Source organism: Monodon monoceros, unplaced genomic scaffold (assembly GCF_005190385.1).
Source record: "Monodon monoceros isolate NGI ecotype Baffin Bay Population unplaced genomic scaffold, NGI_Narwhal_1 Super_Scaffold_16, whole genome shotgun sequence".
NCBI lineage: Eukaryota > Metazoa > Chordata > Mammalia > Artiodactyla > Monodontidae > Monodon > Monodon monoceros.
In genome coordinates, this window is record NW_021703772.1 from 9,058,616 (window position 1) to 9,202,794 (window position 144,179).

At 39.9% G+C, this 144,179-nt stretch overlaps 2 protein-coding genes across 8 annotated transcripts in view; both read right to left on the bottom strand.

The window, feature by feature from the left end:
• Positions 1-8,587: 8,587 nt before the first annotated feature.
• Positions 8,588-93,771, bottom strand: SP100 (SP100 nuclear antigen). 4 transcript variants are annotated; one of them, XM_029224520.1, is made up of 21 exons: positions 93,606-93,771; positions 58,844-59,006; positions 57,525-57,693; positions 55,244-55,327; positions 53,862-53,924; positions 50,885-51,034; positions 50,363-50,446; positions 48,051-48,197; positions 47,265-47,348; positions 43,384-43,437; positions 42,680-42,763; positions 37,924-37,977; positions 23,283-23,330; positions 21,908-22,012; positions 20,045-20,187; positions 17,191-17,229; positions 12,636-12,751; positions 11,061-11,181; positions 10,707-10,778; positions 10,019-10,153; positions 8,588-8,880 (listed from the first exon to the last, which is right to left on the bottom strand). In XM_029224520.1, exons 1-21 carry the CDS (start codon positions 93,635-93,637, stop codon positions 8,743-8,745), a joined length of 2,085 nt encoding a protein of 694 aa, XP_029080353.1. In that variant the 5' UTR covers positions 93,638-93,771; the 3' UTR covers positions 8,588-8,742. The 4 variants fall into 4 exon arrangements, 3 of the variants coding, with proteins under 3 accessions (XP_029080353.1, XP_029080354.1, XP_029080356.1); XM_029224521.1 differs by lacking the exon at positions 50,363-50,446 and having other exon boundaries at positions 8,623-8,880; XR_003793823.1 differs by lacking the exons at positions 8,588-8,880; positions 10,019-10,153 and adding an exon at positions 12,439-12,529.
• A 3,680-nt stretch (positions 93,772-97,451) lies between these two features.
• The window catches only part of LOC114896900 (nuclear body protein SP140-like protein), a 71,432-nt gene continuing 24,704 nt past the window's right edge, over positions 97,452-144,179 (bottom strand). The window contains exons 6-25 of one of the 4 annotated variants that reach the window (XM_029225449.1): positions 143,778-143,858; positions 142,181-142,252; positions 137,262-137,345; positions 135,779-135,862; positions 135,296-135,376; positions 125,633-125,719; positions 125,301-125,417; positions 124,441-124,494; positions 114,815-114,880; positions 113,101-113,181; positions 109,980-110,054; positions 108,622-108,726; positions 106,590-106,732; positions 105,388-105,435; positions 103,037-103,081; positions 100,129-100,244; positions 99,325-99,433; positions 99,012-99,089; positions 98,655-98,798; positions 97,452-97,902 (exon numbers count right to left, since the gene is read on the bottom strand). In XM_029225449.1, the coding sequence (XP_029081282.1) occupies positions 97,795-97,902; positions 98,655-98,798; positions 99,012-99,089; positions 99,325-99,433; positions 100,129-100,244; positions 103,037-103,081; positions 105,388-105,435; positions 106,590-106,732; positions 108,622-108,726; positions 109,980-110,054; positions 113,101-113,181; positions 114,815-114,880; positions 124,441-124,494; positions 125,301-125,417; positions 125,633-125,719; positions 135,296-135,376; positions 135,779-135,862; positions 137,262-137,345; positions 142,181-142,252; positions 143,778-143,858 (1,778 nt within the window). In that variant the 3' untranslated portion in view covers positions 97,452-97,794. The remainder of the gene's footprint in view (positions 97,903-98,654; positions 98,799-99,011; positions 99,090-99,324; positions 99,434-100,128; positions 100,245-103,036; positions 103,082-105,387; positions 105,436-106,589; positions 106,733-108,621; positions 108,727-109,979; positions 110,055-113,100; positions 113,182-114,814; positions 114,881-124,440; positions 124,495-125,300; positions 125,418-125,632; positions 125,720-135,295; positions 135,377-135,778; positions 135,863-137,261; positions 137,346-142,180; positions 142,253-143,777; positions 143,859-144,179) is intronic. The other 3 variants (XM_029225452.1, XM_029225451.1, XM_029225450.1) reach the window with 3 other exon arrangements.

Consider the following 144,179-nt stretch of genomic DNA (forward strand, 5'->3'; position numbering starts at 1 on the left):
ATTCAGATATATATATATATATATATATATATATATATTCTTTTTCAGATTTTTTTCCAATATAGGTTATCACAAGGTATTGAATATAGTTCCCTGTGCTATGCAGTAGGTCCTTGTTTTTTATTTTATATATAGTAGTGTGTATCTGTTAATCCCAAACTCCTAATTTAACTCCCCACCCTGCTATCTCCTTTGGTAACCATAAGTTTGCTTCTTATGTCTGTGAGATGGATGGTACTTATTGCCCTGCATTAGACGGTCCACAATGACTAATGTAATGAAATGTACTTGGGATCCATGATGATGAAGATGATAATGACGGTGATTTTCTTTTTTAGTCTGGGTTTATTTCTTGACTCCAAAACCAAAGTGTCAGTTCTTGGTCTTTTTTTCGAGTATGTTTTCCTTCCTCTGGAAGGTACAAGGAGTTATCTTTACTGGTTACACTCAGCTTGTAATTAAAAGCCCCTTTTCTAAAATGGGACTATACTCCAGATGTAGCTTCTTCTTTGGGAACTTGGTAGAAATGCAAGTTCTTTGGCCTCCACCCCAGACCTCCTGAGTCAGAACCTCTGGATGTGGGGCTCAGCAATCTGTGTTTTAAGAAGCCCTGCAGGTGACTCTGGTCCTCAAGTTTGAGGCCCGCTGGTGTAGACACTCACACGCATCTTGCCCCACTTGCTCTCCTAGGCAACTTCAACCTCTCTCAAGGCTTTGATGGCTTCAAATATCTTCAACCAAGATGTGCTTTCTGAGCTCTCAGTTCAATATATCTACCTGTCCACATGATGTCTCTATTTGGATATGTCACTGGGACCTCAAATTCAACATCTTAATAAACATTTATGCTTCAAGTTAAGTGGCATTTCCTCATTGCACTAGGTTTTTTTGGCCTGCCATCTCTGCCATTGCACTCTATTAGAATTCCTTTGTTTAAACTATGCCTTCTCTGCAACACCAGCGCTTGGCGAGGGCAAGGACTGGGTCTGTCTAGCGATGGCTCACTTAGGATCATGACTAATATTTACTGAGTGAATGAACGAAAACTCTTATGTTCTCTATACCGGGGTTATGGACTGAACTGAAATATTAGAACCCTAATCCCCAGTGTGGCTGTATTTGGATATAGGGCTGATAGGAGGCAATAAAATTTAAATGAGGTCATAAGAGTGGGACCTTAATCTGACAGGACTAGTGGCCTTATAAGAAGAGGAAGAGACACCAGAGAGCTCTCTTGCTTTCTCTCCACATTTATACAGAGGGAAGACCATGTGAAGACACAGTGAGAAGGTGGCCGTCTACAAGCCAGGAAGAGAGCTCTCACCAGAAACCAAACTTGCTGACACCTTGATCATGGACTTCCAGCCTCTGAGACTGTGAGAAAATAAATGTCTGTTATTTAAGCCATCTAGTTGGTGGTGTTCTGTTACGGCAGCCCCGGCAGAGGTTGGGTTGGCAAACGACGGCCCATGTGCCAAATCCAGCACACCACCTGTTTTTATAAATAAGGTTTTATTAGAACACAGTCATGCCATTCATTATGGTCGTCTCTGGCTGTTTTTGCGTCAGAACTGAGTAGTTGCTACAGAGACCTTCTGACCGGCGTAGCCTAAAATATTTACTCTTTGGTCCTGTATAGAAAACATTTGCCCACCCTGCTGTGTCTCCAGAAAGGCCAGATCCAGGTGCTGTTCTGTGCTATCCTATGCTGAGCCCTCTAGGATGCCAGCCTGCCTGCGGGGACTTCATGTGGTCCCACAGCTAGCGTAAACACACCTGGGCAAAAAAACAGCGTTATGGGGGAAAACAACCTATTAGCTCGGAATTTATAAACAGGCTTTGACATTTATTTGAACAAAGGAGGAGGAAAATGCTTACAACCAGAGGCTGGGGGTCATCATGCCCCAGTTCCTTAACACAACAACTTACACATTCTATTTCATACATTGTCAAGAAAAATGAAGAGATTACCTGGGCATTCTTTTAATGCAGTGCTGGCTATGCAAATCTGATTGACCTTTTATGGCCTTGAATATTTTATAACTCTAAGAGGTAGACCTATAATAACATAAACGATGCTTATCTGAAAGCTTTGTAAATAATTCTTATCCAGAGTTATACAAATGAATTTTGTCTGGGAGAGATGCAATTGATGACTCTCTGGTAGAAAAGATGACCTCAGAGAGTTTATGTCCCAGTAGCATATTAACCAGTTTTGTATATATTAGCAAATTCATTTCAGCATTTCTTTGACACAAATCTCAGTTCTTCAAAATCTCTTTTGAACTAGTTTTAAATATTTTTCTGGTTCTCTCATTCCTGAAATGAATTTAAAAAACCACTGACACGTGTTTGTTTTATATTTGTATGAGAGTTGTAAATTCTTTTGAATATTATAACATGAATACAACCTATTCCCCCTTCCATGGGTTGCTTTGGGGTCAGCTGGGAAGGAAGAACCTCATGACATGCAGGTAAGAAAGATGAGAGCTAGTGATACTTAGCAAGGGATGGGGCAGTGGAACGTTGTGGACCACTATTAGCACTCTTCAAAAGGTCATAAGGAAAGAGTAATGATAAGCATCTGAAAGAGGTCACAGTATTTATCCACTAAAACATTGAGCATTTGTAAAGCATTCTTAATATTTGTGCTGGGGAGAAACACATTAAGGATTTCTTTGTTACTTGGGATTTTAACTTCCAGGATTTGTGACGTGAAGTTCTTTTGCTTATGGAGGCTGTTTTCCTCTTCACAAGGCTGGGAAACACTTAACTCCAGGCATGTTGCTCCTGCCGCAGATGCTTGCTTGCCCCTGGCAGAGGTTCTATGTGGATATAATTTCCTGGGGCCAGAGCCACGATGCCACCTTAGTTATGGCTGTCCGTTTGAGAAGTCCCATTCTGTTCTCTGTGTAGGACTCCTCATGAACATACAAAGATTTTCGTTCTGTCTGCCAACCGCACATTTCACAGAAAGAGTTTCCATTGGAACATCACCTCTGGTATGGAGCCGCTTCTCCACCACCCATCACCTCCTGAACAATGGTCACGTGCTGCACATTACCTCGTGTTAGACAGTACTTACGATGCTGCGGGGATGGAGCCCTCCCCAAGACGGTGTCCACTTACAACAATCCACTTCTCGTCTCCCCTTTAACAGACGACTGTCAGCTGTGGTTATGCTCACCTTAATACCAAGATTTTTCTTCTCTGTTCAAGAAGAACACCACCATTGAGATTCCTCTTGCAGGAAGCATTCACAGAGTAGAAAATCCGTAGGGCAAGCCAATGGAAGTCAGCAGGCTCTGTGCCGAGGTGGAGGCTGTCCTGATGAATATCCAGGCACCATTTCACTGCTCTGGGACTTCAGATACCCGCTGGTTCACTGTGTGAGTCCCCTGAGGGGTGCTCCCTTCAGAGTGTCCCCAGCCTAAGGGGAAATCCAGAGGACAGGGATGCCTTGTCCTTGAGGACTCCTAAGCCCAATGAAGGTCTCAGGGACCTAGGAAGATGGACAGCTCAGAAAGGGGGTGGAAAAGAGTCAAAGACACAGGGCATCCTCACTATTTGAACTAAGACTTCTCTGTCTAGGTCATAAATCACTTATGGGCCTATGAACTGCCAAACAAGAAAACCATTATTTCACTCCCTTTTATTTAGAAGGAAATAATACCACTTCTAACCTTGATTTTGAGCTCTTTTCTTAGAGGGTTAAGAAATGAATTCTACTTTTTCAGGAGAGACAACAGGATGAATTAGGAGAGGAAAAGGTTCAAGACATTTCTAAAGGGGACTGTGCAATAGCAATACTCAGCCACCAGAGGGCAGTGTAGACGTTCTGGAGGGTCTGGAGAGAGGAAAGGGGTACCGAGAGAAAGGACGGTAAAACGCAGATTTAAAGTTAAGTTTCGTCTGGTAAAATTAGAATGAAAAACAAACAAACAAAACAAAAAAAAAACACCCGGTAGTAGAGTCTCTCCTTTCATTCTGCTCTGTGTGCTCCGGATGAAAACTGACACCGGCCGAAGCCTGCAGCCGATTCCTGGAGGACCCCAGGACATCAGGTCACTGATCGGGGAGGTCTTGGGTCGGGGGTTAGGGAGAAGACGGTTGGGGGAGGGTGCTTCGGGAAAGTGAGTGGGTGGCTCCCAGCCGGGCTGAACTTGCGCCAGCAGCTGACTTCCAGTAAGGGAGCTTGTGCAAGAAGAAGAGCGAATCCAGGGCTGGCGGGGGAGTCCCCGCCCCGTTTTCCATATCCGGTGTTTGCTGGAAGAAAACCGCTCCTGCCTGACTTTTTATTACCCAAGCTCTGCTTCCGTGGCTCGTCCTGTGACGCAGGAAGGGACTGGATCAGAACAGGGTTCTTTCCTTTAGGGAAGAACGAGGTGCAAGGGATAGGAATTCTTCCTCATCCTGAATTTCTTCACTTTTGTTTTCTGTTACATCATTAAGTTTACCTGGTCACCTAGTTCACCGCAGGGTGTGGTGGAATTTAGGGAGAAGAGGAGTAGACCCCCTGGAAGACTTGCTTAAAAGCTGACACCCAGTGCTTTCTGCCACTGCTTGTTTGTAGATAGTCGAAACCAACAGAATAAGAAGCTCAGATGTGGCTCTGAGAAGTTTCTGGTATTTGTCGGGACCTGAGTGACCTGTAAGATCTCATTCTCCACTAGGCTGAGAATTTGCCCCCCTCCACCCCACTTACTTTTCTGTCCCCAAATATGCTCAGCTCCAGTGTCCTGGCTCTCCAGAGACCACCAGGTGACAACTTAGTTGGAATAATTAACACAAAGCTCCAGATTCAAATAATATGAGCCCCCTGCAGTTAGTAGTTTTAAAATTGTGGTAAAGTGTATATAACGATATTTAGCATTTTAATCATTTGTAAGTGGATAATTTAGTGATATTAAATACATTCACAGTGTTGTGTAACCATCACCACTATATATTTCCAAAACTTTTTTGTCGTCCCCAACATAAACTTTGTATGCATTAAAACATAACTTCCTCATTCCCTGCACACACACACACCCTTCCACAGGCCTGTACCCTGTATTCTACTTTCTGTTTCTATGAATTTGCCTATTCTCAGTTTCTCCTATAATTAGAATCATGCATTTGTCCTGTGTCTGGCTTATTAGCGTAATGTTTTCAAGGTCCATCCATGTAGTGGCATATACTAAAATTGTTATTCTTCTTTTTATGGCTGAATAATGTTCCATTGTATGTATACACCACATTTATTTATCCACTCATCTGTTGGTGGACACGGGTTGTTTCCACTTTTTGGCTATTGTGAATAATGCTGCTATAAACATTGGTTTACAAATATCTGTTTGATTTCCTGCTTTCTTATGGATATATACCTAGGAGTGGAATTGCTAGGTTGTATGGTAGTTGCATGTTTAACTTTTTGAGGAACTGCCCAGTTGTTTTCCCCAGCGGCCGTACCAGCAAAGCATGATGGTTCCAATTTCTCCACATCCTAACTAATACTTGTTATTTCCTGTGTGTGTGTGTGTTTAAATTATTATTATTATTATTATTATTTTGCAGTACGTGGGCCTCTCACTGTTGTGGCCTCTCCCGTTGCGGAGCACAGGCTCCAGATGCGCAGGCTCAGTGGCCATGGCTCACGGGCCCAGCCGCTCCGCGGCACGTGGGATCTTCCTGCACCGGGGCACGAACCCGTGTCCCCTGCATCGGCAGGCGGACTCTCAACCACTGCGCCACCAGGGAAGCCCTAAATTATTATTTTTATTATAGCCATTCTAGTAAATATGAAGTGATATCTCACTGTGGTTTTGATTTACATTTCCATAATGACGTGATGCTGAACATCTTGTCATTTGCTTATTGGCCTTTTGTGTATCTTCTTTGTTTGGAGAATGTCTACTCAATTCTTTTGCCCATTTTTTAAAAATGGAAGTACAGCTGATTTACAATATTGTGTTAGCTTCAGGTGTACAGCAAAGTGATTCAGTTATATTATATATACATATATTTTCAGATTATTTTCCATTATAGGTTATTATAAGGTATTGAATATAGTTCCCCGTGTTATACAGTAAATCCTTGTTGCTTATCTGTTTTATGTACGGTAGTTTGTATCTGTTAATCCCAAACTCCTAATTTATCCCACCCCGGTCTTCCCATTCCCCTTTGGTAACCATAAGTTTGTTTCCTATGTCTGTGAGTCTGTTTTTGTTTTGTATATAGATTCATCTGTATTACTTTTTGGATTCCACATATAAGTTATATAATATTTGTCTTTCTCTATCTGACTTCCTTCACTTAGTATGACAGTCTCTAGGTCCATCCATGTTGCTGCATTCTTTTCTATGGCTGAGTAATATTCCACTGTCTATATGTACCACGTCTTCTTAAACCAATCGTCTGTTGATACTTGGCCCATTTTTGAATTGAGTTGTTTGCAGACCTTCAGGAAGTCTTTAGGTATTCTGAATATTAATCCCTTATCAGATATATGGTTTCTAAATATTTTTCCCCATTCTGTAGGTTGTCTTTTCACTTTCTTTTATTCTTCTAATTTTATTTATTTATTTATTTTTTTTTTAAATGTTTAGTTATGTTTTGATTTTCCCTAAAAACTGACATATCATTGAGACTATACTGATGTTGACAGACCAGGATTATAAATATATTTATGGGAAAAATTGTTGCATTAACTAAACAAGCTCTTGCACCAGGAACAGCCCCTGGGCATTTATATTCTACTTCTGCTACATTTCCAAGGGCAGGCCACCCTGATATGGCATGTTCATGAAAAGTAAGTAGCACTGAATACTGGCAAGTCCCCATATAACCTCTGCAGAAACGTTATATGGAAGGCATTTCTTCTGGGACTAGTAAGAACTTGCTGTTATTTACAGTAGCATGTTTCTTTCCTATTTTCATTTTGCCAAACTTTGAGTATTTGACAGTGCTTTTCTTTTTTTTTTTTAATTTTTTAATTTTATTTTATTAATTTTTTTATACAGCAGGTTCTTATTAGTCATCAGTTTTATACACATCAGTGTATACATGTCAATCCCAATCGCCCAATTCATCCCACCACCACCCCTACCCCCGCGCCGCTTTCCCCCCTTGGTGTCCATACGTTTGTTCTCTACATCTGTGTCTCAACTTCTGCCCTGAAAACCAGTTCATCTGTACCATTTTTCTAGGTTCCACATACATGTGTTAATATACTATATTTGTTTTTCTCTTTCTGACTTACTTTACTCTGTATGACAGTCTCTAGATCCATCCACGTCTCAACAAATGACCCAGTTCTGTTCCTTTTTATGGCTAATATTCCATTGTATATATGTACCACTTCTTCTTTATCCATTCGTCTGTCGATGGGCATTTAGGTTGCTTCCATGACCTGGCTGTTGTAAATAGTGCTGCAATGAACATTGGGGTGCATGTGTCTTTTTGAATTATGGTTTTCTCTGGGTATATGCCCAGTAGTGGGATCGCTGGATCATATGGTAATTCTATTTTTAGTTTTTTAAGGAACCTCCATACTGTTCTCCACAGTGGCTGTATCAATTTACATTCCCACCAACAGTGCAAGAGGGTTCCCTTTTCTCCACACCCTCTCCAGCATTTGTTGTTTATAGATTTTCTGATGATGCCCATTCTAACTGGGGTGAGGTGATAGCTCATTGTAGTTTTGATTTGCATTTCTCTAATAATTAGTGATGTTGAGCAGCTTTTCATGTGCTTCTTGGCCATCTGTATGTCTTCTGTGGAGAAATGTCTATTTAGGTCTTCTGCCCATTTTGGATTGGGTTGTTTGTTTCTTTAATATTGAGCTGCATGAGCTGTTTATATATTTTGGAGATTAATCCTTTGTCTAGGGCACATAACTTTTTGTGCCCTATAAAGGAGGCAGACAGCCTCATACCTCATCAGAACTTGGAACACGAGGAGAGTGTGTCATGATAACCTCTGGGAGATAAGGTGGTGAGTAGGAAATGGCCTTGTAGCAGCTGCTCAGAAGCTTCCCAGGCTCTCATGTCCTGGAAGGATCATAGGGCATTCTCAAGACTTAGATCAGCTACAGACAAGTCTTGCCTATGTGGCCTATGTGGAAACATGCAAGATCACCAGGATGCCATGGCAGAGTCATTCTCCAACAGAACCAAGAATTGTCAGAGGTGAGGAATGCTCCCATCAGCTGTACCAATTATGATTGTACGAACTGAAAGTTAGAAATGCTGTGCATCTACTATGGGCTTCCTGATGCCACTGGGTGTGAGGCCAAAAAGGATCCAGTATTCAGTAAGGTAATCAGTGACCAGAATGTATGTCACTATATCTTTCTATAATAGACAATAATCAGTAATAAAATACATTGGGCAAAAGGTCACTTTCAAAATAACAAAAAAGTATTAAATACCTGAGAGTAAAATAAGAAATGACTAAGTCCTGTGTGGGGAGGAGAAAAGAAGAGAAAACTTTACTTAAGAACCTAATAAAAGATTCAAAGAAACGGAAGCACATAATATGATCCTTTATAGAAAGACCTGATATTTTCTTTTGTGAATTTCACCCCAAATTACTCAATAAAATAATCTGAAGTTTAAGATTTTTATTTAGAAAAGTAAATGAGCAGGAATGTCAGTAAAAAAAAGTTTGAAAAAGAAGTGTGTTATTCACACAGCAACAGGCAGTTGGTCAGTGGGGCCACAGGCACAATATCATGTAGCAGTGGAGACTCTGAAGGGGGAACTAGGAACGGGCTACGTTATAAAAGATCGGCTCAAACCGAATGTTGTTTGTACTTATTTCCTGGATGCCAAAAACGTTTTTGAAATCACTCTCAAATTTGGCTTCTAGCTGAAGTCCCAGATTGATGAGTTTCTTGTTCTGAAAAAGCAAAGGCAAAAACAATAATAGCCATAGATTGCTAATGAGCTTAGACTCTCAATGTTTTGGTTAATCAGAGTTTTATTTTAGACTATCCCAAATGTTAAGTGAGAATTAATCCAGTTGAGGATAGTTTATGTTTCCTGATAGCTGGATCATTTCTCTTTATCTGGAGGACGGAGGAGCAAAAATGGCGCTATACTGCAGTCTAATTCTTCATCAGAAATTTATTGATTAATTTAAAAAATTCTAGTTATTTGATTTTGAACACAGCCCATATTCCTTGTGACACCATAATAGTACAGAAATGTCTAAGGCAAGTTCGTGGTGCCTTCCTTTATCCTTCATTCCCCACCCCTTGAGGTGATCCTTGTTAACTTTTTGATCCAACACTAGGAAATTCTAATGTAAAGAAATCCAAGATTTTGAAATTTGAGAAATGTGATTTGGTATCTTCCTTTAGAGATGAGAAACACGAGTAGCCTTTAAAATGTGCTTCTAGCAGATGAGAGAATTGGCCTCACTTCTCTACGAGCACCAAGGCCATGAGGGTTCTGCCTATAAGAAACTTTCCATGCTCTGCATCCAGAGTGCAGTACTGGAACTGCTGGAAATAGGCAGATGCCCAGGTGTGGGGAGATCCCTGTCCACTCCTTCCTGAGGGCCCGGATGCCGGCGGGCAGTTACACAGCAACCAACTGCACATGGACATACTCTGTGCCTCAGCATCCAGTCTCCCTAGGATGGTCCCCAAGTCTGGGCCAAGTAAGGACCTGAGCCTGGGCCAACTGCAGGAACTTCTGAGCCACACACAGTGCTGCCAGGTCTAGTAAAAAAATAAAAAGCACTTCCATTTCCGGTGGAAGGGACTAGGTCTGCAATGCACTGTTATCTATGGGCAAATTGAGTATCTAGAAGGAGTAAATTCTGAGGTCCTAGGGTAATGTTTCCAATGATACCTCTGGTCTGTTATTATCTTCCACACCATAGTCCACAGGGCTTGGAGAATACTGCCAGAATTTTTACCTGTGTGGGCTTGCCACATGATGAGGGAAATTGTAACATTGACCTGATACAAGAAGATGAAAGGCAAAATGACTTAACTGAAAGAAAAATAGAAGCAGGGAGAACTGTTTACCTTGCAAAACGCCCTGTAGTTCTGGAAGATGAGACGCATGTCCCGCACAAACTCCTGTACTCGGTGATATATGTTCATCGTCAGATTTTTCTTGATTTTGTTTAACCACATGGGCTTCTCCAGGCCTTGAGATGTCTTTGTATTATGTTGACAAAAGTGCCAAAGGGCATTAGCATGGTTCCAAGTCTACCTTCTACAGATTCCCACAGTTATGGACTGAGTGCTTGTGTCCCCCAAATTCATATGCTAAAATCCTCACCCCCACTGTGATGGTCTTAGGAGGTGGGACAATTGGAAGATAATTAGGTCATGAGGGTGGAGCCCTCATGAATAGGATTAGCACCCTTATAATAAAAGGAAGCCAGAGACCTCTCTCCCTCCCTTTCCACCATGTGAGGACAAAAAGAGAAGTTGGTTGACTGCAACCTGGAAGAAAGCCCTCATTAGGACCTGACTGTGTTGGCACCCTGATCTCGGATTTCCAGCCTCCAGAACTGTGAGAAATAAATTCCTGTTGTTTAAGCCACCCAGTCTATGGTAGTTTGTTACAACCGCCTAAGCTTCTAAGGGCTGATTGAGCTGTCTAAGATATTTATCAACAAGGCAAAGATAATGGCAATGTGTACCCATTGGATTCATATCACAAATTCAACAAATGCCAGGTTGGGGTTTTATTGCTGTTACTTACATAATATGGTTCTGAGGCAAAAAAAGAGCTTTTTGGAGAGCAATAGACCTTTAAGAGGAGGAACTCACACTTCTGCAAAAGATAGAGGAGATTTTAAGTGAAGAGCAGCTTGGGAAGAATGAGCTCTTACATATGCTCAGATAAATGCACAACTCTCCAACCTGCAGACCCCTGAAACAAACACAGAATGGGAATTTTCTGTGGCATACGAATTTTGGTGTCAGGTAATGTGATCAGAGCACAGCAAGCGACAGCAGTTTGCCTTGGGCACCATTCCTCCTGCCGCCTGCAAGATGGTGCTTCTTCTCTTGTGTAAACAGAAAGGAGGAGGCTTAGGTTTACATTTCAACTCACCAACTTCTCTTTAGGCAGCATCAGCTTCTTCAGGACCTCAGATTCCTGATGACATGGTTGGCTTTCTGGGCACCTTTCCTGAAGGCCCTTTATCTTGCAGAAGATGCAGCTCCATGGGTTCCTGAGAGGTCGGGTATAAGGTCAGCAAAGGCAGTTTCTCTGTGAATCAACCATTGTTTCTAGAGCTGTTAAAGTCCTCTGTTCAGGAATGACTGGTAGTTTCCACCTGTATTCAACTTCTCTCTGACACCCCTCTGCACTAGAGCCCCATTTGGGCTCAACTGCCAAAGACAGCCCTCCCATCAATAAGTGTAGAAGGCTAAGTGAGGTGCCATGGTGCGTAAGGACACTCATTCACTTCAAAACTTAGGTTCTCATCTGAGCCACTGTGAGTTTGGTAATGAATTCTGCCTGCCCGAAACGGGAAGGGGAAATTGGTACCTTAAGTACTGGAGTCTTGGGCCTCAATGAGACATCAACTCAGTAAAAATCAGGAAAACAGCCCTTCTTCTCAACTTTGCTGAATAAGCACAGAGCATAAGCCATAGGCATCGTTTTTTCTGGCATTGTCATCTCTGTGTCTAGAATCTGTGATGCAGAAACTTCTTGGAAAGGAAATCTACCAGTAGAGTGCCAGGTATCTTCCATTTGCCCCTAGATCTCCACTACCAGGTTCTCTGTGCTGGGGAGCTCTCAATTCTCAATAATCTGAGACCTGGATACAACGATCCTTCCTAGAGATGTCATTTAACCTCTCTCCTTGGCCACCCCAGTGCTTGCTCAAGGGGCAAGCATTACAGTGTCCACGGTGCAGGGGTGGGGACTCTACATGAGCTCAAAAGAACGTGGGGCTTTCTGCCTCTGCAGATTGCCCAACTGCAGAGGTTTATGCTGAATCCCGCGGTGACACATTCTCTGGGACCTACATAGGAGCAGATGAATTACACTAGACTCCTCCCATTATGGAGGGACAATGCTCTATCCTCATAGGAACAGACATAATCCTGGTAGAGATCATCCTCGGCCACAGAAATTCTACCGCTTCTAGAATGCCTTATCAATCTACGTGTTATCTCACAGATCATCACATCTGACCGAAGACACACTTTACAACAAAGGAAATGCAGCAGTGGACTCATACCCGCAGAATTCAGGGATCTTATCATGTACCCTGTGATTCAGGGTCAGATGACTTGATAGGCTGCCGTGATCACCTTCTGAAGGCTCATTACAGTCCCAGCTTTGTCAGCTATGTGATGTTCCCATAGCAGGTGGTATATGTGTTAAACCAGCAGCTAATGTATGGCATCATAACCCCATCCAAGTGCATGGGTGTGGGAACCACCTGAGGGAGGTGGGGGTTACTTCTCTATTTTACCTAATCACCACTTGAAGAGTTTTCTTCTCATTCATCTACTGCCGCCGGCACTGTTCTTATTTCTGGATCCTGATGCTTAAGGACTCTTCTTCTGAATCAAGACACATACAACCAGAGAAAACTGCAGGCTGAGTGTGCATGGTGGGAGGAGCTGTACCACAGGAAGGAAGGGCAGGAGGGGGCCAGGTCTCACTAACCTGTCAGCACCTTTAGGTGGGATGTGGCATGTCTCATGAAAGAACCTTGAACAAGTATTACAGGAGAACAGCGCGGTCTTTCTACGGCATACCTCGCATTCATTTGAGTTTTCTGGCTAGAAGGGGAGATAATATAGACATCACTGGGATCAGTGAGACCCTAGATAGTCGACACATTTGTACCGTAGAACACACAGCATTTGCTTGTACCAAGGTGATACTTGTAAACCTTTCTCCTCAAAATAGTAAGGAACAATACTGAGTGGAGATTTCAGAAGAAGACATGCTGGTTTGCAGTGAAGCTCAGGAGGAAGTGGCTGTGTTAGACCTTTAAAGTTTTCTTTATAAAGACAGAGATTCTGACACAGGAAGTCTTGTAACAACAACAAAATAGGATCAATTAAAGATAATCTGAGAAATTTATTATTCTGCAGGCAAAACCTAACTCAGGAATGCAGTGTCTTATCTAGTTGTCTACCATGCATCATCTAAATTGCCTCATTGAAGAGTGATTTACTGACAATTTAATATGACAGAATAAACATCTGAGATATCACTGCATACCATTTTCTTGGCCATAAGTTCTCCATGAGTTGAAGGGCCTGGGGATGAGTTTCTGTTCTATGGATTTTGTGCCTAGAGGGCCCCTGAGCCTGTGACAGTGCCTCTGGTTGGAAAGACCATGGGCACAGATAACCCGGTGGATGCCAGGGATGACAGAGCTCTTTGACTCTGGGAGCCTAGGGGAAGCTGTCCTATGACTTAGCTTGGCAAGTAAGGTGTGGAGGTGCCATCTCTCAATGGCTAGGGAGTGTGGTAATGGCAACCACTGGAGTTGAAGGCCAAGGCTTTACCCTAATTTTCTGATCCCGTGGAAACCTGGTGCTTTGTCCTGTATAAGGAAGATGGATGGGGCCACAAAATTAATTGGTGCTGGATTTTTCATCAATCTCAATATGTGGGACCTTTAGCCAGATTTTATTTCATTTAGTGAAGTTAAAAATTTGACAGTGTTTGCATCTAAGTATCGTGGAGTAACAAACACACATTAAAACAACAGAATTTATAGACCAAAATAAGAATTGTTCAAGGAATGAGCCCATTGATGGGCAAGGGGAATTACATTTTTTCCTTTTCTTTTTGGTGATAATCTATGTGGCAATAACATGTGAATCCCTATATACTACAATTTCTATGTATGAGGGTCGTGTGTCTGTGCTGGAGAAATGGCCAGAGGATGGGCACCTGGCCCCTCTGCTGGGCCACCTGAGTGGAAAGAGAACCATGTGGTGCGGAAACATTTCATCCAATGGGTAGCAGCTCTTCATCTAGATGAAGCTATCCTTTCTACACCATGGGCTGGAAGAAGGAATTCACATCCTTGTGTGACAATCTACGTACAAAACAATGCATAGACTTGGGGACTGGCCCACCCAGTGATGGGTAGCTGGGATTTTGGTGGGTGGTGAGGAAATGGGGAGGTGGCAGGGAGTGCCATTCCACCTCTTCCTTCTAGAAACACTCTTTATGCTTTGTCCCATGACACTCCATTCTCTTAGATTTTTTCCTAACACTTTGCTTCTTTTTTTAAGCTTCCTCACTTGGAAAGTTGGAATTCTGTAGGGCTCTGCCCCATGTTCCCTGCTCATTTTACTCTCCTAGATGGCCACGACTACTCCCGTGACCACACCTACCACATTTGTCCCTAGGCTTTAAGATCTGTGTCTCTGGTCTCTTTTTGAGTCCCTGAGCATCCAAACTCTACTTTCCATCATCTCCAATTAGATGTCTATCATCATGTCTAAAACTCATATTGCCCCCAAACCACAGTCCTTGACTTCCTGTCTTGAATCTGCTCCTCTTTCAGTGCCCCCCTCATCTCACTAAGCAACCCACCATCCACCCAGGAGCCTGGAAGTGAACACGGTTTCCTCCCTTTCCTCACCCCAGACATCCAGCCCATCACCAGTCCTGCTGATGTCATTTTAAAATATCTCATCTCATTCTTAGTGCTTCTGTGAGGTCCATTGCTTACAAGAATGCAGAGCCCCTACTTATAATACAATATTATGAGCTAAAGCAAAATGTCCTGCTATTTCCAAATCATAACAGAATATCATCCCTGAGCCCAGTGAGCTGAGGTGAATTGGAACACACCTCAATTTGTAAATTCTTTTCATCTATAAATTCAATATAAGAAGAAGAGACACAAAATTCACACATGGGAGGAAATTCTAGGCTGTAAGCTGTATCTTGTCCATGTGCTCCCTTTCAGTAGGAGAGCTTGAGGAATGGCCTGTTAGGGACATCCCCACATAGGCTTGAGTGGCCCTGGCATGGGGCCATGTAACTGCTTTTCCTTTTTCTCTTCCTAATGGATGCTGACCACTATTTTTAGGCTACTGGCTCAGAGTTTCTTATGCCATTTGGTGCTGAGAGGACACAAATGGCAGAAGCCAAGGGACTGGGAAAGGAAGAGATGCTCTGGAGAGACCCTCTGAGAACTGAGGTGGTCACACCTTAATAGCTGTAAGCCCAGAGGGAACGGAGAGAGGGCGCCTGTGATAAAGGGTGGGAGACGGCCAACTCAATTGATTAACCCAGACTGAATTACCCTTGACTCCCTAGGACTGGGCAGAAACATTTGGTCTTAATGAACAGAGCAAATAGCATCTCTTTCTTCAGAAAACCCAGTGGATGCAGAGCTTAGTTACTAAGTCTTTAGCATAAAGTCAGTTGAGCTGGTAGCCCCAGAAACCAGCTTTGTGAAGACCTCGACTTCCTGGTTTGACTGAGATGACCAAGGTCACTGCTGTTGGAGGTCAGGAAAGTGGAAGTTTCTCTATTGCCTTTTTTCACCTCACATGTTCTCTCTCACACCCTGTCTTGGAGAGGAAGACATCAACTGTCTGACTGCCTTCCCTGAAATCCACACAGCATAGAAACCACTGGTCCATGAACTTCACATGCTGCTTTGAAGGAGAGAGAATTTGCCTTCATAGATGGAACTGCAGTCTGCAAAGCCCCTCTGTTGGGACCAAAGGGCCTCTACACAAAGGAAAGAACTTTCCAGGTCAGCAACCTCCCCCACAGGGCACATCTGCTTCCCAATCACTCTATTCTCTAAAGGGTCATCTCCATAAAGGAAATAAAATTTCCCTTGAAAAAGGACTTAGCATAAGTGTGTGTGTGCATGTGAAGGAGAGGTTTTGTTTTTTTGCTTTACCAGGTGACATACGGCTATATATCCATTCCAAAGGGGGATTCTACATTAGGTCTATAATAGGTTAGCTAGAGTGACCATGAGATGTTTCCATTTTGCTCAATTCTTATTTCATTAAAGCTAGAACGCAGAAAAACCAATGAAAATAAAATCAGTGTTGCAAAAGCAATAGTCATTAAATGTACTTTTTTGTGCCTTTCAAAATCATACTTTTTCAGCTCCAACTCCATCTTTTATGTCTAATTTTAAGACAGTATGCCCTCTGTAATGGCCTATATGGGAAAAGAATCTAAAAAAAAAGAGTGGATATATGCATGTGTATAACTGATTAACTTTGCTGTACACCTGAAACTAACACAACATTGTAAATCAACTATACTCCAAAAAAAAAGACAGTATAGTAAGAGTTCCATTCCGAGAGTGCCTTTGTAAGTCCAGCAAAGTTAGCCTAGGTACCCAACTAACACAATTAGCTATACAGTACTGTACTGTAATAGGTTTATAATACTTTTCACACAAATAATACATAAAAAACAAACACAAAAAGTAAAGAAAACATTTTTTTTTTTTGCGGCACGCGGGCCCCTCACTGTTGTGGCCTCTCCCGTTGCGGAGCACAGGCTCACGTAACGTTCCACATTCGGGTCCTGAGCCTCAAAAACTAACAGTGCCTCCTCAAATAAAGAAAATCCCCTTGCCATTTCCTACGTCGTGAATCTCTTCGGTTCTTCAGTTACTTCTTCCTCTTGTCTCTCTCTGTCCTTCCTCTGGGCCTTCAATTCCTGGGTCTTCTTAGCAGTACCAGCTACATCATCGCTGCTTTTACACTTGCTTTAGGACAACCTGAGCTTGAAATAGACACTGTACTGCTGTACTCTATACAGTCCTTACAGTGAAGGACACAAAAGCACAACCACTTGTAGAGGATGCACGCACGTGACAAAGTACGCCAGACATGGGAACTAACTTACGTGATTGGACATGCGAACGCACGTTCGCATTTTTGAAAGCTCGCAACTTGAAGGTTCGTATGCTGGGGACTTGCTGTATGCCATTCACATATTTTTCTAAAACGAATGTACAAGGTCAATTCTGTCTCATTATCTATTTTTAAGGATTACCCCTGCACCTCTATCTCAAATATTTTAATGCTCAAAGAAGTCCTGGCCTCACACACTGAAATGTTTGGAAGTAGCAAGTGTAAAAGCACTATATTATAAAATCAAGTTTCAACATAATTGGTTAATTTAGAAACCATAAAATAAAGCCAGAGAGATGGAGAATCAACAATGGGGTAGATGAGACATGGCCAGAAGGTCATGTGATAATTACCTTCTTTCTTTTTCTTGACGGGTCTAGTAGAAATTCTCTCTGAAAGAAAAATGAGATTCATGCTGTGATGGGTCCTTGTTTCTACTTTGTGAGATCGGTAATTCCACTACCTTCCACTCATGTCCCATTATCAACACAAACTCAAGGGGTCTTCATGGAAAATAACCTCCCTCTCCAAGTCTGTAACATGGTGCTCTCTGTTATCCAGACTCAGCTTTAAAGTCAGCTTTAAAAACTGCATCCTCTCTCTTGCTCTCCTTAGAAAGTTTTGCCAGATTTTCCTTTACAACCGCTTCTACACCCACCACTTCCTTTCCATTCTCCCAGTACCCCTCTAGCTTTTATCTTTATACCTTGCATACTATAGCTCCATTGGCACACACCTGGTGAGTGATTGACAGCTGGCAGGCCCCATCAGTGGCCGTGGACACACAAAGGTATCCAGGCCTTTGGGGAGACAAGTGGGAAAACCTGGCATATAGTGGGGTAAGGATGATAAAGTGTAAACTGTGCTCTCATGGAGTATTTTGGGATCCAGAGATGGGTGAGTATAGTAGGCTAAATAATGCTCCCCCCCGACCCATGAATTTGTTCTAATCCCCCGACCCATGAATGTGTCAACTTACATGGTAAAAGGAACTTTACTAATGTAATTAAATGAAGGAGCTTGAAATGGAAGATGATTCTGATTATCTGGGTAGGACCAATGTAATCGCAAGGGTCCATACAAGAGGGGGTAGGAGGGTCAGAGTGAGTAGTAGGAGATGTGTTGACAGAAGAAGAGGTTTGAGTGATGTGAGGAAGGGGCCACGAGCCAGGAAATGAAGGCTGCTTCCAGAAGCTGAAAAAGGGAAGGAACACATTCTCCCTGGAAGGCTCCAGAAGGAACCACCCCTGCCGACACCTTGACTTGAGTCCAGTGAAACTGATTTCATACTTCTGGTCTCTAGAACTGTAAGATGATAGATTTACATGGTTTCAAGGCACTAAGTTTGTGGGAATTTTTTATAGCAGCAATAGGAAACAAATTCAGTGAATTTTAAAGGACTTCAGCAGAGAGTGTGCTGTTTGAGCTGGGCCTTGCAGGTCGAATGGGGTGGATCAGGCAGAAAGGTGGTAAAGGTCATTTGAGGTCTCCATGGGTTAAAGCACTCTACCCTCTAATCCATCTTGCATTCCTTGATCAGATTCATACCTCTAAAACACTCTTTCAACTTTGTCAATCCCTAACCCAAACCTCCCACAATTCCTCCATGATTAAATGAAGGGTTCAGCCTCCTTTCTGGGGCCGCAGGACCTCCACAATCAGCCCAGCTCATGTATTGAGTCTTATAACCCACAACTTCTTGACGCTCATGGGGAGGGTTTTCATGCCATCCTTTTTATATAGAATTCCTCATTATGACATTTTTGCTTGTCAGAACTATTCTTCTTTTAAGACCCAGCTCAGTGCAAACTGTTCCATGAAACTGTCCTCAACCTCAAAGACAGAAATGAACTTCCCTCCCCTAAGCTTCTGCATCTCTTCCTGCCAGAGAATCTCATTATGGCATCTATGAGCTGTGCAATCCTATGTTTATAAACGTGCAGCCTTCCTCCTGGTTAGGGGCTGGGGGCCACACCTTACAGTCCCTGTGGCTTCAGATGTATTCAATAAATATTTGCTCATCACTAGAGTGGCACAAGGAAGGACCATCTGGGGCATGTGACAGAAAGAGTCAGAAGGCATGGGTTCATCTGTGACAGAGACCTGGCCCGTTTAGTCCACATCAGAGGGCCGAGATGAGGACCAAAGAGATATATATATATATTTTTTGCGGTACACGGGCCTCTCACTGTTGTGGCCTCTCCCGTTGCGGAGCACAGGCTCCGGACGCGCAGGCTCAGCGGCCATGTCTCACGTGCCCAGCCGCTCCGCGGCATGTGGGATCTTCCCGGACCGGGGCAGGAACCCGCGGCCCCTGCATCGGCAGGCGGACTCTCAACCACTGTGCCACCAGGGAAGCCCCAAAGAGATATTTTTAAATTCATTTAAAAATATTATTTTTCAAGAATGAATTTCAGATGGCTATCCAGAAAACACTCATTCTGATGTATTATTTTCAGATACATAGTTCTATTATTGTTACTTTCAACATTGGCCCCCTCCAAAAGTCTAAGACCCTCCCACGCCAAATTTAGTTTACTTTCCTGTGACCAAATTACCCAGTGGCAATTATTAGTGGCAGTGCCAAGGCCACAATTTACTGTCCTACCTTCAACAATGCAAGAGTTTGAATACTATTCAGCCATAAAAAAGAACAAAATGTTGCCATTTGCAGCAACATGGATGGACTTGGAGGGCGTTACATTAAGTGAAATATGTCAGATGGAGAAAGACAAATATTGTATGATATCACTTATCTGTGGAATCTAAAAAATATAACAAACTAGTGAATATAACATAAAAGAAGCTGACTCATAGAGAACAAACTAGTGGTTACCAGTGGGGAGAGGGGGAGAGGCAACACAGAGGTGGGGGAGTGGAGGTATAAACTATTGGGTGTAGGATAGGCTCAAGGATGTATTGTACAACATACAGCCAATATTTTGTAATAACTGTAAGTGGAAAGTAGCCTTTAAAAATTGTATAAAAATTAAAAAAAATTTTAAAGTGTAAGAGTTTATGCACTTAGAGGATTAAGCTGTAATGTAAGCCAGCAAATATAACAGCCACATGGAATGTTAGTGATAATATATGCATTGCGACCCAGGCAAGGGGCGTCATGATGGTTTTCTGGAAATTCTGCTAAAGCTGGAAGTTGATGACTTGTGGCACTAAATCCTTGATTGTAGCACTTTGTCACTAGAATACCTGAATCAAGGTTTTCAGGGGCCATCCCCCGCAGCGCACACTCAGCTTCCAGTTCTTGGATGCTTCATGGTTTCCTTCAATTTCAAATTCCCTGAGGGTGAACCACTTTCCATATGCATCCTGTATACACTTCTCCGAGGTGCCTGTGAGACCAAGACAAGCTGAGCTCCCTTTGTGGCCAGGGTGTGCCCCCAACTGTGAATACCCCAGAACTTGACCTCCCGCCACGTGAATCTGGGCTACTCGTTTTGGGTTCATAATCCGCAGCAGGATAGCTGAGTCCCCTCTCTGGGGCTCTACAGCAGTCCGAAAGGCGAGGGCAGGAGCAGACGTCCTGCCCTGTGTGCATACTCTGACCCTCATGCAATGAGAAGGACAGTGATTACTACCAACATTTACTTTAAAAAAATATTTCACTATATTCAAAAGAGAAAAAAAATGGATGACTCTAAAGAATAGGCAAGATTCTTTCCCTTCCCTTCTCTGAGACCCGGGATAGAGCCAGGCTGAGTTTCTGAGGCAGCAGATGAGGTCGCACACGGGACAGTGTGGCAACTGTCACCACAGCCATGTCTGCCTTGTCCTGTACAAAAGTTTATCACAGTGAATGGCAATCAATTATTGCAATAATATTTTGGGCTCATAGCTATTTTATGTTAAAAGCAATTGTAGAAATGTTATCAAGTGGGAAAAATTAAATTATATATATGCTATACAATCATTGGGAAAACATTTATACTTTTCGGTACCTAAAGAACCATATTTTGGGAGGAGGGAATCAATTATGGTAGATGAACATTTGTACTGTATTTTAACAGTTGTAATTTGCAAACTTTTCTATCCGTTATCTTGTTTTTTTCTCATAATAATATGGTGAGGAAAGTTTTATTATTATTTCCATTTTGTAGAGGACAGTTCAGGATGAGAGAGACTTAGTAACTTTGCCCATACAAAATAGACACTCTTGGTACAGCTGAAACTCGAATCCTGGTCTTCTGAGTCTAAATTTTGTGCTTCTCCCAGTTAGCACAAGGCCATACAGATGTTATAAGGGAATGTGGCTGTGAAGGTTGCTGTTGGATTTCTCAAATGTGTACATCTTCCATCCTGTTATTGAAGCACTTGCCCCTGTATTGGGTGCTGGATGGGCACCTGTGGACCTTTTCCTTGGGGGAAAGTGGAGATGGCCTGGTAGGCTAATGTTTATTAATTTTAAAAGAGTGGGAATGCCATCTTTCCTCCAGCCTATCTGGGATGCTGTGTGGAAAAGAGCTAACAGAACAGAACTGAGGCTGCTTTCTTTAGAAAGTCTGCTTGCAAGGTTGGCGCTTGGCTGGTATCTGGGAACTTGGATTTGGGGAGGGGTCTCACCACTCCCAGAACTTAAGAGTAGCTCACTGTGCCTTAACTGTTTATACAAACAGTATGGTTTATGTGAACACCTGCCTTCCGTCTGGGAGTTTGGAATTTTGGCATGTGCTGGGCAGAGGGTACTTATGTAACTAACCCCTGATAAACACCCTGGACTCTCAGGCTCAGGGCAGCTTCCCTGGCAGACAACATTTCACATGTGTTGTTACAATTCATTGCTGGTGAATTAAGTGTGTCCTGGTGACCCGACTGGGAGAAGACTCTTGGAAACTGACACCTGTACCATGGGCCTTTTCCCTTTGCTGATTTTGCTTTGTATCCTTTCAATTTAATAAATCACAGCCATGAGTTCAACTATATGCTGAGTCCTTTCAGTCCTCCTAGTGAGGCACCAAACCCAGAGACCCCCAATACGGGTGTCTACCCCCTGTATAATATATTATTCACATGGGAGTTTTCCAGTTGAAAAATTTAGAAGACCATGAAGCCCACCTTTTTCCATTTTCTCCTTGTATAAAATCCCCTTCGCCTCACCACAAGTCACAGGAAGTTCAGGAAGCTGAAAATCCATATTTGTTTCTCTGGGAATTCTTGGACCTGCAAGGAAGCATTGGTTTCTTCATTCCACCTTGCTCTAAAATTGTGTACCGTCTCTCCTCACCCATCTTGAGATCCTTCTTTATAACTTAAAATGTAATGGAAGGATTTCCCCCATGAATTAGGTACATTTCTAGGCAGGTTAGGTACATAAAGATAACGTCACCCTCCACCACCATCTTCTAAAATCCTACATACAAACCTCTTGTGGAAGGATCTGATTCCCAAGCTTGCTGGTCCCAACTACCTATTGCATGATAATTTTCCTCCTGCTGATTTGAAGGAAGATTTATAGTCATATTATTGCTTTGAAGTTATGCAGATGGAGAAAAAAACCCTCAACTTTTAATTTTTTCTCCCCATTTGAGGGCTCACTTGGGGAAAAAAGGAGGATTGCAATGGGACCCCCAGCAGGGGCAGTGTCTGTCTTCCCACCTTGCTCTCTGTTTCACTTCTCTCTCATGTGAGCTTTCTCTGTGGCTAGAAGGTAGTTTGCTCTAGAAGAAACTGCACATTGCCCAGGGAGAGGGTTTCTGTACATCCTTGGGTGAGGGTGCTGGCATCTAATTCCTCTGAAGCAGGTGTTGAAAGTCTTAGAAAGAATGTCAGTAGCAGGAGCACCTTCTCTTGCCCTTCTGGCCAACATTGAGGAGGATCCTTTAAAGACAGGTCTGGGGGCTTCTCTCTGGATGGGGAGAGTAGGCTGTCAAGAGCCCTTCCAGCGTCAGTTCTATTAGAGCTGGGGTGGGTGTAGGGGGCCATTCAGTCTAATTCACCTGCCAGCCACCAATTCACAGAGGAGGAAATTGAAGCAAGAAAGAACAGTGGACAAGCCAAAGTTACACAGTCAAAGGAATTTTAGGAATTAGGACATAGGTCTTGTGTTACCACCCAGAGTCCCCCTAGGCGGGGAGCCTATGGCTCTCTATGTGGGCAAGACAAAGGTGAGAGAAATATCACGTGAGTCATACCTTTTATATATTTTTCTTTGTATTTCCCTCCTCAAAAGTTATCAGTGCAGTGAGAGCAGCCCTGCACAGGCCCAAGGAGGCCTGGGGGTCTCTTACAGATCTTCTGACTAATCAATGGAGTGCGTGTTATCACCATCCTGTCATGTGGTCGAAATTGACCAAGACCAAGGACTTATCCTAACGTTTGCTATCGGCTCTGTAAGCCAATTAAGAAAATTTATTGATCACTAAAAATATGGATTATAAAATAAAAATTTAGATGTTTAATTATTAAAACTGCATTAATCACTTATTTTTACCTTTTTTTCTGCCTCTTTTCAAAGGCCCAGTGTTGATTGTTTTTCTCCCTGAGGAAGTAGAAAAGTAACATAAATGTCTCTTTTTATAACATTGCATTGCAAATAGTAGTGTTTTGCAAAAATACTATTCAAATGTCGCTTTTTAGGAGTTTACCTAGTACTTCAAGAAAAATATCAAATGCTTAGATCAGAAGTTAGGAACTTTTTCTGTAAAGGGCCAGATAGTAAATATTTAAGGTATTGTGGACCACAATCTCCTTTGTGACTACTCAACTCTACTGTTTTATTGTAAAAGCATCCATAGACAATTCATAAATGGAAAGATGTGACTGTGGCTGCGTTCTGATAAAAAATTATTTACAAAACAATTCATGGGGCTTCCCTGGTGGCACAGTGGTCGAGAGTCTGCCTGCCGATGCAGGGGACACGGGTTCGTGCCCCGGTCCGGGAAGATCCCACGTGCCGCGGAGTGGCTGGGCCCGTGAGCCATGGCCGCTGAGCCTGCGCGTCCGGAGCCTGTGTTCTGCAACGGGAGAGGCCGCAACAGTGAGAGGCCCGCGTACTGCAAAAAAAAAACAATTCATGGGTTGAATTTGCCCTGTGTGCCATAGTTTGCAGAACCCTGGTCTAGACTTAGTTAGTTACAAAGATGATGTTTAACTGAGATATATCCTATATTTCTTTTACTCCAACTCATTCCAAATAAAACTGAAACCGTGTTTTATGTGTTTCCCAAGCAACAGAGCAGCAAGGTGAGAAGAGTAATGAAGTTGTACATCTTTTGAGTCCTTGTTGTGTGCCAGGAACTATCCTTAGACCTTGCCTCTATTAATTTACTTTATCCTTAGAGCAAATTTAGTCAAATTAGGGACTTAGTCAAATAGGGACTAATACTATCCTTATCTTACAGATGAGGAAATTGATATGCACAGATATAAATGCAAATTAACTAAAAGCATTGAAGATTTGCTTTGATAAAGAGGCAGAGATAAAAGGTAGTAATGTTAGGTCTCAAGGGGGACTTCATGCTCAACTCTGTAGGTCAGATAGCTGCTGTAAACCTAAACTTGAAAGATTTTTGTATCAAAAATGGTCTCAAAAATGAGCAAGGACTTAAAAACTAGCCCAATGGCTCAATGAAGGGGAGCTTATAAAATTGATGCCCAAGTTCCAAAAGTTGTAGGGTTAGAGATGGCACAAAAGGTTGACTCAAGAGATGTTTCAGAAAAATGTAGTATCTGATTTAATTGTTGATTTTGTCCAAAAAGATTAATCATGTCCACGTTCATGTTCAGGTCTGCCATCATTCAAATGTGTCTGAATGTTGGAAGTCAGGGATGCTTTCTTGCTAAAGGTCTGTGCCCATCATTCTGTTCCCATGGCTGGAATCCTGGGGTGTTAATTTGGGTAATGCAGGTCCCAGGAGAAAATCCCCTCCAGAAAGTCAATCATGACTAATCTTTCCTTTAAGCAGATTATGACCAGATGAGGCCGGAAAGGAATATTTCCTTCAACCAAACACAAAAAGCCTTCAGGTTGATGATGTTATCTCATATTCTGGGACTTTGCCATAACAATTACTCAAGTTTAAAAAAAAAAAATCTCACCAAAACAAAAATGGCCCCATGAGACATTTATTAATGATTTTCATCCCAAGAGAAATCACACCCCAAGATCAACATGTTCTACCTTAAAAAATGTTATCCTTAGGAAGTTTATCGAAGTATTAGGGAGGTACACTGAGGAGAGATTACTAAACCTGTATAAGAGAATCATAAGCATGGCTATGATTTTGAAGACCTAAGAGCAACAAGTGAATGGGGAAAAATGTAGACCTGAAAGTAGATGAAGCTTTCTTTAAAAATTGCTCTAGATGGATTGGTTTCAAAGAACATTACAGTATCCAATATGGTAGTTATTAGTTGCCAGGTATAAAAGGTTATCCACACAGGTGTGGGTCTTGGTGAAACAGTCCTCTCCGGTCACTAATGATGCTGAAGTGGGAAAAGGCCAGTTCTGACTCTCTCTCTCTCTTTTCCTGCAAGAATCAAGGCCCACTGTCCCACAAGAAGACACTTGTGTTCTCTTGGCTTTCTCCTTGCTCTCCTTTCCCATGCAGTGATGAAATTGAAATCCCAGCTCTAATTATAACTTGAGTCTGTCCAACAGTAGCCCTTATTGGCAAACGTGCATTCTCTTGCTCTCAGTTTCTCTCTGTTTAAATATTTCTGGGACTAGTTGGTGAGTTAGACTTCTATTTCATCAAAGCCTGTTGAGGACAAACAACTTCATGGCAAACAAACAGAAACTCGTTGTACTCCAGCTCAGTTCTCAGAAATTTGGTCTGGAGACCAGATCATATGAACAAAGTACTGCTAAACTTTACAGGGGTTATTTGTGTGTTAGCGAGCTCCAGCACTTTATTATCTTAGATCCAGAAAGTAAAATGTCTGGACAAAGTAGGACTTAATTATTCTTGGGTCTACCATCTTAATAAACAACTACTAATGCTATACTAAAACCCTACATTAACTCTTACAAATAATAATGTGGTCAGAAAAATTAAAAGCCATTTAAAAATAATTTTCTTAATAGTTGGAACTAATCTTTATGGGCAAAATAGTATATCAGGATGTTTAGGTGATCTTTTGGTTGCCTCAGAGTATCAGAGAGTATGCAGTGTGTAAGAACAATAGAATAGGAGCCCAGTATGCCTAGATCCTAAAGCAAGTGTTAGTCTAGCCCTGTTGCACAGACCATGGTAAGCGATAGTGAGGTTGGTTCTGCCGGAACAGGCCTTCCCCACCTCCAGGTCTTGTGAAAGAGGCTACCTTTCTTTCAAGAGAATTGTCAGACATCTCCCCTCAAGCCAAGACAAAATATGTTAAAGGATCCACACAGGAGATGGACCTCAGTCCTTGGGACATCAGGGAAGGAGAGATTATCAGACTCATCCTTACCAATATAAAGGTAAACATCATGGCTAGTGTGTTCTGTGGTGGGAGAAGGGCTGAGCCAGGAGTCAGCAAGGGAATCAATGAAGAAGCATGATTCCCTTGGCCTGGTGGGGGGGCCCTGTGGATGGGAGTTGAACTGGGTATTTTTGAGAGATACTTTTCCCAAAAGAACCACATAGGGCAACGAGGTAGCTGCTGCAAGGGTGCTAACCTTCCAGAAGGACCATCCAATGTCTTCATTCCCAAGCAAGTTGGCCACCACTCACTACTGACAGGCGGTAAAATATATTGCTTCTGCTGTTCTAGTGAGAAATTTCTAGCCAAATTTGTTTTTCCAGACAAAGAGTTTTAGATTGTAATTTGTCTATAATTTGACAGATTTGTAGGTATGATTCAGGGACTAGCTGAGCCGTGAACAGGATCACAATGGGGCAGCCTAGCAGGAGATGGGGTCTGTCTTATTTGTTTGCCTCACTTCTCCTTCACAGCAGCTTTCTCCTGCCTGGAAGGGAAGCTCAGGTGAGTTCTACTGTCTTCTGAAAATTGCTCAGGGCGGAAGGAGGGTCTACCTCTACATGAGAGGTTGTGTGTGTGTGGGGGTGTGGGGAACTCAGAGTCTGACTCCACAGAAAGGAGTCTTAAGATGAACTTGAGAATGATTAGCTGCTGCTCCTGCCCTTCCAGCCAGCGATGTTAGGAATCCATTAAAGATTTGGGGAATCCATTAATGACACTCCTTGGGCTCCCTGTTCTTGTTGCCAATGAGAGAGCTGTCCATGGTCCTTACCAAGTCCAGTGGTAGATCTACAGAATGTGAAGCTGTATATGAAGCTGGGATGGGCCTTGATGGGCAGTCAGTCTCTTTATTATCATTTCACTTTACAGAGGAGTAAACTGAGGCAGAAGAGGCGAAGTGACAGACCCAAGTTTACAGGACTACCTCAGGGTGGTGGGACATGAGGCAGGACATCTTTATCACTTGTGAGTTACACAGTGTTTTATGGCTACAACTATTTCCAGCCTCAAAAGTTACCAGTTCATCAGAGGCAGCACTTCAGTGGCCCTTGGGTCCTGGGTTTTGGCTGTGGATTCATCACCATGTTGCTTGTTTGAGATATCATATCTCTCTCCCTGTCACGTTTTAGAAGCTGACTAAATCTGATATATTTCTCAACAGTTAGTAGCTACAGAAAGCAATTAGAGAAACAGGTCTATTAACAAAAGCATAGAATAAAGCATGAGAATTTAGATGTTTAGTTAGTAAAATTTATTTATGTATTTATTTCTTCTTGGTTTGCCTCTTTTCTTTGGGGCTCTGTTACTCAGAATTTCGATTCCATGTCTACCCCTCTTTCTGAGAAAAATATAAAACAGATACTGCTGAAAAGTTGCATGGTATATAATAGTGCTTTTCAAAAATTCAATTTTACTTTAAATTTTCAAAAGTTTACTGCATAAAGAAAGAAATTAACCCATAGCCTTGCACCTACTAAGCCTTTGATGGTTAACCTGGGTTCATCCTAGATTTCATTTTATTTGCCCTCATATTAAGAAAAATTCATTTATATCCACATTAATAAAAAAGAATTTAAGACAGAGTTTTATTCCTTATATCTCAAGGAACACTGTGAGAATAATAATAATGAGAGCTAACAGTTGTTAAGTGCTTATTATATGCTAGACATGAACATAAGACCCTTACTTCTACTACTTTATTTTAGGGATTTTTACTATCCCCACTACCAATGAAGAAACTAAAGCATCCTGAAATTAAAAAATTAAGTGAAGCAATGCAGATTTCCTTTGGTTGAGAGGCAGAATCAATGGCAGTAACACAAGACTTTGGATTGTCTAGGGAAATGTGATGGTGAGCTACACAGATAAAACATAGGCCATCATCTTAGCCCTAAATGAAGGCTTTTAGGCTGAAAATATCATGAAAGTGACCAAAGACCTTGTTCACATGGGTTTGGACAAAAAAATAGGATTTAAAGAACCAACCAAGAAAATATTGCCCAAGGGGAATTTGTAGAAATAGAACTTCAAGTCCTAGAAAACTTTAGGGTTAGAGATATCAAAAAAGGGTTGATTGAAACCCTATGCCAGGGGAATATGCTGTCAGATTTAGGAGGTGTGGGTGGAAAGATGGTGGAGTTTGTGCAGGTGAATCTCCTAAGTGCCATGTTCAAACGTGTTGATCTCCAAAGCAGGGCCATAAAGTGCACACATTTCCTTTCCCCTTTCCTTTCCTTTCTTCTCTTCTCCTCTTTGTTTTTCTTTGTTTCCTTCCTTCCTCCCCCTTTTCTCCCTTTCTTCCTTTCTTCTTTCTTTACTTTCTTTCTTTCTTTTTTTTTTTTTTTTTTTGCGGTACATGAGCCTCTCACTGTTGTGGCCTCTCCCGTTGTGGAGCACAGGCTCTGGACGTGCAGGCTCAGCGGCCATGGCTCACGGACCTAGCCACTCTGCGGCATGTGGGATCTTCCTGGACCGGGGCACGAACCCGTGTCCCCTGCATCGGCAGGCGGACTCTCAACCACTGCGCCACCAGGGAAGCCCTCTTTCTTCCTTTCTTCTTTCTTTCTTTTTTCTTTCTTCCTTTCTTTCTTCTTTCTTTCTTTCTTTCTTTCTTTCTTTCTTTCTTTCTTTCTTTCTTTTTCTTTCTTTCTCTTTCTTTCAATGCCTGGACTACAATTTGGGCCTGTTCATAGACATCAACCATAGACATCTTAGACAAACAAAAAATATTTTCTTTCCCTCTCTATCTTTCTCTGGCACTGTTTGATTCACCTTTCATCAAACCTGTTGAGGCCAAATACATTAAAGATACAAAAGTAGTCTAGTTCAGCTTACCAGAGTTCTCCTTACTGGGAGATTTGGGGTTTAAGACCTGCTAATTATTGTTCTTTGTGAATTTTCTTACTCAAATACCCCACAGGAAGTAGAGTGGCTGTTCTTGGGTTTCCTATCCAAATACTATTTATTGACACCAGAGGCTTGCTATAGAAGTTAAGTGTTCCCCTCCCCTCAAGGCAAGTGAGAAGGCTTCAGTCCCAAGGTGATTAATCTGTGTCTCTAAGAGCCTGAAGGAGGCAGAGATGTTTAAAGACTCAAGCCTGGAAAGTCTAGAGAGGGTGACTGCATTGGGAGCCAACCCCACATCCACTGGTCGTAGGACCATGAAGAGGCATGGTTCTCACGAGCCTCCCTGCGGAAGGGAGGGGCTCAGTTAGTTCTTGAGAGATACTGTATCCAGGAGGATCATTTGGATGAAAGAGGTGACCCCAGGAGGGGTGTGGACCTCCTAGAAGCTGGGAGACTAAGAAGGAAGTGGTAAGCCATCAGTTAGATTTCCTGCATCAGGGGACCTTCAGTTGAGAAAGTCTCCGTAAAGAGAGTGAATATCTGAAGAACCCACAAATATGGCTCATGCATCTGCCATTTCTGGGAGACATGAAGGATCTATTGTAAGAGGGTCATTCCTGCTCCTTACCACTTCCTTCTTTCCTTCCTCCTCAATTTGAATTAGCTAAAAGCAGCACGTACTGAATGGTGTTAGAGAGGAAGTGTGGATGAAAGAAGAGGCTGGCCTTATCCAACTTGCTCACTACAAATTTTACAGTTTTAATATTATATCAGCTCAGTCTTTTAAATACTGAATGAGAATATCACTGCTGCTGAAAAGGATTAGCACAACTCTGGGGCTTATCTAAGACTTCCTCCTGGGGCATGGTAAGAACTATTTGAGAGAACAGGTTTGACAAGGAAGTAAGTATGAGAAAGAACCAACTGTGCTTAGACTATCCATGCCAAGTATTATAATAAATCAAGTATGGCGGTGAGATTTCACAAAAACTCAGAGAACAAAAGTCTTAGACTTGGGTAAATATAACCTGGGAAATAAACAAGGTGATAAAGGTAAGTATGGAGAAAAAAATGATAGAGATGCTAAAAATATAAGTATATATTTATTTACACTTATCTACATTTATATTCTAAAATATATATAACATATAATAATAATATATTTAAATATATATATGGTGTTAGAAATAATCAGAAGAAATGGAAACAAAATGTATCTGAATATGTTTCAACTCCAGAAGGAAAATCTTGCCACCTCTACAGTGCTGTATAAACTCAACAGCAGTATTTTATATGATGTGATGTAAAAGAATGAACAAAAGAAATAAAGTATACAAGAAAAACATAGTAGAATGGGAGAGGGGTGGGAAAAAGAAGAGAGATGAAGAAGAGGAAGAAAACAAAGAATGAGATAGAAATGAAAATTACAGAACTTAATTCAGAGAATGGAGGGTCACGTATCTCTACTGCACTAACACGGTGTGGTATGTGCTATTAGTTTGGTTTAAATAACTGTGTTTAGATCTGATGTGATACCAGGAGTCTGGCTTCTGCTTAATTGATTAAGTTCTCTCTTGTCTGTTTCTCCTCATTTGGTTGAGAGCTGGGTTCATCAGTTACAACAAACTTTTCTAACGCTTTCTCTCTTATGTCTCACTCAGGGCTGGCTTGTCTCTGGCCACAAAGCTCTGTGTTGCATCCAAGTTCCAGCTCCTTTTATTGCCAGAGGGTCTCAAGCGACAAGGGTGGGTTTGAACCAATGGAGAGTCTGAATTTTCCTCTTTATTTGAGGAAATCAGTGACTTTGGATGAAAACATGGAGAACAAGTAAGCAGATTGCTATTTGTCACCCATAATCATCCTTTCTTTTCTTCCATAGGGGTAGAGTTACAACCAGACCCTTGGCTGCCTATCTAGAGATTGTATTTCTTAGCCTCACCTCCCAGCTAGCTCTGGCCATGTGACTAAGGGTTCTCCAAATAGGATGTGAGCAGAAGATTCTGGGTCTTTCCTTTAAAAGAAATAAATGGGCGATATCCCTGTCAAGAAAAGGCAGTAAACAAATCATTTGAATTCTTAAAGAAGAAAACCAAAATAACAGAAGAAATAATTGAAGATAAGTTCAAGAAAAAGTTTTCTGAAATTATAAAAAAAAATGAATATACATATCATAAGTACATGTATTTTCACTCTGTAGCAGAGAAAATTGGCTCCAGTCAACCCTGAAATATATTCCAGCAAACTAACCATACTTTAAAGAATTGAATGGGCAGCCTGGGCAAAACAAGTCATTTTCAAGGGAGAGGGATCTCGTTGGCTATAGAATTTTCCATAGCAACATTTAATGACACAGAAAAAAAGTACAAGAAGTACAAAGTACTTCTAGAAGTAAAGAGTGAGCAAATTATTTTCAGGTATAAATAATAAAAACAAATACTTTTGAATAAGGAAATTCTGGAAATTCTGTTCCTATGAGTACTTGTTCCTTTGAGAAGACTACTAGAGGATCCACTTCAGCAAACCAAGACAGGACTGGAAAAATTTTGGCAAAAGGATTAAAATAAAAATGGAGATGAGGTGACAGACCAGGGCATAAATGTATATACCCTTACAATATAGAAATGATATAATATAAAAAAAAATTGGGAGGAAGGGAGAAATATGGGTGGTAGGGCAAGGTCATAGTTTGTTCTACAGCTAGGAGTCAAAGGGTATTATTTGGATAAATAAAGGATAAATATAAAGCACATTTAATAGCTAAAAGGTAAAAATAAAGGGAACATCATGGCCTAAATTGGGTGAGAGGGGAAAGAGAAATAGGACATACACTAATTTTATAAATCTCCTGGGTGGGAAATTAATGGGTTCTGTCTAAAGAGAGGACCAAAGGTATCAATCACATAAAGGTAATTCTAAGAGTAATCACTATAACAAAAGTACAAACCTTTGTAAGTATCAGAAGTATATACTCCTAACCAATGGAAATATGGGAAATGAGCAGGGGCTCAACCATTCATTTCTTTTAAGGGAAAGACCCAAAAGAGGCTCACATTTTTTCTACTCAGATGCCATAGTCGCTTGGCAGGGCAGGGAAAGCTGGGAGGGTTAGTCTCAGCTAAGTAGTCATATGCCCAGCTGTAACCACTACCACAAAAATGCAAACCTTCCTAAGTATCACAAGTACATACATGCACATAAATGCATTGAAGACAGAATGCAGAGTGTTGGCATTTTTAATATCTAAGACACTAGAACAAGATGAATCAACAATATAAATTAATATGACAGGAACAAGTTCAAACACTTTGGTCCTAAAAATAAAAATAGATGGACTTAATTCACTTATTTAAATAAAATATTTTGAGATTAAATTACAAAGTAAACCCCAACTTTTAACCATATACAAAACACTCAAGTAAAAACATATTTTTAAATGTTGAAAATAAATGTATAGACAAAGGTATATTCAGCATACATCAACAAAAAGAAACCAGGAAGTCATGATCTGAATTTCAAAGAAAGTGTGATTCAGGCCAAAAAGTTTTAAGCAAGTAGAAAATACAGGAAATGCCATGAGAGGTAAAAACACTCTACTAGCAGACAATTTTATTGTTATGTCCCTCAGTCCACAAGTGGACTTGTGGATCAAGTGGACAAAATGAGGAGGCTATGAAAGACTCAAATAATATGTTTTAACAGGGTTGATATTATTGATACGTATTCAACTCCATACCCAGAAAATAGAAATAGAGAATGCACAGTTTCTCCCACCCTCTCTTAAGTAACTCTTGGGTCAAAGAGTAAATATAAATCCAAATTGCAGGCTATCTGGCAAACAACAATAATAAAATGTTGCCTATGAGAACAGATGTATTATTTAATTTAAAATAATTCTAGAAAGAATGAAAATATGTATACATACAGCCAATTTTCATTATTCACAGATTCCATATCTGTGAAGTCACCCACTCCCTAAAGTTTATTTGCAACCCCCAAATCAGTGCTCAGGGCACTTTCATGGTCATTCATGGTGATGCACAGAGTAGTGAAAAATCTGAGTTGCCGGCCGCACCTGTTCCCAGATGAGGTTGAACAAGGCAATGCTCTGTCTCCTTGTTTCAGCTTATTCTGTAAACAAGTTTCCTTTTGCCGACTATTTAGTTCCATGTTTTTCTCACTTTTGTGTTTTCTGTTGGTGATTTTGCTGCTTAAAATGGCCCCCAAGCCTAGTGCTGAAGTGCTGTCTAGTGTTCCTAAGACAGTGATGTGACTTATGGAGAAAATCTGTGTGTTAGATAAGCTCCGATCAGGCATGAGATATAGTGCTGTCGGCTGTGAGTTCAACATTGATGAATCAACGTATATATTAAATTAGGTGTCTTTAAACAGAAACACTCATAAAACAAAGATATATATATTTATTGGTTTACAAAAATGTGACCAGAGGCTCACAGGAACCAAACCCTGTATTTCTCCTGGGAGCAAAGGTACAAGATTAGCTATTTTTGTGTTTGGGGTGATTCATGAAACCTATATACCATGAAAAATGAGAACCGGCTGTATATGTATACACACGCACACACGCAATTATTTTCAGAGTTCACCCACTTTTTTCATTGTTTTTTATTTCATTTATTATACTTTTCAATCTCAGAATTTCTATTTGGTTCTTTTTAAAAAATATATATATATAGTTTTGAAACTTGATGAATGAGTGTGGGGTGGGGGTTAGGAAAAAGGGAGGAATCAAACACATCTTCTATACTTTTGGCTCAAGCAACTGAGTAGAATTAGTGCCATTTACTGAGATAAGGGTGAGTGGTGGTGGATGACAGCTTTGGAAGTGAAATAAAGGAATCTGTTTCATGTGTCAAATTTGAGACTCCAAGTGGAAGTCTGGAGTAAGAAGTTGAACTTATGACTTGGCAGTTCAATAGAGGCATCAAAGGAGGTGAAGTGTAATTGGCAGTCATTAACATATTGATGGAATTTATAGCTACCAGACCGGATGTAATCCCTAGGGATGAAATCTCTGGTACATGCCAACATGTAGATATCAGGAAGCCATGAAGGGACCATCACCACCAATAGAACCACCACTATCGACACTGTCACCAACATCACCAACAAATGACCAGGAAGGAGCTATTAGCAAGTAGGAGACCGTGATGCTCCAGAAGACAAGAGAGTGCATCAGGTTCTCCCAGCTTACTCACCTGATCACAGTGATGCCAAGGCTTGCCAGGTGTTATGAAGCAAGAGGCAACCAATGACCTCCCAGTCAGAAAGACCATGATCATGCCACCCTCTGATACGCTGCACCAGCTTCATCCTCTTGACTGGAGAAACCAGCCTGTTAGGGACAGATCCCTTCAGGTCTAATGCCCAGGCTCCTGGGAAGATGTTTGCCTCCCCATGCACACTGCTCTCCACACCTGCTGCCTACGCCTGCCTCACCCATGAGGTCAGCAGAGCCGCTCATCTATGGTCAATCTGTATAGTCCTCTTGGGAGCCTGTGGTGTAGAGGCAGCCTCACCCTCACAATGAGATCTACAGAGAATCCTCATTAGCCAACAACATCGATTACTACGTCACTATCCATGACAAAGAACTAACTACGAAAAATTACCAACCTTCTAATTGTAGTTTGCTGACATTTCTTTATCCCTCCCTTTATTTTAATGTCTTTTTTTGGCTTTAAGTATACCATCATATATTTGGATTAAACTTTTCACAAACTGATAGAATTAATTTATTCATTTAAGTTACTATCCTACACATTCTTGGATGCATCAGTATGCAGAAGCTTAACTATTTCTAATGCAGACTCTCTTCTTACCTGCCACACAGCAGGAGGAAGGAATTCCTTTGATGCTAGGAACTTTAACCTGGGGCAAGGACAGACAGAGGAGGAAATCATTCCAAGTGTTTGGGGTATGACACTGGTCTAACCTTGTGGAATTAGTACTTTTCTGTTTCATCATGGTGGAAAAATACGGAGGTTCCCACGTTGCATTTAGCATGTAAGGTTGCTAGATTGCGGGGCTGTGTCAACAAGTATATGTGTCACTGGGAACCATTGTTGTGACCGGACCCTGGGTTATGCTGCAAATGAGACCCTTGACTCTTTGCCTCTGGGTGAAACTCAGAGTTTTTAAGAAAGGGAAGCTCTGGGTTCACTTCTTTCTTCTCTGGAAGCAGGGGTCACTGTGAATTATCCTGCCACATTATAGGACGAGCTATGGGAACTTCATATGCAGCCAACAGAATTCTACCCAGTCTTTAGCATGAGCACAAGCTTGGCCAAAGTCTTTCAAAATCTTGGCCTCTCTGCTAAAGCCTTCTATACCTCTGTTCTGTGGGATATCCCAAATCTGGTTTTTCCTTCCATTATGCCAAATCCCCATGCTACACCAGTAATGATGCTCAGTTTTGAAGTCTGTTTGTATATCTTCACCCAAAATGGGTACCATGAAGGAAGACTGGGTTTTAGCAGTCATTAGTATAGATGTGGTCTGATTTTCCAGGAAAGAGAAGTTGTAGAAGTTTGAGAGTGTGAAATGGGTAAATCGAGCCGTGAAAATTGAAGTGGGATGAGGCCCATAGGATGAGGTCTGGTAAATAGAACGTGTATAAAGAAGAGTCCTCAGTATTTGGAGATCAAAGAAAAACTGTAGAAAGTATTTTAATGATACTGGTAATAATATTTAGCCTATAAGTAGTAATGCTTATTAAATTTAAGATATAGTTTTAAAAAAAGATATCGTAAACATCCTCATGTAAATGCTGAACAAATCATTCACATTATGTATGTAGGTGAAGGCAAGAAAGGAAATTTGAAAAAAAATGATAAAGATCACAAGCTGATTCAGATTTAGCAACAAGATGGGAGGCTGAAGTAGAAAAATTTATATACATCTTATTTTACTATTTTTAAAATACTTTCCAGGTCCTTTTTTCTCTATTTCTGCCAACACAATCCAACTCTATGGGCCTGCGTTTCTTACAAGGCTAACTAATCAAATTCCAGAGACCAGATTTTAAAAATATAAGTCTTCATAACTAACAGAATTACAGAAAAAGGAGGGAAAGTCCCCTCAAACCATAGCTGTAGAAGGAGAGAGAGCAGTCTGTACCACAAAACTAACATAAAGAATTGATTTGACAGTATTAAATTGAGAAATTTCATAAGAAGATAAGTCTCATAAAATATGGAGAAGTGTCTGTTTGTAACCATTACCAATTTGTTCTGTTCTCTGTAATATAAACTTGTCCTTGAAAGAGTTATTTGAAGGGGTGTTGTAATAACTCCCACATTTGAAATTATTGCCATTTCTTATGAAGACAATTTCTTCAGAAACTTAATTCTGATTGATTGGCTTGATCATTTGGGGGCCTGGCTATAATATTTTAAGTGACATTTGGATCCTTAAACTATACAGATGCTTGTAAGATTTTATATTGAATCAGAAGAAGATCCTTGGCATTCTGATTTCCTCATATGCAAGTGGCTAATAAAATGACCATAGATTTCCTATTTAAGTAAAGATTTTGAGAGTCTTGTCTCACTTAAATTTATTCCAGCTATTTTGTAATGGGAAAAAAAGATATTCATAGAGAGAAACAAATGGCTTCGGCATATAAATTTTTTAAGGTGTATGAAAATTCTTAGTAGAAGAACACTGAATAAGATGTGAATAAATGGGTATAAGTCTTTGTTCTCCCCAAATTAATCTGCAACTTCAACATATTTCTAATTAGAACTTCCAATGAACTTGGGAAGGGAGTGGAGGAATCTTCCTGAGTTAATTTTAAAATTCACCCCCAGTGAATCATCAGTCTGGTGCTACTTCTGAGCTCTCCTTTATCTTCTGCAATTTTCTTGTAAAAGAAAAACTAATATATAGACAAGCAAAGACACTGTGTGATCAAAGTGGTGACTGAAATCATAATGTAATAGTGTAAGGAATATTTTTTAAATTCTCACCTCACATATACACAAATAGGCAAAACTCACAGGGTTTTGGATGTAAATATTAAAAATGATAAGGTACTTCAAATATTCTAGCATCAAATATAGAAGAATATTTTTAAAATCTTCAGCTAGAAGCTGTTGTAAATATGATAGGAAACCAAAGAACTAGAGAGAAAAAAGCTAACAAATTTGATTCCTAAAAATGTATAACTTCTCTAGGACAAAATATTCCATTAACAAACATAAAAGAAAAACAACAAATGGGACAAAATGTTAGGAACATATAGAATCAAGATTTAATGTACATGTATATCATATAAAGATTTCTATATTCATTCAGCATGGTAAGAAAAATACAAACACCACAACATGACTGAGCATTCTATGACAGAGTTCTATGAAGAAGAAAAACCAATGACCAATAACAAATGGAAAATACTCAACCACACTAAAAATGAAAATAGTGCATGTTAAAGCATCCCTTAAAAAGACTTTTTGTAGTTCAATTTAAAATGTTAAATATTTTAATTTTCTAGGTATGATATAATAATTTTAAGAGAGAAAGTATGCATAGAATTATCCTATTTAGATAAATAAAACTACGTTGCAAAATGTGTTAACACATGCATAGAAAAATTCTGGAAAGATATATAACAGTGTTCATAAGGAACATATTTTAAAATCAGCATAAAAAGCAATGTGAAGATATGAACATTTTGAAAAACTAGTTACTTTAAAAGGCATTAATTTTTTGTCTTATTAAAGGTATAGAAAATAATAAACTTTAGCATTAAAAAATAGTTGGTTTGTAACATGAAAATCGAGTAAATTCTTATGCACTCTTACTTCTTTTCTCACTGTGTTTTCCCAAAGTAGAATTGCTTCCAGTATCCGTGGTATCTAGAAAGTAACAGGTGGTGGTCAGAAACTAAAAATTTTGAAACTGTAAAAAACTGTAAAACTTTGAAAACTCTCTTCACTACTTATGTGCATCAGTTTCCTCATTTATGAAACAGGGATAACAACAGTTAGGCTGTTCAGGTTTTAAATTTCTTATGAAGATTAAATGAGATCTTAGTTGCAAAAGCTAATGAGAAATCATTGTATAAATCAGTAACATGCCAGAGAGCATCCTTCAAAACTATATGGTGAGTTCATGAATAGTTGTCTGAGGTCTTTTATTCCTGTCAGGGCAAAGGACCGTTTATTTGTCTTTTGAGGCCTTTCCAAGGTTTTGACAAAGTGACACTATTATCTACCATCAGAAGAGCACTTTTATTTCTTTGCTCCACGGTACTGCCATTTTTACCAGTGTATTTCAACGACATCATCCATGTATAATCAACAGGACCCATTCTGTTAAACAGAATTCTTTTCTCCCTGCAGTTCCCCAATGGGTCAGTTCAAGCAAATGAAGAGGGGAATGGGATTCTGACATAGACTGGATGTACTCCTTGTCAAAGTATGCTTAGAGTCAAGTGCATCAGGAACTGGAGCTCTGATTTCAGACTCCTGAAATCCTGCAGCACAGGCCCTGTGACCTTCACCTTCCATAACTGGCCCGCCCCCTGTTGTGAGCTGGTAGGAGTTCTCCTTGAACACCGATCACTTACCACATCTCCCCCAGGGTCTATGGTGTCTGCTGAACCACCTCTACCCTGACCTTCGGTGTCCTTACCCACCATGTCAATGCTTGGCTACTTTCAGTCCTTGCTTCTTGGCTTCTAGACACACTTTTTGAAAAACACATGACACGGGAACATTTCTCAAGTCCTTGGAGCTCTGTTCCTAAGTTATGATTTGTAAAGAATTTTGTAAAGATTTGTAAAGAATTTTCATTTGCACCCCTCCCCTCACTTCTGACCAGCCACCTTTCACGGACTCCTACATCACAGCGTGACCCTACCTCTGAGGTCGCTTTCTCTTTTGTTGCTTCTCACTGTCCTTGTCCCTTCCTTTTAATCTGCCTTTTCTCTTTTCCCCTTTGCCCAAAATAGGTATCTTTGTTTTACTATTTTTTCTTTATATGCTTTTCCCATCCATCCATTAATGACGTTTTTATATACATTTGTACTTACTTTTATGTGACATTATTCTTTTCCAGGAATATTATTTATTACATTTATACGTATATACATAATTCAATTATTAAAATAATTTTTATAGATATTCTCATGTAAATACTATAAGAAACTAATTTTTAGGAGACAAATTCCAAATGTTGGAATACGGAAAGTGGAGAATGTTAGGACACAGATTGTACAGGATACTCTGGGGATGCAGAAGGCAGGAGGAACTCGCAGAGTTTGAGATGAGGGACCTCTTCTGGAGGAGGTATCGTGGAAGCAGTAGTTAACCAGATTAGGGAGAAAGGTGACTAAGATGATAGTCCCAGATGGATGAAGAAGCATGTGCAAAGGTCTGGATTCAGCAAATACAAGTAACCAAAAGGAGTTTAGTGTGTCTGAACACAGAGTGAGAGAATGAGAGGGAATGGTGAGAATGGAGAAAGAAGCAGGAGCCTCAGGTATGGAGCTTTGGAGATCACATGAAGAAGAATTAAATTATTCCTAAAGAAAATTAAATGATATTTGGCTATTATGTAGGAAATCAGCATGAACATAATTGCATTTTTGAAAGATCAATTTAGCTAAATCACTTAGAATGTGTTTGGTGGGAACAGTATGAGAAGGAGGACAAATAAGGAGCCTGTAGACCTAGTTCAAGTGAGAAGTGATATAGATATGGACGAGAGTGCTGGCATGGAGATGGAAATAAATGGACAGGGTGGAGACATATAAAAGGAATAATTGATAGAGTTAGGTGACAGATGGGGTACATCAATTGAGGAGATGGCTGTGTCATGGATGACTCTGAGAGTTTCAACTTGAAAGAATGAGTCAGTTAATAAGTGGTTTAGAGATAGCAAACACTGAAGGAGTAGATGCTTTCTTTAGGGGGCAAGATGATGTGCTCAGTTTAAAAAGTGTTGAGTCTGAGAGACATCTAAGTGGAGAAGTCTAGAACCTTCAGGACCTTAGCCAGAGGCCTTTCTGACACTTGGATAATTGAGTTTGGAAGCTTAGAAGGCAGAGCTGGGCTGGAAATGTGTGTCTAGGAACCATTAGATTGTAGATGGTGATTGAAACCCTAAGAGTACATGAAAGCCCTTTGGTGAGGTACCTTGTAATCTGGGTGAGTTACAGGAGCCACTTTGATACCTGGGGACACCTTACCCTGAAAACTCACTGCTAGTGTGAACCACCCCTTGTGCCAATGTTGCTTTTGTCTCATGGTCATCTCAGATCCCACAATTTCTCCATCTCTCTCCTTTCTTTCTTTTACACTGCCCTTTTCTCTCTCTACCACTTTTCCCTCATCTTTTAACCCTTTATCTATGCAGTTATCTCTGCCTCATCTTTATTCCTCTCCATTGATTGCTTCCTGTATGTATCTCATTTTGTCTAGTTCTTTATGCTTCTGTCTCTGGATCTAGTTTTACCGTTGAAGCACTCCTCTTTATATTGTCACATCACTTTCTGTTTTCTTTTTGCTTCAGTTTGTTTCTCTTAATCTTATCTTGATCTTTTGGCTTAAAAAAATTACAATCTTTGTGTTTATCTATATTTTCTTCAACCACATTTGGCTTCATCTCACAGTTTACCTCTTTCATTGTCACCATCTGCCTGCTTTTTTGACACTGACCACACTATTGACTATTATTACTTCTGCCAGTTCTCTATGAGCTTTCTACATCACAGGACTGTCCATCAGTCACAGACTTATTATCATGTTTCTGGTGAACTTCCTAGAGGTATCTTGAAAATTATCCATCTTCCTCTACAAAACTTCCCAATCTCGTGATATTTGGATCTCATGTCCACTTAGGAAAACTTGACACTTACTCAGATATCTTTTAATTTGAAGAAACTTACTCAGATCTCTTTTCAGCCTAATTTTTCAATTATTTCTCCTTGCATTATCCACTTAGCCTCACCTCCCTCCACCCAGAAGCTGAGCTCTTCTTTCTCTTTTGGCTCCTTCAAACCTGTTGAAAACAGTCCAAATCTGTGCACAGGCCTGTCTGTATATGAGTATGTGTATTGGTGTGTGCATGTATGGCAATGTTTTGGGGGAGAGATAGGTAAAGAAGGAAGAGCTTTTCCTCTGTGCAGAAAGTAAAACAAAGATAACTGAGAACTAGTATCACAATTGGCTTTTCTATCACATGCTAATAGATTGGCATCTCTTCTGAGTCTCTTCCTCTATTTATTTTTAGAGCTTTGAATCCACAGGACATTGAAGGGAAATAAGGAAACAGCAGACTGTAGATGGAGACCAGGAAACAGACTTTGATGTGGTCATGCTGATCTATGTTCGAAGCTCAGATGGGCTGAAGAAAAATGCACCTGTCCAATGACTACACCTCATATCCAACAGAGATTTTCTCTGTCTCTTTCAATCTAGCCACACCTTCTCCTCCTCCTTTTCTTCAATTTTTCTGCCCATCTGTGAACTTCTCTGTCCCTGATTTCTCTTAACTTCTGTGTTGATTTCTCTCATTTCATCAGTTATACTCTTAATATCTGTTCTTTTTTATTTCTCTGTTCATCCTTTTTGGCATTATCCTTCTAGGTGTTCTGTATATCATACAACTTGTTCCATTCCTACCCTCTCTGTTTCTTTATGGTTTTTGCTTTTTCCCTCTCAATCTGAATATATATTTCAAAATCCACACCAATACTGGTGATTATATACCTACCAATATATATACATATATATGTATATATGTATGTATATGTATACACACACACACACACACATATATATATATATACACATATGTATTTATTATTGTTGCTAAATAAGTCTTCTTGCATCAGGCACTGATACATTCCCCTGTGAATATGCCAGGTCCCTCATATCCCCTCTTTGGTCTCTGATCATGTGACACAGCTCTTATCTTCCTGCCGGTTACATAAAATAGTCACCCTTTTTTACCCTTATACATTTGTACATCTATTTCCTCATCCTAAAATGAGGAAGCAAGAGTTAGCCTTCCTAAGACTTAAAGATTTTGTGATAACAGAGTAAGATATTATTTGCCAAAGGAATTTAAAATATCATGGTACAATCAAATTACAATGTGATGAATATCTGTCACAAACTATACTAAAGTTTGAGAATGGTTGATCTGAAGCTTTTATTTCTGTCTATAATTACACAGAAGGACCAGTTGTCTTTTGAGGCTTTTACGATTACAAATGACATTAATGTCAACCGTATATCACTATAGAAATCTAGGATCTTAGCGTTAGCAGGCATGACAGTAAGTGTTTAAAAAGAGACCATCATTTTGGTGATTATTTCTGCTAAGATAGGAATATAAAATTACATACATTTAGTGAATATGAGTCATTCTATTAAACATGAATTTATAATAATTTCCTGCCTCTTTCCATTTTCTAAAATCCGAAAAGTAGTTCCCAGGATTAACTGGATACAAGGTAGTCAAGGTCTCAGAATAAAATGCACCAGGAAACAGTGTCTTTTCATTCCTGACATTCTGCAGGCCAAGGCTTGGCATCCTAATCTTCTTTACCTGACCCATTTCTCAGGACTGAGCTAGACGTTTCCTGAAGCTCATCTTCGTTACTCAGTTCTGAAGTGTCACCACTGCTGATCCCTGCAGAAAGAAGTAAAATTCCTTTACAGTCTCAGCCTGTGTCCTAGGACCTATACAGCATGGAGTCCTTTAAAAGGAAATCTGGAAAGGGGAAGCTTATGTAGAAGAGGTAGGAATATTCCTACCACCAGGCCCCCTACGGCTCCATCTGACCTCCTGGTCAAGGTTGCTCCAGGGACCACCCCCAAGGCCGGGACTGGACACAACTTTGCCATGGAAGGCACTCGCTTTGGTCACTATTCTTTACCCTTTCCTCTTGTCTGCACATACTTCTGCTTCCACTTTGTTTCTTATCCAGGAGGACCATGGAAGCAACATTTTCAAGATGTCAGAGCCTCCATCAGCTGGGCCCTCAGTGAGCACCCCTCCACCCTGGGAACCACTTTATCCTTTTATGTGAGTGAAGAATAAACCTGTACTGCACTTGTGACACTGAACTTCTTGAGGCCTACAAGTAACATCAATTAGCCCAGCTCACCTAATTCAACATGTATAATGTGAATCATCTAAAATGCCAACAAAGTTATCATTTTATTTTAAAGGATATTACCAAAAATTTGAATGAAGCTTTTGTAGCAAAGAAAGATATTTGTTACAGCAAGAGTTTTGATTGTTCTTACGTCTTTTCCTGTTGCTCATGCTGCAAATTGATGTGTTTTCAATATCCCAAGGATCTAGGAAGGAAAGGAAAATACAACCAGTAATCTATATCTAAAAGAGTAGTAAATCTTATGACTACTCACACTGTAGACAGGATTTGGACTATAAAGACACAATGATGATCATTTCTGTCTCTTCCTGTCTAAAGGAAGTGAGCTCTACCAAATGGAGCAAAGGCCCCCCCCCCCAGTCCTTTAGCCCTAATTACAAAGTCAAAGAAGTTTTGAAAGCCAATATTTTTTCACAGGTTTGTACTAACTAGTTTGGTAATGAATCTGGACTTCAGCTGCCATGAGTCCAATAAAATATTTATCACAGTTGTTGTGAATTCGCACCATTTGCTGCAGGAACACTGATACAGTATATTGGAGAATGAGATTCTGTCCCAGACCCTACTGGAGTGTTTTATAACAAATAGGATATACACCACACTGTCTTTCTAAAATAATAAAACATTATACCTTACATCTGGCTTTAAAGATTTTGAATAAACGATTATGAATTTTTGCTAAGAGTCCAGGTTGTTAGTTCTGACTCTTCCAATAATTGTCCATATGTGATGTGTAAAGATCCTTAAATGTTTATGTGCTGGAGTTTCCTCATCTGTGAAATGAGGGAACAACAGTTTTCTGACCTACCTTTTAGGTTGTTGTAAACATAAAATGATACCTTATTTGTGAAGATGTTTTCAAATATCACTATACACGCCAATGTCATGTTGCAGGTAACGCTGGGTTCCTACCTGGCTCTGCCTTTTACTCTCCATAAAAGACCCTCAAACATTACCAACTCCAGTTTCCTCATCTATAAACCTGGGATAACCTGGTTACCCTAACTCCCTGTTAAGGTTTTTGTAAAAACAAAGGGAAGCTTTATTTATAAAAACCCTATGAGAAATCACCATGTAAGCCAATGATTTAGCTATAATTGGGGTTTGAGAGTATTTGGTCTTAAGCTATTTTTCCATCAATAATTTAATAGAAGCACAAATTATTCTGTGAAGTCTTTCTAAGTTGGGGACTAATGACAATATTGACAACAAATAGAGGAATGCTGTGCTTAGTGCTCCATAGAATAAAAGCATGCTGAGGAAGAAGTACACTGTTTCCACTCTTTAGCATTAATAGATACGATAGTGTGTAGTAAAAGGTATAATTTTACTAGCATATTTTTGCTACATCTTCAATATATCAATTGACTGGGCTCATCCAGTTAAACAACAGTTTATATACAATGCCTTCTTGCCTCCTTCCACTTCCCAACAGGGCCAGAAAAGTTAAATGTGGAAAATGATATCCTAGAAGGAATCAAATCAAGGCATGTGGAGAATGCTCAGAATAAGATTCACCAGGAAAACAGAGCTCTGGGTTTACACTCGGGATATTTGCTGTCCATGGCTGCAATCCTTATCGTCCTACATGAGCCATCTGGGATCATGAGCAGGTGGCTTCTCTGGCCCCTCCTCCCTCACTTGGTTCTAAAAAGTCAAGGTTATTGGTCACTGCACAAAGGAAAAGGATTCTCGAGGGGTTTGGGCATGTGACCAAGGAACCCATTCAGCAGGAATTTCCCTCATGAGACAACTTGCAGAAGTCTTGAAAAGCCATGCGAGGCATGGCCCGCACCCAGGACACCCTGGGCTGCCTTTCTAAGTCATCTGCTGTGTAGGTTAGTGATGTTCCATTCCCTGTTCCCAGAGCAGAGACAATTCAAATGCAAGGGGCAACTTTGCTCTGCTTGAACCTTACCGTCCTTCCCTTCTCTCTCTTCTACTTCTGACTCCTTCTGTTGTCTTTTCAAGCTTCCTTCATCTGCTGTTTCTCATGTAGGGTACCTCGGAGACCTTGTGTTCAGGGCCTTGTGTGAGCCTACTCTCCTCACCTCCTCCCACCCCCTGCCAACCTGGTGCCCTCCTGAACTATTTGCAAGCCTGGGAAATCATTTTCTCATGTGTCTGAGCCGTAGATGTGTTTTAGGACTACCTTCTAGAGCAGTCTTCCTACTAGTACTAAGACAAAGGTGTTCCCTAAAAACTGCAACAGATCTACATTTTACTTTGATAGATCTAGTGAGCAATTAGATTGAGTGTATTATTTAAAATATTGCTCTTTTGTAGCACCAAGATCAGGTAACATTTTATTTCTTCTTAGGACTGTTCCTAGCGTGTTTCCATAAATAGGTATGTTTCTGATATTGTCTAGGTCTGAAAAGTAGAAAGGGACAAAAATTTACCAACTGTACACTACAGAGACACAGATCTTATGGCAACTCAGGCTACCCATAGGATTGAGGAAATAACATTTTGATAATCATTTCGAGCTTCAATTTTACAAGAAAATAATGCAGAATCCAGGACGCTAGCCTTGTTATTCCCTTCAGTCTCCCATGAGACTTTGTAGAGAACTTGAAACATTTATGTGATTGTGTTTCCTCATCTAGAAGCAAGGGTTACAATGTCCATCCTGCTTAGCCCTTAAGGTTGTCGTAAGATATTGTTTGCAAAGGTCCTTTGAAAAATCACTGTATATGCCATGGCTTGTTGAAGAATTCTGTCAAAAACAATCCTTTGGGTTTCAGAATGCCTTATATGAAGTCTTTATTTCTGCTAACACTAGGTAGCTGGACAAGTTATGACATGATTCAAGTTTGTGATCAGATGATAATATGACCTTCCAGTAAAGGGATACAGCCCACCCTTGAACAATATGGGTTTGAACTGCACAGGTCCACTTAAACTCAGATTTTTTCCATACTAAATACTACAGCAGGACTTCCCTGGTGGCACAGTGGTGGAGAATCTGCCTGCCAATGCAGGGGACAAGGGTTCGATCCCTGGTCTGGGAAGATCCCACATGCTGCAGAGCAACTAAGCCCGTGTGCCACAACTACTGAGCCTGCGCACCACAACTAGTGAAGCCCACGCGCCTAGAGCCCGTGCTCCACAACTAGAGAAAGCCCCTGCTCAGCAACAAAGACCCAACACACCCAAAAAAAAAAAAAAAGAAAGAAAGAAGAAAAAGAAATTAAATACTATAGCACTAAACGATCCACAGTTGGTGGAATTCATGGATGCCACCTGCGTGTAGGGAGGGCTGACTCTTAAGTTATAGGCAGATTTTTGACTGCACTGGAGGTTGGTGCCCTTAACCCACGCATTGCCAACCGTATTTAGCTTTCTGTTCTTTGCAGAAATCACTGCATAAATCCACCACTTCATAGGCATAGCAACTAGTAGGGTTTTTTTTTTGGCTGCGCGCAGGCTTTCTCTAGTTGCGACGAGTGGGGGCTACTCTTTGTTGCGGTGCACGGGCCTCTCATCGCGGTGGCTTCTCTTGCTGTGGAGCACGGGATCTAGGCACACGGGCTCAGTAGTTGTGGCACATGGGCTCAGTAGTTGTGGCATGCGAGCTCTAGAGCGCAGGCTCAGCAGCTGTGGCGCACGGGCTTAGTTGCTCCGCGGCATGTGGGATCTTCCCAGACCAGGGCTCGAACCCATGTCCCCTGAATTGGCAGGCGGATTCTTAACCACTGTGCCACCAGGGAAGCCCACAGCTAGTAGTTTTAAACACACTCATTACTTTGCTGGCCTATTTCTACTATATAATCAATATAGGGTACATATATTTATTAATGGGACCCTATAGTTAATAGGTCTCATCCCCAGATATAGATTTCACATCTCTCTGCATTTCCCATAAAAGTCCAGGAAAAAAAGACAGAGAATAGGATTCCAGAGTAAACTGGAACCACGCTACAGAAGGGGCTCAGAATAAGATGCTCAGGAAACAGTGACTCTAGTTCAGGTTCCTGCAGCCTAGGCCTTGCTCTCCCACTTCCTTACCAGACGCCTTTCTCAGTGCTGATGTGGAGGGCTCTGGGGACACGTCTCCATCGCTGGATTCTGCGGAGTCCTCACTGCTGATCACTGCACAGAGGAACAAAACCACTTAGGATCTCAGGGTGGAGCCCACACCGCAGGAAACCTCAGAATGAGAGCACTAGGAAGGTCTAGAAGCTAAGTTAACTCAAGGCACCGTGACCTGTGCTTGAATGTGTGTGACCTGCAGGTCTCTCCAGGTCCTGCACAAAACGTGATGATATTCACAGAGGGCAGCTTTGCCCATTCTGCCAACACTCTTCTTCCCTCACCCTCATTCTACCTCTTACCACCACCCTCAATCTACCTCTGACCCTCTGCTTCATTCTACCTCTTTCTTTCATTCTTATTTTATTTCTTTACCTTCCTCTTGGCTTGGCCAGTTTTCCCTACTTATGCCTCTCTTTCTGGGGGTGGTATCTCTTTATACCTCGCTTTGTCTTCATGTGTTTCTTTTCCATCTCCTCTCTTGAATACCTTGGGTCTCTGATTTTTTCCCTTTTCTTTATTTGTACCCCCATACTTTCCTCTCTTGCTTTAGAAATTGTCTCTTGGACATCAGTACTTATTATTTACCCCTTTTGTCTTTTGATATTTTTCCAGTTCCTGGGGAATCTCTTCTGCTAAACTCACTGCACAGGGCACTGGTTCCCTCCCCTTCCTGCCTCTGTCCGTGGCCACCAGCCTCTGACCTGCCTCAGCCTCTTGCCCTGTTCCTGTGATTCCTGCTCCACATTGTGTCAGCCTTACCTATTACATCAGGTGCCTGGTTACAGTCAGTCCTTGCTTGGGTTTGCCATTCAACTTCGGGGTTAAAAAATGGCTTTTCCTTCTTTATATCCACCAGAAGGACAGAACAGGAATTGATTTCAAATCCATGGTTGGGTAGATTTGCATCTGGATCAAATTGTAATGAATGAAGAATTTTAATTTGTCACTCCAAAAGGTAGTAAGCACTGTTCATTAGCATTAACAGCCTTCTCCTTGTAATTCCACTGCAGGAGGGAGGCTTCACCCCGACCCTTCTCCTTGCTGCTGTTCAACTCTGTCCCTGTCTTTGTGTCTCTCTCAATTCTCAGGTTTGTTTTTACTTTCTTTTCACTTACTTTTCTCATCTTTTGATGATTTTTCGCTTTTCAAAAATAAAAATCACAATTTCAGTATAACCCATAGATAAAAATGCATAAATCATAAATTTTGAATTATCACAGAACAAGCATATCTGGGTAACCATCACTTTGGTCAAGTAATAGGAGATTACTAACACTCCAGAAACCTCTTAGAGATGCCCCACTAACTGTCCAGGTGTATCTTGCTCAAGTTAACCACCACTTTGACACTTTTAATACCACAGATGATTGATTTTACTAGTTCAAAATTTATACAAATTTATACAAGTGGAATCATTCACTCTTGCTCTCTCTCTCTGTCCCTCTGACTTTTCAGGGGCAGGGGTGGATTTGGCTTCTTTAGTCAACATGTGTGTGATAGTCATCTGTATCCATTTCGTATATTTATCTTCACCACTATATAATATTCCTTTATAGAAATTATCCATTAAAAAATAAAACCATAAAATATCCATTTTTGCTGGCTCAAGCTTTAGAATACTATGAATGATGCTATGATGAACACTCTTTTGTGTGTGTTTTGATGGAGATAACATGCATTTCCGTTGATCTGTTGAGGAATGTAACTGCTGAGTCATAGGCTATGTGTAACGTTAGGATTGACAGAAGTGACAAAACCATGGTTGGCTTAATCCACTAAGTTTTGGGACTATTTTTTTATACAGCAGTAAATAACTGATACCACTTCCAAATAGAGATGTCCATCAGATCTTTGAATACAGATCTTCAAGCACTTGGAGGAATGAGTCTAGAGATCAGGTGTGGCTGGAGATGTACATTTAGGAATCAATAGATGATGGATGGTACTGAAACCATGGGGAGGGTGAGATGCCTGAGGAGAGGCCTATTTTTATCTGAGGGGTTTACAGGGCTATTCTGATCATTGCAAATACCTTAACCTTCTCAATGGTATTAGGAACAGTCCCTTGTGTCTTCTTTTTTGATGACTGTCTCTCAAATGGGGCAATGTCTTGATTTGTCTCCTCTCTCTGTTTGGCCCACTCTTTACCAATTTTTAATTAATTGTCCTTTAAGTTATTCTCTTTGTGCCTCTCCTACCCCCATTTTTCTATTTATTGGTATTCTTTTTCATCTGTATCTTTCTCTATTCATCTCTTTTCCTCTACATTTGTAATCACTGTCCCCAGGGTCCAGCAGGGTCTAGGACCAGGCAAAGGATGTGCCTAGGGCACACCAAGGTGCCAAGGGTAAGATAACCCTTATATGTGCCCCAGGGTCTCACCCTAGACCTGACCCTGCTGTCCCGTACCTGCTTTTTCAATGTATCCATTCTCTGTTACGTTTCCTACTTTCTCCTACTCTATCCCTGTTTCTTAATTATAATTATGACCTGCGTATGTCTCCTCTATATCAATTTTGTCTTTCTATATATTTTCCTCATTTAAGCATTCAAATCATCACCAAAGTTCTCCCTGTGTGCCATTGTCCAACAAACCACATCCCTCTACCTGCCACTTCCTTCTAAAAGGCCCTTCACCTGGGCTTCCTTACTTGCAAATCTGACCTGCAACATCTTACATGATTTACATGTTTCTGTTATAACCTCTGAAAAGGAAGTTGCAACTTATTTCTTTTCATCAACTCCACAACATGGCATTATTTTGATTCCATGTCAATTTATCTAAAATCTATCTCACTCTTGTACTTTGTTATTTGGTGCTCCACAGTCCACCTTTTCCTATTCTTCCTCTTTGCATTCTCTTCTCAGGGACACCCCATCCACTAAAGAGCTCAGCTCTCCTTCTCCCTTGCAACTTACACCTGCTAAAATCAGCCAGAGGTTGTGGAGAAGGCTGTGTGTCTTGGACAGTGTTAGGATTGGGAAGGGGTATATTAGTATGGGAGAACAAAGGAGAGCATTTACTCTCATAGAAAAACAAAGATGTAATTAGAAAATTGGTAAGTAATTACTTTCTTCCTCATAAGGCAATGGGCTGGGTGTCTCTTTTCTTGCATCACCATTATATGATTGGATAGGTACTTGTTCGCAGGACTCTGAAGATAAAAAAGACCACAGAGACTTGCTTTGCCCTGTTTCCATTTTCTTGCATTTCATCTGACTTCTCTTTCCTTCTTATGTTTCTACTTATAGCCTGTCTGCATATATTGCCACCTTCACCCCGTGAAAGTGCCATGTTTCATTTATTCTGGAGCCGATCTCTCCCTGACTTGTTCGACTTTTGTTTCTGTCTCTCTTCCCTGGTGGGGCTCTGCAACTCTTCGCCTTCTGTCTCTTAGTTTTTCCTTTCTCACTTTCTTCCTCCAGGTCTCTCCCATCAATATATCAGGCCCCATTCCTGCCCTCTGTGTATCTGTGTGATTTTCCCCTTCTTTGTTAATAGATGTATCCTTGAGTGGTGCATTACTTCCTTCTCTGCCACTAGTCAGGACCTCTTGGCCATTCCACACTCACACAAACCCAGCCAGTCTTACCTGCTGGTTCAGACTCTTGGGCACATTGTTCATTTGCTTGTTGGCTTTCTAGTGCATCGTTTTGGTCACTGGTTGTATCTTTCCTCTTTGCATTTATCTGTTCTGTTTCACAGAGGTGATCCGAGAGTGCATTTTCAGGTGAGGTCGTACCTAAATCATGTTTTGATTCATCATACTTTGTTTTCCTCTGGCATCAATCAGCGTCCAACAGGAAAATACAAACCACTTTAAGCTTTTAAAGCAGAGGAAATTTAATCCAGGGATTGGTTACTTGGTGAATGGAAGAGCAGAGAAGATCAAGTGGAAGAATGCAGCAACCTGAAGCACAGTCAACAGAAAGCTATGGGAGGGACGGAGGGTGGGCTCATGGGCTGAGGTCACGGAGTAGGCAGAAGCTGGACCGTGGCTGGCCTGCCTGGTGGAAGGTGGAGTCAAGGCTGTGATGCAGCCACTCCTAGAATCGCTACTGGAGATAGTGGTGGGGCAACACCTGGCTTCTCCCTTATTCCCACTCTCTTGCTAGTGTCTCCCACATTAGGAACCCAGCGGGGAGCCAGCAGCAAGGGGAGCTGGCAAGCAAGTCCACAGGGGCAAGTGGCCAGAGAGAGAGGGCAGAGAAGAGCAGGGGAGGGTAAGGAATGAGGCCCTGGGTAAACCACCCAGGACCAGCACACACACCCTTCCCCCATGGCAAACCTTCTCTGCTCATTATTGATTCCATCGACCCATCCCACTCTGTTCCCACCGGCCTCAATAATGTATGAATACATAGACATATTTTTCAGTGCAGTGTGGATTTTTCTCATTTAGTGCTTTTCTAAACAAAGTAATTTACGTAAAGCATGATTTAAAATTATTTCCCAAGGTTTTAATATAGAACGTGGGCCCTGGTGCATGCTTTGTGCCACATCCTGGTGGGCATGAGACACAGCCCTTCCTGTCCCTGTGCATGTCACAGCCCGCCGTACTTGTTGGGTCACACTCTTGGACACACTTATTGGTGGCCTGTTGTGTATCATTTGGGTCCTAGGTTGAAGTTTCTCTCTTTATATTCATTGCTCGCCATCACTGAGATGCTCTGGGATTCCACTTCCTGGCAGGGTTGCCCCCAGACCACACTGTGAGTTTTAAAGAATTTCATTGCCTCCTCCCTCCACTCCCCCCCCACCCCCCGCCACACACACACATGTAGAATCCCTTCTCTCTGCTCCTTACTCGTCGCAGTTCCATCCACTCACCCCTTCCTGTTCCCACCAGCTGTACGAATAGATGAATGGCTAATATGTATTCATACATTTTGGGGTATTTTAAAATGTTAACTTTCTGGATAAGTGTGATTTGGTAAAAGTATAACTGTGTTTTCAGAAATCACTCTGAAAGTTTTTTCTTTTCTAAAAATGTATTACTAATTTAGAACATTCTTTCTTAAATAACACATCCCGACTGGAAGCTACATAATAAGAGCCTTTCATATTGTGGGAAGTTCCCTGAGACTCTTCTATGTTCCTTAATTTCTAAGGAGAGTCATGGAATAAAGATTTATAATTTATTATAGACTAGTGTGCTCTAAGCATGGGGAAACTATGACCCTCAATTTATCTTCCTGGGCCAGAAGTTGGTATTGCTTTTATCACTGCTTTTCCAGCCTGGGGAATCAGTAAATCCAACGGACATCTGTGAGAGAAGAAAATCCCAAAGTTTACTATAATGGTTAAAAGCTTAGACTCTGGCACCAGATACAAATAATGATGATAATTAAATGTAGTAATGATAACAAATGCATGGAACACTGATGAACCCCCAGGCATGATTGTGAATGCTTTACATGATATGACTTGTTTAAAATCCAGCACCCTCTGAAGTAGGTACTATTATCATGTCCTTTTTAAAGATGTTGAAACTGAGGGACAAAAAGAGGTAGTCACTTCCCTAAGATCGCGAGGTAGAATTTGAAGCTAGGCCGTGGGCACCTGAATTCCTGCTGTGACACTATTCACAGCAGAGTTCAATCCCAATTCTCAGTTGGGTGAACTTGTGCAAATAACCAAACTCTCTAAGCTGATACTTTTTCCTCTGAAAAACAAGGGTAATATATACCTCATTTTCAGGTTTGAGGGAAGATTAAATAAACGGTTAGCTGCATCAGTATACAGTATACTGTGATCGGAAAAATCAAATCATTATGATTATGTTTTAGATTAACAATATATTTGTTTGTACCAGTATTTTTTACTCAGGATCAAACACGTGCTGAATACCTAGTCATTCTGGGTAATGCATTTTCATCATTGTTCCATTTCATTGCCTCATGACAGATAGGTATGATGATCCCTACATTACAAATGAGAACACTGAGACTCAGGGAAATAATAATATTTTAAATAATAACACTATTAGCAGTGTTATGGGCTAATGGAGGTCAAGCGCTGTAAGCCGTGGTTATTGGTTGCTAAAGTACCAAAGGTTTCTTTCGGACGCCTGCCTGGTGTTTGGAGGGCAGCTCCTGGCCTCTGCTCCAGGGATGGAGGGAGAGGGTTTGCACGGGAGGCAGTTGGTGTCCATGGCCCTGGGGGAGGGACCCGGCAGGGGAGGTCCCCTGTCCCCTGAGGAGCGCTCATCACCTGCTCCCCCGCCACTGTGGCCGCAGCACTGGCCACTGCTGCACATGACATCAAAGCACTGAGGTCGCTGCCTGATCAAGCAGGACAGAGCAGAAAACTGTGAAGCCAGGCACCTGGGCAAAAGGTCCAGGCCCAGAGCCTTCAGGGACTGGCAGCAAGTGCGTTTAAGGAGCGTGGAAGGAGCCACCCTCCCAGGCAACTCAGAGTACGAAGACTCTGTTATCTAAATCCTCGGAGAAATTGCAGATGCAAAGACTGACAATTTTTTGATACAAAGCAGCAGCCACTCCACCCCCAGAACTGTCCAGAATGGGACACAAGCAGCAAAGGATCATAGAACAGAGTCAAGAACAGACCATCGTAAGATGAGGACTCTCTGGAACGCCAAGTCCGGCCTTGACAGGAGTTTTCCCAAGTTCCTAGGGGGGAAAATTAAAAGTTTATCTCAGATATTGAAGTATGGGCTGTGCCAACCTCCCCTAATCCCTTTTTTATAGATAAGAAGTTTAAGAGCCCCTGCAGATATCAATACAGAGACCATCTGGACCTGGTGGATCTCATCCAACTCTTGTAGTCAAACTCCAGTCCATAGACTGGAAGACAGGTCAGTGGCACCCTGGCTGAGAATGCCTCGGCCAGGCCATCTCACTGGGTGACCTCCACCAGCCATTCAGTAACTAGTGATGGCTTATCTTGACTCCCACGGTCATAGTGAACTTGCCTTTGTCTCCAGAGCTGCCCCTGACTGGTGGCCTTCCCTTACTTCCTGCAAAGTTCTGCTGCCTCTTCCCCACTCCCTCTTACTCCACTCCCTCCCTGTGCAGGTCTTGTTGGCCTTTCCATGAGGATTCAGTGTCTGATTCTCCACTTTCTCCAGCCCTTGGGATTCTTTTTCAGTATCTTTCCCTATTTTTTTTTTTTTCATGGTTCTGTCTTTTCCATTAGGTTACCAGGTAGTATCCAGGGTTGCAAACACAGGCTCTGGGTTCAGAATGCCTGGGTCCATCGCTGCTCATTGACCCCAGGACAACTATTTACATGGTCTATCTAGATTTCAGCTTCCTTATCTGCAAAATGGGCACATAAGTGATATCATCCAATGGCACTAATCCCACAGCTGCCAGAATAAACGTTCAATCAAGTGAGCTGTTAATAACTTGGCTGTTTTTGTTGTGTCCCTGACCCCTTTCTCCTTTCATTTCTTCTTTTTCTGCCTCTCTGTCTCTCAAATACCCACATCCTCTCCTCCACGTCTCTACCACTTCCTCGCTTCTGTCTCTGTATGACTGCCTTTCTCCTTGAACATTCCTGCTCTTGAACAATATCCCCCACGTTTAAATCAGTCCCTTCTTCTGCCGTCATCAAGGGTCTCCTCTTTGACGTTGACCTTGGGCCCATAGTCCTTAGCCCTTCACGCCTTTACACTGATCTTCTCCTACAGGAGTCTTTCTAAATCACAATTACTTCCAGGTAGTCATTCTCTTTAAATCTGGTTAGTGACACCCTGGGTTCCTCTTCCTTTGTCTTGGTATTTGGGCCAACAATCTCTTGTCACAGCTACTTCTCCAGGACTCAGCCTCTGGTTAGATGCTCATATAGACACCCCTCGCCACCTTCTCCATGGTCCTTCAACATTTCTTCCCTGATTCTCAGTGTTTGCTCAGGACTCGGACTCCCACCTCCCCTTCTCCTTTTCCTCTTAGCAGATGGGAATCGCTTTTGTATTTGTCTCAATCACCTTGCTCAAGGCTTAGTGGGAGAATAGGCCTCTCCTCCCTCTCTTCTTCATTGCTTTCTTCATGATTATTTTTCTCGTGGATTGCTGAAGAGAGGGACAGAGAAGAAGACAATTAGAGATCTCCGCCAGAGACCAGGAACATCATCTCAAAATTACAAATTTAGAAATTCCTAGCCCTCGGGTCACTCAGAGCTCAGCGGGTCCCAATCTTCATGGTAAAGTTCCCCCATCATCCTTGGACAGAAGAGAAGCCCCAGCAAGGGAACTGTCATGTTCCACACCCAGAACTGAGCCACTTGTATGTAAGGATAAAGGAGTCGTGGAAACATCCTGATCCTGTCAGTTACGTAAAATAATCCTCACATCGTGGGGGAAGCACATGTCAAGATAAATAAGGAAAGTGCAATGTGTTTACTGAACTGTTCAAACTGCAAGGAAGAAGCAGAGAGATTTCCTCTGGAGAAGGGGTAGGATCCTAAAGAGATCCGTGTGCATAAAAGGGAGAGCCCAAGAGCCAGAAGGATGGGACTAGGGACGTCCCTGGTGGTCCAGCGGTGAAGACTCTGAGCTCCCAATGCAGAGGGCCCAGGTTCCCATCCCTGGTCAGGGAGCTAGATCCGCGTGCCGCAACTAAGAACCTGCATTCTGCAACTAAAAGAGCCTGCATGCTGCCTCAAAGATCCAGCGTGCCACAACTAAGATCTGGTGCAGCCAAATAAATAAATAAATATTAAAAAGAAATAAAAATAAAGATGGGACTAGATAAGACGAGGGTTGGGCTTAATTGTGTTGGGGAGGATGAGCGGTTCCAAAAGAGACCAAGCAGAGGGGCTGACACGTGTGGTGGGGTTACTAGACAGGGTTCCCCTAGTGGTCCAGATCCCAGAAAGAAGGACACTCTGAAGCCGCAAGCAGGGAGTGCCTGTGGCAGCACCGCAGGACGTCCCCACGACTCCTGGACCAGGGACCCAGGAGGCTGCCCCAACAAGGAGAGGCCAGGACACCAGCCCAGGGCCCCTGCAGCTAGGTGACCCAGCAAGGGTAGGAGGAAGGAAATAAACCAGGGAGCCTAGGGGGTGGGTCCCTGCCAGGAGTCCGGGGAGGAGACACCAGGGGAGGCAGTGGAGCCCGGGCTGCCCCAGAGCTGATGGCAGGAGCACCTCCTGGGACAGTGTCTTCGAGGGGGTGAGATGGACAGGACTGTGAGAGCCATGGCTGCTTTGTCTTCCCCAGGACATGGGCTTCAAGCCTCAGCAAAACCAGGCGGAAGGTGTGAGGAGAACAATGGCCCAAAGCCCAGAAGAGTTGAAGGAGGCCTGTGGGCAGGCGCTGGGGGCTTCAGCACATGAGATGGAGTTGGGGACCTGGCAATAGGAGAGATGTCACGCCCTGGTCACAGTCCCCAGCCTCTAACTTTGGCCGCTGACCCGAGCTCTCAGGGACAGCAGAGTCCAGGAGGCGGCAGCAGCGGCCTCCCCCGGGGGCAGGTGGATGGCAGCAAGTGTAGGTGTGAGTCGCCCCAGCATTTAAAAAGTATAAATTATGCCTTCGCAGGAAAAAGTCAAGATTTAGTTTTGTATAGCACCAAAAACAGTTCCTGGAAGAGAAGAGCTTTTGTGATTATTTGAGGAGAAAAAGTGAAACACCATTTTTCCTTCAAGGGCAGATTTGATATTGAGTCAGCTTTCTTGCTCATTACTCTGGAAATCTGGTGAAAGTGGCCTTTCTTCTGTGTTACTAAGCCAACCCCGGGTTTAGGGCTTAAAATGACCTGCGGCTGGTAAATTACATGTGGACTGGGATCTATGGACTGTTCTCGGGTCTTCCTTCAACGTGGTGATTCTTGTAACTCAGCTTGTCCCTCTAGGGGTCCCTAAAAGTTATGATTCTGGGGTTGTTGGGATACTGACTCCCACTGATCTGGTGTTGCCAAGCCAGGATAGATCCTGCACCCACAGCTAAGCTTGAGGTGGGTAGTAGTGAACTCAGTGGGCTGCTGTGTAGGCCGCTGCTGCCCTGCCATTTGTCCTTCTATCTAAATTGGATGCCCCTGTGGCTCTGGTTGTCCTGTGAGTCTAAATGCCTAGTTAAGCAGAGCTCCAGGTTGGTGTTGTACTGTAGCCATTATAACGTGAGCTTCAATAAGGCTCATGGTATGTGTTTTGTTAACTGTTATATCCCCACTACCCAGCACCACGTATGGCTCGTGGTATAAGCTCAATATATACTTGTTGAACAAAATTGGCCTTGAACATCAAAAGGTAGATAATAAGCTAATTACCTTTTACAAAGCTTTCATAAATGTGATTTAAATCAGGATATTCCTGCCGGTTGACCTCACTGAACACAGCTTCCAGAAGCGACAAGTCAAATGTCTTCTCCAGCTCACTGAGAACATTGTAAACCACCCTCGATACAGGGACCAGGTTTCTACAAGAATCTTGACAGTCCTAGAAAATATTGAATGGAGAAAATATAAATACAGACTTCCACGTTACAGAAGAGTCCTAGAAAGAGATTTTATGGTTAATGTATTCCAATTTCCATACATATGTATCTTTTCACATAAAGGTTTAGAATTTCTGTGTATTTGTATGGCTACCAAGTGGAACAGTAAATCCTTTCTCCTTAGAAATCCCCATTTGTGAATCTGATCTCCCCACCCTCATTTACATTAGATGTAAGAAGGAGAAATTCTGAAGAATAAAATTGGGTTCAAAGTTAATGGATATGTAGGCTTCTAAGAGCTTCGTCAAATGTTTTAGGAATAGACAAGGCAGGTGATGAGCAGCTATCCTGTTGACTGGACAACTCCTGCCCCTTCACCAAGACTGACTTGGCGTGGAAGGGCTCAAGGAAGGCAGGTGACAGTTTCCCCATTTGTGAACTTGACCACAGGGAAAGCATATTTGTAGGGCAAGGAGAAGACTTGCATCTCTGTAGCTCCAACAACACCTATTGCTAAAATTAACCCAAATTCCAAGACTCCAGAAATAGCATAAATAAAATAAGTAAATAAATGGAAAAAAAAAGATTCCCCCCCCGAAAAAAAACCATTGGAGAAAGAATAGCAAGCATATACCCCCAAATTTGTCCTAACAGGACATCAATTCCCTGTGGGTTTTAATGTTCTCAGATCTAACTATTTAAATTGAAGTTCATTGAAAAGAAATGCTGTGTCAATTATTATTTCATTAAATCATCTCATTTAAATTATTCATCAATTCATTAAAATTCTTTTAATTCTTAGTTTATGCTCTACTGTGTGCATTCCTACAAGGAATTAAACATCTGTGGAGCACACCTGCTTCTGATGCAGCCTGTCTCCAGTGCTACTCACCTTGATGCCAGTGGTCACCATGCGCACCATCCCTTCAGTTAGAAGCAGGACTGTCTCCAGTGATGCCTGTTTCTACTCTCTCTCTCCTTTTTTAGCTTATCACAATACTTGAACAATTGCAAAAATACTTGAAAAGGTCTTCTTCTCATAGGAAACTCCTCAGTTAGCTACTTGTGCCCTTACTTCTGTGTTCAGGTTATCGAAGCATAACTTAGTATGGGGCTAGTTTACCAGATTGTGACATAATAAACCTCACTTACTTCATACAATTTATTGGTGATGAGTTCACGGTCACGAAGACCCTCAAAGAAAGGAAACGTCTTTTTTATTGCAGTTGAAATCTCCACTTTATGTCTTTTGAAGTGCCTGAATACAGTCTCAAAGATAAGCCTGTCGTCTGTGTTCTGATTTTCTATGGATATCCTAGGGAGGAAGAATACCATGTGAAAACGGTCATCAATATTCCAAGATGCTTGTGGAGGCTGTAACATTTTATATATAAAGGATAGGTTGTAAAGAACCAACATATATAAAATAAGTGGTTTCAGTAGAGACCAGAATAAATGGAATTGAAACAACAAACAATGATATAATTGAAGAAAGTGAGGAGGTTAAGAAAGACTGAAGCACAGGACTGAAAAAGTCCATTCCAGTCTGTCCCAATTAAAACCATTGTAAAGATATCTCCCCTTATCTGGTATATTTTTTAATTAAAAAAATTTTAAATTTGTACAAAATCAAGGTGGAATAAACAGAGGAATGAAAACAATGGAATAAAAAATCTAACCTTGAAAAATGTTTGTTAATTAATAACTAAGAGAAAATAAAACAAGATGTCCCCTCCTCTGATCTATAACTGTTAAGAGAAATACCATCTTGTATTATAAAACTAGTTCATAAATGATAAGATGTGGTTAAGAATATGATACGGATAAACTGAGAAATTCACAAGACTATCAGTCATTTCTTCCGGGACTTCTACTTTGTGTTAGTATAAATCTTTCTGTGTTATTGTTTTATATAGTGAATCTTTCTAGACATCTGAATTTCAGAAATTGCTGCTATTTTCTGTGATAGTAATTTTAAACCTCAGCCTTTAATTCTGGTTCTTAGGTGATTATTTTATTGCTCTGATAATGTTTTAATCAACATTTTGTATTCATAAGAGTTATGAAGACATTAGGATTCTTTGTCAAACCAGAAGAAAATTATTGTCACTTACCAGTACCCAAAACCATCAAAGAAATGACACATTATTTTGTTGAATTCTGCATAAAGAAGTTTCTGATTAAAGACTGCAGATTGAAGAGGATCATTTGTCTTCTCTTTTATTATCTCCCCTCCCCCCCACTAAAATGCTAATGAAGGGATTGGATTCACAATGACGAGGAGAATGTCAGGGGGCAATGAGCAGATGAGAGATTACTACCGAAATCTATAAGACAAAAACTGGTCAGAGGATCACTAATTACTGTTGTAGGTGGAGGATGCTCCCAGAGGTCAGAGAAGCAACCAGTGTACCCTGCAGCACCTGGAGAAGCAGTGGAGATCACAAGGGAGACATGGTGCTGAAAACTGTTGTGTTATTTGAAAAATGAAGAACAGAACAACACACCCTTCACCCCTCAACTTGCCTCCTGACCACTTGTGCCCAGGCAGCCTCTCAGAGGGAAACATTGCTGTCCTTTCTGTCGCCATATGTTAATTTTGCCTGTTCCTGGATTCCATATACATGAAAATAATACAACACATGTGCTTTGTGTCTGACTTCTTTTGCTCATCATCCATGTTGTTGGATGAACAGAAATTTGTTCTTTTTTATTGTTGAAGGTATTCCATTGTGTGGACCTACCATAATCCGTTTATTCATTTTCCTGTTTATGGACACTTGGGTGGATTCTAGTTTGGGACTAGTTTGAATAAAGCTGTTGTTCTTGTACAAGTTTTTTAGTGGCAAGATGTTTTAATTTCTCTTGTGTAAATAACTAGGAGTGGAATTGTTGGGTCATTGTGTAGGAATATGTTTAATCGTTTTAGAACCTGTCAAACTGTATTTCAAAGTCTATGTTTGACCCATTTTAGTCTATAATGTATAATGTGATATCCCATATAGTTTTAATTTGTATTTCTTTAATGACTGATAATATTGAGCACACTTCTGTATGCTTATTGGCAATTCATAATCTCCTTTTGTGAAGTGTCTTTTCAAGCCTTTGGCCCATTTATGTTATTAGATTGATTGTCATTTATTATTTACTGATGTGTAGGAGTTTGTATATATTATGGAAACAAGTGTTTTGTTTAATGTACGCATTATGAATATTTTTTCCCATTCTGTGGTTTGCCTTTCATTTTCTTGACCATGTCTTTTGACCTGGTTAAGCTATCATCTTTTTCTTCTGTGGCTAATAACTTCAGTGTACTATTTAAGAAATCTTTGCCTTCCCCAAGTTAATGAAAATATTCAAAAAGTAATTTACAGTATAAGCATGGATCTATTTCTGGATTTTCTATGCTGTACTATTTATCTGTTTGTCTATCCTTGTGCCAATAGTATATTGACTTGAATACTACAACTTATAGTAAGTTTTGAAGTCAATTAGGAAAATATTGTCTTGGGTTTTCTAGGTCTTTTGTTTTTCCACATATTTTTTAAATTGGATTTGTCAATTTCTACAAGAGACGCATTGTAGAGTTTTATAAGGTTTGCATTGAATTTGTTGATAAATTTGGTGAAAAGTGACATCTTAACAATATTGAGCTCTAATCCATTTATTTATTTTTCCTTAATCTTGCCAGAAGTGTTTACAGCTTTCAGTATAGAAGTCATACACTTCTTTCATTAAAATTATTCTTAGTTATTTTATTGTTTGAGGGGGCTACTTTAAATGATATTGCTTTTTAAATTATTTCTAACAATTGTATGAACATAGAATTGATTTTCAGAAACATTAACCATGTATTCATGACCTTCCTAAATTCATGTATTCTAGTAATATATTTGTAGATTTCCTTTGGATTTTATAGAAAAAACAATCATGTCATCAGCAAATAAAACTCATTTTTTTTTTTTTTTTTTGCGATACGCGGGCCTCTCACCGTTGTGGCCTCTCCCGTTGCGGGGCACAGGCTCCGGATGCGCAGGCCCAGCGGCCATGGCTCACGGGCCCAGCAGCTCCACGGCATGTGGGATCCTCCCAGACAGGGGCACGAACCCGTGTCCCCTGCACCGGCAGGCGGACTCTCAACCACTGCACCACCAGGGAAGCCCTCTTTTTTCTTTCTTGTTGCACTGGTTAAGAGTTTAAATACAATGTTGAGGAGAAATGGTGAGAATGGAATCCCTTGCCTTGTTTCCAATGTTAGAGAAAATGCATTTAGTATCACCATCAAGTATGATGTCATACACACACACACACACAACTGAGGAAGTTTCTGTTTATTGCTAGTTTGCTGAGAGTTTTATCATGGACAGATGTTAAATATTATCAAATGCATCTATTGAGCTATTCATATCGTTTTCCTTCTTTATTCTTTGATTTAGTGAGTCACGTTGATTGATTTCCAGAGCTTCCTCTTAAGTAGAAGCAAATAACCACAGGTCAGCAGACATTTGAAGAAAGTCTCCAATATCAGAAAGAAAGAACAACATTAAAAAAGAGAAAAAGTTGCCCCAGGAGAAACAGAGATATTGTAGGAAACAGGAGAAACTTCCAAAACCTCTAATATTTTTAGAGAGATTTGAGAATACATATTGCACCCCTGGTTACAAAGAAAAAAGAACTGTCAGAGAAAGAGATAGTGGCATTAGATATTTTTTTAAATTGATTTTTGGAAATTTACTAAGATTTACTAAAATGGTTGTAAAATAAAGTTGGGGAAATTTCCCACAAAATTAAATGAAGAGATTAAAAGAACAAAAAAGAATAAATTTGAAAGACAACATAGGAGAGTAAGATTAATTTAGGGGTCTAATAGCAACCTAATTAGAGTCAAGAAAGATGTGCAAGGAAATGTAGAGGAGGACCACATCAAGAGAATTATTTAAGGAGATATGTACCAGGGAGTAGAAGGACATGGATTTTTTAAAAAGGACTTAGAGAAATGAATTTTAAAAGAACCAAACCAAGGCATATCACTATGAAATGCCAACATCTAAAAAACAGAGAAGAGCTTAAAATATTCCAGAAAGAATTAAGAGACTGGTCACTTGTGGAGGAATGATGGCAAGAATAGCTTGAGACGTCTCATCAGTAACAGATCTAGCCCTTCAAAATACAGAGTGAATCAGGACAACTTCAGACATGTAGGGCTGAGAAATTTTACTTTACAAACATCTATTTTGAGTGTTTTCCTAAAATTTTCTTTATTTCCTTTATACATATGTCAATACATATTTTTAAGGTTTAAAAATACAGTTTATACGTGCTCTAAAATTTTTATGCAATCATTATTTTCCTTTCCATCCACATCACTGTGCCCACTCCTCCTGCATAGTCCATTTTAATCACCTTGCATGTATTCTTTCCTAAATTCTACATAAGCATATAAATCCATCTACCTATTTCTATAACCTGCCCATAACTTGCAGGGGGTTTATTCATCATATTATATTATAATATTATATAATTTTCTTTGAATTACAAATTGCCTTCTGCATCAAATTTGTCTTCACATTAATACCTTGCAAAATATTCTCTAAGTTGGGCTTCCCTGGTGGCGCAGTGGTTGAGAGTCCGCCTGCCGATGCAGGGGACACGGGTTTGTGCCCTGGTCCGGGAAGATCCCACATGCCGCGGAGCGGCTGGGCCCGTGAGCCATGGACACTGAGCCTGCGCGTCCGGAGCCTGTGCTCCGCAACGGGAGAGGCCACAACAGTGAGAGGCCCGCGTACCACCAAAAAAAAAAAAATTCTCTAAGTCATCTAGTGTGGTTCTAGCTTGTTTATTTATTTTGTCAATGTATAATATTGAACAGCACACACCTACTCTTAGGAAAATACAATATGATGGATTTCGGAAAAACAGGGAAGTATTCCAGTAATGAGGAAGATGTGAAAATTAGAAACCAGTGGATCCAGTAATGGATGCAAGTTGGCAGTCCAGTAACAGATGGAGAACATGAACATCTCAGATGGAACAGGTGATGATTAAAGCATATAAATAAGTGCAATGAATGACAACAATGTCATAAGGGAAGGGAGAAGGGAATTGGGAATAGTCTGCTATAAGGTACCTGTACTACAGGGGAAGTGGTATAAAATATGTATTGCAATCTCTAGACAACGACCAAAAGCATTTAAAAAGAAGTATAATTGATATATTAATAGAAGACTAAGATGGGCTCATATAAAATGCTAAATTAAAGCTAGAGAAGGCAGAAAAAGAGGGGGAAAAAAGAGACAAAGAACAAATACAATGAATAAAGAACAGTTACAAACATGGTAATATAATCCAGTATATCAAAAATTACTTTCAGTGTGAATGGCCTGAATACTCCAATTAAAAACAGAGATTGTCAAAGTGACTGAGAAAACAAGACCCAACCTTATATTGTCAATAAGAAAAAAACAAATATGAAGACGTGGGTTAAGAATGGAGAAGGAGATACCATGTCAACACTAATCAAAAGAAAAATAGAGTAGCTATATTATTTCCAGAGAAAAAAAGACTCAGGACAAGAAAAAATATTAATTATGAGAAAGAGAGCATTACATATGATAAAGGGGTCACTTTTCCAAGAAGACATAACAATGCTTAATGAGGTATTTACACATGATAAACACACAGCATCAAATTGTGTAAGGGAAAAATTGATAGAACAGTAATAGAAATAGACAAATCCACTATTCCAGTTGGATACATGAACAGCCCTCTTCTGGTCATTTATAGATCAAGCAGGTAGAGAAGCCATAAGAATATAGTTGACCTGAACATCACTACCAATCAACTTGATCTGTTTGACATTTTTAGAATACTCCATCCGACCACAGCAGAATACACATACTCCTCAAGAACACATGGAATAATCACCCTTACCAAGATAGAATACACTCTGGGCCATAAAACACATCTTAAATTTAAAAGAATAGAAATCATAAAAAGTGTGTTCTCAGAAAAAAGGAATTAAACTACAAATAAATAACAGAAAGGGGTGGGAAAGTCCCCCAAATACATGGAGATTTAAAAATACACTCTTAAATAACACATGGGTCAAGAAAAAGTCTTAAGAGAAATTTTTAAATATTTTGAACTGAACGAAAATAAACTAAACTACAACTTATCGAAATTTGTGGGATCCTGAAAAAGCAGTGACTACAAAGAAATGAATTCCACTGAATGTATATATTATTATGTATACATTAGAAAAGAAGAAAGATGTAAAATCAATAATATAAGTTTCTCCCATTGGAAAGTGGAAAAAAAAGAGCAACTTAAGCTTAAAGCAGTAGAAGAAATGAAATAAAAGAGCAAAAAGCAATGAAAGAGGGCTTTTCTGGTGGCGCAGTGGTTGGGAGTCTGCCTGCCAATGCAGGGGACATGGGTTCGTGCCCTGGTCCGGGAAGATCCAACGTGCTGCGGAGCGGCTGGGTCCATGAGCCATGGCCACTGAGCCTGTGTGTCCGGAGCCTGTGCTCCACAACGGGAGAGGCCACAACAGTGAGAGGCCCGCATACCACAAAAAAAAAAAAAAAAAAAGCAATGAAAGAGAAAATTCCACAAAACCTAAAACTTGTTCTTGGAAAAGATCAATAAAATTGATAAAGTTCTACCCAGGCTAACTAAAGAAAAAAAGAGAAAGAAGTCACAAATTACCAATATCAGAAGTGAAAGTAGGATCATCACAACTGATTTTATGAATATTAAAAGGATAACAAAGGAATACTCTGAACAAATCTGTTCCCCAAAATTTGATAACTTAAATAAAATTGACCAAATCCTAGAGAGATACAAACTATCAAAACTCACACAAGGAGAAATGGATAGTTTGAATAGGCCTATATTCATTACAAAATTGAATTAGTAATTAATAACTTTGAAAAAAATAAGAACTAGGCCCAGGGGATTCCACTGGTTAAGGCTACCAAACATTTAAGGAAGAAATGATACCCATTCTCCACACTCTTGCCCAGAAAATAGAAGCAGAGAGAACACTTCTTAATTCCTTCTATGAGCCTAGCACTACTGCAGTACCCAAAGCAGGTAAAGACAAACTACAGATCAATATCTCTCATGAATATAGATGTAAAAATCTTCAAGAAAATATTAGTAAATTGCATCCAAAAGTGTAAAAAAATATAGAGCATGACCAAGTGTAACTTATTCCAGATATGCAAGCCTGGTTCAATATTTGAAATCAATCAGTGTAATCCACCATATCAACATGTAAAAGAAAAAAGTTTGGATGATCATATCAACTGATGTGGAAAAGTCATTTAACAAATTCCATCACTTTTTCATGTAAATACCCCTAGAAAACTAGAAATAGAGAGGAACATCTTCAAAATGAGAAAGAATATCTATTAAAACATCTATAGCTAGTATCATACTGTTGAAAACCTGCACACTTTCCTCCTAGGATCAGAAACAAGGCAAAGATGTCCTCTTTCACTATTCCTATTCAACACTGTACTAGAAGGCACAGCTAGTGCAAAAAAAGGAGAAAAGGAAATTTAATGTACAGAGTTTGGGAAGGAATAAAACTATCTTTGTTCGCAGATAACATGACTCTTTATGTAGAAAATCCCAAAAATTCACATGCACACAAAATCTGGAACTAATAGTTAAGTATAGAGAGGTTGCTGGACACTAGGCTAACATAAAAAGATCAACTGCTTTTGTATATACCAGCACTGAAAACTCGGAATTTGAAATGCATTAAGACAATAACATTTACAATAGCACCAAAAATATTAAATACTTAGGTATGAATCTAACAAAATATATACAGAATGTATATGCAGAAAATTACTCTAGAAAGAGAAGAATTTTATTTTGAAAAATAATATAATAGTAACTACTTTGATATAAAATTTCAAATTATATAAACAGTGTTGAGCTTAGTGGTAAAGGAAAATTCTTATTAAATTATTTCTTTTAAACATGAAATTTGAACAATATGGTTTCAAATTCACCACTAAAAAATACAGAAACATAGATTAAAAATTATTTTGAAAAGTTGAAAATAACCACTGGTTGAGTGAAATCAGACTCTAATAAAACCTTATGAAACACTAAAAAGTAATATAAAAAGGAAATAGAGCTTGCATCTTTAGAGAGTAAAAAATCAAGGAAACTAATAGGAATTTAATAACTAACAGAAAAAAAAGTATGAAAAATACAATATTAAAAACACTAAATGTAAATGAAAAAAATAATGGTATCAAAAGGCACAGGATTAAAAATAGAATCCAATAAGAGACACAAGAAAGACAAAGTGACAAAAAATTTGTTAAAATCAAAGATAGGCAAGTTATGGTATTCAGATATAAACAAAATAAAAAATAAGGGTATTTATACTCATCTCAAAGCAAAATTCAAAGAACAAATAATGGGGCAAATGTTTTATGAATATTGAGAAACAATTCACCTCTAGTGTTTGACTCTTCACATATTCAAAAAATGATCAAAATATACAGACTCTGGAAAAATTCGCAAGAAAGATTTATTATTTAATCTTGTGACCTAAAAACAGAGAAAATTTTCTCTCAATGTCCTTTAAATGCATACAATACAGATATAATCTTGACCATAAATGAAGTCTCAATAAGTTATAATCAGTAGATGCTAAATAGGCTGCACGTTAAAGAAAATAAACCACACAGAGTTTTATAAAACAAAACAAGGACTAAGATAAAAACCACAAGCCTCAAGGGTCAGTAAGTGGTGAGAGCACCAGAATCACAACTACCTGCTGGACAATCATGAACAGGAAGATACTGGAACTCACCAAAAAAGATATTCCACATCCAAAGACAAAGGAGAAGCCACAATGAGATGGTAGGAGGGGTGTAAAAACAGTAAAATCAAATCCCATTACTGCTGGGTGAGTGACTCACAGATTGGAGAACATTTATACCACAGAAGTCCACCCACTGGACTGAATGTTCTGAGCCCCACGTCAGGCTTCCCAACCTGGGGGTCTGGCAATGGGAGGAAGAATTCCTAGAGAATCAGACTTTGAAGGCTAGGAGGATTTGATTACAGGACTTTGACAGGACTGGGGGGAAGAGAGACTCCACTCTTGGCGGGCATACACAAGGTAGTGTACGCATCAGGACCCAGGGGAAGGAGCAGTGACCCCATAGGAGACTGAATCAGACCTACCTGCTAGTGTTGCAAGGTCTCCTGCAGAGGCGGGGGGGTGGCTGTGGTTCACCACGAGGACAAGGACACTGGCAGGAGAAGATCTGGGAAGTACTCCTTGGTGTGAGCCCTCCCAGAGTCCGCCATTAGCCCCACCAAAGAGCCCCTGTAGGCTCCAGTGTTGGGTCACCTCAGGCCAAACAACCAACAGGGAGGGAACCCAGCCCTACCCATCAGCATACAAGTGGATTAAAGTTTTACTGAGCTCTGTCCAGCAGAGCAACAGCTAGCTCTACCCACCACCAGTGCCTCCCATCAGGAAACTTGCACAAGCCTCTTAGACAGCCTATCCACCAGAGGGCAGACAGCAGAAGCAAGAAGAACTACAATCCTGCAACCTGTGGAACAAAAACCACATTCACAGAAAGATAGACAAGGTGAAAAGGCAGAGGACTATGTACCAGATGAAGGAACAAGATAAAACCCCAGAAAAACAACTAAATGAAGTGGAGATAGGCAACCTTCCAGAAAAATAATTCAGAGTAATGATGGTGAAGATGATCCAGGACATAGGAAAAAGAATGGAGGCAAAGGTCGAGAAGATGCAAGAAATGTTTAACAAAGACCTAGAAGAATTAAAGAACAAACAGAGATGAACAATACAATAACTGAAATGAAAAATACACTAGAAGGAATCCATAGCAAAATAACTGAGGCAGAAGAACAGATAAGTAACCTGGAAGATAGAATGGTGGAATTCACTGCTGCAGAACAGAATAAAGAAAAAAGAATGAAAAGAAATGAAGACAGCCTAAGAGACCTCTGGGTCAACATTAAACGCAACAGCATTCACATTATAGGGGGCCCAGAAGGAGAAGAGAGAGAGAAAGGACCAGAGAAAATATTTGAAGAGATTATAGTCAAAAACTTCCCTAACATGGGAAAGGAAATAGCCACCCAAGTCCAGGAAGCGCAGAGAGTCCCTAACAGGATAAACCCAAGGAGAAACATGCTGAGACACATAGTAATCAAATTGGCAAAAAAAAAAAAGACCACAAAAAATGATTGAAATTAGCAAGGGAAAAATGACAAATAAGGTACAAGGGAAATCCCAAAAGGTTAACAGCTGATTTCTCAGCAGAAACTCTACAAGCCAGAAGGGAGTGGTAGACATATTTAAAGTGATGAAAGGGAAGAACCTACAAACAAGATTACTCTAGTGGCAAGGATCTCATTCAGATCTGATGGAGAAATCAAGAGCTTTACAGACAAGCAAAAGCTAAGAGAATTCAGCACGACCAAACCAGCTCTACAGCAAATGCTAAAGGAACTTCTCTTAGTGGGAAACAAGAGAAGAAAAGGACCTACAAAAGTAAACCTGAAACAATAAAGAAAATGGTAATAGGAACACACATATCAATAATTACCTTAAACGTGAATGGATTAAATGCTCCAACCAAAAGACACAGGCTCACTGGATGGCTACAAAAACAAGACCCATCTATATGCTGTCTACAAGAAACCCACTTCAGACCTAGGGACACATACAGGCTGAAAGTGAGGGGATGGAAGAAGATATTCCATGCAAATGGAAATCAAAAGAAAGCTGGAGTAGCAATACTCATATCAGAGAAAATAGACTTAAAAAAAGAATGTTACAAGAGACAAGGGAGGACACTACATAATGATCAAGGGATCAATTCAAGAAGATATAACAATTATAAATATATATGCACCCAACATAGGAGCACCACAATACATAAGGCAACTGTTAACTCCCATAAAAGAGGAAGTCATCAGTAACACAATAATAGTGGGGGACTTTAACACCACACTTACACCAATGGACACATCATCCAAACAGAAAATTAATAAGGAAACACAACCTTTAAATGACACAATAGACCAGATAGATTTAATTGATATTCATAGGACATTCCATCCAAAAACAGCAGATTACACTTTCTTCTCAAGTGCATATGGAGCATTCTCCAGGATAAATCACATCTTGGGTCACATCAAGCCTCAGTAAATTTAAGAAAATTGAAATCATATCAAGCATATTTTCTGACCACAATGCTATGAGATTAGACATCAATTACAGGGAAAAAATGTAAAAAACACAAACACATGGAGGCTAAACAATATGTCACTAAATAACCAAGAGATCACTGAAGAAATCAAAATATGCCTAGAAACAAATGACAATGAAAACACGATGACCCAAAACCTATGGGATGCAGCAAAAGCAGTTCTAAGAGGGAAGTTTATAGCAATACAAGCCTACCTCAAGAAACAAGAAAAATCTCAAACAATCTAACTTTACACATAAAGGAACTAGAGAAAGAAGGACAAACAAAACCCAAAGTTAGCAGAAGGAAAGAAATCATAAAGATCAGAGCAGAAATAAATGAAATTGAAACAAAGAAAACAATAGCAAAGATCAATAAAACTAAAAGCTGGTTCTTTGAGAAGATAAACAAAATTGATAAACCATTAGCCAGACTCATCAAGAAAAAGAGGGAGAGGACTCAAATCAATAAAATTAGAAATGAAAAAGGAGAAGTTACAACAGACACCACAGAAATAGAAAGCATCCTAAGAGACTACTACAAGCAACTCTATGCCAATAAAATGGACAACCTGGAAGAAATGGACAAATTTTAGAAAAGTATAACCTTCCAAGATGGAACCACAAAGCAATAGAAAATATGAACAGACCAATCACAACTAATGAAATTGAAACAATGATTAAAAATCTTCCAACAAAAAAACCCCGGGACCAGATGGCTTCACAGGTGAATTCTATCAAACATTTAGAGAAGAGCTAACAACCATCCTTCTCAAACTCCTCCAAAAAATTGCAGAGGAAGGAATACTCCCAAACTGATTCTATGAGGCCACCATCACCCTGATACCAAAACCAGACAAAGATACTACAAAAAAAGAAAATTACAGACCAATATCACTGATGAATATGGATGCACAAATACTCATCATAATACTAGCAAACAGAATCCAGCAACACATTAAAAGCATCATACACCATGATCAAGTGGAATTTATCTGAGGGATGCAAGAATTCTTCAGTATACGCAAATCAATCAATGTGATACACCATAATAACAAATTGAAGAATAAAAACCATATGATCATCTCAATAAATGCAGAAAAAGCTTTTGACAAAATTCAACACCCATTTATGATAAAAACTCTCCAGAAAGTGGGCAAAGGGGGAACCTACTTCAACATAATAAAGGCCATATATGACAAACCCACAGCAAACATCATTCTCAATGGTGAAAAACTGAAAGCATTTCCTCTAAGATCAGGAAGAAGTTAAGGATGTCCACTCTCACCACTATTATTCAACATAGTTTTGGAAGTCCTAGCCACAGCAATCAGAGAAGAAAAAGAAATAAAAGGAATACAAATTGGAAAAGAAGAAGTAAAACTGTCACTGTTTTCAGATGACATGATACTATACACAGAGAATCCTAAAGATGCCACCAGAAAACTACTAGAGCTAATCAGTGAATTTCGTAAAGTTGCAGGATACAAAATTAAGGCACAGAAATCTCCTGCATTCCTGTGCACTAATGATGAAAAATCTGAAAGAGAAATTAAGGAAACACTCCCATTTACCATTGCAACAAAAAGAATAAAATACCTAGGAATAAACCTACCTAGGGAGACAAAAGACCTGTATGCAGAAAACTATAAGACACTGATGAAAGAAATTAAAGATGATACAAACAGATGGAGAGATATACCATGTTATTGGATTGGAAGAATCAATATTGTGAAAATGAGTATACTACCCAAAGCAATCTACACTTTCAGTGAAATCCCTATCAAATTATGAATGCCATTTTTTTCAGAACTAGAACAAAAAAATCTCAAAATTTGTATGGAGACACAAAAGACCCTGAATATCCAAAGCAGACTTGAAGGAAAAAAACGGAGCTGGAGGAATCAGACTCCCTGACTTCAGACTATACTACAAAGCTACAGTAATTAAGACAGTATGGTACTGGCACAAAAACAGAAATATAGGTCAATGGAACAGGATAGAAAGCCCAGAGATAAACCCACACACATATGGTCAACTAATCTATGACAAAGGAGGCAAGGATATACTATGGAGAAAAGACAGTCTCTTCAATAAGTGATGCTGGGAAAACTGGACAGCTACATATAAAAGAATGAAATTAGAACACTCCCTAACACCATAAACAAAAATAAACTCAAAATGAATCAGAGAACTTAATGTAAGACTGGACACTATAAAACTTTTAGAGGAAAACATAGGAAGAACACTCTTTGACATAAATCACAGCAAGATCTTTTTTGATCCACCTCTAGAGTAATGGAAATAAAAACAAAAATAAACAAATATAACCTAATGAAACTTAAAAGCTTTTGCAAAGCAAAGAAAACTACAAACAAGATGAAAAGACAACCCTCAGAGTGGGAAAAAGTATTTGCAAAAGAATCAGTGGACAAAGAATTAATCTCCAAAATATATAAACAACTCATGCAGCTGAATATTACAAAAACAAACAACCCAATCCAAAAATGGGCAGAAGACCTAAGTAGACATTTCTCCAAAGAAAACATACAGATGGCCAAGAAGATGAAAATCTGTTCAACATTAGAAATTATTAGAGAGATGCAAATCAAAACTACAATGAGGTATCACCTCACGACAGTCAGAAGGACCATCATCAAAAACTCTACAAACAATAAATGATGGAGAGGGTGTGGAGAAAAGGGAACCCTCTTGCACTGTTGGTGGGAATGTAAATTGATCCAGCCACTATGGAGAACAGTATGGAGGTTCCTTAAAATACTAAAAATAGAACTAACTAATAGAACATAAAAATATGACCCAGCAATCCCACTCCTGGGCATTTATCCTGCGAAAACCATAATTCAAAAAGATACACGCACCCCAACGTTCACTGCAGCATTATTTACAATAGCCAGGACAGGGAAGCAACCTACATGTCCGTCAATAGAAAAATGGATAAAGAAGATGTGGTACATATATATAACTGAATATTACTCAGCCATTAATAAGAATGAAATAATGCCATTTGCAGCAACATGGATGGACCTGGAGATTATCACACTAAGTGAAGTAAATCAGACAGAGAAAAACAAATATGATATTGCTTATATGCAGAATCTAAAAAATATGATACAAATGAACTTATTAACAAAACAGAAGCACACTCACAGACTTAGAAAACAAACTTATGGTTTCCAAAGGGGCAAGGTGGGGGGAGGGATAAACTGGGAGTTTGGGATTGACATATACACACTCTGGTATTTAAAATAGATAACCAACAGGGATTTACTGTATAGCACAGGGAACTCTGCTAAATATTCTATAATAAGCTTACTGGGAAAAGAATTTGAAGAAGAATAGATACATGTGTATGTATAACTGAATCACATTGCTGTATACCTAAAACTAACACAACATTGTAAATCAACTATACTCCAATATAAAATAAAAATTAAAAAAAATAAAATGGCAAGCAAAAAAGTCTGAATAATATTCCATTATAAGTGTATTCCACATATTCTTTTTTTGTTTTTTGTTTTTTGTTTTTGCGGTACGCGGGCCTCTCACTGTTGTGGCCTCTCCCGTTGTGGAGCACAGGCTCCAGACGCGCAGGCTCAGCGGCCATGGCTCACGGGCCCAGCTGCTCTGTGGCATGCGGGATCTTCCCGGACCAGGGCACAAACCCATGTCCCCTGCATTGGCAGGCGGACTCTCAACCACTGCACCACCAGGGAAGCCCCAGTTGAATTTTTAATAAACAAACAGGTGTATATTATTCCCTCAATGTCAGGAGTTATTTGGTATCTTTTCTCAAGCTAAAAACTGAAACTTGATATTATTTCTCTCCTCTCTCTTCCTATTCCCATCATAAACTTTCTGAGTCTTTGTGGTCTGAAAATATCTTCATTTTACTTTCATACATGCATGAGTACTTGTGTATGTTTAGAATTAAGGTTCAAAATTATTTTTCACTTAAAAATTAGAACATTTTCCTTCATTGTCTTCCTGTGTTCAGTGTCACATATGAAAATTGCAGCTTCCATCAGGTTTTCATTCCTTGTATGTCCATTGCTTTTACTTTCTGGAAACTTTATGATTTGTTTGTTATCTGTGATATTCTAGATTTTCACTAGAATTGTGAAATCCTAGGTATGGGATTTAAAAATTCATTCTCTGTAATGATGGGACTTTTAAGTCTAAAGTTCTAGCTTCCATTCTGAGAATTGTTTTACCCTCTTTTTATTTGATGTCCTCATTCTCATTCTTTCTCTTCTTCTGGAATTCCATTGGCAGAATGTTGAAACATCAGATTATGCAGTATATCTTAATTTTTTCACCTTTTCCAGTTCTTCTAACTAACCTTACTTCAACTGAGTCTATTCAGCTAACACACTTACCTTTGTTTTTATTAAAAATTTTTTAATGAGTTAAAATTTATATACCATAAAATTTGGCTGTTCTAAGTTTACAATTCAATGATTTTTAGTTAATGTACAGAGTTCTGCAATCATGAACACAATCCAAACTTAGAACATTTTTATTACCCCAGAAAGTTTGCTTATGGCTATTTGCTGTTGATTCCTGTTTCTATTCCCCAGCCCCAGGCAACCACTACTCTATTACCTGTCTCTGTATATTTCCTTTTTCTGGACCTTTCATATAGATGAAAGCAAAGATTACATGGTCTTTTGCAACTAACTTTTTTCACTGAGCATAATGTCTTCAGGTTTCATCCATGTTGCCTCATGTATTAGTATTTCATTCCTTTTTATTGCTGAATAGTATTCCATTGGGTGGAATTATCACATTTTATTTATCCATTCACTAGTAATGGACATTTGGATTGTTTCCACTTTTGGCTATTATGGAAAATGCTGCCATGAATATTGGCATACAAGTCTTTTTGTGGACATATGTTTTTATTTCTACATAGCTACCTAGGAGTGGAATTATTGGGTCATATGATAACATTATTTTAGCTTTTTAAGAAACTGTTTTACAGTGCTTCCAAAGAACCATTTTACATTCCTACCACTAGGAATGTAAGGGCTCTAGCTTTTCCACTATCTTGCTAACGCTTTATGTCTTTGATTGTAGCCAATCCAGTGGGTATACATTGGTATTTTGTTTTGATTTTAATTTGCTTTTTTCCCTAATGGCTAATGATGTTGAGCATTTCACATGTTTATTACCTTCCATATGGCTCCATGGAGAAATATCTATTCAAACCATTGGCCCATCTTTTAATTGGACTGTTTGTCTAATTATTGAGTTGTAAGAATTCTTTACATATCCAGGTGCAGTTGTTCATTACAAATATGATTGGTTAATATTTTCTTCCAGACTGGGATTAGTCTTTTATTTTCTTAATGGTGTCTTTTGAAGCACAAAAGATTTAAGTTTTGTGAACTCTGATTTATCAACATATTATTTTATGAATCATGCTTTTTGTGTTCCAACTACCTTTTTGTCTAACCCAAAGTCACAAAGATTTTTCTTCTAAAAGTTTTATCATTTTCTAAATTTGGGGTTTGGGATTAACAGATATACATTACTATATATAAAGTAGATAAACAACAAGGACCTACTGTATAGCAAAGGGAACTATATTCAATATCTTATAATAACCTATAATGGAAAAGAATCTGAAAAAGAATATATATGTATATGTATATATATATATATATATATAACTGAATCACTTTGCTGTACATCTGAACCATTATAAATCAACTATACTTCAATAAAAAAATGAAAATTAAAAAAAGTTTTATCATTTTCACTCTCACACACACCCAGCTACACAATTTGTGGGACCCAGGGAAAAAGAAATTAGGGGGACCCTTGTTTACAAGCCATTAAGAATTTCAGGACAGTGAAAGCAGAGCAGTAAACCAAGCGCAAGGCCTTGTGCATCTGAATAAGATGCATGGCCCTGAATGTGGCCCTGCTCTTACATTTTGTCTTTGATCCATTTTGAGTTGATTTTTGCAAATGGTGTGAGGTAAGGGTATAAATTAATCTTTTCGCATGTGGATATCCAAATGTTCTAGCAGCATTTGTTGAAGAGATGATCTTTTCCTCCTTGAGTTGCCTTGGCACTTTTGTTGAAAATCAATTGACCCAAAACATCAGTGTTTATTTCTGCACTCTCTATTCTGTTCCATTGATTCTAGATCTATCTTTATGCCAGTGCTTTAACTGTCTTTATTAATGTAGCTTTATAAAAGTATTAAAATCAGGAACTGTAAGTCTTACAACTTTTTCCTTTTTAAGATCATTTTCACTATTCTGGGTCCTTTGCATTTCCACACAAATTTTAAGATCAGCTTCTCAATTTCTGCGAAAAGGCCTGCTGGGATTTTGATTTTGCATTGAATCTGCAGATCAATTTGGGAAGAATTGTCATCTTAAAAATATCGAGTCCTCCAATCCATAAACTGTAATTTTCTATTTATTTCGATATTTAATTTTTCTTACAATGTTTTGCAGTTTTGGCATATAAGTCTTATGTTACATTTGTTACGTTTATTCCTAAATATTTTATTACTTTGCCTACTTTTATTTCTGTAAGACAACTTTTAAATTTCTAAGTTTCATAGTTAATTGTTTTATAGAAGCAGTATTATCTCATAAGCTGTGGGAGCATTGAATATACTTATATATATAGTCATGAAGTCTTGTTCAGTTGGCTCTGTTATTTCTATTTCCTCTGATATTACCAAGAAATGATAAAAGAAGGATCTGAAGGGACCTGGTGCAACCTGGACACTCTTCACTAAGCCACTGTTAACAGCCTGGGGCATAGCATTCCATGCCTTTCCCATCACTTGTTCCAAACTTTACCACAAGTAAAATATTGTTATTACTTTGACTTGTATAAAAATAGGGGCATTTTATATATATATATATATATATATATATATATTTTTTTTTTTTTTTTTTTTTTGGCTGCATTGGGTCTTCATTGCTGCATGCAGGCTTTCTCTAGTTGTGGCGAGTGGGGGCTACTCTTCATTGTGGTGTGCGTGCTTCTCATTGTGGTGGCTTCTCTTGCTGTGGAGCACAGGCTCTAGGTGCACAGGCTTCAGTAGTAGTGGCACAGGGGCTCATTAGTTGCAGCATGTGGGCTCAGTAGTTGTGGCTCGTGTGCTCTAGAGCACAGGCTCGATAGTGGTGGCACATGGGCTTAGCTTCTCCCTGGCATGTGGGATCTTCCTAGACCAGGGATCGAACCTGTGTCCTCTGCATTGGCAGGTGGATTCTTAACCACTGTGCCACCAGGGAAGTCCTGGGCCTGATATATTAATCTGAACTTGTTTTTATTCATTAATAAAACTATGCCCTTCTATCCAAATTATTAGAAATAAATAGGTATGTAATACTCTAGCGATATGTATTTACCATAATTTACTCAACCATTCAGCTCAATGGACAATCAGATTTTTTTCAGATTTAGAGGTCAGTGTTATGTAGTCATTGTTCTATTTTGCTATCAAAAAATAACGTTTCAATAAAGACATTTGTACTTACGGGCATCTAACCAATTTATTCGTGCTTTGTGTGCATCAAGTACTCAAGAAAAATCAAGGGACAAAATAGACAAATTTCCTATGCTATGGCATATGCATTTTGGGAGAAGACAGTCAATGATTGAGACAATAAACACTAAATAAAATAAATAAGTAATTAATTTAGTATGTTAGGGAGTGATAAGGACATAGACAATAAAAATAGAGCCAGATTAGGAGGTTGGGAGTATGCAGGTTGGGTGGGGGGCTGTGGCTGTGATTTTGAGTAGGTTGGTCAAAACAGTCCTCATTGAGAAGGTGACCTGGAGCAAGGATTTTAAGGAGATGGAAAGTTAGTTCAGTAATAGGTATCTGGACAAAGAATATATCACACAGAAGTGAGAGCCAGCACCACGTTCCTAGAGCTGTAGTGTGCCTAGTGTAGTCAAGAAACAGCAAAGAGTAGTGTGGCCAGAGAGAAGTGAGGTAGAGGAGAGAAGAGAAGGGCTGGATCATTTCAGGTCCTCTGAACACTCTTAAGGACTTGGCTTTTACTTTGGGGGAAATAGGTAGTCACTGAAAGTTCTGGAGCTTTTGTATATGCATATTGGTGTTTTTATTTTCACAGGATAGGTTCCAAAAGTAGGACTGACTGCTGGGTTAAGCTGTAGTGTATCTTAAAATTTAGTAGATATTGCCAGATCTTTCCTAAAAAGGCTCTAGCAATTCATGCTGAACCCAGCAATAAATGTCTGTTTCTCTGAATCTTCTCCCACACTGCAGTGTCATTTACAAAGTTATGTTTGCCAACCTAAGGGGTGAGAAATGGTTTCTCACTACCATTTAATTTGTATGTATTCATATGTTTATTGCACATTTTTATTTTCTCTTCTCTAAGCTTTCTGTTCAAGTCCATTTTCTTTGGAGTTATTTGTCATATTTTATCAGTGGGCTGCAGTCTGTGTATATCAGATATATTAAGCCTTCGTTATATGTGTTGAAAGATTTTTCTACATTGTCTTTTAATGTCTGTATTGCTTTTTTACATTAATTCTATTAAATCTTCCTCTACCTACCTTCTTTTTTTTAATTAATTTTTATTGGAGTATAATTGATTTACAATGTTGTTAGTTTCTGCTGTGCAGCAAAGTGAATCAGTTATACATATACATGTATCCACTCTTTTTTAGATTCTTTTCCCATATAGGTCATTACAGAGTATTGTTTTCTCCAGATATAGGCCCAGGAGTGGGATTGCTGGGTCATATTGTAGTTCTATTTTTAGTTTTTAAAGGAACCTCTGTACTGTTCTCCCTAGTGGCTGTACCAATTTACATTCCTGCCAACAGTGCAAGAGGGTTCCCTTTTCTCTACACCTTCTCCAGCATTTATTGCTTGTAGAGTTTTTGATGATGGCCCTTCTGACTGGTGTGAGGTGATATCTCACTGTAGTTTTGATTTGCATTTCTCTAATAATTTGTGATGTTGAGTATCTATTTATGTGCTTTTTGGCCATATGTATATCTTCTTTGGAGAAATGTCTGTTTAGATCTTCCACCCATTTTTTGATTGGGTTGTTTATGTTTTGATATTGAGTTGTATGAATTGCTTGTATATTTTGGAGATTAATCCTTTGTCAGTTGCTTCATTTGCAAAAATTTTCTCCCATTCTACGGGTTGTCTTTTCATCTTGTTTATGGTTTCCTTTGCTGTGCAAAAGCTTTTAAGTTTAATTAGGTCCCATTTGTTTATTTTTGTTTTAATTTTCATTACTCTAGGAGGCAGGTCAGAAAAGATGTTGCTGTGATTTATGTCAAAGAGCGTTCAGTCTGTTTTCCTCTAAGAGTTTTATAGTATCCTACCTCACATTTAGGTCTTTAATCCATTTTGAGTTAATTTTTGTCTATGGTGTTAGGGAGTGTTCTAATTTCATTCTTTTACATGTAGCTGTCCAGTTTTCCCAGAACCACTTATTGAAGAGGCTGTCTTTTCTCCATTGTGTATTCTTGCCTCCTTTGTCATAGAGTAGGTGACCATGGGTGCATAGGTTTATGGGCTTTCTATCCTGTTCCATTGATCTATTTTTCTGTTTTTGTGCCAGTACCATACTGTTTTGATGACTGTAGCTTTGTAGTATAGTCTGAAGTCAGGGAGCCTGATTCCTCCAGCTCTATTTTTCTTTCTCAAGATTGCTTTCTATTCAGGGTCTTTTGTGTCTCCATACAAATTTAAAATTTTTTATTCTAGTTCCGTGAAAAATTCCATTGGTAATTTGATAAGGATTGCATTGACTCTATAGACTACCTTGGGTAGTACAGTCATTTTGACAATATTGATTCTTCCGGTCCAATAACGTGGTATATCTTTCCACCTGTTTGTGTCATCTTTGATTTCTTTCATCAGCTTCTCATAGCTTTCAGAGTACAAGTCTTTTGTCTCTTTGTTTATTCCTAGGTATTTTATTCTTTTTGATGTGATGGTAAGTAGGATTGTTTCTTTAAAAAAGAAAGAAATCCTGCCATTTAGGACAACATGGTTGAACCTAGAGGTTCATTATGCTAAGTTAAATAAAGAAGTCACAGAAGGATAAATACTGCATGATTCCACTTACATAAAGTATCTAAAATAGTCAAACTCATAGAAGTAGAGAATTGAATGGTGGTTACCAGTGCTGGGGGTGGGAAATGGGTAATTGTTTTTCAATGGGTATAAAGTTTCAGTTATGCAAGATGAATAAGTTCTAGAGATCTACTATAAAACATAGTACCTATAGTTAACAAATACAAAAAGGGGTTTGGAGGTGATGAATATGTTTAGTACCTTGGTTGTGGTGATGGTATCATGTCCAAACTCATCAAATTTTATACATTAGATATGCGCAATTTTTTGTATATCAATTATACTTCAATAAATCTTTAAAAAATATAGTTACACAAGGGGAAACTGGAAAGAGGCAAGCCAATTTAGGCTTCTGAATTGTGAAAGGGGTCAGGAATCAGAGGCACCATTACTTCAGAAGACAGATTGAGTGGTGAAAGTCAAAACTGGCACAATGAAACTCACCAGTCAACTAGAGGCATCCTTTACACAGAGCCCTAATCAAGTTTTCATGTCTCATTCTTAAATGTAAATGGACACCTGATGGAATCCTTGAGAAGAAACAAATAGTAGGGAAAGAGATGGAAAGTAACTAACTCTCAAAAAAACCTTGTAATAAATGGAATTAAAAAAAAAAAACTATTATCTTCAGTAGTAGAAAAACAGTATCGGATTCATTTTTCAAAAAAGATGTATAAAAAAAGAGTTTTAAAAAGAGGTTTTGGAAATTAAAAATATGATGGCAGAAATTTAAAAATCACTAGAATGAATGAATGAGCTGAGAAATTTTTACAGATGGTAGATTCAAAAGAAAAAAAATATAAAGAACTGCCCCAAGACCCTGAAAAGCAGGAAGCTTGTAGAGGATAAACCTAGGAGACCTAATATCCAACTAACATGAATTCCAAAGGATAGGAGAAAGCAGAAGGGAGGAAATAACTGAAGAACTATTACAAGCAAAATTGTGTGACTTAAAATAAGTAGGTTTCCATTTGAAAGGGCCCTGGAGTACCCAGAACAATGAATAAAACCAACCCTCACACTAAGGCAATTAAAAGAACAAGAGAAATCTCCTGAAAGAACAAACAATGAAACAGACCTCTCCAGTCTGTCAGATCCTGAATTGAAAAAGGAGGTAGTAAAATTGCTGAAGGAATTAAGAAACACTATTGATAGAAATGCAGATCACTGTAATACAGAACTAGAAATTATAAAGAGGAGCCAATCAAATTTAGACAACTCAATTGCTGAGATGAAAACTGAGCTAAAGGCAATAAATCTGTCGCATTTCTTTACACTGACAATGAAATATCAGAAAGGGAAAGTTAAAAAAAAAGCAGTCACTTTTAAAATTGCATCAAAAACCCCCCAAAACTTAGGAATAAACCTGACCAAGGAAGTGAAAGACTTATATGCTGAGAACTATAAAACATTGATAAAGGAAATCAAAGATTTCTGCAGAAAAATACAAGACAATATTAGGAGAAGTCCACTTAGTAAGATTTATATCCATAAGATCAACAAACTCAAACCAATAGTTTTCCCCTAGGCCAGCAATAAAAATTTAGAAAATGTAAAAGAAAAATGAGTTCCCGTTTATAAATATAATTGTAAAATGCCTAGCACTAAATTTACCCAATGAGCTTACCATAGGGATCATTAAAAAACAATAACTTTACTATAGAACTTGAATATGTACTTGAATAAATAAAGAGACACGCCATCTTTCTAGTTGGGACCATTCAGAATTTTTTAAATTTTAATTTAATTTTTAAATTTTAATTTAAAATTTAATTTAAATCTATATATTCATTCAATGTCTATTGACTGAATCCCAGAAAGATGGGTTATACTACAGAACATTAACAATTGGTCCCAACATTTATCTAGAAGAGAAAGAACTCAAGAATATCTATGAATATTTTGAAAATAGGAATGATAAAGAGCTTTACCTATAAAGCCATAGTAACTAAAATATTTCAGTGTTGAAAGAGGAATAAAAAAATAGAATCATGGATCAGAACAAGGATCACCTATATATAAAAGGTAATCTAGTATATGTTTAAAATGTTCTTTCAAATCAGTAGTTAAATGATAAACTACTAAGTTAATGTTATTGCATAAATGGTCCTTTTTTTGAAGGAAAAAAATGGTAGTTCAGTAGCTCATTCCATTTGCAAAAACAAATCTCCCGTGGAATTAAGAAAGAAATATAAATCAACCAAAAAAACAACTAAGCAAACTATAAAACATTTTATCTTTCCTTTTTTCTTTCCTTTCTATCTGCCATTCTATTGGCCACTGTCCCTTATTCGAAGAAAATTTTTGCAAATACCTTACCAGGAGTCCTTACAAAATTCATGATTATTTCCATTTTCACAGAGATTCCATTAAATATCCTGATCTTTCAACTTGCTGACCTTCTTATCTCTAATAATCTTGTCTTCCACTTGATTTCTGCAACTTTCTTCCATGGCCATACTTTAGACTTCATCATTTCTCCAATTTATGCATGCTCCAAAATCTCAGACTCAAATATGACTACTGCCTCATCTATTGCAGGTCATGTCTTCTAACACCTGCACTCCAATGAATCTGTGATCCCCTACCCTCAGGTTCCCAATTCTGCTACTTTTTAAAAAAATTTTTCATAATTGCTTCTATGTCTTCACTTTTCTTACCCACCTAAATTCATGATATACTGTTATATTCCAGTGTTCTTAACCTTGGCTATACATTAGAATCTACTAAGGAGTTTTAAAACATTCTAATATCCAAATACAACTGGGAAGGGGATCAGTAAGTTCAAAGCTCCCCATCATGCAGTCAAGTTCTAGGACTGCTATTAAAATCTGCCTCTTAGATTCACTTTTAACTTCCTCGTTCACATCTCCCTCCAGTGAATTTATCTAATATATTGATAACCCTGGATAAAATCAGATTAGCCCCTCTTCCACTCATCAGCACCCAAGCTATCTGGAGAAAAAAAAACAAGCATGCTAAGTGCTCTCTCTTTACGTTTATAATCATTAAGCTGAAATGGATTCTCGGTGCTGTTGAGTAATCGTACATCATGCTACTCATTTCACTTTTTCCTTCCCTGAATGACTGTTTTACAGCTTTTCTATCCTCAAACTCTTCCAACCCTTTCTCTCCCTCTCAACTGAGAATGTAGATGCAAAACAGAAGAATGTAACTGCATCCTCTCACCATGGAATACATCAGCCTACCTACATGGGCACCCATTGGCCTTCCCTCCTGTTACAGTGCACAGATTGCCTCTCTTCAGCCTAAGGACAATCCACCCACTTGGGCACTGTTTTACATTACCTCTCCCTGACTCAGGCACAATCAATACAGAATCATTCTTTCTCACTTCTGCCTCAACAACTTTTCCTTCTCTATTGGAGAAGGAAACATACAGCATGCTTCAATATTACCCATTTAAAAATATCCCTACACTCAGATTACCTCTCCTGTTGTGTTTCTTGTTTGAAATTGTCCATATTAACTGTCTCCACTTTTCCACCTCAGTCTCTCTTGCACGCATTCAAGTTTTACCCCTACCAATACCCTATACATAATATTCTGGGTTTATGTTTTCCCTGACCTCCACACTGCCAAACCCAAAGGCCAATTCTCAGTCCTCCTCTTACTTTATCCCTCAACCTCATGGACATTGATAAACTTCTCCCTTCTGGAAATGCTTTCTTCATTTGGCTCCTGAGAGCCATGCCTTTATGGCTTTCCAACTATCTCCTTGGCTATTCCTACTCTTTTGCATGTATTCAACTCCTCAAGGACAGTTCTCTTACCTCTTTTCTATCTGCACTCCTTCCCTGTGTAATCCTATCTATTCCCATGGCTTTGGATACCAGCCACACATGGACAATTCCCAAATGTGCATCTCTACCTCATATCTCTCCCCTGGACTCCAGATTTATATTCAACCATCTTCACTTTGATGACACAGGTAGGCTTTTTACAATTAGCAGGCAGCAACGGATCACTGATCTTCTGAGTCACCTCTTGAAACCTGCTTATTTTCTAATTTTTCCATATATAGGATTTAGTAAATACATATAACAGCACCTATGAGGTATATGCTCTTATTATCCCATTTTACAGATGAAGAAACAGAGGTACAGAGATGTTAAGCAATATCCCCAAGGCCACATAATTATTGAAGAACAGAGTGAGGCTTTGGGCCAGAGTCCAGGCCCTTTAATCACTACACAATGTTGCCATCTAGGCAAATGACAACGCTCTCCTTTAATTTCTTTGGCTAAAACATTTCCAGTCTTCTATGACACTTCTCTTCCTCTCATACTTAATGTCTGATCCATCTTTGACTGTTCTTGGCTTTACCATAGAAATATATCCAGTATCCCACCCTTTTTCTTTATATTCATTGCACCAACCTGGTCCCAACCACCATCATCTCTTGCCTGGCTACTGTCATAGCTACCAACTAGTCTTCTTGTTTCCACTCATGTCATATTGCAGCTGTTCTCCAAACATCAAACATAAGCAAAAGAGATCTTTTAAAAACTGAAATCAGATTACTTCACTCTATTGAAAACCCTCCAATGACTCCCCACTCTATTTTGAATAAAATATAAAGTCTTGACCATGACCCATGAGAAACATGACCTTCCAACCTCATTTTCTACTACTCCTCTTCTAGATCACTGCCCTTTGGCACCTTAACCTCCAAGCCTTCTTCAGACATTCCAAGCATGTTTCTATGCCTGACTTTTCGTTGGCTGTTTCCTCTACTTAGAACATTTCTTCAGGAATTGGCATGGTGCTTTTCCTCAATACATTCATGACTCTCATCAAATACTAACCTCTCAGAAAGCCCTCCCAGGACATCCTGTCTAAAATTGCACTCCCATTACACTCTATCCATGTACCCCATATGCTTTTTTCTTTATACTCTTACCACTTTCTGTCATTAAATTATACATTTATTTGTTCATCTGTTTACTATTTGTCTCTCACTGGAATGTCATTTCCATTAGGGCGGGGACTTGGTCTGCTTTGCTCACTATTATATTCCAGCATCTCATTAAGTTCTGAAAACATGGTATAGGGAAATATTTGTGAATGAATGAATAAAGTATTAGTATAATATATAGGAGAATATGGTTAGAATTCTGAGTATATAAAAGGCATTTTAAAAAAAGCATAAGGAGGATAACATTGGTAAACTTGAGTATAAAAATGGATATGGATACATGTACCCCAATGTTAATAGCAGCATTATTTAAATTGCCAAGATATGGAAGCAACTTAAGTGCCCATCAACAGATGAATGTATAAATAAGGCATGATGCACACACACACACACACACACACACACACACACACACACACTGGAATATTACTCAGCCATTAAAAAAACAAAATTTTGCTATTTGCAATAATGTGAATGGACCTAGAGTATTGTGCTTAGTGATACAAGTCAGATAGAAAAAGACAAATACTCTATGTTATCACTTATATATGGAATCTAAAATATAAAACAAATAAATGTATATAACAAAACAGCAACAGATATAGAGAACAAGCTAGTGGTTACCAGTGAGGAGAGGGAAGTGGGGAGGGGCAAGATAGGCGTATGAGATTAAGAGACACAAACTACTATGTATAAAATAAATAAGCAACAGGGATACATTGTATAGCACATGGAAATATATCCATTATTTTCTAATAACTTTAAATGGAGTACAATCTATAAAAAATCGAATCACTGTGTTGTACACCTAAAACTCATGTAATATTGTAAATCAACTCTACTTCAATTAAAAATAATAAAAAATTTTTTTAAATTGTATGTGATTTTTGAATAAAATGGGAAAATGAAACTAGACTATAGGTTAACCCTTGGTTAGTATCCACATAAAATAATGTAAACAAAAATTCATCAGAGGGTAGGATCGAACAGTTTGAGGCAGGCCAGAAGTCCAGTGTAGAACAATTAGAAGAGCTGGGTAGAATACCAGAAAATGATTTTAAAGGGACTAGAGAGCTACAGAAGCAACAGAGTCTGCAGAGACTAAGGTTCTAGAGACTGGAGACCTTTGGGAGCTGAGAAGCTATAATTGTTATTTTTCAGGGTGGTGGCTGGATTTGCTGATTCTGGGAACAGAGGCTGAGAATTTGGGCTTGGCCAAGACCAAAGAGTGTTACTCTTAGCAAGGAACACAGAGAGTTTGTGACAGTCACACAGGGCTGGAGACTTGAGGGGCCTCAACACACAACCCATTCTTCTTCCCAAGATATTTGGTAAAGTTTTTAAGGCCAGGAGGCTGGAATAAAAATGTAAAAAGTCTCTGAAAAGCAAAGCAGAATTACCTGAAGGCTCACCATGCAGAAAAGGCAAAGACAATCACGATGAGGTCCAGAGAACATAAAGGGAGAGAGTTGAAAGCTCTGAAGGGAGTGATGATGTGGCTTTGCAATCTGTAGCCTTTTTGTCCCATGAGAGCACTTGTAAATTCTGAACACAGCTAGAAGCTAAGAATCTGGACTTGGCACAGGCAAAGGGCTGTAGCTGGAGGACAAAGAAACTAGCAGAACTTCTGATGGTCATTTGGAGTTGGAGTGCAAAGTTAGAGACTTCAAGGAAATTAAAAACTTGGTTGGTTTTCTCAAGAACTTTTTTCATTTCTAAAGCTGCATGAAGGAAGAGGGTGAAAATATGACAAAAGCTTTGAAAAGCAGAGAAAACTTGATTGCTCTTTCCCAGTTGAAAGCCCTGGATGTCCTCATCTGTGATCAGGGCAAACCAGAGGTATATTAAATCTTATCAAAAAATGCATACTAATCTTGACTCATTTCATGCCCTGAATGTGTAATGTAGTCTGCCTCATTGTTTTACTTGCTTAGCAGAGGAAAGGGGAATCACTCTTATGTGGAAGAGAATATTTGGGGGCTCTATGTCTTGCATACACAATGTCTGGCATTCAATCAAAAATTAATAGGCATGTCAAAAGATAGGACTATAAGACCAAACCAAGAGAAAAAAAGATGATGGAAGCAAGTGCACAGATGATCCAGAGATTGGACTTAGCACATAAAATCTGTGATTAACATGGTCAAGAAAATGGATGAAATGATGGAGAAAATAGAAAGTCAGATAATTCTACCAGAGAATTGGAATCTACAAAAAATAATGAAATGGAAAATTTAGATCTAAAAATACAATTTTAAAAATGAAACTTGTTGGTAGTATTTAGCAGAAGGTTGGATTAAAAAGACAACACTTGTCGATTGGCTAACTAGAAGATAGATACCTCAATAAAAGACATCCAACTAAAGTACAGACATTTAAAAAATGGAAAAATGCAGAAAAGCATGAAAGGAATATGTGAGAGACAGTCAAAAGGTCTAGTATAATCTGCTTTTGAGCCCTAGAAAGAGAGAGGAGGAAGCTGGGGGGAGGGCAGAAGAAATATTTGAAGAGTTAACGGCTAAGGATTTTCCAAAACAGATAAAAGGCATCAACTCACAAATTCAAGCAACTGTGAAAACACCAACAGGTTAAATGCAAAACAAAAACAATAAAAAAACAAACAAACAAATCTAGACTCACTACAGTTTAAATGCTAAGAGAAAATCCTAGAAGCAGTCAGAGAAAACTTCAAGAGCCACAATCAAACCTCAAGCCATAAACTTTGAAAAATGGCAGTTAATCAATCAATCAATCAATCAATCACTTAGTCAATGACCATAAGTTTCCGGTGTGGTAGGTCAGGATTCAAAACATCTCAATCTCTCCCAACTCCCACAAGCAGTACAGAGTTCTGCTGAAAAAAACTTGAGTTGGAAAAAGCATTTAAACATGTTATTAATCATAGAAGAGATGAAACCACCATAAGGATTTGCCAGGCAAAAGTAAAGGGGAAGGAGAAACCAGAGAGGTAAGCAAAGCACAGAGAGGTAAGCAAAGCACTTTTGATTTGAGGGCATCTGCTGACCCCAGAGAATCAGGACCTCAGGTTTGACAGCCTTAAGGAGTGAGAGAGACAGAAATAAAGTCTAGAGTCCACACAGGGTGGAAAGTCCAATGGGAGTCCAGACCCTGACCTTGACATATTCATGGTGAGAATAAGTGGAGGGACATCTCTGAATTTACTGAATTGTATTCCCAGTTAAATCACCTGGGTTCCCCCAGGTTCTCTCAGCCCCTGAACATGTGCTAAACAGTTCCCAAATTGGTGCGTCCCGAGGCACCTGGTTGTAGCAAACAGAAATCCTTTCCAAAGCCTAGTACCTTCACTGTGGTCCCAGATTTTACCTATAAATAATTTTTCTAAATACGATGCTAGTACATAGTCAAAGATAACCAGCTATATAAGCAAAATAATCTTTGTGAATAGAGTGTGGAAAGGAAAAAAAATAGTAACTTTATAGTGGAAAAGCCTGGCAAACACTACCTAAACCAAATGATCAAGGCCAGCATTCCTGGTGATAAGTCAGGTTGACATATCCCCTGATATGAGGTGATGAGAAGGGCATTTCACCTCTGTGGTTTTCTTTCATAAAACCTATAACCCCAGTATAATCATGAGAAAGACATCAAGACAAACCAAAATTGAAAGATTCTACAAAATGCCTGATCAGTACTCTTCAAACTGTCAAGGTTGTGAAAGACAAGGAAAGACTGAGAAACTGTCACAGACCAGAAGAGAAGAGGTGATGGGATGTCTCAATGCAATGTGGTATAGTGGATTCAATCCTGCAAAAGAAAATGGACGTTGGTGGAAAAACTGGTGAAACAGAAAAAAGTCTGGGCTTTAGTTAGCAGTAACCTACTAATATTGGGTTTTATTAGTTTTGACAAATGTACCACAATAATGTAAGAGGATAACAACACAGGAAATGAAACTGGGTGGACAGTATTAGAGACTGCTGTACTATCTTTGCAACTTTTCTGTAAATATAACATTATTCCAAAATAAAAAGTTTATTTAAAAAAAGAAATTTGTGAGTGAGAACTGGCAGAAACAACAGAAAACAGGGTCACAAACACCTCATATATTGAAAGTATAAGATGCCAAATACAAAACTTCTTTAATCTGTGTAAGTCTTTTTATTAAAAAAGAAAGCCTATAGCAAACATCATTCATAATTGTATAATGATAAAGGACTTCCCTTTGGGACTGGAATCAAGATAGAGATGATTACTATCACTACTTATACTCGCCATGTACAAAGTCCTAGACCACACAGCAAGGAAAGAAAAAGAAGTAGGAAGTATAAGAATTAGATTGAAAGTAACAAAATAGTCATTATGTATACATTATATAAATTTATATCTATATATAAAATATATCTCTCCATACAATTTATTGGAATTTTTTAAAGTTTGGCAGTTTCAATTTATTTTTATATCTTAGTAACAAGCAGCTAGAAAGTTGATTTTTAAATTATATAGATATCATAGCACAAAGATCTCAAGTATCTATGAATAAATCTAGCAGAAGTATAAGACTTCTAGACAGAAAAGTTTAAATTTTATTAGAAAATATTTTTAAATTAATATATATATACCATATTAATGAGATGGAAGACAAGATTGTAAAGATGTCAATTCTCTTCAAATTGACCTATAGAGTCAACGCAATCCTAACCAAAATCTCGACAAGATTTTGACAAGCTGATTTGGAGATGCAAAGGGCCAAGACACTTTGGAAGAAGAAAAGAACATGGGAAGATTTACTCTTCAAGAGTTCACGTGAAGTTGTTGTTGCCATGACAGTGTGGAAATGCATAAGGAGAGGTTGTCATAGGTCAATGGCAGAGAAGAGAGTGCACAGAAACAGACCCTGTACATATGGCCCCTTGGCTAATGGGAAAGGGAGCACTGCAGATCAGTGGGGAAAGGGATGGTTTAACAGATTAAAGCATTCTCAGACAAAAATTCATAAGAATTAAAGTAGAAGCTTTAACCGTAGATCAGACGGGAAGTAATATGGTCTCAGATAAGACAGGAAATGTGGAGGGAAGAAAACAAAAACATTCACTCAGCTTAAGGCTGTGGGTGGTGGGAGAGCTTCCCAGGTCATGCTGGAATGAAATGGGCTGTAAAACCAGGGCAGGCATATGAACAAGAAAGTAAAGCAACACTTGAAACCAAACTGCAAATAGAATCAATCTGGAAGGATAACCCAGAGGATGAAGAAAACATCCCCAAAGCACTGAACATCACACAAAAACCTAAATAATAAAGCAAGAGCATGAAGATAGGGTGATAAAATAACAATATGTGACTTCAAGTGGAGTTGGAAGAGCTGTAGAAACAAATTAAGATCCCCCCAAATAAACAAATCAACTTTAAAAAAAAACCCAAGAAACCAAAATCTACTAAAAATTAAATAATTGTCATGAAGAAAAGTTTGAGACAACCATCACGAGCAGAAAGTAAAAAGCTAAAGAGTTGAAAGATTAGGGACAGATAAAAGCTGTGAAGGCTGAAGTTGCTCCAGTGGAAGACTAATTTTGCCCCAAAATTGAAATAGAAAATCGTTTTGGTGATACTAGAGGAGAAACTTACCCTGAAGTAAAGGTAGAATTGAATCTATCACCTTAAAAACACAAGGGCTATATTTAAAGACTGTGCACACAGAATTTATCAATAACTTTCTGCACCACTTTATTTATTCATAATAACAAGGGCACATCTATTTTATAAAATCAATACAATAATAAGGCTATACTTTAAAGTTTAAGCTTTAATAAGATAAAGTCACCACAACAAAGTGAAAGGGCAAGGAAAGTATATTTATAAGTTTCAGAATTTTAGCAAATTCTCCCTTACAGTTAAAGAAAGAACAATCACCTCAACTCACTAACACTGGCAATAAATCAACCAGCACTTCATAGAAGAGGCCAATAAACAAAAAAACTGTTCAACCTCTCATGTAATCAGGAGGGTAAAGTTAACAAGATGCAACTCTTGATCCACCACCTCTGCAAAGTTTGGGTGTGGGGAGATGGTTCACCTAAATCTTGTAGGTGAATACGTTGGTTCAGCTACTTAGAAAGGCCGTTTGCAGAATCTATAAACAATTAAATATTAGTACCCTTTGCCTCAGCAATTCCATTTTTTTGGTTATTGACACAAGACAAACACTTTTATATGTACAAAAATATAAAGAAATACATAATCGTTGTTATCACTGCTTCTTGGTAAAAGTGAACAATTGAAAATGATCTAAATGTCTGTCAATAGCGTGGGGAGGAGGGATGCTTTAAAAACCATAGTGTATGGGGCTTCCCTGGTGGCGCAGTGGTTAGGAACCCGCCTACCAATGCAAGGGACATGGGTTTAAGCCCTGGTCTGGGAAGATCCCACATGCCGCGGAGCAACTAAGCCTGTGCGCCACAGCTAGTGAGCCTGCGCTCTAGATCCCACGAGCCACGACTACTGAGGCCTACATGCTGCAACTACTGAAGCCCACACGCCTAGAGCCCATGCTCCGCAACAAGAGAAACCACTGCAATAAGCGTGCACTCCGCAACAAAGACCCAATGCAGCCAAAAATAAAAAAACAAAACAAACAAAAAAAAAACTATGGTGTAAGTCAGAATGGCCATCATCAAAAAGTCTATAAATAATAAATGCTGGAGACGGTGTGGAGAAAAGAGAACCCTCCTACCCTGCTGGTGGGAATGTAAATTGGTTCAGCTACTATGGAGAATAGTATGGAGGTTCCTTAAAAAACTAAAAACAGAGCTACCATATGATCCAGCAATCCCACTCCTGGGCATATATCTGGAGAAAACCATACTTGGAAAAGACACACGCACCCCAATGTTCATAGCAGCACTATTTACAATAGCCAAGATGTGGAAGCAACCTAAATGTCCATCAACAGATGAACGGCGAAAGAAGATTGGTATATTTATACAATGGAATATTACTCAGCCATAAAAAAGAATGAAATAATGCCATTTGCAGCAACATGGAGGGACCTAGAGGTGAAGTAAGTCAGACAGAGAAAGACAAATCTCATATTATATCACTTATTTGTGGAATCTAAATATGATACAAATGAACTTATTTACAAAACAGAAACAGACTCACAGACATAGGAAACAAACTTATGGTTACCAAAGGGGAAACGTGGGAGGGGAGGGATAAATTAGGAATTTTGGAGTAACATATACACACTAGTATATAAAGTAGACAAACAACAAGGACCTACTGTACAGCACAGGGAACTATACTCAATATTTTGTAAAACCTATATGGGAAAAGAATCTGAAAAAGAATATATATTTTTATATGTATATATGTGTGTGTGTGTGTGTGTGTATATATATATATAGCTGAATCACTTTGCTCTACACCTGAAACTAACACCATATTGCAAATCAACTATATTTCAATTAAATAAACAAACAATAAAAACGATGGTGTATCCATTCTAGGGATAGTATTGGGTTGGCCAACAAGTTCGTTCAGATTTTTCTGTAACCTCTTATGGAACTTTTTGACCAACCCAATATATAGCTGTTAAAAAGAATGAGAAGAGCCTATGGCTATTAAAGTAAGTGAAAATGCAAAATGGCATTCACAATATGAATCCATTTTTTAAAAAACAGGATTCAAATTTTGTATTTAAGAAAATGAGTTATATATGTAAATGCAAAGAAAAGGATCTGGAAGGTTATGCCTGCGACTCTAACAGGACTGGTATTGGAAGCTGCAAGTGGGTGAGTGGTGAACAGGACTTTTTCCCTCTATATACTTTTGTATCGTTTGAAATTTTATGAGCAAGAATGCATAATGTATTTCTTTTGTATTAAAAAATCAAAAAAATTAAAATATTAAGTAGTGTTATTTCTGACCCATTACTAGAGAAAAAGATAGGATTTCTACTCTTTTTCTTGTAGAGGTGTAACCTATTCCAGAACAGAAAATGAAACCGAACATAAAATTACTCAGCCTGTGCTAGCTCTTTGCAGTTTGGGGTATTTCTCTTCCCTTTAATTTCTTTGCTCGGGATCGCTGGAGGAAGAACCCAGGCCCCCAGCTAGAACTGGGAATAGTGGTCCCGTCCACAGGACAGATACGAGACCGACAGCACCACCCAGGGTTTGAGAATAAATCAGGGGTTTCTCCTGAATTTTTTATTTTCGAAACTACCTTCTTTGAAATGACCTATGTGAAGGTAGAACTGACCTGAGGGGAACGAGAGTGACCTGGGGCCACAAGGAAATAAATCCTCACTGCAAAGCCTCAGGAAGGACTGCTGCCTTCAGACAGGCCTGCCAGCTGAGCAGTAGCTGCAAAACAAGTAGTCACCTGTGTTGTGGCTGCAGGACTCAACCAGCAGGCGCCCTGAGGCAGTTTAAAATCCCATTTCCTCATTATACATTCCTGCCCTTCATTACACTGCAGGTGACTGTTCCCCTACACCAGGCGTAAAGCAGAGGTTTAGTGCAGAGTCCAAAGGACAGCACTGAAGCAGCAGCGAGGCCACAGGGAAAGGTGGGAGGAAGGGGGAGAAAGACTGACCTGCTGCTGAGCTCGCTGCCCCCACCAGCCATCTTCCCGCCCAGCCTGGCCTGGGCCTGAGCTTGGCCTCCGACCCCTCCAGGCTCCCCAGCCTCGGTCCGGTCCCGGGAGGCTGCTGGAGCCCTGAGCCCTGAGCAGGAAGTCTGCTCTTGGGACTCACCCAGAGATGACTCCGCCCAAGTAGGGAAAAGGGAAGTGAAAGTATTTATCAGTGAGCTGTGCTGTGCAGATGCCCTCCCTCTTCTCGCAACTCCACTGTGCTTCCAGCCATCCTGACATGTGATCGAGGGATGAAAGACAAGGAATGACAGTCGGGGCCTGGAGGGCCAGGGGAGGAGCAGGGCCAGCCCTCAGGGGTCCACCTGTTTGTGCAAAGACAGCAACAACTTCTGCATGACCCCAACTGTCCCCAGTCTCCTGCCTTCTCAGAGAGGTTCAGAGCTTAGTACACGGTCGGGGTAAACTCCATGTGTGCCCCTTCCCCTTTCCGAGATGACCATGGTGGGGAGAGGGAAAGACAGAGACTTCAAATCTTTTCTCCGGGCTGTGGGAGACCCTGGACCGACGCATTTAGGTCGCAGCGTATGGACATGGACCAGGAGACAGCCCAAATGCTCAGGTTTATAAAGTGGAGAGAATGTTCTTAGTATTCCTGGAAATCAGCCAGAGGTAGAAGAAAAATCTCCAAGGCCCTGGGGCCAGAGCCAAGTTGGTGACAAGTGTTGACATCTTAGGTACAAGGGTGCAAGATGCCCCGACTATGGGGTTGCTTCACAACTGCAGCCAGGGGTGAAGAGGAGAAACCTGGGAAGTAGTCATGGGAATGCTGAGGGGCAAAGGCTTCTCTTTAGATGGAGATGGAGGTTGGAACCCAGATAACCTAGAAATGAAAAGGCAGGTGACCCCAGCTGAGAGGGTGACCCTTGGCCCTGAAGTTGTGTCTGTGCACAGGTTTTTCACTCAGATACTGAGTCATCATTCCACAAAGACTGAGAAGTGATCAGAAGACTCACTTGAGTGAGCACAAAAGCAAAGCATATTTGAAAATGAGGGGAAAGGTTTCTACCTTCTCTCCACTTCTTTCTTTCCCCCAAAGAAGTGAGCATCATATCTCAGTGGTTAGGACAGATCCCAGGACACTGATGAGGGCATCTCTTCCAGTGGGCAGGGTCTCAGTGGTACCAGGTCCTGCACACGTGTGGATCCCTCTCTCCCTCCCTCACTTTGGGGGTGTAGAAGGACTAGTAAGCCAAGCCTCTGTCCTCTGCTCCTGACTCCATGGGGCATGGGGTCCAGACAAGGCTGGCACAGACCACACCTGCCGTTTCTAGTGTCCCCTCTCCCTCTTCTCTCTGTCCCTGGGCAGCTGGTGGCCCAGGCCACTGCCGTGCTGGCTGTTGACATAAATGTACCCACTTTTGTGTTGTCTGTTTAGGACTTTCAAGTTGAGCACCTGGAATTAGAGGCCACCTAGCAGCGGCTGAACGAGCAATCCACAGGGTGGACACTCCCGCGTGGGGGCTGCTCCTGGCCCCTGGCAGAGACCTTCCTGTGGGTCTGAGAAAGCTGGGCCTGCACCACACTCTGTGAGAGCAGTGGGAGTTTCTGAAGCATCCCCAGGCCTCTGTGGAGAATGCAGTTTCTTTAAGCCAGGAACTCGGGTTTGGAAAAGGACAGGACCAAATTAAGAAGCAGGTTGATCCTAGGATAAACCATAATGAAAAAACATATATATATATAAAAGAGAATATATATCTATGTATAACTGCATCACTTTGCTGTACAGCAGAAATTAATACAACATTGTGAATCAACCATACTTCAATTAAAAAAAAAAAAAAGAAGAGGTTGAACTCCTCCTACAAACCCTGCTGGAGAGATTGAAGGAAATAAGGGGGCACCTGGGGCATTTTCCATGGCTGTGAGGACCGCTGGCAACGGGAAGCATCTCTGCTGTCCCGGGAGGATCCCAGCTACTGGGCCCGGAAACCCAGAGGGCAGGGGAGGTCGTGGTGGAGGAGGGACCTGGGGCAGAGGACCCGCTAAGGCGACGGGCTTCACAAGCTTCACCAGGAACAGCTTCCCCTCAGACTTCAGTAGTGGGGCTGAGTCTCTAAGCTGGGAGACCCCAGTGGGGACCAGAGGCTTGTCCCTGAGACCAGACAGGGATCTGAGCTCAAAGGGCAGAAGGAAGCAGCGTCAGTTGACAGAGTGGCCACTGGGGCCAGAGGATCAAGACCCTCCGCTTCTCCGTGGGCGTAGAAGTGGAGCGGAGTGGACGCCTGGGACCCAAGTGGTTACACTCAGGCCCTGCTCCATTGTCCCCTTCCAGGCGCAGCACATCAGTCAGTGGGACTGGCCTGGACCCCCTGCTCCTCTCTCCTCCTGGGAGACTCTCTGGGTACAAGGGGTGAGTCTGCTTGTTCCTTGTCGGGTCTCCCTGGGCTTGTCCTTCCTGCAGGGCCAGGGCTCTGTCAGCCCTTCCAAGGTCAAGTGCACAGAGACAGGGGCCTGGGGAGTGGGGCGGTGTGGGGTGTGACTGATTGGAGCTGTGTAAGACTGTGTGGATAAGCCCAATTCTGAGGTTCCGTTTTAGGGATCTCTTTTTTGCTACATGGTAAGCCACATCACTAAGCCCCGTCCAGCTTTTATCATGAAGAAAACTAGTATTTTGATCCCCATCTGTCTCACCGTTTTGCCTGTCAGTTGGTTTTGAACTCAAGTGGGGAGGGTCTATACACAGAATTTGGGGTTCTTCTCTGTGACTTTCACCTTCCTGGGATTTTCCTCTCTCTCCCCAGAAAGCCTGGTTGCCCTGGGCTTCTTCCTGGCTCTGCTGACCAGAAAGAAGGTGGGCTTCCTACCAAAGTTTTGGCCACCCCATGTAAGGCTGCGGCTGCTCTCAAGTAGAGTAATAATAAACAGGAAACATTTTGTCTGGCTGCTTCCCTTGAGTTTTGACTTCCCTCTACCATCAGCCTGCTTTTGTTCACTTTCTAGAAGCCGTAGGCAACTGTTCTTTGCATATTGTCCTCATAGGGACGTCTTCCACCCAGTTTACTCAGGGAGAGCTGGAGAACCCCGTTCTCTCCTCCAGACAGAAGGCCCGGTCCTCTCCACCCAGATAGCAGGGTGTGTGCTGATGCTCTGGAACCCGCACTGGGAGGTTCAGGCTGAAGGGTGGAGCCCAGGACCTCAGGAGCATCAGTCCTACTGCAGTTCCCAGGGACACAGGCACACTCCAGGTGTGACCCCAGGTAAGACCACAGCCAGGCTCCTTTACAGCCAACAGCCCACATATGCGTCCAGGTAAATGGAACCGACAGGGGCGATGGGCTTAGTGGCCATCCTTGCCCTTGGCTGTCCAAGGTGGTGGAGTGGACGCTCTGCCTTTGGTACAGGAGACCATCCCAGCTTAGACTGCGGTCTTCTCCTGTGTTCTGCCATTCTTAAACCTGGGACCTGTATCAGGCCTCCCTTTTGTCTGCCTTCCAGCTGCAGTTGTAAGGGTGTCTTTGCTTTGACTAATAGATTTAAGGCTGTCATTTCCTCTTTTCAATATATTAGTGGCACCTAGCAATAGCCACCAAAATCTACAATTCCATTTACCATTTCTCCCTTTGTGAATGCCAATTTCAAAAGCTAGTGAAATCCTCTTTATCTCATCGAGTTTCCCAAAGGTGAAAGTTTGGCAACAGCACTATTAGAGCACACCAGGGACCATCAATATACCACCCATCACCATCTGGCCAGACTGTGATCCAAATCCAGAACCCACCCTTACAGCCTGCTTGCTAGGATCGTTACCTTAAGTTGGGTTCCCTAGAAGCAGAGTCTGAGATAAAGTCTCTTAAGTAAGTGATTTATTGTGAGTTTCTTTGGGAGAAACGGGGGAGGGAAGCAGGATTATAGGAAAAGCTTAAGCAAGGGTGTAATCACAGCCACAGACTAGCTCCAGCCGGATCTCATGAGGAACACAGGAGCATGAATCATAACACAAGGTTGAGTCCACCTTGGCACTGGAGGCTGGCCCCCAGGCCAAGGAAGTGTAACCCTCCAGGTGAAGCTGGCTCCGTTTGGCTGAAGGCAATGCTCTGGGGAGGGGCGGCATAAGCAGCCAGCCTTCCATGCGGCTGGGGGATGAGAAGTCTGCTCCAAAAGGGGTTTTCCAGGACACTAACAACATCCACTATTCCAGTGAACCGTCCTCGTTTGTCTCCTGAATAGTGAACACTTCCTTGAAATTCTTCTCAAATTCGGCCTCCAGTCTAAGTCCCATTAGGCCAAAGTCATTGAACTGGAAAAAAATAAAATAAAATGAACACAAAAATCATGATGCTCATTATCAGTGTCATTGCACCTTGTAATTGAGAATGATCAGGACTCTTGTCTTAGACACCCTAAGTTATATGAACCAGGTTATGCTAAAAAACTCATGCAGCGAGGAGCAACAAGATAGAAATGGGAACTCATAACCACACCTTACTTATTTGGACTCTTACTTATTTGGTTGGGTTATTGATTTCAGTCAGAGTTAGAAAAGTAATCTATGCTCTTTGTAACAGTGCAAATAGTACAGATTGCTTTTAAGTTAGATCAATGACCTTCCTTTTTCATTGACACTTCTGTTCCCCTCTGGCGACTCCTGTTAAACTATATGATCCATTCACATGGAGTGGAATCTGGAGATTGGGATTTCGGAAGAGGTCAGATTGCGTGTTTTGGGGGAGAGATAAGAAGCACAGTGTGACTTTAAGATGCAAGTCTCTTCTCCCTGGGTTTGGAGCAGGCAGGGCTCTGCTGTTCTCAATGGAAGGGAGGGTCTGAGCTCTTCGAGGCCTGGGGGTCTGGTTGCAGGGACACCTTCTGATTCGCTGTTACTACGCCTTGCTGAGCTCCAGTCTTGAACGGAAAAGTCACTGACTTCCGGAACTCTTGCTTTGCAGGTTTCATAGGATGAGGGAAAGTAAAATTTCCCAGGCACCAGAAAATGAGGGCAGAGTGGCTCAATGGACAGAAAATGAAATGGAAGCGGGGAGAGCCACTTACCTTGTAAGATGCCCTGTGGTTCTGAAAGATGAGGCGCATGTCCTGCACAAACCCCTCCACATGGGAGTAACCCTGCTCGTTCAGCCTCTTCTTGATCTTGTCCAACCACATGGGTTCCTTTAGGTTTTTAGAAGCCTCTTTAATCTAGTGAAAAACAAAAATCAATGGGAGAATTACTGGCAGAGTTCAATGTGTGCCTCCTGTGGATTCCCATCAAATCCAGTAGAAATACAGAAAGGTAACAGCAGCTCATGCTCTCACTCCCAGGGGATTCTGATCTCAAATCCCATGGGTACCTGTTTCAAGGTGGGGTAACATCATGGCAGCCTGTAATCACAGTTTGTCATTGTTACTTACATAATAGTAGTATGGAATCTTCGCAAAAAAGGTGCTCTCTGAATGACAATAGACCTTCAAGAGGAGGAACTCACATTTCTGCAAAAGAAGGTGGCTGTCAGTGAAAAGCACCTTGGAGACAATGAGCCCATATACATGCCCAGGCAGAGGCATGACTCACACCAGACATGCAATGGCTGCAAACAAGTTCTGGTGTGATTTCAGTGTGACTGAGTCATGGCTCACCCTTTGGTTGCCTTTCTCCTGACCCTGCCTATCTGACTTCTCACATGTGAGGGGAAAGGGGAAGAATTGGGGTTCCCATCCGACTCACCAACTGTTCCTCAGGCTGCATCTGCCTTGCCAGGACCTCAGATTCCCCAAGACATTGCTGGCTTCCTGAAGACTCCTTTATCCTGCAGAAGGTGCAACTCCACAGGTTCCTAAGGGGCCAGACATAAGTGAGTGAGGGCAAGGTCCCTGGAACCTGTCATCACTCCTATGTCTGATACTGTCCTCCTTTCAGGAATGTTGATGGACACAGCTGGAGGAAGAAAGGGGCACCTCCAGAGTCTCCAAGAACCCCACGTGGGGTCTGAGCCAATGACCCTCATCCCATCGAAGGAGAAACAAGGGGTCAGGGCATGGAGGTGGTGTCAGGATGAGTAGTGGGCTCTTCTTTCTCTGTCTGTTTCTGGGGACACAAGGAATCCTACCCGCCAGGCCTGAGTGTCGAAACTGGGTCTTAACCCCTGGGGGGCCTCGGGCTTCCCTCAGCCCATTAAAAACGTGGCAAAATGAGGGAACCAGCCCATGTTTCCTGCCTTTTCTGAATAAGTGCAGAACACAAACGAGTGGCATTTCCACCCCCATGAACAGGAGTCCATGCTGGAAAACTTCTAGGAAAGGACAGTAGCAGTATGTGGGCAAAGGACCTGGCTACTGACCTAGAGGAGAGCAAAACGCATTAACCTGCCACTGCCAGCATCTTGAAACAGCTCTCTGGATCATACTGCTGGACCCTGTACCTATGGCCCTGCTGTTTCCCCATCTAGACATAGTAAGAACTCTGTAGGGAGAGTGTGTACGGCAGGAGGAAGGGTCCCTAATAAGAAGGGAGGGGCTGCATCTCACGAACCTCTCAGTTTCCACAGGTGGGATGTGACAGTCCTCATGAAAAGATCTCGAACAAGTATCACAGCAAAACAGCTTTCCTCCATCCCTGCACGTCTCACACACATCTGAGTTTCCCAGCTAGAAGGTAAAACAACATCTATGTCCCTGGTGAGACCCCAGAAGGCCAGAACTAGGGGAATCTAGAACTCATTGCCTTTGTGTGAATCTGAATGGACACTTATATGCTTCTCCCTGAGATATTAAAGAGCAGCATAGCGTGGTGATTTCAGAAGCAGAAATTGTGGTCTGCAATGAAATTCAGGAGGAAGGGCCTGTGTGTCAGACCAGAAAAGTCTTCCCTATGAACCAGAGACTCGGGCTTCCCTGGTGGTGCAGTGGCTGAGGATCTGCCTGCCAGTGCAGGGGACATGGGTTCGAGCCCTGGTCTGGGAAGATCCCACATGCCGCGGAGCAACTAGGCCCGTGAGCCACAACTACTGAGCCTGCGCGTCTGGAGTCTGGGATCCGCAACAAGAGAGGCCGCGACAGTGAGAGGCCTGCGCACCGCGATGAAGAGTGGACCCCGCTCACCGCAACTAGAGAAAGCCCTCGCACAGAAACGAAGACCCAACACAGCCAAAAATAAATTAATTAATTAAAAAAAAAAAAAAACAGAGACTCTAACACTGAAAGGCTAGCAACAAAGCAAGACAATTTTTTAGGAATCTGAATAACTTTATTACCTTGCAGATAAAATAAGCTCCTGAAATAAAGTGTTAAATGCATTTGTCTACACCACAATAACTAAACTGACTCCTTGAAGGGTGATATATTGAGAATTTAATAAGGTGGATTAAACTTAGTGTGGAAAGTAATACAAGATTATTTTAACAATTATTTTGAGTCTTGTTCTGGGCTTTTGCGTGAAACTACTTGTATTGGGTGAATCGGGATTCTGGCCATTTCTTTTTTTTTTTTTTTTTTTTTTGGTGATACGCGGGCCTCTCACTGTTGTGGCCTCTCCTGTTGCAGAGCACAGGCTCCGGACGCGCAGGCTCAGCGGCCATGGCTCACGGGCCCAGCCACTCCGCGGCATGTGGGATCTTCCCGGACCGGGTCAAGAACCCGTGTCCCCTGCATCGGCAGGCGGACTCTCAACCATTGCGCCACCAGGGAAGCCCCCATTTCTTTTGCTTTTGAAATGGTCATATATGAGGAAGTGCTAGCTCCAAGGACCATTTTGCCAAAAAGTTCCCATTCAATGTTCTGGGGATCCTCAAGGACACCCCCCAATTGGAGACTGAGACTGCTCTGACATGGAGTCACGGGGCCATGTTTTTTCTCATCAGTGTAGGAACTGACAGATTACCATCATCATTCTCTAGAAAGTGATGACCCCTCTTCCCAGAAGAACAAGGAATAACAAATATAACCAATGTCTAAGAACCTCACATTTGTGTATTTTTTAGCAGATTTATCTAGCTCTTTGTTTCTTAGTCCAGCTGCACATTAGAACTTTCAGGGCAGAGTATATAAAATACCAATGCCCTGGTCCCTACGCCAGAAATTCTGAATCAATTTGTCTGGGTAGGGCAGATCCATTGGTGTTCTTCTTTAATTCATGGAATGGGTAATTTTGTGTATCAGAATCATCTGGGGAGTTTTAAACAATCCCAATGTCCAAGTCATAGCCTAGAGTGATGAACAGAATTTCCTCTAGGGTGGGATCTGGGCAATACTATTTTCCAAATGTCTTAGTTTCAGCCTAAGTTGAGACTTACCCTGAGCAAAGGGGATATTATAGGCCTGAATTGGCCTGTAATACCAGTCCCAGGAAAGATTATTAACAGCAATGAGGGTACTCTAGCTGGAACAGCTGCCATCTCCTCCCCATGGACTTTTGGCCGTGGGCTGTGAGACCTGACCCTCTGTGTCTATATCCATCCCAAACAAGCCACACAAACACTGGACTCCAGCACTGTTTAGATGACTAAAGAATCTTTCAGTTGTCCAAGGGTCAGAAAGAGTGTGGATAAGATCTAAATATTGTTGGGGGGATTGCTTTGGAGGTAAACTATAAGTAAAACTACTTGACTATCCCTCCTCTTTTGGACGTTGTGTGTCAGTATTACTGCATATTAACCCATGTGAGTGCTTCCCCCTGGAGTTGTGCAAAAGTGACTCTGCTTAAAATGTCCATCTTGTTGCAATGAAGGGAATCAAAATATGATTCAACTTAGAGAGTGGAGTCATCCATAATTTTAGCAGACCTTAAAGCATCCAGCCATATGGTACCAGTTTGAGTAAAAATGCCCTGTGATTTGCTATGTGGTGACCAGCTCAGCACCATGATGGCTCCCTCAAGATTGGTTACGGGGCTTCCGTGAAGAACCCACTAGCCCTGAGTGCATTTCTCTGCAGGACTCACAACAGGGTTCACACCTTAACTTGCCAGGTTGGCCTGGTCTGTTCCTTCTGAGTGACGCTTAAAACCATCTAGCTCTACCTGTACCTTGGAATAGATGTTTGGGATTTTCCTTTCCTTCCTTATTGCCTTCTTTAAATTGCTGTTTTCCCCTCAAATTTCCTCCTTATCCTTCATCTGCAGGCCAGCCGCACCCATTACTACTTCAAGCCCAGGCTCTAGAGACCCCAGTGGTCTCAAGCTCTGCCTCCCAGACTCACTTTCGGGGGAAATGGGAAGGTTTCCACTGAACAAATGGAAAGGATGCTTTCAGGCTGAGACACCCAACGCCAGAACCATGTACCTGATGTGGGGGGTGCATCGGCTGTTCCCTGCTCATCACACATAGCAACATGCTGCACCTGAGTGAGAGTGTGCTTCAGGGAAATGCAGTGATGACTCAGAGAATGTGCCGAGGGAAAAGGCCCACATTGTCCTGGGGTTACAGGCGGGCGTTAGTACTTACACAAAGGTTATCTAAAGTATTGTCGTGAGACTTCCGTACTCTTTTCTGCATAAAAGAGAGAAAGATTAAAGGACAATATTGAATGTGATGTATGCCTCCATCACTTATTTAAACAGCAATCTGTTGAGGGATTCAAGACACGGTTTACCCATTACTTCATACCTGTTTTTATGGATACACATATCTACTTGGAAAATAAAAAGTACCAAAGTACCACTGTTTGGCCCAATGCAAGTTCTATTCCCTGGCTCTCAGATGCAAAGTGGGGTTTTGTGAAGCCATACAGGGAGTCTGGCCCTGGTTCCCACAGATGGAGTTGGAGAAACTCTGCTGGTTTTCTTGCTTTGAGAGGCCCTTAGGCATTTTTCTCTATATTAGAAAATGTCATCCCATCTGGAGGAGCTGCAGTGAGAGTATCAGGCCGAGGACTCATCGTCAACAGCTCCAGTGACCACAGGGCCTAGAGGCCTGGCATCCATGCCAGGTGTCCCAGAGAAGAATGTCACCACCTATCACAGGTCTCCTGGGGCACAGCCCCAAAGATAAAATGTGCCCAAGTATCCCAGGGTTGCAACTCTTCTTCCAGAAGGTCACCCTCCTCTTCCCTCCCTCTGAATCCCAAAAAGTCAGCTAGCTGACTCTTCAGAGGTAACTGACTACCACCCACTAACTTTACATTGCGTTCCAATATTCAGTAGAATGACCTGACCTCCTTCCCTCTAGGACACAGGCAGCCTCAGCTTTTATCTGCAGCCCAGGGCAGAGTGGTCATGGAAAAGTGTGATCCATGAGACAGTGATCTGAGAGGTGTCCATGTCACTGTCCACGTTTCTGTGTGGCCTAAAGTTCACCACCCATCCCCATTAGTTATTCTTCCATGTTAGACAATGAAGTTGAAACAATCCTTGAGGTCAGAGATATTGTTTCAATCTTCTAATGACCATTGGGCATTTAGTGTGCACTCAATCACTGTATGTTGGATAAGTGAATAAATGAGTATCATTTCACTTAGGAACAGATTACGTGCTACCCCCTAAGCAAATATTAGCCTACAATAAAAAGGTTGTTCTAAAGGTGTGCATCAGATTATTTTACAACACAGCAGCTGTCATCTAAAGGTGTTAGTGACCTTTGTGAGGAGCCAGGAAGCTGTCATGTGGTGTTGAGAGTGACAATGAAGATTCCAGAAGCCAAGGGGCAAGAGAGGTTCTGAGAGGCACAGAGGACCCATGGAGGTAGTAATGGGTCCTGAGATCCGCCACTTGGGGAGCTTCTGTTCTTGCTCATAGGGAGATGCAAAGTATAGAGGTAACTGCAGGTTGTTGCTAAAAAGTGCTGCACCCACAAATAAGGGTAGAATCTGTTGGTAGGACATTGTCAGCTTATGTGGGTAATCTAACTGAGTAACTCTTGGCACCTGGGGAATGCTACAGATGCTGGTCTTTAATATACTCACTAAGTAGGGCAAATAATATGATAGTTTCCCTTTAGGAAATCCAGTGAGTGAAATGTCCCAAGGACTTAGAGTTCAAACTGTCCAGAACATCAGATAATGTAAAGGCCTGGACCTCACATTTCCAGTGGAACATGAAGTCCCATTGGCCAGCTATGTCTGACCTGTCTTAGAAATCTATGAATGTCTTGAATGGCCATTTCTACATGAAGTGTATAAGAATGGCTCTTCTCACCTCCTCCTTCTTCTCAAGTTCTCATTCATACCCAACCCTGGAAAAACCATCACCATGTCCTGAATCTACACTGCACCATACATATTTGTTTGTTGCCTCCAGAGAGGAAGGAATCACTTTCATAGATAGAAGGGAGGTCTGCACAGCACCCCCTTGAGGAGCTGAAAGAGTGGCATCAGAGTAAACAATTTTCCAGGTCAGCCCCTCCTATACTTAGACTGTGAATAAACTTTTGCTCCATCAGATTTCATTAAAGTTAGGAAATAGTAACATGATTTTAAAAATCTGGGTTTGAGTTGAAGATGACCCTATCACCTTATTATGATATATTTTTATGTATTCCAGCATCATGTCTTCTTTTACAACTTTGACACCCTTACATCTGCATCTATAGCTAAAGCACATCCATGAGGTCTATTTTGATGGTTCCTTATCACCTCCATTTCAAATGGTTTACCATTCAAAGAAGATCTTGCCATATATACAACATAGTGTTCGAAGTAGGAACACTGAAGGTGCATACGGAAAGTTTTTAAAAGGTGGGAGTGGGGTGTTGGAGGAAGTTTAATAATAATTACCCAGTTGAGAAACCACAGAATAATACACAGTGCATGAAAAATCAGTTATGTAATGAGAACTTGTAGAAAGTTACGCAATAATCACCTTTCTCATCCTGCCATATTTCCTTGGAGGGTTATGGAGAAATCTTTTCTGAAAGATAAAAGGATCTAAGTATATGGTTGGCCTGTGAGTCTCGCATTTCGAACCTCCTCCCAAATATTTCTACTGGGATGTCCCACTGTCAGCCCAAAGCCAAGGTGTCTAAATGAGAAATCATCTCCCTCTCCTCACTTGTACTTCTTCTAGAATTCAATCAGTGGTAGCTTAAAAATCATCCTTAGCACTTTTTTTCCTCCTGTGCTTTTTTCCTAACTTTAAGAGGTTTTCCTTCATAATCTCTTTGACACCTCTCACCTCCTCTCCATTTCCACCAGTGTCACTCAAGCTTGAGTCCCTCTACCAGGGCTAGTCAATCAACACACACTTATCCCATGCCTATTTGGTGCCAGGCATTCTGGCCAATCTTGGGCACACAAAGATGGACAAACCCAAGAGGGGTCTAGAGAGAAAAAGGGGATGCATGGAAGGATGAGAATAAAACAGTATAAGAAAGGCCTTAGTAATGGGCTCAAGAAGCCTAGGGAAGGAATGGTCAGGGTCAGGTCAGGCAGGGAATAGTCAGGGAAAAATGGCATTTGAGCTGAGCATTGCATGTTGAGTGTAGGTTTCTTCGGCTGAAAGACACTGAAGTCATTTCAAGGCCCCATGGCCACCTAAAACACTATTTTAAATATGTCATTTCACATCTCAGAAGACTTCACTGATTTTGCATTATCTATATTGTGAGTTTAAACATATTAGCCTGGCATTAAATCCCTCCACAAACAACTCCAGTTGATGGATTATGCCTTATCACATACAATATGTCTACCTCAACCATGGTTCTGGTTTTCGTGCCATTCTTTGTCTGGAGTAACTTCTTCCTACTTGTTTGATTGTAAACTGTCTTCTTTCAGTGCATAAAGCTGTCTGCATGCACCTGAGTCAGAATGACCTTTCCTTCCTCCAAGCTCCTGCATCCATCCTGACGGAGCCCCTTTTACAACAGTGATGTGCTGCATTGTACTGAGGTTAGGAATGTGGAACACCTCTCCCCAGGTGAGAGGATAAACTCAGAGGCATCTGGGCTTTAGCTATAACTCATCTGGGCTTTAGCCATAACAAATATTTGGTGAGCAAATAGTGACCTTATTCTTGGGGCACAGCAAGGAAAGTCACGTCTCCCATCCCTGTCACTGGAATACCTCGATCAGCCAACGTAGGGGCATCCCACCGCAGCGAACACTTATCTTCCAGTTCTTGGATCTTTCGTGGCCTCCTCTGATTTCAAATTCCCTGGGGGTGAACCAGTCTCCATTCTCACTCTGTATACACTTCACCAAAACTCCTGTAAGACCAGGGTAAGTTAATCTTTAGCCCTCTTTGTTTTCAGATGGTGGGCTCCCAACACACTGGATCTGGACCTACCCAATTTGGTCTCAAGATCTAAAACAGGAGAGTCTAGCCTCCCCTTTCAGGTTTCAGAATCCCCAAACCTAGCCTTTAAGTCCCCTCAAAGGATATTTACTGCTTTGTGGCAACATTTCTTTAACCAGTGTGCAACAACAACAAAATGGTAATTACCATCAAAAACAACCTTTTAAAAGTATGTCAAAATCACCTACGAAGGAAAAGGAAGTGATTTTGAAGAGTGAGACCATTTCAATTTGCTAGGGATAGAGAACAAGTCAGAATCTCCTACGGACTTTGGGGAACCTCAGGTTGGGACTAAGATCTCCAATGGGGGCTCTGTGGCTCAGAACGGCACCACAGCAGCATCTGTGCCCTTTATTACACTTTTCATCCAGTTTAATGGCATTATTGAGCAGAGATTTTCCCATCCCTGAAATCATGGATAGCTGATATTAAAAATAATTGTGAAATGTTATCCAATGTAAAATTTAAGTTATGTATAAAAGATAATCACATGCTTAACACCACTAGTCATTAGAGAAATGCAAGTCAAACCCACAATGAGATACCATTTCACACCCACTAAGATGGCCATCATAGAAAAGTCAGACAATAACAAGTGTTGGCAAGGAAGTAGAGAAATGGGAGCCCTCATACATTGTTGGTGGGAATATAAAACAGTACAGCCACTGTGGAAAACATTTTGGTGTTTCCTCAGTAGGTTAAACATGGAATCATCATATGAACCAGCAATTCCACTCCTAGGTACATACCCAAAAGAATTAAAAACATATGTTCACACAAAAACTTGTACATGAATGTTCAAAACAGCATTATTCATAATAGTGAAAGAGTGGAAACAATCCAAACTGATGAAAAGATAAACAAAATATGGTATATACATACCATGGAATATTATATTATTGGGCAATAAGAAGGAATGAAGTACTAATACATACTATTATATGGATGAATCTTGAAAACATAATCTTAAGTGAGAGAGCCAGTCCCAAGAGGGCACATATTATATGATTCCATTTAAATGAAATACCTAGAATAGGCCAATTTGTGGAGCAGAAAATAGATTAGTGGAAAGAAAATAGATTGGCCCAGTTTAGGGCTGGGTGGTGGAGTGGGGTTAGGTGGGAATGGGCATTGATTGCTAATAGACATGGAGTTTCCTTTAGTGAAAAAATATTCTGACAAAAATATTCTAAAATTAGATTGTGGTGATGGCTGTACCATCTTGTGAATATACAAATAAAACTCAACATTGAATTGTACACTCTCAGTGGTGAATTGTATCTCGGTTAAGCTGTTTAAATACGTTACCTCAATTATGTACATTAATTCCTCGCAGCTACACCATGAAGCAGGTTTTTAATGATTTCTTTTTTAGATAAAGAATTTCAGGGTCAGAAAGGTCCCATTCTCTACTCGGCTGAATCAGTCCCTCTCGGCATAGCTGAGGCTGGGACTGAGGTTGTCTGATTCTGAATTCTGTTCTATCCTTACTACATCAAGCACCTGCCCTGGTGAAAATCATCCAGAGGGAGAGAGGATATGAAGTTGGAGGCTGAGGGCCTCTTCCCTTTTATTTCTTCTTCATTTCTCTTTGGCCTCCCCATGGACACTTTCACGTGGGAGTAAGCACCTAAAATGTATGATTTCTTAAAGTGTGAAAATAGCAACTTAGGGATCCCTTCCTCCTCTCAAGCCAAACCATTGTCCCAATTCCTTCAACTATGTGTAATTCACATGGATAATTCCATTACTTCTCGTGATCCCTTCAGATAGGAATTGCAAATAGACCATAAAACCCACCTTCTTTCAATTTCTTCTTATGTAACATCCCCTTCACCTTACCACAGGTCACAGGAAGTATCTGAGAGTGAAAATCCACTTTTTCATATCTGCGTTTTCTTTGCCCTGAAAGAGAAGATGTCTTCATTGTCTCATTTTCAATTGCGCACGTACTGCTTCTCCCATGCTGAGTTTGTTCCTATAATGGTATGGAGGAACTTAGAAAGCTTTATTCCATAAATCTCTAGAGTCAAAGTCTTTCTTCCAAGTGGCATTTTTGATACATAACTACAGAATGTCTACCTCTACCTCATCCCTCAAATCTCACACAAAACAGAATGTGTTAACAGAGAAATTGGGCTTCAGTAAAACTGTCTTAGCTCCCAGTCCAGTCAGCCCCACTGATTCTTACATGACAATGAAACATACAGCTGCATCATGTTCTGAAGGGAACCTCCAGTTATACTGTTTCACTGCAGTTAGGTAGCTGGAACAAAGCGAGAGGCTGTACTTGCATCTCTCTATTTGAGCGCTGGTTAGTGAGCAGAGAGAGAGAGTAATGATGGGGGAACCTAATGGAGGCGACGTCTGCCTTCTCTTTGTGTTCTTTGCTTTGCTTCACTTCTCCCGCACGTCGGCTTTCTCCTTAGCTGAAAGAGGAGCTCAGGAAGCTCTAGGATAATCTGCAAGTTGCATGGTGGCGAGGGCTGCTAGAGACCTGATTCCACAGCAGCAGGGGTGAAAGGTCTTCAAACTAGCTCAAGGAGGATATGTAACTGATCCTGACCCTCCAGCCAACGTTTTAGAGCTATGATGGGAAGAGGGGGAGCTGTCCGTGGTCCAGTTTTGAGGTAGTAGGCTAGCAGAACTGGGATGAACTGAGAAGGATGGTGTGGGCCTAATTCACGCTCTTGCTTTACAGATGAAGAAACGGAAGCAAAAGCTGTCAAGTGACAGGTCCAAGCCCACACAGTCAGAAGAGAATGACAGACTTCTGACTACCACTCCAGGCCACCCATGGTGTGCAACCTCTGACTCTCTGTGCGGCAGGAAAAGGGTCTGCTAAATAATATGGGGGTTGTATATGTGCCCTTTATATGAAAGCAGACTATTTCAGTTCAGCGAAGACAGCATCACTGTGGTAGCCCCTGGACCCATTGGGTCTGGTTTAGATCTGTCACCAAGTTACTTGTTTGTGGAATTATCTTCTTTTTCTTTCATACACATTTTGAAAATGGACCAAATCATAGACGTTTTCCAACGGTTAGTAAAGCTACATAAAGCAATTAGGGAAATGGATTTATCAGTAAAAACACAGAGTAAAGCACAGGAAATTAGCTGCATAATTATTGAGAGTGTACTCCCCTTTTCTTCTTTACCTCTTGACTTAACTTTTCTCTGTGGGGCTCTGTCACTATGAGTTAAGTGGAGTCTCCATCTGCCTCTCTTTCTCCCTGAGAAAATAGAAAAATAGAATCACAGTCACAGATATGCAGTTGCATTGTGTATATTAGTGCTCTACAGAATTTCCATTGAAATGTAACTTCCCCATAAGCCTGTCTAATGCACAAAGAAAAATACATAATGCCTAGTCCTTAAGCATGAAGAATTAGATGGCAAATCTTAGACTTATCTTGTATTTTACTTTTTATTGTCCCACATTAGTAAAACAAACAAATAATAGAAATCAGCATTTTATTTATGTCTCAAGCAGCCATGTGTTGAGTGCTTAATAGATGCCAATTGTACATCTACTAATGTACAATTAAAGGAAGTGAGTCAAGGGGAACCCTATGGTGGGCTTCACAGGTGAGACACATGTCCTGCACATCACCTAGAATGAAGTTATTTGTACATTTGTGTTGAAAGTTTTAGTAATGTGACCAAGAGTTTTGTCCACCTGGTTTTAGACAAAGATATTAGAATCGAAGAAACTAACAAGAAGTCTAATCAAGAGAATGGGTAGAACTGAGTCCTCCAAAACCTTGATTTCAAATAGTAATTAAGGACTGACTCAGTAGATGTTGCAGCAGAGGCTGTTCTGCCATTTACAAGTTAATTGACTGTGGACATGCATCTCAGTATGTTTGCTATCATTCACATGTGTTTTATTTTCTAAGGTAGGAAGATAAATTCATTTCCTGGTTTCTGTGTTCAAATGGCCACCATCTGATGGTGCTGAGTGGGGTAATACAGACCCCAGGAAGAAATATTTTCCAGACTACTCCTTCCTAACTGCTGCAAACTCCAAGCAGATTATGAGCATATATCAGACCAGCAAAGTAAAAAGGCTCTTTCCTTCAGTCAAACCCCAAACGGACGCATTGGTTGGAAAAATAATCCCACTTTCTGGTCTTTAGACTAAGCAGTTACTGAGAGGGTTTTCATTTCCTCAAGATCAAAATGGCCTCATGGGACAAATGTTGATGACTAGACCTTATCAGAAGACCAAACAAGTCACAACTTTGCAAGTTGTCACCCTGTTGTTATTTAACAAGATAATAGAATCTCAGACAAGAGGCCTACAGAGATTTCTAAACTTAAGAAATCTTAAGTTTAAGAAATCTTAAAACTTAAAGAAATGTCTAAACGTAAGAAAGTAGAAGACTTGGATAGTATAGCCGTGGGCTAAGGAGAACCACTAACAAGACAGAATTGCAGTTCTTAAAGAGGCAGGTTAATCGTTTGACTCCCTCTCACTTTCTCCCTCTGTAAGGTGGGTTCACTAGGCAATAGCAGGTCACCCAGCCAGGTATGGCTTTCTGAGGCTCTCCGCACCTCCTCTCTCACCCAAGATGCCAAAGTGGTGGAATACTCTAGAAGACCAGGATATTTCTGGTTCTCTTTCTCATTCCTCTCTCCTCTTCTAAAGGTCCATGCTCACAGCCCAGTGAGAAGAGATCCAGACATCTCTTCCTTGCCTCTCCCACATTCCAGTTTGGCTTGGCACTAAAGCTCTGATTACAACCTTGGACAGTCCAGCAAATGCAGAGTTCTTTCTTGCTCTCTGTCTCTATCTGTTGCTTCTGGTTATATCTTTCCTGGGTAGTGGGTATGTTGGATTTACCTTTCATCAAATCTGTTAGGCCTAATATTTGTAGGGAGAAAAAGGAAATACATTGAAGTCCATTCTAGTCTTTGGAGCTTCTAGTAAAAGGAGATTTGGTGCTTAAAACCCACTAATTCATAATATAGCGCTATTGTATTTTACTTTCAAAACAGATTGGCTGAGCAAGGCAGGATTTAACTATTTCTGTGTCCCCAGGCTCTAGTGCCCATTTAATAACACTGAAACCCCATAACAAACCCTAATAAATACTATGGCAGTCAGATTACAATGTAAGGTTATTTTTAAAAAATTGTTATGTTTGGTATTAACCTCTAGAAGTAAATATGACAATTTTAAATTTAATACTGTTTTCTCAAAATCTTAGTAGAACTAAGTCCCAGCCGTTGAGAACAATTCACTAAGTGCCAAAAAGGGTGACCAACTGCCCCAGTCTGTTCAGGACTAAGGGGTATCCAGGATGCAGGACTTTCAGTGGCAGAACTTGGAAAGTCCTGGGCAAACCGGGTCGAGTTGGTCACCTTACTTCACAGCCTACATCCAAAGGCAGTGCACCGAACCACCTATGCGACCGTCCAAAGTATTAGTGGAACAGGTTATGGCGGCCCTAGCTCTTCACTCATATCCAGGCTACATTTCTTTCCAAAAAAGTCAAGTTGGTGCCTCTTCCCTCACTGTGGAGTTAATGAAAGCATCTCGTGGAGGAAAGAGCTAGTGATTGTGCACTTTCCTTATCCAGTGTCATCTCACAGCTGTCCCTGTCAAGTAAGACACTTCCACACTCTTATCTCTCCTCTCTCATCCACTTCCCCAATCCTGAATGGGCTCAAGCCAGCAGCTCTTGAGTGGGAGCAGAGCCAAGAGAGAATGAGAGAAGACCCCGATTATGCCACCTCTCCACTGCAGGTGTTCCAGACCAAGCTTGCTCAGGCGGAAGGCAGGGAGGTGCTTTGAATTGGAGAAAATACTTAAGTTTTAATACCAGGCCTGAAAGGACCCCAATAACTGGAAAAAGACTCTTGTTCCTGTGAAAAGGGAACAGAAAAATGCTATGACCTGCCCAAGATAGGAAAAACTCACCTAGAAGGTAGATTTGAAAGGGGAATGAGAGAATGAACTTACTTTCTGTTTACAATTTATAAAAACTAGCCATTTTAATAAACCAATAATATAAGGTAAAGGAATTTTCATGAAAAACAGATAAAACTCAGAGGAAAAAAAAATTAGGTCCTGGGCAGTTAAGAGCTATGATATAAATGCAAACAATTTACAATCCTGGCTCCAAATGGGTTGCTTTCTAAAGATTTCATGGCTCTCAACTTGACTGGTAAGCTTGACTAGTAAAAACTTAACGAAGATCTGTGTTCCTCAAAACTTTAGCAAAATTTCTGTTGACCCCAAGGGCAAAATAGAAGTGGCACAAACAATCTTACTCCTGATTCTGGCAGGGTCCTGCAGGTGCATTTTCTCCTTCTTTCCACTCGAGGCCAGTTGGCCAGCAGCGTTGCTGTTGTCTAGGGGTAGGCAGGGGAAAAGATAGAGTTATGCAAACAGCAGCTGACATGTGAAACGAAAAGCAAGCGAGGAATTTTATGAGAGAGTATAATATAGTGGAAATAAAACATCAACTACGAGCCAGAAACCCAGGAAAATCCACTTAAACCTCTGTCCCTGTCTCTTCCTCCATAACATACACCTACTATTGTTGTTCTATATTATCACAGAACATCAAGTGTTAAACTTTTTTGAAAGTGCTTTATAAGCTGTGTATTACAAAGTACAATACCATAATTTATGGCTGTCTAATTGTAAAAATACATAAGAAATGTATCAATCTACCGCTGAACATGTGTTGAAAAGAGTTCAATTCAGAAGTATCAAAAAAAAAAAAAAAGCAAGTGAGGGAATATGGGTTTGAATTCTGAACCCCCTTGCACTATACACTTAGACAAGAAAGAAAGTTATGGCAAGGGATCTCAAGCAGGTGTCCAGAGCATTCTCTACTTACGAGGGACCACTTTTAAAGTACATACAAAATTTCATTATACTTTCGAAAAAAGTAGTTTAGAATTTATGTATGGACACACAGACCTAAATGAAAATGTCATAATGATTAAATACAAATATTTAGTGTTTTGAAAATAAGCATTCTTAAAATGGATGCAACCACTTTTTTCTTTCTTCCTGAACAATATTATACACATTCACTAATAGTGCAGCCATGTAAATTGGCAAGAATGTAAGATATATAGATTAGTGAAAATTAATAAATTTTAATTGGACTCTAAAATCTTGTATAGATCTAGTGATTCAAAATCGGAAACCATGTGGAAAATGAAGTCTAGCCCTCATTGTCTAGAGAAAAGTTGTTCCTTAAACCACTACTAAAATGAACAAGATTTCAGGGGTCTGATTAGAAGTAATATTTACACGTTATTGGAAACTCAGAAAATAAAAATTGCATGAAACATCACCATCTGGAGATAGCCACAATTAACTCGTCAGACTTTTCTTTTGCATATTTTACTGTTTAAACGACACTTTTCCATTACAATAGTTGAACATGTTTAAGATTTTGAGTATATACACATACCTTTAAAAAACACAAATAAAAATATAAACATCACCTATATTCCAATGACCAAATTCAACTACTGCATATATTTTTATGGATGTACTGACATCGATTTTCCTATATATCTATATCTATGTCTCCCTCTATATATAGATTGATAAATATGTATAAATAAGGAGTTATAGAGATATAAAAACAAATAATGCTTATGTATATATTTTCTTTAACACACACATACACGCACACACATACACATGCAGTCTGCTTTATTCACTTAGCCTTTAGAACGTCTCTCCAAATTAATGTTTCTTGACCTAGGAAAGAAGCCACATATTGAGGATGGTAGTGTCTTGGTAGCATTTAGCTCTGGACTATTACACACGTGAGAAATAAACCATTTTGTTGAAGCCACTGTATTTTTGGGCTTCTTTATTAAAGTGTCTTGGCCTATATCCTGACTGACATAGTAGCTAGGAAACTATTATTGTCCTCAAGAGACTGCAGGCTGCAAGAAGACAATAAGCAGTGCCTTATAAACTGAACAGGTGTGACTACTTCACTTTGCTGCTTACCTTTTTGATGTATTTTTCTCTGACGTTTTGCTTTTACTCTTGACCAGGAATGCCCTTTCTTTTTTTCTTAAAAAAAACATAATAAAGTTAATTACTTAGAGCTGTAAATATAATTCTCAGAGCCTTATATATCAGTAGTTTTCAAGTATTTTTTTCAGACCTTAGTTCACAAGGATGGGGCAAATTTCTTAACTACCAGTGTAGCAGTGTGAGGTTGATTTTGAGCTATATTTTACCCTGCGTAGATTTGGAGACTATAGGAGATGACTTTCTCTTGAACAAATATCAATTTTTTCCCTTTTCAAGTGTTCTTATGTAAATTCAAATGCTCTGAAGTTGGGAGGCATTCTCAACTTTAGTATGGAGAACTGCCATTAAATAATCTCTGTATTCTTGCAGTTGTAACACAAATCTTCTCACTTACGTTTAATATAGTGCCTGAAATTCCCAGAGGACTTAAGGAAACAGAGTGGATTTTGTGTTGTGTTTTGCTTTCTTGTGTGTGATATGAAAATGTGTGAATGTGTGAAGACCACTGGTGCTGGGCAAGTAGCTCAGTGCTGACTTACAAGGCAGGAAGGGCCAAAAAGCCTTGCTCTTCAAATGGAAATGCTATATTCAAGAATGCTGGATCTACCATATGATCCAACAACCCCACTCCTGGGCATATACCCGGAAAAGATGAAGACTCTAATTCAAAAAGATACATGCACCCCAGTGTTCATAGCAGCACTATTTACAATAGCCAAGACATGAAAGCAACCTAAGTGTGCATCAAGAGATGAGTAGATAAAGATGTGGTATATCTATACGATGGAATATTACTCATACATGAAAAAGAACAAAATGACATTTGGCAGCAACATGGATGGACCTAGAGGTTATCATATTAAGTGAAGTAAGTCAGAGAAACACAGATATCATGTGATATCACTTATATGTGGAATCTAAAAAAATGATACAAATGAACTTATTTACAACACAGAACTAGACTCACAGACATAGAAAACAAACTTATGGTTACCAGAGGGAAAAGGAGTATGGAGGGACAAACTAGGAGTATGGGATTAACAGTTACTACTATATACAAAATAGATAAACAGCAAGCTATATTCACTGTATAGCACAGGGAACTATACTCAATATCTTGTAATAACCTATAATAGAAAAGAATCTGAAAAATATATATATATAACTGAATCACTTTGCTGTACACCTGAAACTAATACTATATTGTAAATCAATTAATTCAATTTAAAAAGAAAAGAAAAAAAGAGAACGCAGCGACTGCCCCAGTGGCACCTTGGCTTTCTATTCTACTTCACAGCCTGAAGCAAATCTCAGCCTCACTGAGGTCTTCAATTCACCAAGATTCCCCAGAGGCCTGGGCCTGGTGCACTGATGCTTGGCTAAGCTGACAGCCGAAGTCCACTGGGCCACTGTCGCTGTTTGGCCTCAGAGCCAGCTTGGCAGAACCAAAGCCGATGTGGTCACTCCTCTTGTTGGCGGAAGTCAGATGACTGGGCTTTTGCACATAAGCTACATGCTTGGTCGTTCATGTGGAAAACTACAGACTGGCAGAGTAGGGACACTGATCTATGGGGCAGTGATTGTGGAAACGAACCGTGGTGCTGATTGACCAGTCTGGGCCCCTCATGGGAATGCCCAGGTGCCTGGTCTTTACTGACGGAGGCTGACATCATGATTCTGATGCAGGGGTTATGGCTGATCGCCAGGCTCGTGACTCCTGCTAGAAGCTGGCCCATTTGTCCCACGTGGGGGGAGCCACACTGCAAGGGGCTTTGCCTCTACCTGCTCCTGCCCGATCAGGCTTCAGGATGCTCTTGGGGTTCTGGGCAGTGCCGCAACATGGTCTATACTTCTGCTTACAGACCAGCTGACTCTGGCCGTACCATTGTGACCCTAGAAAGTCATGAGTATCTTGAGTCTGGCTGCCTGGACCACTACAGTCTGACAGTGATGTGCCCTTTAACAAAAGAGCTCTTCACAATGCACTGACTCTCTGGCCCACAACCCTCATCTCCTGTCCATACACCTCTGTAAGGCTCTTTGGTTACTGAAGGCAGCTGTGTCCAGAAAGGGATCAGCTCCTTCCTGGATAATGATCAGGACAAAAGCGGTGAGGGGTTAATAGTATTACATAGGCCAATTCTGAAAATCCAGGATTCTGTTTGAACATTCCTGGAAATGATGCCTCATTCTCTCCCCAACCAGCCTGGAAGGTACAGACTTGGAGGGCCTAAGGGATTCAGATTTAATTCTGGTTATTTTATGAAAGTGCCTTTGCCCCACTTGTATCTGACTATTCTGAATGAAAGGTCTGAGTGGGAATAAGAAATGATTGGGAAAGAAATATGAAGTCCCAGCCACTGGAATGTTATACACATATTTTGCAGCAGTGAAGGAAGAAGAAAACTCCAGGCATCTGAGGAGGGAATCCCATAAGCTCTAGAAGGTACAGGGGATGGAGGTACATTAATAATATCCATCTTTCAGAACTTCTCTGAATCCTTCTTCCAGAAGGAAAATGCTTGGTACAGCTCTCCCACTACAAAGATGCGGAATCTACTATTCACCAGATACAAGAAAAGGAGCTGGTCCCAGCGTCTGCATATCCCATGCAGAGTCCCTCCAGACATCACCCCCACCCCCATTCTCAGCCATTCTATGGTGGGGGGTGAAGAATGAACACCATCTGGTTGGTGTCACGGACAAAGAGGACAGATCAGATGGACTGTCCTCAGGAAGTGTCTGCCCTCCAAATCAAGGACTAGACGCAATGAACAGAACTGGGAACTTTCAGGCTCACAGTTGGCCAGGGGCCCACCCTGGAGATACTGTCCACATTCCCCCTGGCTTATGTATGTCCCATTAGGGGACCTCAACCACTGTAAATGTTTCCCTTCCAGGGGCACCATGTGTGCCCTTGGGATTGTACTTCTTGTGTGAAAGCCAGGCATTCACTTGCCTCTCTCATGCAAACGTGGAGAATTACACCTTAGGGGTGGTCATTAGAGACCTAAGGCATTTATGGTTTATGAAATTGGTTAAATGCAGCAGGAAATAAATTGAATGGACTTTGCCCTAGCCTACATTGGTTGGATTAATCAGGGTGGCTAGTGGAACGGTATCTTCATGGGGAAATTTGCCAGAATCTGATGTGTGATGTGAATTTGTTGGGGGGGGGAGGGTGGTTCTGTGGCATTTCCACATGGCTGAGAGTATCTTTTCAAGGATGTTTGAACAGCTAACAGCTTTGGAAGCTAGAGATAGTGTCGCCTTCCAGGTCAGAGGGCAGATTTGTTTCATGACCAATATAAAATAGAGAATGTCTCCCTCCTTAGAAATATTCCAGAATAGTAAAATTTTCTTAAATTCCAGCTAATGCCTCCCTCATGGATAAGTTTTGTGCAGGTTTGCTAGTAACCCCCTTCTAAGACTGGGGGTATTCCTCAACTTGGGCAGCTTGTGTGTGCCATATTACTAACCCCTATGTGGGTTTAAGGAGACAAAAAAACTGATGCACCTAGCCTATATCTCAGCAATTTCATTTATAGGAATTTATACAAGAGGTATAAAGGCATAGAGCCACAGAAAAGTTTCTACAAGAATGTTCATTGCAGCTTTTTCATATTAGCCCAAAACTGGAAACACTTGCGGTGTCAATAAATAGAAGAAAGTATACACAAAATATGGTATAGTCCATGCAATGTAACCTATTTTGTAACAAAATGGTATAAACTACTGATATATTCAACAATATGGATAAATCTCAAAAACATTATGCTGAGTGGAATAAACCTTACACCAAAAGAGAACATGCTCTAAAATCATATATAAAGTTTTATACCAAGCCAAATTAAGTTATCATGAAAAAAAAATAAGAATAGTGGTTGCCACTGATGAGTGAGGCATAAGGATATACCAGAAAGGGCATAAGTGCTTCCATGATGATGGTCATGTTCTGTATCCTGATAAGGATTTGGATTACATGGAAGAATACATTTATTAAAACTCATCAATGGTACACTTAGTATTTGTACATTTCATTATAAACTTTACCTTGCAAACAAGTATTGAACTCTAGTTAATGATGTACATGCTGAAGTATTTGGGGAGAAGTGTACTGACGTCTGCAACTTTGAAATGTTTCAAACTTGAAGATGGGTTAGTGGATATATAGAGAAATGGATAGATGGAAAGAAATCTGATAAAGCAAGAATAGTACAATGTTAATTGTGAAACTATGTTAAAGTATTCTGGTGTTTACTGTAAAATTCTCCCAAGTTTTCTCTAAATTTAAATTTTCCGTGATTCAGTGTTGGAGAAAGAGCTTTTAGAGAGAAAGGACAGATTATTTACCAAGAAATGACAATCACAATAAAAGAGGAATTTGCATCAGTCAGTCACAAAACAGATTCTAGAAGACAATGTAGTAAACACTTTACTAATGAAAAATAAAAGTCAACCTAGACATTTTAACCTTGGGTCTATCAAAAAAAAGACAAATTTGCACATACAACACTTGAAAAATTTACCACTTAGAGACCACACATTAAAAGAACCAAAGGATTTAATTCAGCTAGACAAAAAGCAAAATCAAAGAAAAGAAACAATGATGAGTACATAAAATGATTTTTTAAAATTTTAATTTAAGTAAATATCAACTGCAAAAATCATAATATTAATAGTTTCAAAATTGTAATTAAAAGAAAATAAAATGTTAAACAATACCTAAATGGTAGAGATGGATGGTCAACCTATAGTGAATCCATGCTAAGATCCTTATCATCTTTGGGGATTGGGGCATGGTTAAAAAGATTACAAAAATTTATCTCTAATCGCCAAACCAGCAGGGAAGAAAGGTAGAATACAGAATTCTATCTCAGCCCATTTGAAAGTAGGAAAGGACACAAAAACACAGAAAAATAAAGATGAACAGTGATATAGAATCTATAAGTCCACATATATTAGGAATCAGAATAAATGTAAACAAATAAAATTTAACTATTAAAAGATGAGGATTATCAGAGAAGTTTAGAAAAAGCTAAGTATTGTTACATGAGGCCTAAAACAAAGCTGCAAAAAAGGGCTTAATGCAAAGGGAGTAAAAAACCTCAAAAACATAAAAGTTCATGGAACACTATCAGCACCCTGAAAAAGAGATTTAAGATCAAAAGCATTAATAGGGATAAAGAGGAACACTGTATAATAATAAAAGGAAAAAATCCACTAAGTTATACAGTCATGAATAGCCTCAAAGTATTTAAAATAAAACAACAGAGTAGTGAGGAGGCAAATACACAACCATGTGGGAGAACTTACCACATCTAAGTAGAAACCTGATAGAAAGAATATAAGCTACTTTAGAAGATTTAGAAGAACCAAACAACAAAGTTGTGCTTGATAAAGACTGTTTATGGGGAGAGGCCAGATCCCAAGAAATAGTTCAATGCACACTATTTTTAAGTGGCACAGAACATTCACAAATATTGACGTAAATTAGGATGCAAAGGAACTTTCAACAAATTTTAAAGAATTGACGAGGTAAGTTTGTTAAAACTCATCCAATCATATCTTAACAGTGATGAGTGCTATTATAGAAAATTATAGCTCAATAAAGCTGACAAGGAAAGTAAAAATGTGCAAGATCTATTTAAAAAACTAAAACTTTGTTGAAGAACATAAAACGTGATCTGAATAAATGAGTAGTTCATTCTCCATGTAAAACCCTCATTTCTACCCAAATTTATCTCCAAATTGAATGTATTTTCAAAGTTCCAGTGCAGTTGGGGAGGTATTAAGAGGAAATCTTGATTGATTCTAAAATTCATGCACAGTGAGGGAGCCAGAATTACTGAAATTCTGAAACCTCCTTTTCTCTTGCTTCTCATTATATTTTTTTACTTTTTTCTTTGTTAAAAAAAAAGTATAACAAGTAGGAATAGAAAATTTTACTTTAAAGCACTGTAATTAAACCGACTTGATAACACGGTATTGTGAAGCAATTATATTCCAATAAAGATCTATTTAAAAAAATAAAATAAACTGACCAGCATTTCAGAGTAGAGTCAGACACAGATCTGTGAATACAGGAAAAGGGACAAGAGGGCATTAAAATCATGAAGAAAAAAATGTTGGTGTTCATAGGCACATGAAAAGATGTTCAACATCGCTAATCATCAGGGAAATGAAAATCAAAACCACAATGAGATATCACCTCACGTCTGTCAGAATGACTATCATCAAAAAGAATACAAACAGCGAAATTGGAAAGAACGTAGAGAAAAGGGAACCCTCCTACCCTGTTGGTGGGAATGTAAGTTGATGCAGCCACTGTGGAAAAAAGTTTGGGGGTTTCTAACAAAACTAAAAATAGAATTATCATATGGCCCAGCAATCCCACTCCTGGGCATATAGCCATAGAACACAAAAACACTAATTTGAAAAGATACATGTATCCCAATATTCACAGCAGCACTATTTACGTTGCCAAGATATGGAAGCAACCTAAGTGTCCATCAACAGATGAATGGAAAAAGAAGATGTGGTGTATATATATAGTATGGAATACTACTCAGCCATAAAAAGAATGAATTTGCAGCAATATGGATGAATTTGGAGGGAATTATGCTAAGTGAAATAAGTCAGACAGAGAAAGGCAAATACTGTATTATATAACTTATATTTGGAACCTAAAAAAACACAACAAAGTAGTCGAATATAACAAAAAAGAAGCAGACACAGATATAGAGAACAAACTAGTGGTTACTAGTGGGGAGAAGGAAGAGGGGAGGGGAAATATAGGGATGGGAATTAAGAGGTACAAACTATTATGTATAAAACAAGCTACAAGAATATATTGTACATCATGGGGAATATAGCAAATATTTTATAATAACTATAAATGGAATATAACCTTTAAAAACGGAATCACTATATTGTACACCTGTAACATATAATATTGTACATCAACTATACTTCAATTTAAAAAAAAGTGTTGGTGTTATTCCTTGTAATTACTATCTCACATCATACACAAAGAAGTGAATCCTATGTGAATAATAGCTTTAAGCATTTAAAAGCACTAAGTACTTCAAATATTCTAGAAGCAAATATAAATATTTTAAAAATATTGAGATGGAAAATATCTTTGTACATTATAAACAAAACCTAGAAGCCATAAAGGAAAACCTTGATAGTTCTTACTACATAAAATTTTCAAATTTCTCTAGAACAAAATATGCCATAAACAAGCCTAAGAGAATAACATCAAATGAGACAAAATAGTAACCACATACATAGGCAAAATTTTATATATATATGTATATATGTATATTCCTATGCTTCTTCAGCATGGTTAAAAAAAAAAGATAGCAATACTGGGCAAGGCTTATACACCAGCCATTTTTATTTATTTATTTATTTTCATCAGCCATTTTTAGAAAAAGGAAAACAAACAACCAATAACAAATGAAAAGTGCTTGACCACAACAAAAATGAGAGCAATGCAAATTAAAGCAGAATGAAATGAAACTTTTTACAATTAAGTTTGGCAAAATGTTAAATGTTTATAATGTCTGTGCATGATATACTGCTTTAAACTAAGGGAAATGTAACAGTAAGAATAGATTTATGATATAATGTGTTAGTATATGATATACATGTGTTAATACATGCATAGAAAAATCTAGAAAGATATACATCAATCAAAATTTACAAAGAGCATATATCTTAAAATTTTAAAAACAACAAAATTTTTGAAAAAATATAAGTCTCACTGAGCTAAAATCAAAGAATCCAGAGAGCTCTGTTCCTTTCTGGAAGCCGTAGGGGATAATTCATTTCTTTACCTTTTCCAGCTTCTGAAGGCTGCCCATATTTCTTGGCTCATTGCTCCCTGCCTTCATCTTCAAAGCCAGCCACATTGTATCTCTCTGATCATTATTCTATAGTCACATATCCCTCTCTCCATAGAAGGAAAGGTTTTCTGATTTTAAGGACCCCTGTGATTTGATGAGGGCCACCCAGATAATCTAGGAAAATCTCCGCATCTCAAAACCCTTAACTTAATCACACCATCAAAGTCTCTTTTGCCAGGTGAAGTAACAGATTACAGGTTCCAGGGACTAGAAAAAGGACATCTCTGTTTCTGTTGGTATAAAGTTTTCAAGAATCTTATCAATCTCTGATGTATGTCATGGGGATCTCCTCCATTAGACAACAGTCTCTTCTACAGATCTTTCTGTAGGTACTCACATATCTATTTTTCACTTCTGCTGAGATGGTTGAAGGTATCTATGGGTCACAAACTTAACCTCTTCAAAGAACATTTTATATGACTGAATACCCTGAATTTTCACTACTTCTGGGGCATTAGCAAAAAGTTATACAGCCACACTCTGGGTTGTCACTGCAGAGCACATTTTCCTGACAATGAAGCTCCGAATATGAGCATCTTTTGCAATCTGAATAGGCTAAGAATTTTCCAAATCATCAAGCTCGTATTCCTTTAGTTTAGCAGTTCTTCCCTTGACTTATCTCTTTCCTCTCACAGTTTACTCTAAGCAGCAACATGAAACCAGCTGCACCTTTATCATAGTACTTAGAAATCTCCTTAGCTATATATCCAGAAAATTCTGCTTTCCGCATAACTGCAGGATAGAATTTCACTGAGCTTTCTGCCACTATATAATAAGGATCCCCTTTCCTTTAATTTCCAAACACATGTTCCTTATTTCCTTCAGTGACACCTTTAAACTAACAGTGGTTTCATGACAATTTACACATTCTCTAATATGATATAGGTTCTCTACCATGTTCTTCACTTCCAAGTCCTCACAAGCAGAGTCTTCAGCACCACCTTTCTACTAACAAACTGCTCAAGGCAATCTAGACATTCTCTATCATTCTACTTAAAGTTCTTCTTATAACCCAATTTCCCTCTGGCCATTGCCCAATTACAAAGCCACTTCCACATTTTCAGGAATGCGATATAGCTGCACCCCACTTCCAATGACCAAAAATTCTGTTTTACTCTTTTATTGCTGCCATAACAAATGACCTCAAATTTAGTGACTTAAAACACTTTATTGTCTTACACTTGTGTCGGTTAGAAGTCTGACAAGGGTCTCTCTGGGCTAAAATCAAGATTTCAGTAGGCCTTCATTCCTGTCTGGAGGCTATAGAGGAAAATCTATTTCTTTTACTTTCCCAGCTTCTAGGAGCCACCCATATTCCTTTTTCCTCCCCTTCATCTGCAAAGCCAGCAAATATTGCATCTCTCTGTGACTATCTTCCATAATCGCTTCTCCCTCTCTTCACAGCCAGACACACTTCTTCATTTTTTAAGGCCCATTTGATGATATTGGACGCACCACAATAATCCAGGATAATCGCCCCTTTCAAGGTCCTTATCTTAATTATATCTGTAAAATCCCTTTTGCCATGTAAGAGAACAGATTACAGGTTCCAGAGATTAGGATATAGACATTTTTATGGGGCTGTCATATTATTAATATTTATTATTATAAATTATAATAATGAAACTGGCCTTAAAAACTCATTTTAATATCAAAAGCAAGTAAAATTGTATGCACTCTTACTTCTTTTCCTCTTGAGTTTTCCCAAAGTAGAGTTGTTTCCAAGATCCACAGTATCTAGAAATAACAGGTGGTGAGGAAACAAAAATGAATAAATAAAAGTTATAAATCTTAGAATGATTCATACTGCAAAAGGCTTGAATTTATAAAGATGTTTGGGTTATCATCTGTCTCTTCTTTCTAAAGGAACTAAACCTACTGAATTGAGAAGTGAGAGTCCAGGATGAGCCCTGGGTCTTCCTTTATTTCTTAATGGGACTTTGAAAAACGTTCTTCAATACCTATGTACTTCAGTTTACTCAGGGATATCTGTCTAGTTCTTAAGAATTTTGTTAGGATTAAATAAGATCTTATGTACAAAACTTAATAGGATCACTATATAAACAAGTGACATGCTGGAGAACATCTATCAAAAATATGTGCTGGGTTAAGAATAGTTGACCTGAAGTCTCTTCTCCTGACAATTAAGTGACAGGACTAGTTGTCTTTTGAGAACTTTCTAAGGTTGTGACAAAATGACACTATTATCTACTAGTGGACATACACTTGACTTTCTTGGGTGACAGGTATAGAAAACATTGTAAATCACAAGGCTTTATTAGTAATATACTGATGTAATAAACAATATACTGCCAATTTTAAAAGTGTATTTCTACTACATCATCCATATATAATCAACATGGGCCATCCCTTAGACACAATTTTATAATGACCTCTTGCTTCCCTGCTATTCCCAAAAGGATCAGGTCAAGCAAATGCAGAGATCAGGATACTGGGATGGATTGGACCACCTGCCACCACCCAACCTGCGTCTGTGTTACCAGTGGAGCCACCCCCATCTCACCACACTCAGGTATCCTTACCCATCATGTCACTAGCTTTTTTACTTTCAGTACTTCCTTCTGGACCTCCTGGCACATATTTTGAGAAACAAATAACACAGGAACACTTCTCATTTCCAAATGTTGGTGGCTCTGCTCCTGGGGCAAAATTGTGAATTATGAAGACTTTTCATTTCCCTAGTGATCCTCTTTTCTGAACCCTTGTTGATCCCACTTTTTCTACCTCTTCCTCTGAAATCTTTCATTTATCCTCCCTACACCTGACTCTTCCTTTAAGTCTCCATTTTCCCCTTTCTCATCCTTTTCTCTTTACCAGAACTTTGTTTCTACTTTTTTTCTTAATGCATAGTTACCTTGTCCATTATAAGATAGTGGGCTAGAAGTTCGCTCCTCAGAATCTCCTTCTGTATTCATCTGAAGATCTTCTAGTTTGCCAGATACTAAAGAGACACAGGAAAATTACCATCCACAGATCCTGAGACAGTGATTAGGGAAGAGTTCCTGGGGCTCTCATAATGCACACTAATATTCTGAACTATAATGAACTGCTTTCTAGCTCCAGTGCTGGACACCCCATGCCAAACAACTAGCAAGACAGGAACACAACCCCACTAACTAGCAGAGAGGCTGCCTAAAATCTTACTAAGTTCACAGACATCCCAAAACACACCACCAGACACGGCTCTGCCCACCAGAAAGACAAGATGCAGCCCCACCCACTAGAACACAGGCACAAGTCCCCTCCACCAGGAAGCCTACACAGACCCCTGAACCAACCTTACCCACTGGGGACGGACACCAAAAACAATGGGAACTACAAACCTGCAGCCTGCGAAAAGGAGACCCCAAGCACAGTAAGTTAAACAAAATGAGAAGACAGAGAAACACACAGCAGATGAAGGAGCAAGGTAAAAACCCACCAGACCAAAAAAATGAAGAGGAAATAGGCAGTCTACCTGAAAAAGAACTCATAGTAATGAATGATCCAAAATCTTGGAACTAAAGATGATCCAAAATCTTGGAAAAGATGATCCAAAACCTTGGAAATAGAATGGAGGAAATACAAGATACACTTAACAAGGACCAAGAAGAACTAAAGAGCAAACAAACAATGATGAGCAACAAAATAAATGAAATTTAAAATTCTCTAGAAGCAATCAATAGAATAACTGAGGCAGAAGAATGGATAAGTGACCTGGAAGACAGAATAGTGGAAATAACTACCACAGAGTGGAATACAGAAAAAAGAATGAAAAGAACTGAGGACAGTCTCAGAGACCTCTGGGACAATGTTAAACATGCCAACATTCGAATTATAGGGGTCTCAGAAGAAGAAGAGAAAAAGAAAGGGACTGAGAAAATATTTGAAGAGATTATAGTTGAAAACTTCCCTAACATGGGAAAGGAAAGAGTCAATCAAGTCCAGGAAGCACAGAGAGTCCCATACAGCATAAATCCAAGGAGAAACATGCCAAGACACATATTAATCAAACAATCAAAAATTAAATACAAAGAAAAAATATTAAAAGCAGAAAGGGAAAAACAACAAATAACATACAAGGGAATCCCCATAAGGTTGACAGCTGATCTTTCAGCAGAAACTCTGCAAGCCAGAAGGGAGTGGCAGGACATATTTAAAGTGATGAAAGGGAAAAACCTACAACCAAGATTACCCTACTCAGCAAGGGTCTCATTCAGATTCAATGGAGAAATTAAAACCTTTACAGACAAGCAAAAGCTAAGAGAATTCAGCACCACCAAACCAGCTTTACAACAAATGCTTAAGGAACTTCTCTAGGCAGGAAACACAAGAGAAGGAAAAGACCTACAAAAACAAACCCAAAACAATGAAGAAAATGGTAATAGGAACATACATATTGATAATTACCTTAAATGTAAATGGATTAAATGCTCCAACCAAAAGACATAGACTGGCTGAATGGATACAAAAACAAGACCCATATATATGCTGTCTACAAGAGGCCCACTTCAGACCTAGGGACACATACAGACTGAAAGTGAGGGGATGGAAAAAGATATTCCATGCAAATGGAAATCAAAAGAAAGCTGGAGTAGCAATTCTCATATCAGACAAAATAGACTTTAAGATAAAGACTATTACAAGAGACAAAGAAGGACACTATATAATGATCAAGGGATCAATCCAAGAAGAAGATATAACAATTGTAAATGTTTACACACCCAACACAGGAGCACTGCAATACATAAGGAAAATGCTAACAGCCATAAAAGGGGAAATCAACAGTAACACAATAATAGCAGGGGACTTTAACAGCCCACTTTCACCAATGGACAGATCATCCAAAGTGAAAATAAATAAGGAAACACAAGCTTTACATGACACATTAAACAAGATGGACTTAATTGATATTTATAGGAAATTTCATCCAAAAACAACAGAATACACTTACTTCTCAAGTGCTCGTGGGACATTCTCCAGGATAGATCATATCCTGGGACACAAGTCAAGCCTTGGTAAGTTTTAGAAAATTGAAATTGTATCAAGTATCTTTTATGACCACAGCGCTATGAGACTAGATATCAATTACAGGAAAAAAACTGTAAAAAAACCAAACACATGGAGGCTAAACAATATACTACTAAATAACCAAGAGATCACTGAAGAAATCAAAGAGGAAATCAAAAAATACCTAGAAACAAATGACAATGAAAACACGATGACCCATAACCTATGGGATGCAGCAAAAGCAGTTCTAAGAGGGAAGTTTATAGCAGTACTATCCTACCCCAAGAAATAAGGAAAATCTCAAATAAACAACCTAACCATACACCTAAAGCAATTAGAGAAAGAAGAACAAAAAAAACACCCAAAGTTAGCAGAAGGAAAGAAATCATAAAAATCAGATCAGAAATAAATGAAAAAGAAATGAAGGAAACAATAGCAAAGATCAATAAAACTAAAAGCTGGCTCTTTGAGAAGATAAACACAATTGATAAACCATTAGCCAGACTCATCTAGAAAAAAAGGGAGAAGACTCAAATCAACAGAATTAGAAATGAAAAAGGAGAAGTAACAACTGACACTGCAGAAATACAAAGGATCATGAGAGATTACTACAAGCAACTATATGCCAATAAAATGGAAAACCTGGAAGAAATGGACAAATTTTTAGAAAAGCACTACCTTCTGAGACTGAATCAGGAAGAAATAGAAAATATAAACAGACGAATCACAAGTACTGAAATTGAAATTGTGATTAAAAATCTTCCAACAAACAAAAGCCCAGGACCAGATGGCTTCACAGGCAAGTTCTATCAAACATTAGAGAAGAGCTAACACCCATCCTTCTCAAACTCTCCCAAAATATAGCAGAGGGAGGAATACTCCCAAACTCATTGCATGAGGCCACCACCACCCTGATACCAAAACCAGACAAAGATGTCACAAGGATAGAAAACTAGAGGCCAATAATACTGATGAACATAGATGCAAAAATCCTCAACAAAATACTAGCAAACAGAATCCAACAGCACATTAAAAGGATCATACATCATGATCAAGTGGGGTTTATCCCAGGAATGCAAGGATTCTTCAACATATGCAAATCAATCAATGTGATACACCATATTAACAAATTGAAGGATAAAAACCACATGATAATCTTAATAGATGCAGAAAAAGCTTTTGAAAAAATTCAACACCCATTTATGATAAAAAACCGACCAGAAAGTAGGCATAGAGGGAACTTACCTCAACATAATAAAAGCCATATATGACAAACCCACAGCCAACATCATTCTCAATGGTGAAAAACTGAAGCCATCTCCTCTAAGATCAGGAACAAGACAAGGGTGCCCACTATCACCATTACTATTCAACATAGTTTTGGAAGTTTTAGCCACAGTAATCACAGAAGAAAAAGAGATAAAAGGAATCCAAATCGGAAAAAAAGAAGTAAAACTCTCACTGTTTGCAGATGACATGATACTATACATAGAGAATCCTAAAGATGCTATCAGAAAACTACTAGAGCTAATCAATGAATTTGGTAAAGTTGCAGGATACAAAATTAATGCACAGAAATCTCTTGCATTCCTATACGCTAATGATGAAAAACCTGAAAGAGAAATTAAGGAAACACTCCCATTTACCATTGTGACAAAAAGAAGAAAATACGTAGGAATAAACCTACCTAAGGAGACGAAAGACCTGTATGCAGAAAACTATAAGACACTGATGAAAAAAATTAAAGATGATACAAACAGATAGAGAGGTATACCACATTCTTGGATTGAAAGAATCAATATTGTGAAAATGACAATACAACCCAAAGCAATCTACAGATTCAATGCAATCCCTATCAAACTACCAATGGCATTTTTCACAGAACTAGAACAAAAAATTTCACAATTTGTATGGAAACACAAAAGACCTCGAATAGGTAATCTTGAGAAAGAAAAACGGAGCTGGAGGAATCAGGCTCCCTGACTTCAGACTATACTACAAAGCCACAATAATCAAGACAGTATGGTACTGGCACAAAAACAGAAATCCAGATCAATGGAACAGGATAGAAAGCCCAGAGATAAACCCATGCACATATGGTCACCTTATTTTTGATAAAGGAGGCAAGAATATACAATGGAGAGAAGACAGCCTCTTCAATAAGTGGTGCTGGGAAAACTGGACAGCTACATGTAAAAGAATGAAATTAGAACACTTCCTAATACCATACACAAAAATAAACTCAAAATGGATTAAAGACCTAAATGTAAGGCCAGACGCTATAAAACCCTTAGAGGAAAACATAGGAAGAACACTCTTTGACATAAATCACAGGGTGATCCTTTTTGACCCACCTCCTAGAGAAATGGAAATAAAGACAAAAATAAATACATGGGACCTAATGAAACTTAAAAGGAAACTACAAATAAGAAGAAAGACAGCCCTCAGAATAGGAGAAATTATTTGCAAACGAAGCAAATGACAAAGGATTTATCTCCAAAGTATACAAGCAGTTCATGCAGCTCAGTATTAAAAAAACAAACAACCCAATCCAAAAATGGGCAGAAGAACTAAATAGACATTTCTCCAAAGAAGATATATGGATTGCCAACAAACACATGAAAGGATGCTCAACATCACTAATCACTAGAGAAATGAAAATCAAAACCACAATGAGGTATCACCTCACACTGGTGAGAATGGCCATAATTAAAACAATCTACAAACAATAAACGCTGGAGAGAGTGTGGAGAAAAGGGAACCCTCTTGCACTGTTGGTGGGAATGTAAATTGGTACAGCTACTATGGAGGTTCCTAACAAAACTAAAAATAGAACTACCATACGACCCAGAAATCCCACTGCTGGGCATATACCCTGAGAAAACCATAATTCAAAAAGAGACATGTACCACAATGTTCATTTCAGCACTATTTACAATAGCCAGGACATGGAAGCAACGTAAGTGTCCATTGACAGATGAATGGATAAAGAAGTTGTGGCACACATATATATATACAGTGGAATATTAGCTATAAAAAGAAACAAAATTGAGTCATTTGTAGTGAGGTGGATGGACCTAGAGACTGTCACACAGAGTGAAGTAAGTAAGAAAGAGAAAAACAAATACCGTATGCTAACACATATATATGGAATCTAAAAAAAAAAAAAAAATGGTTCTGATGAACCTAGCGGCAGGACAGCAATAAAGATGCAGATGCAGAGAATGGACTTGAGGACACAGGGAGGAGGACAGGTAATATGAGACAAAGTGATAGAGTTTCACTGACATATATACACTACCAAATGTAAAATAGATAGGTAGTGGGAAGCAGCCACATAGCATAGGGAGATCAGCTCGGTGCTTTGTGCCCACCTAGAGGGGTGGGATAGGGAGGGTGGGAGAGAGACGCAAGAGGGATGGTATATGGGGATATATGTATACATATAGCTGATTCACTTTGTTATACAGCAGAAACTAACACAACATTGTAAAGCAATTATACTCCAATAAAGATGAAAAAAAAAAAAAGAAAAGAAAAGAAAAACCAAAAAGAAAAACAACAATGAACTGCCTTCTGGGAAAAAGAATATCTGCTCCAATAATCACACCTGAGATCCAACAGAGCCATGTTTTTCCCATCTTTTGAACCTCATTCTGCTTTCTCTACTTTCATTTTTCTACTTTTATCCCTAAGAATAAAATAAAAAGATCTTATCCTTCTAGGAAAAACTGACTGTTCTTTGAAAGTTGCAAAAAGTAATTGCCAGAACCAGTTTTAAATTCATCCCAATTGGCCAATGACTGCTTGCATCACTAACCACATCTAAAGTCAGCTCATCAGTTGCAGACTTACACTTATGAAAATCAGCCAGTCAGCAACAGATACACTTCAGAAAGCCTGTGTGTATGGCTAAATGCTAACCGATTTATAAACACTCCTGTTTCTGAAAGTCTGCAGTCCCTGAACTACATGCTTCCCAAAAGCGTAAGTAAAAACACAACATTGTAAATCAACTATACTCCAATAAAAATTAATTAAAAATAAGTAAAATCAGCCGTTTCCTTTATTAAAAAAAACTGTGTACAGTGCTTCCTCCCACCATGTGTCTTGCTTAGCAAGCTATAAATCCAGCTTTAGCTTCAAATATTGCATGGTGGCCACTCTTCCTTCACAAATGGTGTTCCCACCAAGATCGTCTTGAGGACTCTTGCTTAGGGGTGTCTTGTGGGACCCTTGGACCAACAGGTGTTGGTCCAAAACCCCAGCTTCTTGTGCACAACTCAGATTGTCTTCCTGATCCACTGCCAAGTGAATCCATCTCAAGAACAACTTGAGCTCTGACTTGTTTCATTGAAGTTTTATTTCTGAATTTATTTTATTATTTAAAGATGTGTATGCAATTACATACAAAGTAAGCAGACATTTTGGTTTGGCGGGACAGCATTTAGCAAATGTTCTATTAATGTGCTTATTCTTCCACTACTTCATTTATTCTCACTTTTCTTTTGTCTATTTTTTTAAAAGTCTTGTCTCGTGTGTTTGTCTGTTCCTGATTTTCCTGTGCTTCTTCATTATTAGAAGATAGTGATCCAAAGCAAATAGATAGAGGCATAGATTTGATAAATCCCCAATCCAAGCTAGCCCCAAAGACTAATTAATGGATGGGGGTCCATTAGAAAGTCGATAATTTGTGCAAATATAGTTTGTCACATTTTGTCTTGGGTCCCTCACCAAAACTTTCATGAGGATACCTGACATCATATTAATTTTTGAAAGAAAATCCTTTTGTTTAGTACATAACTGTTATCATATAATTGATCATATGTCTTCTTTTTAGTTTCTGCTTGATTGATGAGCACAATACTCCATTTTCAGGACACCATTCATACTTATGACTCTATGTCATGGGCTTGTCTTTGCCAAAGTCACAATCTCCCACTGGCAGAACTTTCACTTCCTCTCTGTACTCTCAGTGTGATTCTAACTTGCATTTAATAAATGGTAAATTTTCACAAAAGATGTCTTTAGATTTCAGTGGGGAACTTTTGGCATGTCAAAAGTAAATGACTCATTTGATAATATTTCTCTAAAAGGACTGAAAAAAATGACCAAGAGTAGTTCCCTGTGCCAACCAATAACTGCTATATTCAGACCATTATGTAACAAACTGTCCTTTCTTTTCTCCAAGAAACTCCTAAAAATTTAATAGGTAAGGCTCTATTCTGCAAATGAAACTACATATTAAGTGTACTAAGAAGGGCTAACCTTAGAATTCCTGGAAAATTCTCCTACACATGATCACTTTATAGTTAATCTGAACATCAGTATGCCTATACTATGCATCTTCAAGATATGCAGGAAATAAACAAAATAGGTATACCTCACTTCCCTGTAGTGCCTAAGCCAATTACTATAGTCTTTTCTAAAGTCAAATTCTTTTCTTTAACACACTCATGCTCAGCTTTCTTTGGTGTTTTAATTTGTTTGGTAGCCTATATTATTTGCTTGGGAGAATCAATGTCTCATCTGGATAGTTATTTTCTGGAGATTTATTCAAGCTTCATTGTCATAGGTAGAATTCTAAAATGACCTCCCAAGATTTGTTCCTAAACCCCAGGGACCGTGAATATCATAAGACAGTACCCCCATTTTTAGGTTACGTTGTATGGCAGAGTTGATGTTTAAGAAAAGGAGATTGTCAACACAAGCAATAACAAATGTTGGTGAGAATGTGGAGCAAAGGGAACCCTTGAGCACTGTTGGTGGGATGTAAATTGGTGCAGCCACTGTGGAAAACAGCATTCCAGCAATTCTACTCCTGGATATATAATCCAAAGGAAACAAAATCTGCACCCTAATGTTCACTGCAGCATTATTTAAACAATAGCCAAGGACATGGGAACAACCTAAGTGTTCATCAATAGATAAATAGATAAAGAAAATGTCATATGTGTGTGTGTGTGTGTGTGTGTGTGTGTGTTATAGAGTAATATTCTTACTCAAGGAAGGAGAATCCTAGGATTTAGTTTCTAATGTCCACTTCCAGAAGAGATAGTTTAGATACTTCCTTACTAAATCCTGACTTAATATTGTTTGGTGATAAGTTTTATCTCTAAAATAAAAATAAAATTAAATGAGACAAAAGAAAATAAAGTAAAATGAAATACCAGGCTGGTTATGCAATGACTGTTCCAGACTCCCTTGTAGAGTTCATTCCCTTACAGAAAGCAAAATTGTCTCAAGTAACTGAACATAGAGCCTTCTCTAGGACATGTCAAATTGTTAAACTGAAAGCCATTATGCATTTGGAGTAGATCATAACTTCTGAATGCTGTGGAAACAAACAGATTTTCAATCTCTTCAGGTGCCCATATAAAAACAAATATCAAGTGGATTATTTAATGTCTTTTTACTACCCAAAGATCCCCAGAACATGCAGACAATTCCATGAAGTAGAACTGCTTCCGCTCAAGATCAATCAGAATAAAGTTTTCCTGGATGCCTAGATTGTCACACTGATTGTCACATTCTCCTTCATATTTTTATCCTTTATCCTTACAACTTTAGTTTTTCTATTTACTGGTTTAATGTCTGAAGCCTCTGACTTCCCTATAATGTTACTACTAATAATAACATTCCAAGACTGACTTCACTTAGGACGATCACCACCCTAACTTTATAATTCAGTTCTTCTAAAATATTTCTAGTAGAGCCAATTTGAAGAATTTTTGAATATGTCATCATCCCAAGCCAACTCCTGGAAAAAAATAATGGCTTTACTTGTAATTATGCTTCTAAAATAAATTTTAATTGAGGATAAATTGCATTAAGAAATATCAGGCTGACAGCTACTGATGGGCATTCAGGGCAAGGATGCTACAAACTATTTATATAAAGACCATGACTCCACCTAATCATCAAAATCAGCTTAAACCCAACTGTACTTCATCTTTGAGTGTTGTCCATGGAATAAGAAACAACTAAAACCCCCAAAGAACCTCAAACATTTGAAGTCATGAGTTATTCCTATAATAAGATCAAAAGTTCAAACATTTGGGCAAAGAAACAGTTTATGATGAGTTAAAGTACATTACACCAACTTAACCAATAAATCAACTCTCTGTAGATAATACACAAATGAAAGATTATGTTTCTGTGCTGGAAGAGGTGAATATAAATATTCCTGGGAGATAATAAATAGCTAGAGAATAATGTACTAACAGTTCCACTAAAGTTAATCAAATTTTTGTACAACTTCTGTGTTCTTTCTCCTATGTGGAATTCTATCTACTACAACTGAATATATGGATACCTACAATCAAACAACATGATCTCCTAATTATGGAGTTGCTCAAGGTTTCTTGTCCCTTGCAAGGTACAAGGGCCAAAGACCCAAGGTAAATGTGAAGAATGATATTTGAGAATTAACTGGAGCTTTCATTGTGGAGTATTCCTAGAGTAAAATCCATCAGGAAACACCATCCTCCTGACACCCTGCAGCCCAGACAGTCCTTATCTCTCTCACCTGCTCCACTTTTTGGTAGTGAGCTCAAGGATTCCTGGGGTTCTTCTTCATCACACACTTCTGAACAGGTACTGCTTCCTTCTGATAAATAGAATGAAATCTCTTGGAATCCCAGTGTATGACCAATGGAAACCGTAGTAGGAAAACCCTCCCAGAGACAACCAGGAAGACCAGAGCGGCTCAAGTATCTCCAAGATGGGAATGTCCTTGCCCTTAGACCCTCCTGCCTTTGAGCTCACCTGACCTAGAGGTTAACATGGCTCCCGTCGCTATCATCAGAGGCTGAAAACAGTCTACCCATCTCACTCCCTTCTTATACACTAATTTTCTCTGTCTTTTTCATCCTTTCCAGTTGGCTCTATATATTTCTTCTGTATGGGTATGTGAAGGGGAGCAGGGTAGGAAGAGAGAAGAAAGATGGAGATTTTCCTCTCTGCAGACAGAAAAACAAAGATTCAATTTGGGAGTTGAAATCACAATTACCTTCTCCATCACATAGTGGTTGACTAGGCAGCTCCTCTGGTTCTTCTTTGTTGGTCATTTGGGAAGCTTCAGGATCACAGGACACTAAAGAGAAACAAGAAAATGAGCTGAGCCAGGATGCTCAGACCACAAGTGAGACGAGGAAGAAGAAATTGGCAAGGGTTGCACGATGAATGGAAGGCACAGAAAGACAGGAAGGATAACTGATCTAATCTTTGGACAACAAAGGTCACCAGGTTTAAGTGGGAAAGTAATATGATCTGATTTCCATCTTGCACATAAAAATTGTGCTAAAGTGGAGAAAATGGGCAAGATGGGAGCAAGAGAAAATGGGACATTCAAGTTCCATTTACTGAGAGAGCAAACCCTGTAAGAAAAGGACATTCCAGTTTCATGGAAGAAGATGTTGGTTTCAATTTTGGAAGTGTCAGTTCCTGAAAGACATCCAAATGGAGAGGGCCCTGGGATAAATGTCTTCAGGTAAATACATAGATGGATGACCTTGGAAGATGGGTCTGCCTAGCAGGCATGTGCTTGAGACACATTCTGTTACCTGAGAGTAGCTGAGGCTGCCAGGGAGAGAATTATTACTCTATGTTATCGACACCACTCTCTCAATGGGGCAAACCTAACTTGGAAACTCACTACTGGGATGGAAGATGCTCCTGACTGATATGCATACTTCAGCATTCCAGGATCCTAACTTCTCTCTTCTCTTCCCTGTACAGCTGTTTTCACTCTTTATTGATCTGATAAAACTCTTTCTTGACATAGTTTCTCTGCACTTCCTTGCACATTTTTTTTTTGGTATTTATTTGCCTCTCTATATAGTTTCTCTAATTTTTATCTTTGTATCTCATTTCTTATTGAGGTAATTCCCTTTCTACCTTGTCTTCCATTTTCTCCTTTTCTCTTTTTCTCTGGGTCTTCTCTTTCTAGATGCCTGTAAAATTTCCTTATTTTATATATTTTCCTCATGCTCACAGATCCCTTCTCTCAAACTGACAAAAGTCCTTCCATTTTCACATGGACCACAGTGCTGGAGAGCCTTCCCTTATTAGCTCTATTCTAAGTCTCCCACATGACCTTTCTAAATTGCAAGCTTATCAGTCATTCACAAAACTTACTTCCATGTTCCTTGTACGTCCGAAGTAAGCTGAAAATGATCTCCTTGCCTCAACTGCCATAACCTGTTGACATTTGGATTTTATATGCATTTAATAAAGTCACCCAGGTACTTGTGCTTTGGGACCCCAGCCTACCTTTGGCACATCCTGTTTCCCTATGTTCTCCATGCAGGGGTGCTCTCCCCACTCAGCTCAGCTCACCTTTCTCCTTAGTCTCTCTCACAGTTTTGGAAAAAACAAAACAGAAAATCGACACAATTCCATGTGTATGTATGTGAATATGAAGAAGAGAATGGCAAGATGAGAGAAGGGGGGATTTTTTTTCCTATTTATTGAGGAGTTTAAATCATAATTACCTTCTCCCTCTACTGGTAGTAGGCTGAGCACCTCCTTGGGTTCTCCTTCGTGAGTCATTTGGGGAGTTTTGGGATAACAGGTCACTGCAGAGAAACAAGGACATGATGGACCATGGAGGGCGATCAGAAACAGACCTCGATTGGCTCATGCCAAACATGATGGAAAAACCATATGTCTGCTCCAAGCACTGCTTCTGAGAGCCACGCCATCTCCTTCTGCTTCTTTGCCATCTGCACCTCTTCTCTCTCCTTCTCAGCATCCTACCCACAGTTCCACCTCCACACAGCTCTGTTTCCTAGCTGTGCATCTCTTTGATTGTCTGTGTTTCTCTCCTCATCTCTTGTCTTCAGGTCTTGGGGTTTGTTTGTTTGTTTGTTTTTCAGTGATAGTGTGTCCCTTTTCTCCTGTTATCCTTTCTAACTTTCTTATTCTAGATCTCTTCAAGCCTAAGTGGTTGGGTCCATTTCTATACTTCCTGTCTCTCAGTGGTTTCCTTTCCCTCCCCACCAACATTAATTTTTCCTTAACTAAATCTTCTCTTGGACCCTGGTTATCTCCCCTGGGAACCGGCAGAACTCCTTGGGTTTCCTCTTCCTTTTCTGACCACATGACCCCACGCTGACTGTCAGCTGGCTTCACACAACTGTCACCCTCAGTGACACACCCAGGATGCTGGTGCCCACTCTTCCTTTTCTACCTTGCCCTTGCAAAAATAACCTCCATGCCCTTCTGTTTCATTTCCCCAACCATAAAATAGAAGTTACAACAGTTTGCATACCTGTGTCTTAGGGTTTCATGAAGGTAAGAGGGGGCTTGCACAATCCAATAATCTGATGGAGACTGTACACATTGTCTCCCAACCCAGTTCTCTTTCTCATTCTCACCCTTTCCACACATCTCTGCTTCTTCTATTTCTATCTCGGTATCTTGCTATTGGAATCTCTTGGTACTTCTCTTTGCCCTGATTTGTTTCTTTTCCCATGTCTGTTCCCACCTGCCTTTTCTCCCTCTTCCTTTCCTGATGCTGAGCTTTCTATCTTCTCCCCGTCTCTCATGCTGTTTTTTTCTAGAACTAGGAATTAGAAAAGGTATCTCTGAGGTGGTCTATAACTTCCATGTGATTTCACCAGATTAGTGAGCAGAATGGAGAGTGGAGTGGACCAAGAAAATTGTTCCAAGCACAGGGCTAAGTGTGTGCAAAGACTCAGATGAGAAAAAGTAATCAAAATTAAAATTACTGCAAAGTTTTAAACAAACTTTAGAAGTCGTTGCAGGAGAGGCAGACATGAGGCTGGAGCCATGGGAAGGAAAATAGGGAAGGATTTCAAACTTTTGACAACAAAAAGTTATTGATTTAAGGTAGGAAAGTGAGATAAGCCAACCTGCATTTTCAAAGGGTCATCTAGTTGAGTTGGAAAGAATGGATATGGTGGGAGGATGACTGGGGGAAGGTATGAGACCATATAGAGTCTGTTGCCCTGGCTCTAGTTCCAGAGAGAAGAGACATCTGACTAGGTCTTCCGTGTCAGGTGTGGCAACAAATGGATGAGTAAGAGACAAGTTAAAGGTATAGTTAACTAAACTGGATGATTGGTGGGGTGTGTGAGTTGAGGGAGGGAAAAGAGCCATTGGTGACCCCTAGGTGTCTACCTAAAGAATGGAACAATAGCGTTCCATACTGAGATAGGGAACACGGGGAAAGGAGGCAGATCTGGCATCAAGAAAGATGGTACATGCAACTATGGAAGTGACTTGTATTGAAGTTCCCGAAAACCATCCAAATGGAGATGTCTCTCAGATCCCTGTACAAATATAGTCAGGCACTTAGATGAATGAGCTTACAAGGCAAGTTGGGGCCAGAGTTAGGAATTTGGGGATCATTAAGTTATAGATAGAGTATACAAGAATGGCTGAGGGGAGGCCCATTGCCTCTGAGTGTATTACAGGTGCCACTTTGATAATTGGAGGAACCATAATCTGAAAACTCATGGCTAACATGTTCAACTCCTAGTGTTAGAAGTTGCTTCCATGCAGCAACTCTTCTTTCAGTCCCTACAATGTCCCAAACCATCTTCTCCATCCTTGTACATGGTGTTCCCTCTCTACAGATGTTTTACTCTTCTCCTTTATCTTTTTCTCTATGTATAGCTGTTATACTTTCCTCCAGTCTTTCTATTTCTTAGCACTTTCCCTCTCTGGGTCTTTCTCTAATGTCACATTCTCTACCTTTTAAACTCTGTACCTTGTTTGATTATTGAGTTGAGCTCCTTTCTTCTATGGTGCTCATTTCCCTGCTTCTATCTGTTCTCTTTAGTTCTTAACTTCCTGTTTGTAATGTTTCAACTTAAAATTTAAATCTAAAAATTAAAATTTCAGCCTCTCTGTATATTTTTTCCATCTCACATATTCCTTCTGCAAATCATCAAAGTTCTCATCTTTTGCCACTGACAAACGAGTAGGGATCCTTCCTTCCCCTTGGCAGGCTCGTTTCAAATGTCTTTGACATGAGTTTTCTATTTTGCGATTATACCCACTATGCCCATGTTCCTGGCACAACCTCGAGAAAAGCAGGTTGAAAATTATCTCCCCTCCCTGACACCACATTCTAACCTGGTTCTATTTCGATTCCACATCTATTTATTTTTTTAAATTTTTATTAGAGTATAGTTGATTTACAATGTTGTATTAGTTTCTGCTGTACAGCAAAGTGAATCAGTTACACATATACATATATCCACTCTTTTTTAGATTCTTTTCCCATATAGGTCATTACAGAGTATTAAGTAGAGTTCCCTGTACTACACAGTAGGTCATTGTTAGTTCTCTATTTTATTATATTTTTAATTTTTTAAATTAATTTTTAATATCTTTATTGGAGTATAATTACTTGACAATGGTGTGTTAGTTTCTGCTGTATAACAAAGTGAATCAGCTATACATATACATATATCCCCATATCTCCTCCCTCTTGTGTCTTCCACCCACCCTCCCTATCTCACCCCTTTAAATTAATTTTTATTGGAGTATAGTTGAGGTATAATGTTGTGTTAGTTTCTGCTGTACAGCAAAGTGAATCAGTTATATATATATATATATCTCCACTCTTTTTTAGACTCTTTTCCCATAGAGGTCATTACAGAGTGCTGAGTAGGGTTCCCTGTGCCACACAGTAGGTTCTTATTAGTTATTTATTTAATATATAGTAGTGAGTATATGTCAATCCCAATCTCCTAAATCAGCAGTTCCCAACCTTTTTGGCACCAGGGACCAGTTTTGTGGAAGACAATTTTTCCACGGACGTGGTGTGGGGGGTGGGGGATGGTTTAGGCGGTGATGCAAGCGACGGGGAGCGGCAGATGAAGCTTCGCTGGCTCGCCCACTGCTCACCGCCTGCTGTGCGACCCAGTTCCTAACAGGCCATGGACCAGTACTGGTCTGCATCCCAGGGGTTGGGGACTCCTGTCCCAAATTATCCTTACCCCCACTTTCCCCCTTGGTAACCATCAGTTTGTTTTCTACATCTGTGACTCTGTTTTATAAATAAGTTCATTTGTACCATTTTTTTGGATCCCACATATAAATGACATCATATGATATTTGTCTTTCTCTGTCTTACTTCACTCAGTATGACAATCTCTAGGTCCATCTATGTTGCTGCAAATGGCATTATTTCGTTCTTTTTATGGTTGAGTAATATTCCATTGTATATATGTACCATCTTCTTTATCCATTCATCTATCAATGGACATTTAGGTTGCTTCCATGCCCTGGCTATTGTAAACAGTGCTGCAATGAACACTGTAGTTCATGTATCTCTTCGAATTATTGTTTTCTCCAGATATATGCCCAGGAGTGGGATTGCTGGATCATATGGTAGCTCTATTTTTAGTTCTTTAAAGAAACTACATACTGTTCTCCAAAGTGGCTGTACCAATTTACATTCCCACCAACAGTGTAGGAGGGTCCCCTTCTCTCCACACCCTCTCCAGTATTTACTGTTTGTAGGCTTTTTGATGATGGCCATTCTAACCGGTGTGGGGTGATACCTCACTGTAGTTTTGATTTGCATTTCTCTAATAATTAGTGATGTTGAACATCTCTTCATGTGCTTTTTGGTCATCTGTATGTCTTCTTTAGATCTTGGAGAAATGTCTATTTAGATCTTCTGCCCATTTTTTGATTGGGTTGTTTGTTTTTTTGATATTGAGCTGCATGAGCTGTTTGTATATTTTGGAGATTAATCCCTTGTCAGTTACTTGGTTGCAAATATTTTCTCCCATTCTGAGGATTGACTTTTTGTTTTATGGTTTCCTTTGCTGTGCAAAAGCTTTGCAGTTTCATTAGGTCCCATTTGTTTATTTTTGTTTTTATTTTCATTACTCTAGGAGGTGTATCAAAAAAGCTCTTGCTGCGATTTATGTCAAAGAGTGTTCTGCCTAAGTTTTACTCTAAGAGTTTTATAGTATCTGGCCTTACATTTAGGTCTTTAATCCATCCTTATTTTTTCTTTTAACTCACTTCCTGTTTGTCTCTCCTATACATAGTATTTCATTAAACCTATGCAACCCTGGGACATAAGTTTAAAATGATCTCTCTCCTCCAAACCCCGATCTGGTTGTATTTAGATTCCATATACTTTTAAATAAAATTGAAACTACTTAGGCAACTGCATGTGGTGGCCCCAATCTACATTTTTATTATTCTGTGCCCTTAAATTCTCTACCCAGAAGCCCCTGCATTAAGGCCCTTAGCCCCTCTTTCCCCCTTGCCTCCTATATACCTGAAGAAAGCAACCAGAGCCTAAGGAAAAGTGTGTGTTTGTGTTTGGGGGAATGAAGGGAAATGTCCCTTGCATACAGACATGCAAACAAATTAATGAGATAATTGGTCACTTAAATCAATATTAGCTCCCCGTTACCTGCTTGCAGTTTGGGAATCTCTTCAGAATTGCCTTCGTTTGTCCCTTGAAGGGCTTTGGGCTCACAGGAAACTAAAGAAAAACAGAAAAGACCAACCAGGCATGGTGATGAGGTACAGATCTCAGGGTGATCGTGCTGAATTCTGGTGTTCAATGGTCAGGTGAACTTCTCCTTGGGAAAAAGATACTGTTGCTCCACACACCTCACTTTAGACCCACCAGAGCCTTGCTCTGCCTTTTTTCCTTCCCGTTATCCCTCAGTCACCTTTCTCCTCATTTTTCTGTCCCCACACATGGTTGTTTTTGTGCCATGAAGGATCACACACCTCCTTTACTCTGGGCTTCCCTCCCAGTCGTCTTCTTCTTCTTTGCCCTTCAGTGTTCTTTGACAGTTTTCCTACTCATGAGTCAGTTTTCTTTTTTTTTTTTTTTAATTGGGGTATAATTACTTTACACTGTTGTGTTAGTTTCTGCTGTACAACAAAGTGAATCAGCTATACGTATAGTGATATACATGTATATGTATACTGATATATATCCCCTCCCTCTTGGACCTCCCTCCCTCCCACCCCATCCCACCCATGTAGGTCATAATAGAGCACCAAGCTGAGCTCCCTGTGCAATACAGCAGCTTCATACTAGCTATCTATTTTACACATGGCAGTGTATATATGTCAATCCTAATCTCCCAATTCACCCCACCTCTCCTCTCCCCTGTGTCCATTCTCTACGTCTGCATCTCTATTCCTGTCCTGCAAATAGGTTCACCTGTATTTTTCTAGATTCCACATATATGCATTAATATATGATATTTGTTTTTCTCTTTCTGACTTACTTCACTCTGTATGACAAACTCTAGGTCCATCCACATCTCTACAAATGACCCAATTTCGTTCCTTTTTATGGCTGAGTAATATTCCATCATATATATGTACCTAAGTCTTGGCTGCCCTGACCCTCTGCAGCCCCACACGATAGTCACCATAGTAAGTCATTGAGGATGCTGGTACCCTCGCTTGTTTAACTGCTTTCACTGCTAACAGACCCTTACACACTTCAGTGCTTCTATTTCTTTACCTATAAAACAGGAATAAGTAACATTTTGTCTGTTACATCCATAACTTTGTGGAGAGAAGAATGACATCTTGTTTGCCAAAATTCTTTGAAAAATCAGTCCCATAATAAATAATAGTTGACAAAAATTGTACTTTAGATTTGGGAGCAATTGATCTGAAGGACCATGTTTCTTTTGGGGGTTTTCCAATGTTAGGCACAAAATAATAGCATTATAGCCAAATAGAATAATACTTAGTTTTTATTCTTTAGAGAAGATAAAGGGCAGGTCGGTATAAATTCAAGTCTTTACTATTAATAGCTATGGGAGAAATCACTTTTCTCCAGCATATTGCTACTAGAATGCACTTAGGAATATTTATGTTATTTGTTATGTTACTTATGTTATTATGGACTCATGGGATTCCAAGACACACTAGATCTTTTGACTGTGGAGTGTGCTCAGGGTAAAAAGCATCAATAAACACCAGCTCTGAATTCAGCCACCTGACACCCTCGGCTGGCAATCCCTCCCCATCCTTACCCAGCTCACATCTTGGTGGGATGTTCCAGGCTCCCTGGGGCTCTTCTCCATCACAGCCCTCCCAACAGGCATTGTTGTTCCCTGCAGTAAAGAATGAAATGCCACACACATCTCAATTTATGACCAAGGAGGAATCACAGCAAGAAAATAACTAGAAAATCAACAAATCCTGAGAAACTGGAAGGCCCCACTCCCCAAAATAACCTGGCCTGAAGGTTAACTTTGCAACAGCAGCTTTCACTAGGGGCTGAGTAATTCATCCACTGTGGAAAAATCTCCCTTTCCTTTTTTTTTTTTTTTTTTTTACATCTTTCTTGGAGTATAATTGCTTTACAATGGTGTGTTAGTTTCTGCTTTATAACAAAGTGAATCAGTTATACATATACATATGTCCCCATATCT

Excerpts from the sequence above, each read along its gene's own strand:
- SP100 (XM_029224520.1), bottom strand. The coding sequence starts at position 93,637 with ATGGCTGGTGGGGGCAGCGAGCTCAGCAGCAG. Across the intron at positions 17,230-20,044 it reads CCCTGAAAACCTTGATTCAG|AGAGAATTTCTACTAGACCC; the intron begins GTATTCTAGTGA and ends TTTTTCTTTCAG. Across the intron at positions 11,182-12,635 it reads CCACCTAAAGGTGCTGACAG|GAACCCATGGAGCTGCATCT; the intron begins GTTAGTGAGACC and ends CCGACCTCTCAG.